Source organism: Plecotus auritus, assembly GCF_963455305.1.
Source record: "Plecotus auritus genome assembly, chromosome: 1".
NCBI classification, from domain to species: domain Eukaryota; kingdom Metazoa; phylum Chordata; class Mammalia; order Chiroptera; family Vespertilionidae; genus Plecotus; species Plecotus auritus.
This window is the reverse complement of record NC_137770.1, coordinates 223,198,854-223,316,901: the sequence shown is the minus strand read 5'-3', so window position 1 is coordinate 223,316,901 and position 118,048 is coordinate 223,198,854. Positions and strand designations below refer to the sequence as shown.

At 41.5% G+C, this 118,048-nt stretch overlaps 1 protein-coding gene and 2 pseudogenes across 5 annotated transcripts; 1 reads left to right on the top strand and 2 right to left on the bottom strand.

Moving 5' to 3' along the window:
• Nucleotides 1-20,562: 20,562 nt before the first annotated feature.
• On the bottom strand, nucleotides 20,563-21,543 carry LOC308253971 (methionine adenosyltransferase 2 subunit beta-like; annotated as a pseudogene). Its single transcript has one exon. The product of its transcript is annotated as a methionine adenosyltransferase 2 subunit beta-like (transcript).
• A 17,905-nt stretch (nucleotides 21,544-39,448) lies between these two features.
• On the top strand, nucleotides 39,449-108,270 carry UBE2K (ubiquitin conjugating enzyme E2 K). 3 transcript variants are annotated; one of them, XM_080648300.1, is made up of 7 exons: nucleotides 39,449-39,837; nucleotides 77,268-77,361; nucleotides 82,217-82,275; nucleotides 84,137-84,219; nucleotides 99,678-99,777; nucleotides 103,493-103,621; nucleotides 103,889-108,270. In XM_080648300.1, the coding sequence occupies exons 1-7, from the start codon at nucleotides 39,775-39,777 to the stop codon at nucleotides 103,961-103,963; spliced, it is 603 nt and encodes a 200-aa protein (XP_080504426.1). In that variant the 5' UTR covers nucleotides 39,449-39,774; the 3' UTR covers nucleotides 103,964-108,270. The 3 variants fall into 3 exon arrangements, with proteins under 3 accessions (XP_080504426.1, XP_080504427.1, XP_080504428.1); XM_080648301.1 differs by having other exon boundaries at nucleotides 39,551-39,749; nucleotides 103,889-108,210; XM_080648302.1 differs by lacking the exon at nucleotides 77,268-77,361 and having other exon boundaries at nucleotides 39,591-39,837; nucleotides 103,889-108,200.
• On the bottom strand, nucleotides 45,271-46,624 carry LOC308237572 (transcription factor BTF3-like; annotated as a pseudogene). The gene is made up of 2 exons: nucleotides 46,205-46,624; nucleotides 45,271-45,321 (listed from the first exon to the last, which is right to left on the bottom strand). The product of its transcript is annotated as a transcription factor BTF3-like (transcript).
• Nucleotides 108,271-118,048: the final 9,778 nt, after the last annotated feature.

The window sequence follows — 118,048 nt, the reverse complement described above, 5'->3', positions numbered from 1 at the left end:
CAGGATCCTATTTCACTTGAAATGAAACCATCTAAGATTGTTAGGCAGCCAGCCTAAGCCTGTGTTACTTTGACCTTAGGTGCTGGAATAAGGATACTATTTGTGGAGTAAGAATCGTCTTTTTAGACCAAGTTGGTGCTCTGGCCTCCTTAGTCTCACTGCTAAATGTTTGGGGCCCAGGAAATCTCCCAATTTGGCAAAATTTAGGGCTACTCTATTGTTTCCTTAAGGTCCATGTATTGACAAACTTAATTAAAATAGAACCAGTGGTGAAAGTGGAGTTCCAAGAAAGATTTCACAAAGGTGCCTCTTGTCCTGTCCTGCAGAATTGAAAGTTAGCTGTCTTTCTCACTCTGACTTGGTGACTTTTGTGCCTATCCAGACTTCTACCTCAGCCATTTGGTGAATCATCTCAACTACCTGAGTCAACTTGAGAAAATTAGTATAATCTGCGAGAGCTTTTTAATTAAAGTACTTGAACACAAGTAAATGTTACTAGAAAATTAAAGGTTTCTGGTAAAACTCAAAGTGTTTCCTAGTTAAATAACAGATTCAAAGTACAAGTCAAGCTTCTTGGCCCTTAATCGGCAATTCTTGAACTTGACTCAAATTCAGAGAGTTTGAAGTGGAATCTAGTGCCCCGATGAAGTTCATGGGCTGACCCGGCAGCAGAGGGCCTTTAATCTGTGGAACAGAAAGTCTTGTTTGCTTGAGTGCACCATGTGCACATATGTGTTTGACAACACAGTTGTGTTTAAGAAAACAGTATGGTACAAAACTAGGCTTGTACGGATTATTGCAAAATTATCAGTACTTGCTTTATAAATGACTGGAAAATCAAGATGTTAGGATCCCTGGTAGCTCAGCTTCTAAGATGCCGCTGTAGTCTCCTCCAGCCCTTTGAATCAGGGGCACTCTGACTTGTAGAATACAGCTGAAGGTGTGTGACTTCTGAAACTAGGTCGTAAAGACACTGAGTGCTTACTCTGGGGGAAGATAGTCTCCATGCCACTTTACTCAAACAGCCTTGTGAAGAGGTCCTTGTGGAGAGGAACAAAAGCCTCCCCAACAGCCAGCCAAGCATGAATTTACCAGCCTGAGGGTGAACTACCTTGATTGGGTTGATCCTACAATCCCAATCAAGCATTATATAGAACTAGAGGCCTGGTGCATGAAAATTCATGCACTGGAGGGGGGGTCCCTCAGCCCGGCCTGCCCCCTCTCACAGTCGGGGAGCCCTCAGGGGCAGGGAAGGCCATGCCCCATCACACCTCTGCTGCTGCCACTGCCAGCAGCTCAAGCCTCAGCCGGCCCTGGTTACCTGAGCCTCAGACAGCCCTGAGCGGCTGGGGGGCTGAGGGGACTGGGGGACTCTGGAGGCAGGCGGGCCCGGCCTTGCCATGCACCTGCCACCCCGGCGGGGCTGAGGGGACTGGGCACCGCCATCTTTGAGGGTGTGGTAGTCAATTAGCATATTCCCTCCTTATTGGCTGTGGGCGCCGCCATCTTTGCAATGGCATGAGGGTCAATTAGCATATTCCTTCTTTATTAGATAGGATGCCTACGGACCCAACATCTGCTTGCAGTCCCATGAGAGAAAAGGTCACCTCTTCTAATTAAATGAAATGGGAGTTTGAAAGGAATCCAGCTCATTATTTATGTCAGAGATTGTTTCATTTTAAGGGAATTAAAATCCTGTTTTTGAGCCCACAACTAAGAATACATGGTGCTAACAACTGCCTTCCCCTAACCTGTTGTATGTTTGAAGAAGCATGGGCTTTTGGAGTCTATCCCTTCCTCACTGGGCCTGGTGGAAGGTACCAGTTAAGATAATCAACACTACCACCATCATTATCCCCTCCCAATATGAGGGGAAGACAGGAACAAGTGAAAGGTATCTTTTTGGGAGAAGGCAGTGTTCTTAAGGTAAAGTTACCCTTTGGGGAGATTGCAGTGTTCTAAATAAAGAGGGTGTTCTCTCTCCTGTTGTGAGGGAGGGTAGAGAATTTTCCTTTTCCCCAAGATGGGTGAGGGAGTCACCAAAAGAATCACTGAAATGCTCGCTTCGGCAGCACATATACTAAAATTGGAACAATACAGAGATTAGCATGGCCACTACGCAAGGATGACACGAAAATTCGTGAAGCGTTCCATATTTAAAAAAAAGAGAGAATCACTCAAAGTAGGGGTACTTGAACCACTGAATTATTAGATGCCTCTAATAATTGGTGATTGCCTCCAGTCTAAAAATTGCCAAGCAATTCACCTGGTACTGCTAGGGGAAAGAAAGAGAGACATGAGAGGGTAGGTAAAACTGAGAGAGGGAGGTGTCAGCTGTGTAGTGGGGCAGTCTATATTTTTTTTAATATATTTTATTGATTTTTTACAGAGAGGAAGGGAGAGGGATAGAGAGTTAGAAACATCGATCAGCTGCCTCCTGCACACCTCCCACTGGAGATGTGCCCGCAACCAAGGTACATGCCCTTGACCGGAATCGAACCCGGGACCCTTCAGTCTGCAGGCCGACGCTCTATCCACTGAGCCAAACCGGTTTTGGCAGTATTTTTACTGTTGGAATGGTAAGAAGTTTCCCAAAAATCAAGTGGTACTACATGGTACATCAGGGCCCTAGATAACTGCTTCATCACCACACATGCACACACACACACAAATGCACATGCAATGCATACCCACACTATTATCTCCAATTCAAGCAGTCAAAAGAAACTCCAGTTGTTAAATTTTAAAAATCTTATCTTTAGAGGTACATAGTGATGTATTTAAAGCTGAAATGCTAAGAGTCCTAGGATTTGCCTCACATCTAGTAGTAGAGGTAGTGGATGTGATTGTATGTTATATTGTTGAAGCTAAGTTCTGTTGTACTATTTCCTCTACTTTTGTATATTGAAATTTTTAATAGTAAAATTTTTTTAAATACTTTTGGGCACAAAAAGCTTTTGTAAAATGAATCAATTGAACCAATCATAATTTATAGATTTTATTTGGATCTCTATTTGAAAAACTGTCAAAAAATATAAGACAAGCCCTAGCTGGTTTGACTCAGTGGATAGAGCAGCCTGTGGACTGAAGGGTCCCAGGTTCGATTCTGGTCAAGGGCACATGCCTGGGTTGCAGGCTTAATCCCCAGTAGGGGGCATGCAGGAGGCAGCCGATCAATCAATGATTCTCTCTTATCATTGATGTTTCTCTCTCTCTCCCTCTCCCTGCCTCTCTGAAATCAATAAAAAAATATTTTTAAATAAGTATAAGACAATCAAGAAGGTGAAAACTAACTGGATATTTGATGATATTAAAGAATTTCTGTTAATTTTTTTCTGTATGGTAACATTATTGTGGCTATGTTTTAAAAAGTTATTTTAGAGAAACAATAAAATGTTACAGATGAAATATGATGTTATGTTGGGAATTTGCTTCAAAATAATCAGGGAGAGGAAAATGGACAGTGGTTTGGATGAAAGAAGATGGACCATTACCAATAGATTGACCATGTATTGAGAGTTTTTAAAACTGGTTCATTATTATTATTTACTAGTGTCCTGGTGCACAGATTCGTGCACATTGAAAGGAAATAAATTAGAAGAAATATTTTAATATCGCTATTCACGTCTTGCTAATGCAAAGAAAATAGGATTCTACCGAGTCCCCTATCTACCTACTCCAGGACTTCTGTGAGGATCAAATGAGATGAGGCACGGGAAGATGTTTCATAAACATTTGGTTAAACTGTAAAATGCTTGCACCTGGCTATAAAGCAAGTTGGGTTCCTGAGCTGAAGAAATTCCAAGGAGGCTAGTTGCTAAGGAGAGGAAGCTGGGTGTTGCTACGTGACGTCTTTACTCGGTGCCCACAGCCACCATTTCCAGGCTGGGCTGGGCTGTGGGCCGCATTTTGCGCCATGGGGTCTTGGCAGCATTGGCTGTGATTTGGTGGGGTGTTGCTCCAGGGTGGTGGTGGGGCCTGTGTCCCACTTGGGGGAAGCTGAGTGTTGGTTTGTTGACACCAGGTCCACGGTGCCATTTATTTTTAAACTAGAGGCCCAGTGCACGAAATTCGTGCACGGGTAGGGTTCCTAGGCTTGACAGGTGATCAGGGCCGATTGGGGCCTTCTGGCTGCCAGCCAGGGCCTCCCTTTATTCTGCACTGCCCCCTGGGGGTCAGCACATGTCATAGTGAGCAATCGAACTCCCGGTCTCCCAGTCAAACTCCCAAGGGGACACTTTGCATATTTGCCTTTTATATATATAGATGGCCAGTGTACGTCATGGCAGCTCCTGTGTTGAGCATCTGCCCCCTGGTGGTCAGTGTGCATCATAGTTACCAGTCAGATGGACAAACACTTAGCCTTTTATATATATAGACTAGGCACACTTCTACCTCAGGTCCTTTGCACCTCCTCCAAATATCTTACACAGCCTTCCCCCTTACTTCCTTTGAGTATCAAACATCATCTTATCAGAACTTTTCTAGCCATCCATATAAAATAGCACCTTCCTCCATCAGTCTTTCACCATTTACCTTGTTTTATTCTTTTTTTTACATCACTTATCATCTCAGACATTACTTAATTATCTAAAGGCAGAACTGCTCTAAGGGTGGGTAACTCAATGGCTCACAATGACAAGTCTCTGGCCTCCTTAGCATGTTAGTTTCTGCCCTCAGGTTTGTTCTCTCATGACTGACACAACATTCAAAGAGAAGTAATGGAGACTCTTTCCTTTTGGATATCACTTTTTAAGACCAGGATAAACCTTTCCCATGTATCTCCAGAAGACTTTCCCTCATGTCTTTTTGGCCAGAATTGTCTCACATGCCCATTGCTAAACCATTCACAAGTAAGAGGAAAGGAACTGCTATGATTGAATGAAGATTCACTTTCTGGGAGTTGGAGGGACTTAGCATTCTTAAAGCCCTTGACCAATTTTATACACAAACTAGAGGCCTGGTGCATGGATTCTTGCACCGGTGGGGTCCCTCAGCCTGGCCTGTGGGGATCGGGCCAAAACCAGCTCTCCAACATCCCCTTGAGGGGTCCCAGATTGTGAGAGGGCACAAGCCAGGCCAAGGGACCCCACTGGTGCATGATTGAGGTTGGGGAGGGACTGTGCGGGAGGGCTCCAGGGTGTGTCTGGCCCATTTCACCTAGTCCCAGCAGCAAGCTAACCTACCAGTCAGAGCGTCTTCCTTCTGGTGGTCAGTGTGTGTCAAAGCAACTGGTTGAATGGTCAAATGAACAGTTGGACACTTAGCATATTAGGCTTTTATTATATAGGATTATACTTTTCTCTCTACATTGGTAAAAATTGATCCATAATATATTTCCTCAAAAACATATTTTTGATATTTTAAAATTTATTTAACCTTGCTTTTCACTCCTCTATAAAGAATTCATTGTTGCCCTAGCCAGTTTGGCTCAGTGTTTAGAGTGTTGGCCTGGAGACTGAAGGGTCCCAAGTTCCATTCAAGGGTACATGCCCAGGTTGTGGGCTCAATCCCCAGCAGGGGGCGTGCAGGAAGCAGCCAATAGGTAATTCTCTCATCATTGATGTTTCTATTTCTCTCTCCCTCTCCCTTCCTCTCTGAACTCAATATATATATATATTTTAAAGTTTAGTATTGAAAACAAAATTAAGAAGAGTTCATTGTTAATCATTCTAATATGCAAGTGTTCAACATATTACATTATGTCTAAAGTTCAGTAACTGAATCAGAAGTTATAGAAGTTCCCAACAGTGTTTCAGAAATTACATGTTATAACACTGTATTTCTGATTCTATAGTCTCTATTCTTTCCATGCACCTTTTAAACTTACATTATCAATAATTAGTGTGCTGGAGCCAACTCATACTTGATCCTTCTTTATAAGAGTCCATTGTGCCCACCTGTTCCCAACTTCAAGTTCAGTGATGTCACAGTGGTAGCTTGAAATTGCCATGGTAGGAATATTTTACACCATGGAAATTGGCAAATGTTACAAATTAAGGGCTACTCCCCTTACCCTCACCCCTAGAAATTTGTTAATCATCTACCATGACAACACTGCCAACAAGTTCCTTTTTGTCATATGAAGTAGATATTTCTTAGGCATTCACTGTGCCATTCATACAAAGGTACCCTGCTTGAAGGAAGTTTCATATACTAAAAACTAAATGTTGCCCTGGCCGGTGTGGCTCAATTGGTTGAAGTGTCATCTGTATTCAGAAAGGTGGTGGGAGTCTCCCTCACTCATTGCTGTTCCGAACTCCCTCTCTCTTCCTCTCTCTGAAATCAATAGGATGATTATTATAAAACATCCTATATAATAATAGAAGGATATGCTAATTAGCCCGGACGCCATAACAGTCATGACCGGTCAGGCGCGTAATAGTCACCACTGGTCAGGCGCCGCCCGGGAGCAGCCCCCAGCGGAAATGGCCACCGACAAAGGTGCACGCAGGCCTGCAGCGCTGCCCAGCCCAGAGGCTGCCTGGCTGGGGGTTGCGAGCAGGCACACTGCGCCTCCTGGCCTGGGAGTGGCCCCCAGTGGAAGTGGACACCAGCAGGGGTGCGCGCAGGCCCACAGCGCCACCCAGCCCGGAGGCTGCCCAGCCGGGGGTCACGAGCAGGCCCGTGGTGTCCCCGCCCTGTGCTGATGTGGAGCGGCCCCTGGCAAAAGTGGCCACAAGTGGAGGCTCATGCAGGCCTGCCCAGTGCTGACATCATGCTGCCTGCCTGCGTGGCACTGCCTGCGTGCATCCCCACCCAGTGGTGAGGTGAAGCTGCCTGCCTGCGTCCCTGGCCAGGGAGGTGACACTGCCTGCCTGTGTCCCTGTCAAATAGCAATATTAAAATATTTCCTCTAATTAATTCCCTTTTAATATGCATGAATTTAGTGCACCGGGCCACTAGTATTAAATAATATAGGGGAAAAAAGAAAGAAAAAAGCAAGGTGGTGGGTTTAATTTCCAGTCAGAGCATATACCCAGATTTCAGGTTTGATCCCAGGTCAGATGCAAACAGAAGGCAACTGGTTGATGTTTCTCCCTCTCTCCCTCTCCCTATCCTTCTCTCTTTCTGAAATCAATAACAACATAGCTTCAGATGAGGATTAAACATAATAATTAATTTAAAATGAAATTTTATAAAACTATTAAGAAAAATGATTACACCACAAAAGGAGTTTTTATTGTAAAATAATTCTCTGTATATTTACATTATTATACACTAGAGGCCCGGTGCATGAAAATTCATGCACTGGAGGGGGGGTCCCTCAGCCTGGCCTGCCCCCTCTCACAGTCCAGGAGCCCTCAGGGGTGGGAGGCGACTTGGTGATCAGGGGAAGGCGACTCCTCATCACACCTCTGCTGTTGCCACTGCCGGCAACGCAAGCCTCGGCTGGCCCTGGTTACCTGAGCTTTGGGTGGCCCTGGGTGACTGGGAAGCCACCATCCAAGGCTTTCCTGTGCCTCGGGCCAGCCCTGGGAGGCTGGGGGGCTGAGGGAACTGGGGGACTCTGGAGGCGGGTGTGCGGAGCGGCCGGGCCCGCCTGGGCCTGACCCCCCCCCCCCCCCCGCCAGCGGGGCTGAGGGGACTAGGCACTGCTATCTTATGGCTGTGGGCAACACCATCATTGAGGGTGTGACAGTCAATTAGCATATCCCCTCCTTATTGGCTGTGGGTGCCGCCATCTTTGTGAGGGCAAGGCGGTCAATTAGCATATTCCCTCTTTATTAAATAGGCTAATTGTCCAAAACTGGAAAGTATCCAAATGTTCAATAGATAAATGGACAAATAAATCGTGGTTCATTCATACAATGGGATATGCAGTAATTAATAGGAATGGATTATTGATACAACAACACAGATGAATCACAAAGGCATTATGTTAAATGAAAGAACCCAATATCAAAAGGCTATACAATATACTGTCTGATTACATTTATATGGCACCTAAAAAAAGCATAAATATAGGAACAGAAATAATTGATACAGATCAGTGAGTGCCAACAATAGGTGTGGAAAAGGGTCTAAATACAAAGGAGCAGCAGGAGAAATTATTTCAGGTGTTCAGTTGTTTTGTAGCTGGTCTGTGGTTATAAGGATCTATGCATGCATAAAATCTCATAGAAATGTACATGCTTAAAAAATTAATTTGGCCCTGACTGGTTTGGCTCAGTGGATAGAGCGTCAGCCTGTAGACCGAAAGGTCCCAGGTTCGATTCTGATCAAGGGCATGTACCTTGGTTGTGGGCACATCCCCAGTGGGTGGTGTGCAGGAGGCAGCTGATCAATGTTTCTTTCTCATCGATGTTTCTAGCTCTCTATCCCTCTCCCTTCCTTCCTATAAAAAATCAATAAAATATTTATTTTTTAAAATTAATTTGTATGTACATTTTTAAAATTTGAAAGAAGAAAGAATTCTCTGCATAAAGGTGTGTCCTTGATATTTTAAAAATGTTACCTTGTTGCCGAAACCGGTTTGGCTCAGTGGATGGAGCGTCGGCCTGTGGACTGAAGGGTCCCGGGTTCGATTCCGGTCAAGGGCATGTACCTTGGTTGCGGGCACGTCCCCAGTAGGGGGTGTGCAGGAGGCAGCTGATCGATGTTTCTCTCTCATCGATGTTTCTAACTCTCTATCCCTCTCCCTTCCTCTCTGTGAAAAATCAATAAAATAATTTAAAAAAAAAAATGTTACCTTGTTAGCCAGCCAGCATGGCTCAGTGGTTGAGTGTTGACCTATGAATCAGGAAATTCCTGGTCAGGACAAATGCCCAGGTTGCGGGCTTAATCTGCAGTGTGGGGCATGCAGGAGGCAGCCGATCAGTGATTCTATCTCATCATTGCTGTTTCTATCTCTCTCTCCCTCTCCCTTCCTCTCTGAAATCAATAAAAAATGTATGTTTTTAAAATTTACCTTGTTTTTCCATATTTATACAAGTTTTCTTATTAATTTTCCATATTAATACAAGTTTTCATAAATTTGTTGTATAAAGTGAGGCTCACTAAAACTACCATTTTTTCACCAAGGAGTCTCTACATCTATGCAAAATATCAAAAATTTTTTCTCCCACTGATTTTTATTATTTTTAAAATATATTTTTATTGATTTTTTTTACAGAGAGGAAGGGAGAGGGATATAGTGTTAGAAACATTGATGAGAGAGAAACATTGATCAACTGCCTCCTGCACACCCCCCACTGAGGATGTGCCCACAACCAAGGTACATGCTCTTGACCGGAATTGAACCTGGGACCCTTCAGTCTGCAGGCCGACACTCTATCCACTGAGCCAAACCGGTTAGGGCTCTCCCATTGATTTTTAGATAAAGTGGAAGGGAAGGGGAGAGCCAGAGAGAAACATCTATGTGAGAGACACATCGATTGGTTGTCTCCCGCATGACCAGGGATGGAGATGGAGCCTGCAACCAAGGTACGTGCCCTTGACAGAATTGAACCCACAATCAAACCCACAACCCTTCAATCCATGGGACAACACTAACCACTGAGCCAAAACAACTAGGGCAAAGATCTAGAATTTTAAAAATAATCTTAGTGAAGTAAAGTTAACTTAAACTTCAAAAGCTTAAAGAGTACAATTTGACAAATATTAACATCTGTATACATCCATGAAACTATTACTACAACCAAGAAAACTAATTTATCACACCCAAATGTTATTTCTGTAATCCCTTTGTCCTGTTCATTCTGCCCCCTCCTCCCCAGGCAATCACTGATCTTAGTTTATATAACTATAGACTATTTTATATTTTCTAGACTTTTATATAAATGGATCCATACAATATGTACTCCTTTTATTCTAGCTTCTTTCACTCAGCATGCATATTTTGAGATTAATCCCTGTTTTATGTATCAATAGTTCATACCTTTTTATTGCTGTGTAGCATTCTATTGTATTACTGCCCTTTATTTATCCATGAACCTTTGGGTTTCTAGTTTGGGCTATTAAAAATAGAGCTGCCAGGAACATTTGTGCATAAGCTTTTGTATGAATATATACTTTCATGTTTCTTGGGTAAATAACTAGGAATGGAATGGTTGGGTCATATGGTAGGTGTATATTTAAATTTTAAGAAACTGCCAAACTTCCAAAGTATCACTTTATATTCCCACCAGCAATGTGTGAGGCTTAATTTATTGAATGGACTATTTTACTCCATTTAATATATAGATATTAAATTTATATATATATAAAATTGACTTCAGGGAGGAAGAGAGAGATAGAAACATCAATAATGAGAGAGAATCATTGACTGGCTGCCTCCTGTTCGCCCCCTACCGGGTATTGAGCCAGTAACCTGGGCATGTGCCCTTGACCTGAATCAAACCTGTGCAAGCTGGTCTGCAATCAAACCAGTCTGCAAGCTGGTGCTCTATCCACTAAGCCATAACTTAAGCCACATAAGTTTCTAGTGTGCATTTATTTATTTATTTTTAAATATATTTTTATTAATTTCAGAGAGGAAGGGAGAAATAGAAACATCAATGATGAGAGACCAATCATTGATCAGCTGCCTCCTGCACACCTCTTACTGGGGATCAAGCCCGAAACCCAGGCATGTGCCCTTGATCAGAATCGAACCTGGGACCCTTCAGTCCACAGGCCAACCCTTTATCCACTGAGCCAAACCAGCTAGGGCTAGTGTGCATTTCTATGATACAAAATCTGTATTTATTATTATTATTATTGATTTGAGAGGGAAAAAGGGAGAAAGAGAGGAAGAGGGAGAGAGAGAAATGTCGATGTGAGAGAAACATCAATCAGCTGCCTCTTGCACGCCCCAGCCAGGGATCAAGCCCAAAACCCAGGCATATGCCCCAACTGAGAATCAAACTGAAGACCTTTTTGGTGCATGGAATGATGCCCAACCAACAGAGACACACTGGCTAGGACTCATAATTTTTTTAAAAAAGCAAATATAGCTTACTTCCTGGAGATCTTTCAAAATTCAAAGCAAATTAAAACTGTGACTATTCAAATTTAGGTCATGAGATGACATAATTCTGGTAGACATTAAGTATGATGAAAATAAGTTTAGGTATTAAGTGATGCATGAATTTTGCGTAGACATGTTACCTAATCAGAAATTAAAACTATTGGCTCTCTGTCATATGAGGGCATAGAAGACAGCAATGTATGAACCAGGAATTAGGTCCTCACCACATTCGGGCTAACTGTGCAGATGTTTGTTTGTTGTTGCCTAGTGAACAAGATAGCCCCATTTTCTCTACTTTTCCAATATGACCCCCTGTAATTAGAAATGGGCTGATGCCCTAGCTCAGTGGTCGGCAAACTGCGGCTCGCGAGCCACATGCGGCTCTTTGGCCCCTTGAGTGTGGCTCTTCCATATTTTGTGCGGGCACGCACATACAGTGCGATTGAAACTTCGTGGCCCATGCGCAGAAGTCGGTTTTCGGCTCTCAAAAGAAATTTCAATCGTACTGTTGATATTTGGCTCTGCTGACTAATTAGTTTGCCGACCACTGCCCTAGCTGGTTTGGCTCAGTGGATAGAGTGCTGGCCTGGGTTTGATTCCAGTCAAGGGTACATGCCCAGGTTGCTGGCTTGATCCCTAGAAGGGGGCCTGCAGGAGGCAGCCAATCAATGGTTCTCTCCCATGTTTCTCTCTCTCTCCCCCTCTTCCTTCCTCTCTGAAATCAATAAAAAATATATTTAAAAAATAAAGAAAGAAAGAAATGGACTGAAAGGGAAATCCAACCATGTTCCATATTGCTATCACTTATGTGGACTAGCCCAGTTGCTGAACCAGAGGGATCTGCTCCTAGAAAGAAAGGCTTGGATTAAAATTAATGATTAATGAAAGAAAGGTGAAACTATTGCTGAGGAGAAAGGAGCCAATAAATGGATTTTACCAAAGGGAATATCTAATAGTTCTGCGGAGACTTAGAGAGAGGCTTAGAACAAAAGAATAATATTCTGTTTTAGCTTGGATGCAGATGCTTTTTGCAAAACCTTTTCCTTTTTTGGAGAGCCAAGAAGTTAGCTGAATGAAATACAACCTTCCACAAGTGGTCTACATTCTCAAAATGAATGAAAAAAGGGGAGCTCTAATATGACTCTGTAGAAAAATATTAATGTATGGTTATGTTCTTTGGTTTTTGTTTCCCAGGACATTGTCCTTATGGATAGAATTGGCCTAAGGAAGATGTAGACTTGATTAATGGCAGATTGATTATGGTTCATTATCATTCAGCAGATGTATATCTTAAAGTTCAGATAGCTATAAATCAGGGAGGCAAGAGAATTATAAAGTCAGTATAAAAATATAACAAAATTTATGCTGGTATTATTAAATGGTTTGGTTTCTGTTTAAATCCACACCAGTTCTTCACTGGTTATTGCAAATGTTTAAAGCTTGTGTGTACACTTCAATTCTAAAGCATCTTAACTTCTATCACAATAAAGACAATTGTTTTGTCATAAAAAGATCTTGACAACAGATCAGGGTGGAGGACTGTAATGTGACAGTTAATTCCAGCAGGTCAAGAATCAGACTAGTTTTTTTCTAAAGTTCCTGCATGGCAGTGACCCCTTGATAAAGGCATGAAACATATTGTTTAGTAGTGTTGTTTTATAAACATGGGTCCAAGGAATTTCGGGGTAGCTGTGACTTGTACCACTTTGCCAACGTTGATTATTAATATCAGTGAAATCAATTGAGGGCTCCACAGGCTGATAATCTAAAGCAAGATACTGTGTCTACTAATCTGAATCTAATGCAAGAATTCCAAAGAGGTTGATGGAATTCAATTCCTTCCCCCATCTTGCCACATTGGGGCTAACTGTCCAAATGTTTGTCTAGTGGACAATAAACATTTTCTTTTTTTTTAATCTTTATTGTTCAGATTATTACAGTTGTTCCTCTTTTTTTCCCCCATAGCTCCCCTCCACCCGGTTCCCACCCTACCCATGCCCTTACCCCCCCACTCCACTGTCCTCATCCATAGATGTGTAATTTTTGTCCAGTCTCTTCCTGAACCCCACACACCCATTTCCCCCCAAGGATTGTCAGTCCACTCCCTTTCTATGCCACTGATTCTATTATATTCACCAGATTATTCTGTTCATCAGATTTTTTATTCACTTGATTTATAAATTCACTTGTTGATAGATATGTATTTGTTGTTCATAATTTTTATCTTTACCTTTTTCTTCTTCTTCCTCTTCTTAAAGAATACCTTTCAGCATTTCATATAATACTGGTTTGGGATGATGAACTCCTTTAGCTTTTTCTTATCTGTGAAGCTCTTTATCTGCCCTTCAATTCTGAATGATAGCTTTGCTGGGTAGAGTAATCTTGGTTGTAGGTTCTTGCTATTCATCACTTTGAATATTTCTTGCCACTCCCGTCTGGCCTGTATAGTTTCTGTTGAGAAATCAGCTGACAGTCGTATGGGTGCTCCCTTGTAGGTAATTAACTGTTTTTCTCTTGCTGCTTTTAATATTCTCTCTTTGTCTTTTGCTCTTGGCATTTTAATTATGATGTGTCTTGGTGTGGTCCTCTTTGGATTCCTTTTGTTTGGGGTTCTCTGCGCTTCCTGGACTTGTAAGTCTATTTCTTTCACCAGGTCGGGGAAGTTTTCAGTCATTATTTCTTCAAATAGGTTTTCAGTATCTTGCTCTCTCTCTTCTTCTGGCACCCCCATAATTCGGATGTTGGTACGCTTGAAGTTGTCCCAGAGGCTCCTTACACTACCTTCATATTTTTGGATTCTTTTTTCTTTTTGCTTTTCCGGTTGGGTGTTTTTTGCTTCTTTGTATTTCAAATCTTTGACTTGATTCTTGCGATCCTCTAGTCTGCTGTTGGATCTCTGTATATTATTCTTTATTTCAGTCAGTGTATGCTTAAGTTCTAGTTGGTCCTTTTTCATATCTTCAAGGGTCTCACTAAATTTATCAGCCTTTTCTAGAAAATTCTTGAAAAACCTTATAACCGTGGTTTTGAACTCTATATCCAGTAGTTTGCTTTCCTCCATTTCTTTCATTTGTAACCTGTTTCTTTGTCTCTGCATTTTGGTTGCTTCCCTGAGTTGACAGAGTGGCTTTGTATGCTAGGTGTCCTATAGGGCCCAGTGGCTCAGCCTCCCCAGTTACCTGAGGTGGACACTCTTGGTGCACCCCTTTGTGGGCTGTGTGCACATTCTTGTGGTAGTTAAGCCTTGATTGTTGTTGGTATCACTGGGAGGAATTGACCTCCAGGCCAATTGGCTGTGAGGATCAGCTATGTCTACGATGGGAGAACTTCTGTGCTAGAGACACCCTTATGAGGCAAGACTTGCTTCAGTGGGGCTTTGGTGTTCACTGAGTCTGCCCCCTGGGTGTGTCCCTTATGGATCTGAGGAGTTGTAATCTGGATGGTCCTATTCTGACCCCTGGGTACACTGGCTCTTGGATCTCCAAGGAAGTGCTAATTTAGTCTCTGCCTGAGGCCACCCAGCAGGAGCTACAGAGAGATCTGCAGATTTTTCTTCTTTATTTGGGTTTTGGAGGTGCCCAGATGAGGCCCTGCTGTGAAGCAATGCAAGCTGCTGTGGGGCCTTGGGCCTTCTTTTGGATGTTCTGGGTTTCTCTGACTCAGCTGCAGTTTGTTAGGTAAGTTTAGATTTCAAAGGACCAGTCTATTCATATGCAAAAGCCTCTGTGGACAGCTTGCATGGGGCGGAGTCTCAGGGTGGAGCAAACAGCAATGGCTTTCCATCAGCCCTGCCCTAAGAGGCCCCCAGGTCTCAGTGTCCCTTGGTAATCACTGCAAGCACCTCTGAGAGAAAGCCGCCCTCGAGTTTCGCCTGCTGCCAGACAGTCCAGTTTCTCCCCGTATGAGTCTGGGTCCCCAGAGTCTCGCCTGGAACTGGAATTCAGAGCAGTCGGCAGCTTGTGTCTCCCTCCCGCTTGAAAAAGCCAGCCCTCTCTGCGTGTGCGCCTCCGTACCTCTGCACTTTACTTTCGCAGCTCCTCTGAGTCTTAGTGTGCTTTTCTCTTCCCTTCTAGTTGTAGAATTCCACTTAGCCAGCCTTCCTGTGGTTCTGGATGATGTCCGTTTTTATCTTTTAGTTGTAGTTTTGAAGTGGTTGTACAAGGCAGCAAGTTCAGGTGTTTACCTATGCCACCATCTTGGTTTCTCCCGACAATAAACACTTTCTCTACTTATCCTATCTGATTCCCGGTAGATAGAAATGGACTGAAAGGATAGTCCAATCATGTCTCTTCTTGGTACCGGCAATATGGACTAGACCAGTTTTACACTGGGACTCAGCTTTGCTGTTGAGACCGGTTACTTAACAGGAATATGTTCTATGTGACCAGCAAAATATTGAAAAAGTACACCCAAGCCTAGCCGGTTTGGCTCAGTGGTTAAAGTGTCAGCCCTCAGACTGAAGGGTCCCAGGTTCGATTGTAGTCAAGGGCACATACCTCAGTTGCAGTCTCCACCCCTGCCCCCGGGTTGGGCCATGTGCAGGAGGTGGCCAATTGATGTCTTTTTCAAATCGATGTTTCTCTCTCTCCCCCTCCACTCTCTCTAAAAATCAATGGAAAAAAGCCCAGCCGGCATTTCTCTGTGGTTGAGTATCGATCTATGAACCAGGAGGTCACAGTTCGATTCCCAGTCAGGGCACAGGTTGCGGGTTTGATCCCAAGTGTGGTGTATGCAGGAGGTAGCCTATCAATGATCCTCATCAGTGGTGTTTCTATCTCTCTCCCCTTCTCCCTTCCTCTCTGAAATCAATAAATATATATATTTAAAAATCAGTGCATGGATGGACCTGGAGAGCATTATGCTAAGCGAAAAAAGCCAGTCGAAGAAAGATAAAAATCACATGATCTCACTCATTTGTGGAATATAATGAACAACATAAACTGATGAACAAAAATAGATCCAGAGACACAGAAGCATCCAACTGACCATCAAACCTCAAAGGGGAGGTTGGGGAGTGGGTAAGAAATCAACCAAAGGACTTGTATCCATGCATATGAGCATGACCAATGGACACAGACAATAGGGGATGGGGGGATGTGCGGGGGCGGGAGTGGATGGGGAGAGGTCAATGAGGGAAAAACGAGACATATGTAATACTTCAACAATAAGGAATTTTTTTTTTAAAGAAAGACCAATGAAAATAATATTCCTGGGTGAGGATTAATAAAAATATTTTTTTTAATTTTAAAAAAGGATGACAAAGCAATGTAATATTACCTAATTGGGGAGAAAAAATAATAAGCAGAGTATTTCTAATCCAGAACCCCACTACTTAAAAAGAGAGTCAATGGCCAAGAGTTGGAAACAGCCAAAGTGCCCTACGATGGAGGACTGGATAAAGAAGATTTGGTATATACCGTATACACAATGGAGTACTACACGGCCATAAGAAAGGATGACATAGCATCATTTACAACAACATGGATGGACCTTGACAACATTATGCAAAGTGAAATAAGTCAAACAGAAAAAGCTAAGAACTATATGATTTAACTTATAGGTGGAATATAAAACTGTAACTTATGAACACAAACAGCAGTGTGGTTGCCAAAGGGTGGGGGTGCGGGAAGAAAGGGGTCCTAATATGAGGTGACAGGAGATTTGACTTTGGGTGGTGGGCACATGGTCCTACATACAGATTTTGTAAATTAGTAATCCACACATGAAACCTATATATTCATGTTGACTAATGCCACCCCAATAAAATTAAAAAATAAAATGTTTGAAAAAGAGAGTAAAAACTAACTGCTCCAGTTTGAATTAGAACCATCCTCAACACATAGCAATTTATTTGAAATTAAAATACTTGGCTAAACTTTCAGCTATTATGACATCACAGTATGGTTAACCAAGAATATGGTGAGAGTACAACAAATTATTTTATTATATTTAAACATATAATCCTAGAGTATCCCCTAACTCCAAGCTAAAGGCATCATGATCCATGAATAAATGAGACAGTGGGGAAATTTAAGAGAAGTATTCATGAATAAATTGGTATGTTCGGTGAAATACTTTATAGCATCCCATGTGAACTGAAATGGGAAAAAGCAGGAAAGTGAAACTACCCACAGAAGAATTGTTAGTTCTTAATATAAGTGATTAGAGATAGAGCAAAAGTTTTGAGAGAGTATAAGATCAAATGGATCTAGCAGATAAAAATGAAAAAGATAATATTTGGCATAGTGTAAGAACAAAGAAATCTTACTCTAAAATTATAGAAACCAAAGTAATTGTATTTGAACCAGGAACAAAATCTAGGATAAAAGTTTCTGAATAGAGTGACATATATGGGTGGAGTCCTGCTTTTTCTACTGGGAGAATGACTCTACGTACATAATTTAGGAACAGATATCATTTTCAACAATTAAATCATAGAACTACTAAGTAATATAAAGCCAGAGACAGACGCTGTGGTTATTTAATGACTGGGTAAACATGACAGAAACAGAACACACCGTTCTTGGCTTTGATAAATAGTTCTCCACCCAAATACTGGAAATCACATAAGCAGCACTAACGTTAAATTATGGATGACTCTGTCCACCAATTACTTGTAAGTAGAGCAGATAGACCATCAGAGACAATACCTAATAGTCTGTCCACTAATTACTTGTAAGCAGAGGAGATAGATCATCAGAGACAATACCTAATAGTCATTAGCCATCAATAGCTGAGCATTTTTGATGTGCCAACTTTTGTGGTATGTCAAGTATCATGTGTAATTCTCACCGTAGAGCAGTAGATAACACTATTTTTACCTTGTTATCGATGAGAAACCTAAGGAGCATAAAGTCACTCCAGCTTTCTGACTTCAGAGCCAGAGTTTCTAATCACTGTCCTCTAAAACTAATCTCCACAAGCCATTGTTTAATGACCTGAGAAGAGTGGCTACTGGCAGTAATGGAGAAAGAATTTCTGAAAATAAAAAAGCAGTCCATTAGACTAATCACCAAAATGTCAAACAAAGAATTCATAATAGAGAATTTATTCTATCTCTTATTCTGGCAATCCCAGCACCAACTACATTTCCACTTTCTTTTTAAATTTTTATTATTATTTTAATTTTTTAAAATTCTTTATTGTTTAAGTATTACATATGTCTCCTTTTCCCCCCTCAACTGACCTCTCCCCACCCGCTCCTGCCCTCCGCTCCCACACATACACACAGGCCCTCACCCCACTACTGTCTGTGTGGATTGGTTATGCTTATATGCATGCATACAAATCTTTTGGTTAATCTCTTACGCCCCCTCCCCTCATCCTCCCCTGCCTTTCCTCTGAGTTTTGACTGTCTGTTGGATGCTTCTATGTCTCTGGATCTATTTTAGTTCATCAGTTTATGTTGTTCATTATATTCCACAAATGAGTGAGATCATGAGATATGTATCTTTCTCTGACTGGCTTATTCCACTTAGCATAATGCTCTCCAGGTCCCTCCATGCTGTTGCAAATGGTAAGAGTTCTTTCTTTTATACAGCAGCGTAGTATTCCATTGTGTAGATGTACCACAGTTTTTTAATCCACTCATCTGGTGTACATTTCCACTTTCATAAAGTATTTTCATCATCATCATTCAGTGTTAATTGTAAATTGTGCATTGTATTAACGTGATGCTAAATATTTTTTAAAATATGTTTTTATTGATTTTGGAGAGAGGAAGGGAGAGAGAGAGGGATAGAAACATTAATGATGAGAGAGAATCATTGATCAGATACCTCCTGCATGTCCCCTACTGGGGATCCAGCCTGCAACCCAGGCATGTGCCCTGACCGGGAATCGAATCATGACCTCCTGGTTCATGGGTTGACACTCAACCACTGAGCCACTCCAGCCAGGCATGGTGCTAAATCTTTTTTTCTTTTAATATATTTTTATTGATTTCAGAGAAGAAGGGAGAGGGAGAGAGAGACAGAAACATCAATGAGAATCATTGATTGGCTGCCTCCTGCACGCGTCCCACCAGGGATCAACCTCAAAACCCGGGCATGTGCACTTGATTGGATTTGAACCGGGGACCTTTCAGTACCAGGCCAAAGCTCTATCCACTGAGACAAACCAGCCAGGGCAATGGTGCTAAATCTTTTTTTTTTTCCCATGCCAGCAGTACACATTTATTATTATTTATGAACTAGAGGCCCGGTGCACGAAATTCGTGCATGGGTGCGGGGGGTGTCCCTCAGCCCAGCCTGCACCCTCTCCAATCTGGGACCCCTCGAGGAATGTCCGACTGCCCGTTTAGGCCCGATCCCGGTGACGGGCAGTCAGACATCGTTCTCACAATCCAGGACTGCTGGCTTGCAACCGCTCACCTGCCTGCCTGCCTGATTGCCCCTAACTGCTTCTGCCTGCCAGTCTAATCACCCCCTAACCACTCCCCTGCCAGCCTGATCGATGCCTAACTGCTCCCCTGCCAGCCCAATTGCCCCTAACTGCCCTCCCCTGCTGGCCTGGTCACACCTAATTGCCCTCCCGTGCAGGCCTGGTTGCCCCTAACTGCTCTCCCCTGCTGGCCTGATCACCCCCAACTGCCCTACCCTGACGGCCCAATTGCCCCTAACTTCCCTGCCCTGCTGGCCTGGTCGCCCCTAACTGCCCTCTCCTGCAGGCCTGGTCCCCTCCAACTGTCCACCTCTGCAGGCCTGATCGCCCCCAACTGCCCTCCCTTGCAGGCCTGGTCCCTCCCAACTGCCCTCCCCTGCTGGCCTGATCACCCACAACTGCCCTCCCCTGCTGGCCATCTTGTGGCGGCCATCTTGTGTCCACATGGGAGCGGCCATTTTGTGTGTTGGGAGTGACGGTCAATTTGCATTTTACCCTTTTATTAGATGGGATGATCAAAAGACTTAGAAGGCCCATTATTATCAGTATAACCATACATATGAAATATCACTTAGTGACATGGAGTGAAAACAACAGTTTTATATATATTTAAAAATACAGACACATACCCACATTCTCTTTCAAGTGTTCACCATACACTGCTACAAAAGCAAGAGGTATGGAGCTGCAGGAGTGACAATATACTGTACATGACATGTGGAAATATCTCAAGCATAAAAACCACACTTAAGTTGCAAAAATAAAGTTTCTTCAAACATTTTGATCTGGGCTCAAGCAAAGCAAATAATGAACACCAATGATTTTCATAGTATTTAACACTTTAAAACAGAAAAAGGTCAACAGTTGCAATAGTCCTGAAAATGTAGAGATTTAGAGGAATGAAAATACATTTCATCCCCACTCCCTCAAAAAAAAGTCTACAGCAGATCTGTTTCATCCAGGCTCACAAATACTGAAGAACCATAATCTACTACACTCAACAGCAAAGTAAGCCAGAACAAACAAAATGATAAAAAGAAACATCATTACATCAAGCAAGGCATTATTGACCTGTTTCTTTACATGATTTCACTAGTCCAAGAGCATCATTTACCTGAAAGGTCCTAAGTCACAACTAAAGAGCATTCATACAAAACTATTTCTTTAGAAAGTGCCACATACTCTATTGTTAAAAAAAAAAAAAAAAAAAAAAAAAGACAACACATACACTAGTGAAAGACCGTTTGTCTCCATTTCTTACTAATGAGGAAGGGCCAGAGTGACTGATTCCAATTGGAACCGGTGTTTGCTGGCCAATGCCCAAGGTCTCCAATTGGGAGCAGTCAAGCTGAGAATTTTTTAGACGTTGGGCTCCTAAGACAGGACTGTCAGTTATTGGTCATAAGTAACTGCTGGGGAGTTTGAAGGCGTCTGCAATTGCACATGCCATTTCATACTTTGTCATCTGTTCATTTCTAGACCAGTGAAAAGTTCCCTTAATTGAAGAATCCAGCATTCTCTTCTCTGCTAGCTGACGACACATGGAGACTATGTCTTTGATGTGCATGGGGAACCTCTGCTGCCAGTGGTTCATGTTCGCTGACTTGTTGCTGAACTGCACTTTATCAAACATAACAGTCACAGAATTCTCCTCCAGCTTTTCAACTTCTCCATACAGAATAGGAATTCTCAAAATAGCAGCTCCTAAATTGTTATCCAGAACAGCCTTTTCTCCTTCTAATTTTGTTTTGCCATATAGATTTAAGGGACTTGGTATATCTTCCTCTCTATAAGGAGGATTTGTTCCATCAAAAACATAATCTGAGCTAATATAGATTAGAAATGCTCCAACTGCAGCTGCTTCCTTTGCTAAATTCCCAGAAGCATCCACATTAAGTTGAGCAGCAGCATCTGGCTGATTTTCTACAACATCTGGCCTTCTCTCTGCTGCACAGTATACATGGGCTGAAAATCATGAATGATGTGATGAGCCACATTCGCATCCAATAGATTAACATGTTCACATTTTGGTCTTGCTCTTCTAAAACCACAGCCAACCGCATGCCAATTATTCTGATGAAATTCTTTGTACACAGCTCTGCCAAGAAGCCCAGTGGCACCAGTAATCAGAACACGCCTATTGGGGACATTAACTTCCTCCTCCACCAGCTGGCAGTTTCTACCGAGAACTCCTTCTCCTGCCCCACCATGCCTGCCACCTTCGCGTCGTCACGGCAGCGATTACCACTGCCTCCAGCCCAGGACCCAATGGTGCTAAATCTTAATCAAAGAACCAGGCAATCAAAAAGTCTTGACTTGATGCTTCTTAGTGTGCTGGGGACTTTAACAGACACCCACTCCCCTTCAATAAAGCAAAACAACCCCTGCCTACACAAATTTTGAGAAGATGCAAAACAACAGATTGATTTGTGTGATAAAGAGGTGATTCTTTGTCTTTATCTTTCTTATATTGAAAATGTATACATGTAAACTTATGTTCTGAGAGGAAAAAATGTAACAAGAGAACCACTAATTTGACATTATGGAAGGCAGACTTTTAAAAATGAAACAGGCATCTAACACCGTTAATTAAAATTTTACATTTTAACCATTTTTGTTATATCAATAGTAAATTTGCTTTAAGCATTTCTATAGTCATCAGTATACTCAGAAGATACCTCCAGGAGGGAAAAAATATATACTTTCCATGATTTTATTAGCACAAAAATAACCTTTAGTTCTAAAATATTTTTGTTAAATAGGGCACCAATACTTGAGTTTAATAAAGAGCCAGAGTTCAAGTGCTCTTGTTTTTAATTATACTTTTTTCTTTACATTCATATAATATTCTGTATTAACCAAATACCCCACCATAATCAGAAAATTAAATGCAAAGAAACATTTGCCATGTACAAGAGACTTTGATGGACACTGTGAGTGAAAAAAAGGAAATATGAAAAAAAGGAAATAAATGACAGGGCATTTGTCCATGAGAACTACACACTAAGTTGGAGAAAACACACACACACACACACACACACACACACACAAATGAGAAATGAACTCCTTTAAACATTCATCCCATGGCTACAGAGAAGATGGACTACCTTGGTTCTACAAATGCCTGCCTCTCTGGCCACCCCTCACTCATTGAGTCTTTAATCTTTAATGTAACTGTTCCTCAGTGTTCACATGTTCTTCTCACTATACACTGTCACCCTAAATGATCTCAAATTCTCCTAAATCTTCAAATTAACATCGATGCAAATGTCTGCCAAGACTGCATCTCTTTGTGCTCTGGAATCACATTTTCATCTGTCTGTGGAAGTCATTCCAGTGGACTTTGTGATTATATCCCCTACATCCTTTACACCCTAACTCCAGAGGTAGGTTTCATTAGTCTAAGAATCCTATCCAACCACCTTGCTAGTTATTGGTTTAAATGAGTACAAAGCATTCCTTTGGCCTCAGGCATGTCTTAATGCAGGGCACGAGATTCCGCCTAGGCTTTGACAAGTGAGGAAAGAGGCCAATCTATCTTTCATCTCTCATAGGGAGAGATGGTCTCTTTTTCTCCCCAATATAGTCATGTGCATGTGTAAGGCCAGAATAGTTGCAGCGTTCTTAAAAATTAGCCTAAGGAAGAAGCTGACATGAGGAAGAGAGAGCAGAGCCAAGAGAATCACGGGGAAAGAAAACTGGAGACATTTTAGGTCAATCCTAAAGCTTGTCCCACCTCTGGGTTTCCAATTTATGAACCAAATATTGTCATTATTTCAGCCAAGTTGAGTAGGGTTTTTTGTTGCTTGTAGCCAAAAGCATATTAATTGATATACTCATATAAATAGGTCCCTTGCTGGCTCAAAGTTCATAATATCTAAAACTGAGTACATCAAATTTTATTTTAAACCTGCTCCTCATTCTGTATTTCCAATGCTGGTTAGTGGACTCATCAGGGACCTAATCACTTAAACTAGAAATGAGACATTTTGAATGCCTCCCTCTTTCACAATTACATTGTTCTGTTGTTTCTGCCTCCCTAATATATCTCATCTTGGTTCCTTCTTTTCTTTTTTTTTAAATATATTTTTATTGATTTCAGAGAGGAAGGGAGAGGGGAAAGAGAGATAGAAATATCAATGATGAGAGGGAATCAATGATTGGCTGCCTCCTGCACACCCCCTACTAGGGACCGAGCCCACAACCCGGGCATGTGCCCTTGACCGGAATCAAACCTGGGACCCTTTGAGTCCGCAGGCTGACACTCTATCCACTGACCCAAACCGGCTAGGGCTGGTTTCTTCTTTTCATTCCAGTTGCTATCCCCACAATGCCATCACCTCTCACCTACAACATTGCAAAAGTTCCCAACTAGACTCTCTCTAACTTTAACATTTCCTCTTCCCTCCATTTATTCAACATGTTTCTGCCAAAATATAGATTCTTCCAAAAATATAGATTCATGCTATAACCTTACAGAAATTCCAATGGATTTCCATTTCCTATAATAGCATTTCCTAAAATGTGTTCCATAGAATAATAGTCCCATAAAATTATCATTTAAAAAGAGGGTTTTGTAAAAATAAATAAATAAATAATAAAAATAAAAAGGGGATTTATGATAAAAAAAATTTAGAAATTTCATCTGTGGTCACAAAATTCTAAGATAATCCCCAATGATCCCTATCTCATGGTATTTTCTCCCTTCTGTGGTACTTTCCCATGCTGTATATGGGTTGGTATATGTGACCACTAGAATTATGGCAGAAGTGATGGTATATCACTTCAAGGTTGTCATAAAAGTTAGCTTCTATGTTGGTATTTCTTGGATCATTCATGGGGAAGCCAGTTGGCATGTTGTGAGAAGAGGCCCATTTGATAAAGAACTGAGGCCTCCAAGCAACATCCATAGTTCACTTGATGGGCTTATAGTCTTTTACTACTGAAACAGTTAAATAATATGGTGAAAGAGCCCTTTTCCTCCTTAATACCCTGTCCCTTCAGCCTCCACCGATAATCACAATAACCTTGCTGGAATAGAAAATAATAATCTACAGAGGAGAATTATAGTACAGAAGAAGCAAGAGTTAACATACCAGCTAACTTGAACTTTCCTTTATACTACAGGGAGAAAGCACCCAAGACTTAGGAAGGAGTCCACTTTGGACCCTTCCATCCATTCCTAAGAGGAAACTCCAGGCTCCCACCCCTGCCCCTACCTCAAGCATCTCCTCTTCAACGCACACAGTCCCATAAACCCACGCTATCCCTGGGGGCAGGGAGGAATCTGCTTTTGCTCCTTCCATAGGAAGAGATTCTTTACCTGGGTCCTTCTCCCTCAATCAGGGACTATAAAAGAGAAGAAAGTCAGTACAGATCACTATAAGAAAGCTGAGTATATTGAATATCAATACTAATCTGCTCCTGCTAGGCAAGAATTTTTTATCAGTGAGGTACCTACTCTCAATGGCTCTGTCTCTAACTTTGAACTTCAACTAGGTGGGCAGCAACACTGCCAGTCCCTTCATCATATTTAAGGTAAGTAAATCTCCCAAAAGACTTGCATTCATGATTTTTCTTGAAGACATCAAAGTCTAAATTCATACTGAAGAAAGATTATATCCTCTGTCATCAAGACTCCCCATTGAGTTAATGTTTTCAATGGTTTCTTTCCTACTCCAAGAAGCTTAAGGGCATCATAAATTTACTTACTGGCTATTAAAGTTTCCTCTCTAACTTACAGATTGGCACCAGCCTCAGTCCTGCTCTTTGGACTCAGACACTCCTACTGATAAGAGGTGAGAAAGAGATTGTTAATACTTTCTGTCATAAGAGCAAGATCCAATGAAAGTAAAGACTAGCCCGGCCAGCGAGGCTCAGCGGTTGAGCGTTGACCTATGAACCAGGAGGTCATGGTTCAATTCCTGGTTAGAGCACATGCCTGGGTTGCAGGCTCGATCCCCAGTGTGCGGCGTGCAGGAGGCAGCCAATCCATGATTCTCATCATTGATGTTCCTATCGCTCTCTCCCTCTCCCTTTCTCTCTGAAATCAATAAAAATAAATAAAAAATTTTTTAAAAAGAAAGTAAAGACTAAAAAATATCAGAAAAAAATGAGTGTTTTTATGTTCATCCATTCAACTACCATTTAGTGAGAGACTCCTACATGCCAGGTATTGTGGGTACAAAGACAAGTAAGATGTAAAAGATGTAAGGTGTTAGGTCTGATCAGGCTGGTCTGAGTGCACTGGTGTCTTACAACTAAATGACATAGACCAGTAAGCCAGGACAAGCAGAATAGGGAAAGTGAGATAGTTAAAAAGCAGTTTGCAGCCATTTGGAAAATCTAGATGCCAAGCAGTGCCATCTAGTAAATCCTATCTTCCCTAAACCAAGGACACTTAAGAGTAAATGATTTGCATTATTCCTCTCCAGCCAGAGGGCAAATACCGTGTTTCCCTGAAAATAAAACATCCTCCGAAAATAAGACCTACTTACAGGTTTCCTTCTGAGTGAAATATAAGGCATCCCCCGAAAATAAGGCCCCCAGGCTCTGTCTCAAAATGAAAATTAATTTACCGTAAATTGGTCACTAGGGCCGCCCCAACTGGCGTCTAGCAACCAGTGATGTTACGCGGAGTCCTGACATCACTGCTGTGTGGAGGCAGAGCGGAGGTCAGAGTGAGCGGTGAGCGCGGGGCGGGAGAGAGGAGGAGACTTTCGCAGATGCGTGTAGAAGAACAGGAGGATTAGAGCGGACAGGACGCGGCGAAGGTGGTGAGTGCTGGTCTGTCTCTGGTGACACTACCTGATGCTCGCGGCCGCCTTCATGATGACTGAAGGTTCTCAGTCAGTGGCAGACCCTGCTCCAGCCCAGATCCAGGCCCCAGCAAGCCCAGTGACAGTCCCCAGGCAGGCCCCAGGGGGTAAATGTCTGATAAAGGGGTAGGAGGGATGTCTGGTGAAGGTGTTCAGTGGCACAGGGGTGGGGGAGGGGGATCACTTAAAATGACACAGGAGGATCAGAGGGGGCAATCAAAATGACACAGCAGCATGCCAAAACCGGTTTGGCTCAGTGGATAGAGCGTCGGCCTGCGGACTGAAAGGTCCCAGGTTCGATTCCGGTCAAGGGCATGTGACTTGGTTGCGGGCGCATCCCCAGTGGGAGGTGTGCAGGAGGCAGCTGATCGATGTTTCTCTCTCTCATCGATGTTTCTGACTATCTATCCCTCTTCCTTCCTCTCTGTAAAAAAATCAATAAAATATATTTTAAAAAAATGAAAAAAAAAAAAAAAAAAAAAAAAAAAAAAACAAAATGACACAGCAGGATCAAAAGGGGTTACTAAAATGGTAATCCCCCCTCTGATTCTCCTGTGCCATTTTGATTCCCCCCTCTGATCCCCCCTGTGTCATTTTGAGTGATCCCCCTCCCCCCACCTTGATACCCCAATTCCTTTTTTTTTTACCCCTATGGTAGAAATGAGTGCAAAAAGAAAAAGCTACTCAGTGGAGTACAAGAAAGGAATTGTGGAAGACTCTTGGGGCCAAAATCTTACTGCTTTCTGCAAAGAGAAGATGTTGAGTATCCAATTGGTCCGAAAATGGCGAGCAGAGTATGGTAACCTCATTGAACAAGTGGACAAGGGAAATGCTAAAAAGCGCAAGTGTGGATCAGGTCGGCAACCATTATTTTCCGAGCTGGAAGACCTGATCTGTGAATGGGTTGTTGACAGGAGAGCAAAGGCTTTGGTTGTGAATAGGGCTCAGATTCAAGAATTTGCCCTTGCAATGGCACCACAGTTTGACATAGCCCCTGAAGACTTCAAAGCATCACAACACTGGCTGGATAATTTCCTACAGCGAAGTGAACTGTCTTTAAGAAGATCTACAACATTGTTTAGGTTGGAAGATACTCAAGTTATTAAGCGAGCACTTGCATTCAAGTCCTTTATTGATGATGCTGACTTCTCTAAATACAATCTTTCCAACATGATTGCTATGGATGAAACTGCAGTGTTTATGGGCCAATCATCTCAAACAACAATTGAACAGCGGGGCGCCTCCTTAGCGTACATTCCCTCCACTGCTTACGAAAGTGCACGTGTTTCCTGTATTTTGGCAATTCGTCTGCATGGCACTAAAATCCCACCTTTAATCATTTCTAAGGGCAAGAAGGAAATAATTGAACGTGTTTGGGGCATTTTTATTCCTGAAACTGAAAAAGCCTGGGCCACACAAGCAGTTATAAGGAAGTGGGTCGATTTAATGCTGCCGCTTGTTATGCGAGGGAGCCAAAGAGGTCTGCTAGTCTGGGCTGCAGCCAGCACTCACCGCGCTAAAGACATGAAGACATTTCTTCATGAAAGAAAAATAGATCAGATAATGATTCCCGCAGGAATGACGGCCTATCTCCAGACTCTTGATATTGCAATAAACAAGCCATCCAAAGACAATTTGCGCATGGAAATTAATGACTACATTGAAAATAGAATGGAGAGAAATCAGCGTGGAAACTTTATGAAACCTAAACTGCAAGAAGTTGTGACTTGGGTGAAGAATTCATGGGAGAAAAACACTGACAGTTGCATTGCAAATGCACTGCGAGCAGGCTACCTTGACAAGAAGTACTCATTTAAAGACAGTGCTATTGCTAAACATGAGAGATTTGGTCCACTGATTCTGAAAGAAATGGAGTCACAAGAAATTCACCAGGAAATTCAGGAATTGGATTGTTATGATGATGTTCCAGAAGATGATGACATGATTGTCATTGAATAAATGAGTAAATTCTTGATACTGTAGGATTCACAGTTTGTCTGGTTTGTGTTGACAACTACCATACTACCGTACTGTATACAGGTAATAAATTTCCTTTATTTTCATTTAACAATAAATGTGTACCGTATTCTTCTTCATGGAAAAATAAGACATCCCCTGAAAATAAGACCTAGCGTGTCTTTGGGGGCAAAAATTAATATAAGACACTGTCTTATTTTCGGGGAAATGTGGTAGCTTAAATCAACCTATTCAGGGAGACAGATAGCCACACCCAAGGACAAATGAAACTAAAAGAATAAACGTCATTTTGGTATATTAGACTACAACCCTCCAAACTACTATCTCTTTCCTCCCACCAGACCATTTGTCATAATTCTTATTGTTCTAGTTTTTGCCTCAATAATACTAAAATTTATAAAACAGTTTGTTTCCACCAGATTACAAAACCTACTTGTACTCAGGAAATACCACCCCTATACACCATCACAACCCCATTTTCTGCTTAGGCCTGATCGTCCCTCTGACTCTCAGAACAAGGATGGTGGGCCAGGTATAGAAACTCACCAGGGCAGAAAGCTCCAAATATCTAGCACAGGGCAAAATGGGGAAAACAAGAACCTCGCTCCCAGGATAAGCTTTCCTCCCCTTTCATATCACTAGTCAGGCAGCTTAGACCGCTGATCTTTTCCTCCCTAAAGGCTTCAGTTGTATTTCAGCTTCAGGCCCACAAAAGCAGCAAAACCAGACAAGTGACGCTGTGGCAGCCTCAGGACCAGCTTTTACCTCCCTTCACTCAACAGGACCACTTTTGAACCTTCACCAATCAGTCTCTTAGGGAAATCATGCCACTGCGACCCCTCGCTCCAACCATGAGAAATCTATAGTGTTCCAGCTGACTACAATCAAAGTCCACCCCCTCAACCCTGCCCCCCCGCCCATCTTGAGGTCTCCCCTCAGCAGGAAGTACTAGTAACTACGGAAGATATAACCTTCATCCCTGTTTCATAAAACAAAAAGGCTGGAATCTTAGGCCTGATCAAATAATTGAATCAATACCCCCTCCCCTGGGAACTGATATTTAGACCACTTCACAATCAACATTCCCTTTTGCTTAGACCACATTCCACTTGCTAAGACCATTATCCTTCCACTCTGGACCTTCCCAGGATCTGGACCTGCCCAGAGAATTCTTCACTCAGAAAAAGCCCTACCTTGAGTCCTTTAAAATCTCTGACTCCATCCCTGGGTCCTGGCGCCACTTTGGAGCTCAGCCTATCTGGGTTTCTAGATGACCTAATTAATTAATTCTTTACCCCTTTTAGTGGGTACCTCCTTTGGTGAACCTAACAGAAGGCATGATTCCCTGAGAGCTCATAGTTTGATAGATGATTTATTATTGACAAACTAGAGGCCTGGTGCACGAAATTTGTACACAGGGGTGTGTGTCCCTCAGCCCAGCCTGCACCCTCTCCAATCTGGGACCCCTCGAGGGATGTCCGACTTCCCGTTTAGGCCCGATCCCGGTAGGATCAAGCCTAAATGGGCAGTCGGACATCCCTCTCACAATCCAGGACCACTGGCTCCCAACTGCTCATCTGACTGCCTTCCTGATTGCCCCTAACTGCTTCTGCCTGCCAGCCTGATCACCCCCTAACCACTCCCTGCCAGCTTGATTGATGCCTAACTGCTTCCCTGCCAGCCCAATTGCCCCTAACTGCCCTTCCCTGCAGGCCAGGTCACCCCCAACTTCCCTCCTCTGCCAGCCTGATCAATCCTAACTGCCCTCCCCTGCAGGCTTGATCACCCCCAACTGCCCTCCCTTGCATGCCTGGTCCCTCCCAACTGCCCTCCCCTACTGGCTATCTTGTGGTGGCCATGTTGTGTCCACATGGGGGCAGCCATCTTGGGTGTTGGAGTGATGGTCAATTTGCATATTACTCTTTTATTAGATAGGATAGAGGCCTGGTGCACGGGTGGGGGCCGGCTGGTTTGCCCTGAAGGGTGTCCTGGATCAGGGTGGGGGTTCCCTTGGGGCATGGGGAGGCCTGGGCAAGGAGCCTGTGGTGGTTTGCAGACTGGCCAGGCCCATCGCCCTGGTATCTGGGATTTATTTATCTTCTGTAATTGAAACTTTGTAGCCTTGAGCGGAGGCCAGGGCCGGCCAGAGCGGGCGGGAAGCTTGGCTTCCTCCATTGCTGGGGAAACCCAAGCCTCCTGCTCACTCTGTGGCTGCAGCCATCTTGGTTGGTTTAATTTGCATACTTGGTCCTGATTGGCTGGTGGGCATGGCTTGTGGGCGTAGGGGAGGTATGGTCAATTTGCATTTTTCTCTTTTATTAGTGTAGATTATTTGGCTCAGGTGTTGTTTTAACCTCCAAACTAATGTTCAGTTTGCTAAATGAGTCACTTTTATTTCTTTGTTCTCAAAGCACAGTTAGTAAAATTTCCTCAGAATCTGAAGCATGATTTCCTAGGCTCTTAAATGCACAGTATTTGGTTTAGACAAATCCATGATTTTCAATTTGTTTCTTCAGTTGATTTCAAAGGTAGGGTATTAGAAGTCAACCTCAAATCCTAAGCAGCTAGGTCTGTGCTGCCTCCTCCTGGATTCCTTTCATTGTCAATAATTAAAAGGAGCAGAAGGCATTCCTTCAGAGAAAGAGAGAAAAAGAAAACAAAACCACCACCACCACAACAGCAGCAGCAGCAACAAGAAGAAATTAATCTCAAGCTATTGTGAAACCTAAAGTCTCTAAAATTAAAAAATTTTAAAAAGCCTCTAACCAAAATTAGTCCAGGCCAGTCTAGTTCGCCATCGTTCACACTCCCTTCAATTACTTTGTAAGTCTAAACCAAGTGTTGAGGCACAATCATTTAGGGAAGGATAAGTAGGACATTTGTCTACTTTCCTTCCCACCAACCAGTACTATCAAAACATTATTTGAATTTCCATGGTAACTACAAACTCCTCTCACCATTATCTTCATTTTAGATTCTGATGCATTACTTGTAATGTACAGTTGAAAGAAATGGGATAGGTGAGAAAATTGAAAAGGCGAGCCAGCGCAGACCTAGAGAGCTACTAATTAATTAGAAATTAGAATTTTTCAACATACTATGACAAAGAGCCATGACATGGAAAACAGTTCCCATATATTATGTTGTATAAAAGAAACTTGCTTTGACCTCATGTTCTTCTCATTATTCCTTTTCTCCTTTATCACCTTTTGCAGCACTTTTTGTTTGTTTCTGTCTTCTTTTTATTGGATTTACATTTTGCAATTGTGTCCTTTATCTCACTAGTCCTCCTTTTTTTTATACTGTTTAGTACATTGTAGAAATGTACATTTTTAAATTTGTCATACTGCACTTTTTGTTCTTGAATAGGAATTGAGCAAAAGGAGGGGTTTAAGATATAACAAATTTGTATTATATGCATTTTCTGCCTCAGTAGAGTAATAGTGCCTTCTAGTGTTTGCAGTAACATTTTGTATTTGCATCATTTTTAATCATCTAAAAAGTAAAATACTTTTACTCTTTGTAGTTCTCCTGCCATATTTATTAAATACTAGAGGCCCAGTGCACAAAATCCATGCACGAGTACAGTCCCTAGGCCTGGCCAGCGATTGAAGCGTGGGCGTCTGGTGTGGAAGGGCAGGTCCCAGCTGACCTCTGGGCCCTGGGCAGCACCTGGACCCCCAGGTCCCCACACGTCCCCCTCTGCCTGAGTCATCAGGCCCCCACCCAGCTCCCTCAGCACCTGGGAGCCAGGCGGCGGCCCCATCCCCTGCCGCCACTGCTGGTTGCCATCTAAGTGGCGATCACATCACCCCCTGGTGGTCAGCACACATCATAGCAAGCAGTCAAACTCCCGGTTGAGGGGACAATTTGCATATTAGGCTTTTATTATATAGGATATAGACAGCATTGTTACCTATTTTAGAAATTTAAAAACCAGAATCATAAAACATTTATTTAATGGTGAGATGATTGTTTAGACCAAACATTGTTAGAAAAATGTATTTCACTTAATGCACTCCCCATTCAGCTGCCATCAGTCACCAACTGGTGAGAAGATAGATAAAAAAAAGGATTCATGATCTTGCCAAGCCCAGCCCACTAAAAAGGAATGCCATAGATAGAGAATTGCAAAAGCTGGTTGCTTGAGGGCACCATGAAAATGATGCAGAAGGCTTGCTCAAACTTTCTATTCCTCAAGGTAACTTTTAAGAAGTGATTTGATTGATATGTCTGTTGTGGTTCTGTAGCCCCCGAGTCACCTCTATTTCTCCTAGACTGGACATCATAAACAGTTTCAGAACATTCTGAGAAGAACAGTGCTCTCAAAGAGGCAGATATGTTCCTTAAGACATTTATCAGATGTGAGAAGTTAGTTATTGCCTTGTACTTCCCAACTTTCTGTGGGTTTGGATAAGCATTCCCTGAAACAGATTCTCACTTGTTGACTATTATGAAAATATGAGGAATAGGTATATGCATATGTATGTCTATGGAATTGTATTAGGGTCCTCCAGAAAAATCCAAATTATTAGGGTGTGTGTGTGTGTGTATGTGTGTGTTTTTAATTTTCTTTTTTTAAAAACATATTTTATTGATTTTTCACAGAGAGGAAGGGAGAGGGATAGAGAGTTAGAAACATCGATGAGAGAGAAACATCTATCAGCTGCCTCCTGCACAGCCTCCACTGGGGATGTGCCTGCAACCAAGATACATTGCAACAAAAAAATAAGATACTGAAGGGTCCCAGGTTCGATTCCGGCCAAGGGCACATGCTCGGGTTGCAGGCTCAGTCCCCAGTGGGAGGCGTGCAGGAAGCAGCCAATCAATGGTTCTCTCTCATCCGTGATGTTTCTATCTCTCTCTCCCTCTCCCTTCCTCTCTGAAATCAATAAAAATATATTTAAAGAAAAGAACAAAGTTGGAGGAATCACAATATCGTATATCAAACTATATTACAAAGCCGGTATAATTAAAACAGCCTGGAACTGGCACAAGAACAGGCATATAGATCAATGGAACAGAAAAGAGACCCTAGAAATCGACCCATGCCATTACGGTCAATTAATTTCTATTTGACAAATGAGGCAAGAGTGTACAATGGAGTAAAGACAGTCTTTTCAATAAATGGAGTTGGGAAAATTGAATAGATACATGCAAAAAAAAATGAAACTAGACTACCAACTTACACCATATATAAGAATAAACTCAAAGTGGATAAAATACTTAAATGTAAGTGAACGAAACCATAAAAATCCTAAAAGAAAACATAGGCAGTAAAATCTCAACATTTCACATAGCAGAATTTTCACCAATATATCTCCTAGGGCAAGAAAAGCAAAAGCAAAAAGAAACAAATGGGTTTACATTAAAAATGAAAAGGGAGCTCACTATATAGGAGAACATATTTGTCAATGAGACATCTGATAAGGAGCTAATTTCCAAAATACAGGGTATCCCCCAAAAATGTATATACACTTTAACAGCTGATAGCTCAATTTTGAAAATGAAATGTATTTTACTAAGCAATGCCTTTATAATTATGCAAAATCTGTGTATACATTTTTGGGGGACACAATGTATATAAAAAAACTCATACAACTCGACAAAAGGAAGACAAACAATTCAATTTAAAAAAGGGCAAAAGACCTGAATAGACACCTCTCTAAAGAGGACATACAGGTGGCCAATAGACATATGAAAAAACACTCATTATCACTAGTCATCAGAGAGATGCAAATTGAAACTACAATGAGATACAACCTCACTCCTGCCAGATGGCTACCATCAATATATCAACAAACAAGTGCTGGTGAGGATGTGGAGAAAAGGGAACCTCAGTATACCACTGGTGGAATGCAGACTGGTGCAGCCACTATGGAAAACAGTATGGAGTTTCCTCAAAAAATTAAAAATGGAACTGCCATTTGACCCAGTGATCCCACTTCTGGGAATATATCCTAAGAATCCCAAAACACCAATCAGAAAGAATATATGCAACCCTATGTTCATAGAAGCATTATTTATAATAGCTAAGATCTGGAAACAGCCCAAATGCCCATCAGTAGATGTATGGATAACAAAGCTGTGGTGTAGCCTTGGCCAGTGTCGCTCAGTAGTTAGAGCAGTGGCCCGTGCACCAAGGGGTTGTGGGTTCAATTCCCAGCCAAGGGCACGTACCTGGGTTGCCAGTTTGATCCCTGATTGGGAGAAGAGCTAACAAGATGGAAAGAACAGAACTCAATGAAGGGGCGGGGGGCACAAAATGATCTCAGAGTTATGACTGGGTGTTTCAAAAAGAGTTAAATGAGAGGCTTGGGTAGAATAGTCAGTGGTGAGAGACAGACAGGAAAAAAGTCTCCAGAAGCTGAGAAAACATAAGGGCTGTAGAAAGAAATACTGTTCTGAATTTAGCAGAACAGGAAATATGAATCTGAAAAGCAGTAACAGTAACTAGCAAAAGCTCCAAAAAGGAAGACTTTCACATTTCCAATGTTGGCGATTATTGTCAGGGGTCAGCAAAGCACTACTATGCCTTGCTGTATTTTTTTCATATGAATCAACACATCAAAACACATTGTTCTGTTAGGGACAACAGGAGGGTTACCAGATTAATTACCTCCATCAATCTAAAACCAATTTTATACCCTAACCGGTTTGGCTCAGTGGATAGAGCATCGGCCTGTGGACTCAAGGGTCCCAGGTTCGATTCCAGTCAAGGGCATGTACCTTGGTTGCAGGCACATCCCCAGTGGGGAGTGTGCAGGAGGCGGCTGATCGATGTTTCTCTCTCATCGGTGTTTCTAACTCTCTATCCCTTTCCCTTCCTCTCTGTAAAAAAAATATAAAAAAAAACAACCAATTTTATAACCTTTACAAAAAAATTTTTATGTAAATTGTATATTCTGAAAAGTGGGTGACTTTAGATCTAAGCCTCATGTCTAAGGAGTACAGTATACTTAAATGTGCTTGGGACTCCTGTACACCCTTCAAAAATATTGAGAATTCCAAAGATCATGTTTATGTAGGTCAAACAACATTGTGTTAGAAATTAAAAGTGAGATCCCTGGCCAGGTGGCTCAGTTGGTTGGAGTGTCCTCCTATACACCAAAAGGTTGTGGCTTTGATTCTCAGTCAGTACACATACCTATGTTACAGGTTTGATCCCCAGTCTGTGCAGGAGCCAACTGATCGATGTTTCTCTTCTCTCTCCCTCTCTCTCTCTCTCTCTCTCTCTCTCTCTCTCTCTCTCTCAAATTAATAATCATATCCTGCATTAGCTGGTTTGGCTCAATGGATAGACCGTCAGCCTGCGGACTGAAGGGTCCCAGGTTCGATTCCAGCCAAGGGCACATGCCTGGGTTGCAGGCTCAATCCCTAGTAGGGGGCGTGCAGGACACAGCCAATCAATGATTCTCTTTCATCATTGATGTTTCTAGCTCTCTCTCCTCCCTTCCTCTCTGAAATAAATAAAAAAATATATTTAAAAAATAAAATAAATAAAAAATAAAATTTTTATTTTATTTTATTGATTTTTCAGAGAGAGAGAGAGAGAAAGAGAGAGACATATCAATCAGTTGCCTCCCTCACACAACTTGACTGACCGACCGGGATTGAACCCTCAACCTAGGTATGTGCCTTGGCCAGGAATTGAACCCACCACTTTTTGGTGTACAGGACAACACTCCAATCAACTGAGCCACACCGGCCAGTGCTGGGAAGGAATATTTTAATAACTTTTTCAGGTAATTGTGTATATTATTCTTTAATACTATGCTAAATCTAGACAAATTATAGTTTCTTAAAGGTTATTTGCAATGTGGAATCTGAAATGTTATCAATGAACTTTTTGTACTCTGTTACATTAAAATCCATTGGTCTATCTTGAACTTTGAATGGATGTTTTACCCATGCCTGATTCTCTAACATCCTGCACTGGTCATTTGGAAAATATTGCTTCACTGATTTATGCAGATCTTCCAAATTTTAATACATTCCACTGTACAATTTCAAGCAATCACATTTGTTAATATCACCACCAATTTAAACAGAATTGTCTTTAAGTGTATTTGGAAGTTGTCAAGTCACAGTGGCAGATATGTAACACTCTAATTTTAAGTTGAAAGTTTGAATTTTATCATAGGCAACAAATTCTGCCAGTTGTTTTCTTTGAAGTGAAAGACTCATATATTCATTTTTTAAAAATATATTTTTATTGATTTCAGAGAGGAAGGGTGAGGGAGAGAGCGATAGAAACATCAGTGATAAGAATCATTGATCAGCTTCCTCCTGCACGCCCACACTGGGGATTGAGCACCCGGAATCGAACCTGGGACCCTTTAGTCCAAGGGCTGACACTCTACCCACTCAGCCAAAACGATTAGGGCCATCATGCTTTTTTAAAAGTAAACTTTTATTTGGAATAATTTTTGATTTATAGAAATGTTTCAGAAATTCTTGTATACTCTTTATTTACTTCTACTGATTTTAACATCTTAAAAAACCATAGTACCATGTTAAAACTAAGAGGGTGTTTCATCTTGAAGGGTGTTTGCTTGTTTCTGGTCTGAAAGAGCTCCATTTAATACCAGTCCTTGCTGGTGACACTCATCATGATCTCTGCTACTCAAATAATCACTGGGCCTATACAGAAAGGATATTCAAGTAAAATCTGCAGACATCTTTCTCATCTGATGAGCATTTATGACAGGTACTGGGAGTCACAAGAAATTGCCACAATCCAACTAGAATTATCGGGATGTCTCATTAACACGGATCAAACTGATGCCTCACAAAAGGAGAAATGGACGGACACCAACTCAGGATGATCTTAAATTAAACCTGGACAACTGTGGGCTTTTGGGCCTTTGGACCTTTTTAAAGTTTCTTGAGCATTTTTTAAAATATATTTTTATTGATTTCAGAGAGGAAGTGGAAGGGAGAGAGAGACAGAAACATCAATGATGAGAGAGAATCATTAATTGGCTGCCTCCTGCATGCCCCTACGGGGGATCAAGCCTGCAACTCGGGCACGCCCTTGACCGGAATCAAACCTGGGACCCTTCAGTCTGCAGGCAATGCTCTATCCACTGAGCTAAACCAGCTAGGGCTCTTGAGCATTTTTAAAGAGAAATAAATTTGGACTTCACAAAAACAAACAAACAAAACTAAGACATTAACATTGCTACAGTACTATTAACTAAATTACAGAACATATTCAGGTTTCGCTAGTATGTCCTTTCAGTTCTGGGGTCCAATTCAGAATACCACATTACATTTAGTATAGTGCTATTTTCCCCCTTAAAATGTATTTTGAGGGTTGTCTCATATTAGTTAATATGTAGTAGCCTCATTCTCTGGAAGGACTGTAGAATGACTACTTGGAAGTGGAATTTTAGAGCCAATGATCATGTGCATTTAAAAATTTCCAAGTCCCTTTCCATTAAAGAAATTACAATACCCTTCTAATTAGTCCTCGTGTGATTTGAGCATTGCACAGTTTTTGAAGTTCCAAGATTAAGATCAGGGACTGAATGAAGGTGATAAATGTAAAATAGTAAAAAAATTTTTTGTGCACTTCAAAATAATTATTCTTATTGTATTGGCACAAATACACATAATATTGCATGATTTACATTATAGGAATAACTCATTGTACCATGACCCACATATATATTTGGTTCCTCTTAGGACCACTAGGGGGCTCTGCTGGAAGGTTTTTTTTAATAATTTATTTTAGTCTATTTAGGGAAAGGTTTCCACATGATGATTTCAAATTCTTAACTCTTAAAACTTGAAAAATATAATCGAATACAGTTTTCTTATTTTTTCAGATGAGGAAACGAAGGTTAACCAAGAGAACTGGTATGGAGAGCTGGAATGAAACATCTCTTCTTGGTTCCTATGGTGGGTGTTTTTTGCCATCATTCTTTGCCACTACTGAATGATTGACTTCCTGTGGCTATCTCCTTTTTTGCTGCCACAATCTTAGTAATTTTTGCTAAGAGTGTATTTGTGATATTTTTCTAATAGGATACTATACTGATTGGTTAGGTGAAAAAAGTGCTATGAAATATAAACTTCTAAGTAAACTTTACTATTTATCCCAAATATTCTATTCAAAGTACCTCTCAGCACCAGTACTTATTGCAAACCCTAGCAACCATTTTCACATTGCCCTTCAAACTTACTTGTTAAAACACTTTACTCTTATCTTTACTCATTTATTCATTTAATATTTATTGAGTGCCTCCTAGAGTCTGATACTGTTGGAGGCCATAGGCTTATGGAGGTAAAACTGCCCTTCTCCCCCAAGAATCATCTATTTCTGCATTTTTCACTTTCACATGCCTTAGTTCAGTGGTTCTCATAGTGTGGTCCCTGAACCAGCAGCAGGAGCAGCAGCATCTGGGGACCTGTTACAAATGCAAATTATTAGGCCCATCCCTCACTCTAGGAATGGGGCCCAGCAATTTCTTTTTAAACAACAACAACAAAACACACCACACACACACACACACACACACACACACACACACACACACACACACACCAAGGTCTGAATGGATTCTGATGTACACTGAAGTTTAAAAACTCTAGTTTTACCCTGGCTGGGTGGCTCAGTGGTTGGGCCTCGACTTATGAATCAGAAGCTCACAGTTCGATTCAGGTGAGAGCATATGCCCTGTTGGGGCGTCCCTGGTGTGGGGCGTGCAGCACACAGACGACCGGTGATTCTCATCATCGATGTTTCTATCTCTCTCTCCCTCCCCCTTCCTCTCTGAAATCAATAAAAAAATATTTTTAAATAACCAGAAAACTATGGTTTTTGTTCCACAGCTCGGTATAATCTAGGTAGGTCAAAGATCAACATCCTGTCTCAAATACACCTGATGGGACCCCACACTGACAATACCTAATTCAATGATGTCTAGTACCTGGCATGATGGTAATCATAGTGGCACCGTAATGGCTTCAGAACAAAAACGGACCGCGATGGGTTTTCTGGGCCTATACCAGGCAAGAAATGGGCCGCACTGCGTTCTGGGACAGTGTTCTCAGACCCTAAGCACAGCCCAGCACCGTAAGCCGGTGGGTTCTGGGTCTGGCTGAGCCAGGGCAGTGCTCCAAGCCGCGGGGGGCCGCGTGAACCCGTCAGGTGGACTCCCGCGTCTGACGACTCCAGCCTTCCTTCAGAGGCTGGAAGCCCCAACCATACCACCGTGGTTTGAAGCAGGGAGGAGGAGCAGACGACGACTCGAGAGGCCCGTGCAGGGCTCGCCAGCGCGGAAGCCGCACCCTCCAGGCCCCAGACGCCCGCAGGGCGGAGCCTCGCGGCCGCAGCTCTCAGACGCGCGGCGCGGCGCGAGGCTCGTGGCTGAGCCGTATGGCGCTACGACGGGAGCGGCTGCGCCGCCCGGTCAGGTCAGCGTCGTGCGCATGCGCGGCCCCGGCGCCATTTTGGTGGCCCGGCGCGGAGGTGATTCCATACTGAAGAGAGCGCGGCGGCCGGGGTGGTAGTGGCAGTGTTCGTGTGCTCGGGTGTGAATCGCCGAGGGAGGAGGCAGTGGAGGAAGAGGTGGCGGCGGTGGCGGTGGTCGTAGCGGTGGCGGAGGAGGCGGGTACGAATCAGCTGCGGGCGGAGACATGGCCAACATCGCGGTGCAGCGAATCAAGCGGGAGTTCAAGGAGGTGCTGAAGAGCGAGGAGGTCAGAAATGAACTCCGGGACATCCCCCACCTCAGCCCGGGGCGGGAGGGCCCTGCTAGCGGCGCCTTCCAATATCCCCGGCTCACCCCGGGTGCCCCTTCTCGCGGGCCGCCCTTCTGCCTGTGGGGAACCAGCAGTCTCCTCCACCCCCTCTCATTCCGCCGCCTTCCCCTCCCCTCCCCGGGCCCTGGGATGGACAGTCTCGCGGGTGGGTGGTGTGGAGAAGAACACAGTTTGGGGGGCAGATGCTGAAAGGGGTACTTGTCGGCGGGGTGTGAGCTCTAGAGAGAGCCCCGGGCAGTGGCAACAGCTAGAAGTGTGGCTGTAGGGTGGAGAGGGGGGAGCAGGCCGAGCCTGAGAAAACCCGGGAAGTGGGTTGGGGGAAGGGGAAAGGTAACTGGATCCGGGGAGCCGCGGTGCTCGAAGGCCCACACTTTTAAGGGTATTCTGGGTTATAGCCTGTGGCCTCTACTGTCCTTTCCGTAGGGAAGGAGCTGTGAGAATTCCTAGGTATTGATGAAAGGAGGATGTTCAGAGTTATTCCCTCTTAGTTGGGTGTTGGGAGAGAAGGAGGGACCTACTATGATGCTATCGTGTTTGAGTGGGGAGATGAGGGAATTTTCACCTGAGATAAGGTATTAATTCCATACCAGATCATTATCTCATTTTCATTTACCCCCAATTCCTAGGCTCCTTTTCTGTTGACACCTAAAGCTTTTAACTGGGTAAAGGCAAGTTGTTTGGTGTATTAAAGGCATTTAAATATTTTTAACTGGGGAAAAATGGAGTGTATAATAAGCTTATCTCAAAACATTTACAAGTTACAGAAGTGGCAGATCAGAGAGCCTCTCCTAAGACAATGCCTCTGTGACTGTGTTGTGCCATGAAACTTCATTATGATGTGTCCCTCATTGTTGATTCTTGCTTTTGAAACAGCCCTATTTAAAACATGAGATTTCACCTGATTAACACATTGTTATATCTCCTTTTTTAAGTGAGTAGGTGTATCATAACATACCTGAATTGACTAAAAAAATTTTTTTGTCTAAAGCTCTTCTTGAGTCCTGCAGAATTTAGATACTCTAGTGTTGGCCACATTTATTTATATAAGATACTCAAAATGTTCTAGTAACTTGACTCAAAACCATGCAAGTATCAGTACAATTTTTCATATCCAGTTCAAGAATGCCAGGTTGTTTTTCCTTCTTGGAGTTAACAAAGAAAGATTAAAAAGCAATACTGAAATGGTTGTTATTTTCAAGTTGTCAGATACCATTATTGAATATATGATTGCTGTTTGTATTTTTCTCTTGGTATTTTCATAATCTCAATGATTTGTGAAATTCAGCATTCTAAGTATGTGATGAGTAATTGAAATACATACAGGGGTGGACAAAAGTAGGTTTACTGTGTCATTCTTTTGAGTTAATAAAGCTCTTGTAATAAACATAACCTGCATGTCTTTTCCCATAGGAACAACCGTAAACTACTTTTGCCCACCCCTGTATATCTGATAGCACTTGAGTTTTATTTGTGCTATTGAGTCTATAGTGGGTGTTTACATATCTTTCCAATTAGATATGGAGAAAATAGTTTAAAATGTATAAAAATTACAAATACAAGCATATATATTGAATGTAGTAGTATATAGTATAATCAGTTTTACAGAGCATGTGTATGAACTCTGACCTCTCTGTTCAAGTGCCAAAATTCTGAATGGAAGGATGACTTTGTATTTTTGTGGTACAGTGCAGAAGTAGTCATCTGATATGCAGTGAAACAATGACTTTATTTTTTTATTTAATAAGAAAATATATTCTAGGGTAGTTAACATACGTATTTGTAATGAAACATTGCAGCTAATATTTTGCCAACAGCCCCAAACATTTCTTCTATAAGATTGCACAAGCCTGAAACTTAATATTAAACTTGTAATGCTATATATTCTGTTACTTAAAAGTGGTAAGGGCTCTCAACTTTTCACCATATTCTTAGAGTCAGATAACTTAATTTTGGAATATAACCAACAAATAGCTTTATTTGCACCAATATTTTATTTCATCTGTATTTTAATAAGGCCAGTTCTATAAGTGGATTATTTTCAACTCACTGAAGAACTTGTAGTACAGTCCATGTGTGTGTTCTTTTGTTGTTGTTTTTAATATATTTTTATTGATTTTAGAGAAGAAGGGAGAGGGAGAGAGAGAGAGAAACATCAGTGATGAGAGAGAATCATTGATCGGCTGCCTCCTGCACACCCCCTAATGGGATTGGCACCTGCAACCCAGGCATGTGCCCTTGACTGGAATCGAACCTGGGACCCTTCAGTCCACAGGCCAACGCTCTACCCACTGAGCAAAACCAGGCCATGTGTTGTTTTTTTTAAGTATGTAAAATGTAGAGTTTTGAGTGGCTGGTTAAGAAATCAAGTTTTTCGTTATGTCACCTATGTAAATGTCCAGTTTACTAAAGTTTAGGTTTCATATGCTTGTTTTGCTAAGAATACTGGGTTGATTTAAGGATTTTGTTTTGTTTTGGCCTTTTGAGTGCCTTTGTAAAGAATGCTAATGTTTGCTGAATTCTGGCCATAAGAAGTTATAAGTGGCCATACTTGGAGTGTGTTGTTAATTAAAAATATAAACATCAAGAAAAAAAATGTGAAAAGTGAGGTGCAGAATAGTGTGGAGGAGGACACCATTTGTATCAGAAGTGGGAAAGTGTATTTTTATAGGTGAAAGGATTAATGAGAAATTGGTAAGGTTGATTACTTCTGTGTAGGGTAATTGGTGTAAGGGGCAACAGGCATCAAAAGATCCCTTTTGAATTTTCAGTCATGTGAATATGTTATTTAGTCAAAATAAATAAAATAATAAAAGCACCACCTAGGCCATTTTTCCTTGAGACTGTTTGAAAAATCATCCTTTGTTAGATACTAATTTTTAAATCTGAGAATTGTAGGTAATGTTTCAAAGTTGCTAGGAGTGGAAAATAGCTTTAAAGTACATCCTGTAGTTATTCTGAGTCAAATTACATAAGTGAATTGTTGATTGTGAGGACAAAACTATAATCTGTATTCATAGGTTAATATTTACTGTAATTATTGTTAACTACCATTTGTAGAGTGGTTTTCGGTACCATTTGTTTATACATTTTTGCTAATTCTCAACTGGTTTTTGAGTTAGATTTTTTATTTCTTAGGTGTAGAAATTGAGATTCAGAGAAGTTAAATTATTTGTCTGTAAACATAGCTTTGGGATTAGGATCTAGGTCTGCTTATGCTTATATTATACTAGAGGCCCAGTGCACGGATTCGTGCATTGGTGGGGTCCCTTGGCCTGGCCTGCGGGGATTGGGCCGAAACCGGCTCTCTGACAAACCCCCGAGGGGTCCTGGATTGTGAGAGGGCGCAGGCCTGGCTGAGGGACCCCACCAGTGCACGAATACGTGCACTGGGCCTCTAGTATGCATATAAGATATTTGGTTAATCTCTTCCTGCCCTCCCCTCTTTGAGATTCATCAGTCTGTTCCATGTTTCCATGCCTGTGGTTTTCACTCTTGCTCTGAGCGTCTGTCCCGCAGTGGTCAGTGTGCATCATAGTTACTGGTCAGCCCGTCACGTAGGCTCTTACATATATAGATTGTACCATGCTGTTATGACTTGCCAAAGATAAAGGTATGCTTTTATTTAATTATTTAAAAATAATTTATCCTGGTTTGTAGTATACAACCTATCAACCTTTTTATTTTTTGTTAATCCTCACAAAAGGATATTTTCCCATTGATTTTTTTTCTTTTTTTAGAGAGAGAGAGTGGAAAGGAGAGAGAGAGAAAGAAAGAGAGAGAGAGAGACATAGGTTGGTTGCCTTCCCGCACATGCCCTGACTGGGGCCTGGGATCAAACCTGCAACCCAGGTACGTGCCCTTGACCGGAATGGAACCCGAGACCCTTCAGTGCACAGGCGATGCTCTTACCACACCGGCCAGGGCTAAACACAACCTAATTTAATTGTTCATTTAAACATTAAAATAAGTGTTACCTGTAATTAACTTGAAAGATTTACTTGCATTTCATTATGCAAAATATTTTAAAATTTGAAGCTCAGTCAAGTAAAATGCCGTCAAATCATTTAAAGAGTGTATTTGCTCTTTAAAAATTTTTTATTTTTTTATAACAATATTTTTTTTTTACTGATTTTAGAGAGGGGAAAGGAGAGGGATAGAGAAATAAAAACATTGATGAAAGAGAGACATTGGTCTGCAACCCAAGCATGTGCTCTGACAAGGGATGGAACCGGGGACCTCCTGGTTCACCGGCTAACACTGAATCACTGAGCCACACATTGTATATACTCTTATTCTTGTGCTTAATGGTATCCGTAGTTTTTTCATATTGTAGCTATACTTTGCTAACATTTTCTAGGATGTTCATAGGGCATATTTAAATCTATGGCATTAACAAGTTGATTTCATGTATACTACTATTGTATAAGTTTTTCTTAAGCATTTAAGTAGATTTTTATATCTGTTATAACTTAATATATATTTAACATATTTGATCTAGATTATTCTAGATAGTAGCACAGCCAACTCTCCCCCCCCACCTTCCTATCTTCTTTTTTTGCCAGTTGTATCAATTAAAAATGTCCTTAGACATTACAAAATATTGATAACCACTGCTCTAGACAGAACTCTTTAAAAGAACATTTGACTGTTAACTATTAACTATATAAGATGCATAGAATAATTTATCTAAAAAATGAATGAACCGTAAAGGCACAAAAAATTATATAGCATGGATACTACTAGCTTTGAACTTTTAGGTTGTTTTTTTTTTTTATTTTAGAAGGAAATCTCAATTTTTGTTGTTCCACTTATGTATGCATTCACTGGTTTTTGGTGTTTTTTTTTAATCCTCACCCAAGGATATGTTTTTTAATTGATTTTAGAGAGAAAAAAGAGAGAAACCTCCATGTGAAAGGGAAACATCAGTTGGTTGCCTCCCACACATGCCCCAGCCGGAGATCAAACTCATACTTTTGGTGTACGGGACAATGCTCCAACCAACTGAGCTACCTGGCCAGGACTAAATTTTCCTTTTTGATTTAAAGAAAAAGGTGAAATTCCCTGGCAAAAACCAATGTAACCAGTATTTGTACAGATTTTTGAGTAGAAAAGGTTGGGTTTGTTTTTTTAACTTTACTCATTAACCTGTTTGAAACTATTCCCAGGCTTTTTCAACTTAATTAGCTGCAAAGAGTGATTTGTGTATAAGCAAAAATTGAAAAGAGCTGCAGTGTCCATGGGGCTTGGGCTTAAAAAAATTAGAGATCTAGATTTTATCAGATCTATAAACAAAATTTGAAAAAGCAGTCATAATATAAAATACTACTTCCCAGTAACTTCTTCAATTTTATCTTCAGAAGTTGTCTCAATTCAGTTTGCTTCATTCTTGGAAGCCTCATCAAAATTCTCCATAAGCCCCGGCTGGTGGCTCAGTAGTTGGAGCATGTCCAATACTCCAGAAGGTTGCGGGTTTTGATTCCGAGTCAGGGCACATACTTAGGTTGTGGGTTCTACCCCCGGTTGGGATGTGTATGGGAGGCAATCAACTGATGTTTCTCTCACATTGTTGTTTTTCTCTCTCCCTTCCTCTCTCTAAAAAAAAGAGAAAAAATCAATAAAAAAATCCATGGGCCCTGGCCAGTGTAGTCAATGGTTAGAGCAGGGGTGGGCAAACTTTTTGACTCGAGGGCTACAATGGGTTTTTAAACTGGACCGGAGGGCTGGAACAAAAGCATAGATGGAGTGTTTGTGTGAACTAATATAAATTCAAAGTAAAGGAGCGGAGGGGAGAGCAAGAGAACCGGATAGAACAGCCGGATCCGGCCCGTGGGCCGTAGTTTGCCCACGGCTGGGTTAGAGTGTTGGCCTGTGCATTGGAGAGTCACAGGTTTGGATTACCATCAAGGGCATGTACCTGGGTTGCAGGTTCAATCTCTGCTCCGTATTGGGGGTGTGTGGGAAGCAACCAATTGATATGTCTGTCACATTCATGCTTCTCTCTCTTTCCCTCCCCCTCCCTTCCCCCTCTCCCTCTGACCTCCCTTCCACTCTAAAAACACCAATGGCCCTAGCCAGTTTGGCTCAGTGGATAGAGCATCGGCCTGTGGACTGAAGGGTCCCGGATTAAATTCCAGTCAGGGGCGCATGGGGGGCATGCAGGAGGCAGCCAATCAATGATTCTCATCATTGATGTTTCTCTCTCTCCCTCTCCCTTCCTCTCAAAGCAATAAGAATATATTTTAAATGAATGAATGAATGGAAAAATATCCTTACTCCTCGGGTGAGGATTTTAAAAATTCCGTACAAGATCTGGAACTTCATCATCCTCTCTTGTAGCAAGGGTGCTTTTCCCTACACAGATTGTTTGGGCAGAGCTTCAGCCAGTCTCTAAACTAGTCAGATTGTCTTTACCAAGCTGGTTTAAGATGCTGGGTAGCACTTCTGTCAGCTGTTTGTCTCAGCATGGCCTGTAATAGTGCAAGTGTTCGCTACTAGAGATGCCTGAACTTTAGGGTTGTTAAAGTGGCTCACTATTCCTTGGTTTGTGAACATATTTACCAGAGTAAATTGTTTACCTTATCTTCTTTAAGGAGAACTGAAGTTTTTTATCATCTGCTGTGCTGTTCTATGAACCACCTTCTTTCTACAAGAAGTTCCTTTTTCACCAATGTGCACTTGTGCCTACAGTTTGGCCAGTTTCTCTTGGATCACGAGTTTCTTTCATCTTGTAAAGGAAGTGGGCCACATAGGGGACTAGGGTTGGCACTCAGGGAGTCTTGGGCAGACCAGCTCAGAATAAGCATACACATGCGGGGACACAAGATGGCAGCTTGGTATCTTTGTTTTTAATAACTTACTTAAATAGTGTACCTTATGGGGTTCTGGGTGTGGGTTGAACAGGGGAAGCTTATAGATTGGGTAAAAAATGAAAAATTTAAAGCCTGTCCAAGCAATGTTGACTGGGGTGCATTTCTTGTTTTACTTTACTATTATAAAGACTTTCATCTCTATCCATCAGGCATAGATTTAGATGCATCTAGGGTCCCCTAGTATGTCACCCCTCTATATAGACTATACTTATTTCTCCATAAATGTTATCAGCAGTTATTGAGCATATTGACCCCAGCCCCAAAAGACTTACCTGTTTGAGAGATAAGGAGTTCTGAGGATATGCATATGAAGAGAGGTTCTTGAGCTAGGTTTTAAAGGAAAGTTAAGACTGATTTCAAATTTCAGAAGACAGTCCCAAAGAAATTGCAGGAATATTTAATTTATAAGTAAACTAGATGCCTGGTGCATGGATTCATGCACAGGTGGGCTTCCTCAGCCTGGCCTGTGGGGATTGGGCCAAAACCGGCTCTCTGACATCCCCCGAGGGGTCCCGGATTGTGAGAGGGTGGTTCTCAGGTTATGCACCCCAGAATCGGGCTCCCTCCTCTCTGATTCCAGGTGCATCACCTGAAAACCTCAGCTGCCAAGTCACCGCAGTTTGGCAGCTCCTGTGTTGAGTTGTCTGCCCCCTGGTGGTCAGTGCGCGTCATAGCTGCCGGTTGAACGGTCGGCCAGCCACTTAGGCTTTTATATATATACTAGGGGCCCATTGCACAAATTCATGCATCTTGAAAGGAACTGTCGGCCGTGATGCTGTGGTGGGCACAGGAGCGGGTCTCGGCCCATCCTCCGCGCCTCTGCCCAGCCCCTCCCACTGCAGCCCCCCTGATCCCCCCTCTGCTGGCAGCCCTGCTCCTGCCACCGCCACGTCCATGTGCTGATAGTGCCGGCCCCCTCCTGCCCCTGCTGATGGCGCGGAGTGATTGGGGCACATGCAAGCGGGGCTGGCACTGTCAGGGGGTGTGAGTGGCGGCTGCTTCCCTGATCGCCCCTCAGCAACAGGGGGAGTTGGAGAAGCCCTCAGAGGTAATCAGGGCTAGCAGCGCCACTTGCGCTGGCTGATGATGCCAAGCGATTGGGAGCAGTGCCAGGCGCTGGCAGCAGGTGCAAGCGGGTCTGGCACTGGCAGTGGGTGAGACCCAGGCGGGACCACTGCATTTGGGAGCAAAGAATTTTCAGTAACCACCAGAGGCTCACCCCGATGACAGCGACCAGCACCCCACCTTGGTCTGGTGCCCCTGCTCACGTGCTCGACCATCCCACCATGGCCGATGCCTGCCATGTTCCGTACTCTGCCACCTGCTGCTGACGCCTGCCATGTACTGGGTTGGGGGGAATGATTGGGGTCCAGCGGCCTCGGGGAGGGGTCATGGGTAGTTGGCTGGCCTTGCCCCTGATCGGACTGGGGGGCTGGCTGGGGGAAGGGGCTGTGGGCCAATCGGGGTGGTGGGGGCCCATTGGGGTGGGGCCGGATGGGGGGAGGGGCCGCAGGTGGTTGGCCAGCCGGCCCTGCCCCTGATCGGGGTGGCGGGGGGCCCATCAGGGGCGGGGCAGGCTGGGGGGAAGGGCTGCAGGAGCTTGGCCGGCCAGCCCTGCCCCAAATAGGCCCACCCCCACCCTGATGGGGCCACTGGGAGGGGGCTGTGGGTCAATCATGGTGGTGGGGGCCAATCAGGGGAGGGGCTGGCCAGGGGGAAGGGCCGTGGGGGGTTGGCCAGGCCACCCTGCCCTTGATTGGGGTGGGAGAGGCTGATCAGGGGCGGGGATGGCTGCGGGGAGGGACTGTGGGAGGTTGGCCAGCCGGCCGGCCCCAACCCCTGATCGGGCCTGTTCGCTGGCCGCAGTGGGCGTCATAGCAACTGGTCGTTCCGGTCATTATGGCGTTACAGTCGCTGGCTTTTTATATATATATATATGTACACTGAGTGGCCAGATTATTATGATCTCTGAATGCATAATAATCTGGCCACACACACACACACACACACACACACACACACACTAGAAGCCTGGTGCACGAAATTTGTGAATTCGGGATTGGGGGTCCCTCAGCCCAGCCTGTGCCCTCTCACAGTCTGGGAACCCTCGGGGGATGTCTGACTGATGGCTTAGGCTGTTTCCCACAGGGAGCAGGCCTAAGCTGTCAGTCGGATATCTTTAATGCTGCTGCGGAGGCGGGAGAGGCTCCCGCCACCACTGCTGCACTTGCCAGCCGTGAGCCCGGCTTCTGGCTGAGCAGCGCTCCCCCTGTGGGAGTGCACTGACCACCAGAGGGCAACTCCTGCATTGAGTGTCTTCCCCTGGTGGTCAGTGCATGTCATAGCAGTTGAGTGCCTTAGCATGTCATTAGCATATTACACTTTGATTGGTTGAATGGATTACTGGACACTTAGCATATTAAGCTTTTATTATATAGGACTAGGGGCCTAGTGCATGAATTCGTTCACCTTGAAAGGAACTGTGGGCTGCGAGACTGCTGTGGGCACAGGGGTGGGTCTTGGCCCATCCTCCTTCCCCCCGCCCGGCACCTCCTGCTGTGGCCCCCGATCCCCAGTCTGCTAGCAGCCCCGTTCCCACCACCGCTGCTCCCATGCACTGATGGTGCTAGCCCTGCTCGCACCTGCTCACAGTGCGGAGTGAGTGATTAGGGCTGGCGCCAGCAGTGCGTGCAAGTGGGGCCGGCGCCAGCAGTGGATGCAAGTGGGGCCAGCGCCAGCAGCGGGAGCAAGCAGCACCTGCTGCCCTGATCGTCCCTCAGGAGCAGGGGGAGGTGGAGAAGCCCTGAGGGGTGATCGGGGCCGGTGCTGGGCACTGGCACTGGGTGCGAGCGGCGGCTCCAGTGCTGGCAGCAGGTGCGAGCGGGGCCAGCGCTGGCAGCAGGTGTGAGCGCCAGGTGGGACCGTGGTGCACAGGAGCAAAGAATTTTTAGTAACCACCAGAGGCTAGCCTGGATGACAGTGACTGGCACCCCGCCTTGGTCTGGCGCCCCCGCTCACCTGCTCCACCATCCCACCACAGCCGACACCTGCCATGTTCCATGCACGCCCGCTGGTTGTCAGCGCACATCATAGCAACTGGTTATTCGGTGGTTCTGCCGTCGGTCTATTTGCATATTAGGGTTTTATATATATACTAGTGATCTGGTGCACGAAATTAGTGCACATTAAAAGGGGATTAATTAGAGGAAATAATTTAATATTGCTATTTGCCCTTTTTCTATAATAGAAGTGTCAGAGATGAAAGAAAATTAGTAAAATGTATATGAAACCCTTCCTCCTGTCAGAGTCTGGGGCTCACCACGGGACCCAGAGTTAAGTCCCCGCCCACCCACATGCACCTCAAAATCACGTGAGACCCAGACCCGGCCGGCCGTCCCCACCCCCTCATTGGGCTAGATCCAGACCCAGCCAGTCCCACCCTTGTCAAGCCCTGCCGGGCAGGGGGCGTAGCCTCAGGTCCCCTGGCCCGGTGCCAGGACAGGAAAGGGGTGGGCTGAGGTCCCCCAGCCCAGACCAGGGCTGGGGGCGTGCCTAGAGGTCTTCCGTCAAGCCCTGCCAGGTGGGGGACATGGCCTGAGATCACCTGTCAAGCCCTGCTGGGTGGGGGGGATGGCCTGAGGTTCCCCGTCAAGCCCCGCCAGGCGGGGAGCGCAGCCTCAGGTCCCCTGTCAAGCCCTGCTGGGCAGGGGCATGTCCTGAGTTCCCCCAACCCAGCATTGGGGGTGCACCTTGAGGTCCCCCGTCAACCCCCGCTGGGTGGGGGGCATGGCCTGAGGTCCCCTGTCAAGCCCTGCCGGGTGGGGGGTGCTGCCTGAGGTCCCCCGGTCCAGTGCTGGGGCGAGGGGAGCAGCCTGAGGTCCCCCAGCCTGACACCAGGGCAGGGGATGCAGCCTGAGGTCCCCTATTAAGTCCCATGGGGGCGGGGGAGGGCGTAGCCTCAGGTCCCTGCTGAATGCTTGTTAAGGCTCCTTATGGGAACTTGGCCTCAGCTGTGGGTGCAGCCATCTTTGTGACGGAGTGATGGTCAATTAGCATATTCCCTCTTTATTAGATAGGATAGACATAGATAATCTCTTCTGTAGGCATCTGAATTGGAACTAGGGAGCAGAGATTATTGACAAAATTAGGCAAGGAACACATTTACATATTTAGAACAGAAAAGTTGCACAGCTTTCATGTACACAAACATAGTTGTGGGGTTAGACAGGGGTGGGCAAACTTTTTGACTCGAAGGCCACAATGGGTTCTTAAACTGGACCGGAGGGCCGGAACAAAAGCATGGATGGAGTGTTTGTGTGAACTAATATAAATTCAAAGTAAAGGAGCGGAGGGGAGAGCAAGAGAACCCTCCGCTCTTTCGGCTCTGCGGGCCGGATAGAACAGCCGGCCTGCGGGCCGTAGTTTGCCCATGGCTGGGTTAGAACATCTAAGTTTTTTCACTGTTATCTTTGGGGGAAAAAATCTTTTCATATCAAAGAAAAATGTACATAAAAGGAAGTGTGACTCAAATCAAAAAACAGAATATTACTAGCACAATAGGACACCATCCCTAAGTCATATTCTTGACTTCTACAGCACAGATAAGCTTTGAGTATCCTATATAATAAAAGGGTAATATGCAAATTGACTCTAACAGCAGAACAACAGGTCGTTATTGTGCGCACTGACCACAAGGGGGCAGATGCTCAATGCAGGAGCTGCCCCCTGCTGGTCAGTGCTCTCCCACAGTGGGAGCTCCACTCAGCCACAAGTCGGGCTGACGGCTGCGAGCACAGTGGTAGGAGCCTCTCCCACCTCCTCAGCAGCACTAGGGATGTCCAACTGTGGTTTAGGCCTGCTCCCCCGGGGGCTCCCGGGCTGCCAGAGGGATGTCTGACTGCCAGCTTAGGCCCCATCCCCCGGGGAGCAGGCCTAAGCCTGCAAGTGGACATCCCTTGAGGGGTCCCGGACTGCAAGAGGTCACAGGCTGGGCTGAGGGACCCCCCTGAGTGCACGAATTTTCGTGCACTGGGCCTCTAGTCCTATCTAATAAAAGAGTAATATGCAAATTGACCATCACTCCAATGCAAGATGGCTACCCCTATGTGGTCAAAAATGGCTGCCCCCATGTGGACACAAGATGGCCACCACAAGATGGCCGTCAGGGGAGGGCAATTGGGAGGGACCAGGTCTGCGAGGGAGGGTAGTTGTGGGCGATCAGGCCAGTAGGGGAGGGCAGTTGGGAGGGACCAGGTCTACAAGGGAGGGCAGTTGGGGGTAATCAGGCCTGCAGGGGAGGGCAATTAGGGGTGACCAGGCCAGCAGAGGAGGGAAGTTGGGGGCGACCGGGCCTGCAGGGAAGGGCAGTTGGGGGTGATCAAGCCTGCAGGGGAGGGCAGTTAGGGGCAATCAGGCTGGCAGGGGAGCAGTTAGGGGCAATCAGGCTGGCAGGGGAGTGGTTAGGGGGTGATCAGGCTGGCAGGCAGAAGCGGTTGGGACAATCAGGAAGGCATTCAGGCGAGCAGTTGGGAGCCAGCAGTCCTAGATTGTGAGAGGGATGTCTGACTGCCCTATCGGGATCGGGCCTAAACGGGCAGTCAGACATCCCTCAAAGGGTCCCAGATTGGAGAGGGTGCAGGCTGGGCTGAGGGACACACACCCCCGTGCATGAATTTCGTCCACCGGGCCTCTAGTGTTTGAATAAAAGAATAGACCAGAGTGTATACTATGTGACTGTTTCAGTCTTGAAGGATTTTAAAAGCTGTCTTTTAATATCTTTGTTCAAAAATGTGTTGATAGTATCTTAGGAAATGTGTTAAAATTCATTGAATATTAGAATTGAAAGAGACCTTAGATATAGGCCAAACTGCACATCTGTTAAGATCAGGAAACAGAGGCCTGGAGAGTTGACACATCTGGTTAATCGTGAACCCAGGCTTCTTGCATACCAGTCTACTCCAGTCATTATAATGGTTGCTTTATGGGACTATCCTTTTTATAAATAATACTGTAAAAGCTGAATGCCAGTAAAACTTTTAAGTACAACAAGTTGACAGTTTAATATTGAATATTGTATTTAAGTGTATTTTGCTTTTCTCTCTTGGTGTGAGAACTTAAATTTGCCTAGAACTATTTACCTTCTTAAGCATAATATGGTAAATTTAGCTAAGGACACATATGTAATACCTTAATCAAAAAATAAAAAAAATAAAAATCTGATTTAACAAGTAAGTTGTATATGATATTTCACTGTTTAAAAGAATTACTAAATGAAGTATTTTATGTTATTCATAAAAAAAGATTGTGAGTTTTGGAATTAGATTTGCTTTGAGTCCTGGCTTTTCTATTTAATATCTGCAGCACTGACTCTGTATCTCACTTTCTTTTTATCTGTAAAAATGTTAGTAAGATTAAGAGAGTTGTTACAGTGCTTAGAGCAGGGGTGAGGAACCTTTTTTCTGCCAAGGGCCATTTGGATATTTATAACATTACTAGTGGCCCGGTGCACGAAATTCATGCACATCAAAAGGGGGACCCAGAGTCAAGTTCCTGCCCACCCACATGCACCTCAAAATCGAGTGAGACCCAGACCCAGCCATGCCCCCCCCCACCGCCCCCGTTGTGCTAGATCCAGACCCGGCCAGTCCCACCCTTGTCAAGCCCAGCTGGGCAGGGGGCATAGCCTCAGGTCCCCTGGCCTGGCACCAGGACAGGGGGCATGCCTTGAGGTCCCCCGTCAAGCCCCTCCAGGTGGGGGACATGGCCTGAGATCCCCTGTCAAGCCCCGCTGGGTGGGGGGAATGGCCTGAGGTCCCCCGGCCTGGTGCCAAGGCAGGAGGCGTGGCCTGAGGTCCCCCAGCCTGACGCCAGGGCAGGGGGCACGGCCTGAGGTCCCCTGTCAAGCCCCACCAGGCAGGGGGGGCGCAGCCTCAGGTCCCCTGGCCTGGTGCTGGGGCAAGGGGTGTGGCCTGAGGTCCCCCGGCCTGGTGCCGGGGTGGGGGGCATGGCCTGAAGTCCCCTGTCAAGCCCCACCTGGTGGGGGGCATGTCCTCAGGTTCCCTGACCTGGTGCCAGGGTGGGGGATGTGGGGTGAGGTCCCCTGTCAAGCCCCACGGGGGCGGGGGAGGGCGTAGCCTCAGGTCCCTGCTGATTGCTCGTTAAGGCTCCTTACGGGAACTTGGCTTCAGCTGTGGGTGCAGCCATCTTTGTGACGGAGTGATGGTCAATTAGCATATTCCTTCTTTATTAGATAGGATTTGCAGGCAATACAAAATTATCAACTTAAAAATTAGCTTGCTATATTTGGTCAAACATTTATTAACTCACCCAGATAGAAGTTCCCCACCGCTAGTTTAGAGAAATGCCTGGGACACATTAAACATTCAGTAAATGGATAGCTGTTAAGATGTCAAAATTAACTACCCTTTCATATTCTGCTTATTGTTGTTCTTGTATCATAAAGGTTTCCTTCCATGTTTTAGTGATAGCTTAAAGATCCTTTCACTGGTTTAGTAATAGTTCTATGTGAATTTGCCTCAAGGAAAGGCTTAAAATGTGGAGCTTCAGTGCTTCTTTGTCATTGTGAGGCTAGTGTGTAAGGAAAGTACAAAGGAATTAATGTGGGCCTTGTTCTCCAGGTGTTGGTTAATCTTTATTTTATGTTGTTGTTATTATTTTTTAATCCTTACCCAAGAATATGTTTCCACTGATTTTATTTTTTTTTAATTTATTTTTTAAAATATATTTTTATTGATTTCAGAGAGGAGGGGAGAGGGAGAGAGAGTTAGAAACATCAATGATGAGAGAGAATCATTGATTAGCTGCTTTCTGCATACCCCTTACTGGGGAATTGAGCCCACAACTGGGGCATGTGCCCTTGACTGGAATCGAACCTGGGACTCTTCAGTCCGAAGGCCAACGCTCTATCCACTGAGCCAGACCATCTAGGGCTCCACTGATATTTTTAGAGAGAGTGGAAGAGAGAGGGAAAGAGAAAGAAACACATCAATTGGTTGCCTCCTGCACGCGCCCTGACCAGGGCCTGGCCTGGGTGGAGCCTGCAACCGACGTACGTGTCCTTGACAAAATTGGGAGAAAATGTGTTAAAATGTGATCTAAGTGACAAGTAAATTATTTGGAAGTCTTTTGGATAATATAGCATTATGGGATTATTTATTTATTATTTTTTCCCATCACCATTTATCCCCACTATACTCTCTTCCATCTCCACCCATCCTTGGATTTCTTCTTTTTTTTTTTTTTTTAATATATTTTATTGATTTTTTTACAGAGAGGAAGGAAGAGGGATAGATAGTCAGAAACATTGATGAGAGAGAAACATCGATCAGCTGCCTCCTGCACACCTCCTACTGGGGATGTGCCCGCAACCAAGTTACATGCCCTTTACCGGAATCGAACCTGGGACCTTTCAGTCCGCAGGCCGATGCTCTATCCACTGAGCCAAACCGGTTTTGGCAATCCTTGGATTTCTTGATGTGGCTCTGGTCAATGGGAACTGGGTCAAGGAATCGAGATTCTAATCCTATGGTGTGTAAAGTAATTTTGAATCCCTTTATAAAATCCCTATTTTAAAATTGGGTCTTGAAAACTATAAAGTGGTGGTCACATCCATCTGACATTTATGGTGTTATATAATTCTGAAAATGTAAGAGAACTTCATTTAAAACCTATGTCCTAATAAAATAAAATCAAACCTATGTCCTTTTTCCTCCCTTTAATTTCTTTCTGTTAACTGCAAATTTAAAATAACTAACTATAGTTGAATTGAATGCCTGTTATCTAACATTTTATATATATGGTAGCCTTATAAGATTGTTGTTTTACAGATTAGGAAGTTGCAGTTCTGAAGAAATTAAGTAACTTTCTCAGATTTCAGTAACTTGGTGGTGGTACAAGGTTTTTGAAATAAGGTCTTTAACTCCAAAACATTTACTGACTATGATGGAAACAATAGTGTACAATCATATCTACTTACTTCCTGCCCATTATTTTTAAAGATGGTTTTTAGAAATGTGAAGTATTTTACACTTAAATTTAGAAAATAATATATGAACACCTTTATAGCCATGGTACAGATTTAACAAATTTAACTGTCTCAAACTGGACTGAGCCCCCTCCCCCAATAAAACATACTATACAGATGAAGCTCATCTTGTAACCTTTTTCCTCTTCCAGTCTCCCCTGTGGTGGAATAACCACTATGTGAAGTTGTTGTATATCCTTCCTATTTGTATTTTGTTTTTACTATTGATAAACATAGTATTTTTTAGTGTAAAAACACTTCTTAGGGTTTTAAAACTTAAAAACCACTTTATGAATGATTATAATCTACATCTCCTGCAACATTTCTTCCTAGCATTGCATTTTTTGAGGGTTTTTTTTTTCTGTGACAATGCATATTGCTTCAGTTCTTCAATTTAAACTATGTAGTATTTTATGTCACAGTTTTTTAATTCTTTCTATAGATGGCATGTAGTTCCAACTTTTAGCTATTTAAAAAAAAGATGCCTTGCCCTGGACAGTGTTCTCAGTGATGGAGCCTATGTTATTCTGTTAATTATTTTCAGCCTTTGTGTGTTTATGAATTTTCCTAGTAATTATAAATGCAGGGCTAGTATATGTAGCCTTTTTTCTCAGGTGACCTTGGGTGCTTTACTTTTAGGTTTCTTTGTTTCCTGTGACCCATCCTATTTGGAACTGGCACACTAAATTGTGGATTGTCTAATACTATTGGTTTTCAGTGATAAAACATTTTGTGCTTCATTTTTCTTTTTCTTTTTTTAATATATTCTTTTTTTTTAAAAATATATTTTATTGATTTTTTACAGAGAGGAAGGGAGAGGGATAGAGAGTTAGAAACATCGATCAGCTGCCTCCTGCACACCCCCTCTACTGGGGACGTGCCCGCAACCAAGGTACATGCCCCTGACCGGAATCGAACCTGGGACCCCTCAGTCCGCAGGCTGACGCTCTATCCATTAAGCCAAACCGGTTTCAGCTTAATATATTCTTATTGATCCCAGAAAAGAAGGGAGAGGGAGGAAATAGAAACATCAATGATGAGAGAGAATCATTGATTGGCTGCCTCCTGCATGACATACACTGGGGATTGAGCCAGCAACCTGGGCATGTGCCCTGACTGGAAATTGAACCGTGACCTCCTGGTTTATAGGTCAGCATTCAACCACTGAGCCACACAGGCTGGGCTGTGCTTCATTTTTTCTTATATATCATTCGGTAGTAGTTCTTTATTTAAAAATACTGCAGTTTATGAATCTGTCTATTTAGCTATTTTCAGTTTCTTGCTGGTGCACACATGCAAGATTTTGGGTGTATATCAGAGTGGTATTACTAGGTCATTGGGTGTTTGGATGAGATTTTAGGTGGTTATATATGTCAGACAATTTTTTTTATATCTGTGGGCTTGGTCATACTTTAATTATATCCTTAGGTATTTACTTAGATGCTTTATCTGCATCTGCCCATAGGAACTGTGAATGAGTCATTGAGGGCAGAGACCTTACTGATTTTTGATTCTTCATTGCTTAGCACATTGCTTGGCAAGTCAGAGGCACTTGTTTTCCTGAATGATTTTAAGGATTTTCTTAAGCTCCTGGGTGGTCATCCCCAACCACTATGAAAGTAATGCCTTTTATCCTGCCTTTGGGACTAGGAAGGAGAGTTGACTATGTTGATAAATGTGGCCTCTTGGTGAAGTTGGGTTTCTGTTCTAAATTTAAGTACTGATAATGTAGTCAGGTTCTGCATAGGGCTAATACAATGTCCAAGCCAAAAATTGGGAAATACCTACCCCACCCCCTCGCTTTATTTTGTATTTTCCCTTTTGAAGACCTCAGGAGCATCTATTTAGTATTATACAGGGTAGGGCAAAAGTAGGTTTACAGTTGTTCACTTGGAAAATATTACAAGAATAAACTGGTTTTTGTACTCACAACTGTAAACCTACTTTTGCCCCAACCTGTTTATGCTGATACCTGTATTTCTGTGGTTTAACTCTTTAGTTTAATTTTACATTTTTCTTTATTCAACAAATATTTATTGAATGCTACCTGTGTTAATAAGATAGACATGGTCCATGCTATTGTGGAGTAAGTTATGGTTTGGTAAGGCAGTGAGATGCTAATCCTCCTATATAATAAAGAGCTAATATGCAAATGGTCATCACACCTGTAACAGCTCAGACACTCAACACTGGGGAGAGAGGAATGGGGACCAGGCAGGCACAAATGAGCTCGCGAGAGAGGAATGGGGACCAGCCAGGCACAAATGAGCTCGCGAGAGAGGAATGAGAGAACCAGCCAGGTACAAATGAGCTCACGAGAGAGGAATGAGAGGACCAGTGAGGCACAAAAGAGCTCACAAGAGAGGAATGGGGACCAGCCAGGCTGCGGCCGGGGGGGGGGCGGGGAGGGACAAGCCGCCCACCCCGCAGTCCTGGGCACCAGTGGCTGGGGCTGTGACCCAGGAGAAGGACAAGCAGCCTGCCCCGTGGCCCCGGATGCCTGCGACTGCGGTCTGGGAGAAGTTGGCCTGGGTCCTGGGTGCCTGTGACTGGCTGGAGGAGGGAATCCTGGGTCCTGGGTGAGAGGCGAGGCAGAGGCAGTTGGGATGATCAGGCCAGCAGGGGAGCAGTTATGGGCAATCAGGCCAGTAGGGGAGCAGTTAGGGGTGATCAGGCAGGCAGAGGTGGTTAGGGGCGATCAGGCAGGCAGGCAGGCAGGCGAGTGGTTAGGAGCCAGTGATTCCAGATTGCAAGAGGCAGTCGGACATCCCCTGAGGGGTCCCGGATTGGAGAGGGTTCAGGCCAGGCTGAGGGGACACCCCCCCCCCCCGCACGAATTTTGTGCACTGGGCCTCTAGTCTATAGTAATAAAGGGCTAATATGCAAATGGTTGTCACACCGTAACTACCGATCAGCAGGAGTCTGCGTCCCCACCCGGTGCTGGCCAGGGACATGACACGCCGGCAGGGCTTAACGGGGGTGGTGCCGGCCAAGTCTAGGTCTTGCCCAGTGGGGGCGGGACCAGCTGGGTCTGGGTCTCTCGCGATTTTGTGGCGCACATGGGTGGGCAGGGCTTGACTCGAGTCCTGCGGCGCGCCCCAGACTCTGACAGGAGGGAGGAGGGAGCCAGATACCCGCACCCAGAACCCACACAGCAGGGCGGTGGTGGTTAGGGGCGATCAGGCCGGCAGGGGAGAGCAGTTAGGGGCAATCAGGCCGGCAGGGGAGGGCAGTTAGGGGCAATCAGGCCGGCAGACAAGCAAGTGGTTAGGAGCCAGCGGTCCCGGATTGTGAGAGGGATGTCCCAGATTGGAGAGGGTGCAGGCTGGGCTGAGGGACTGATATCCCCCACCCCCCCACCCCTGCATGAATTTCGTGCACCGGGCCTCTAGTTAATTATATGTGTGTTTGTTGAGTTTAAGTAAGGAGAACTGTTGGGGTGGGGAAACCTAACCTCAGGGAAAAAGTTCCTTGGGATTGACCCTTAAACTGACACTTGGGAGGATAAATTGTGGAATTAACTTTGTTATATATTAGGATATCAACTCTAATATGTATATAGAAAGCTTATAACTATTATACAGTCAAGATTTTGAAGGGCCATCTAATTGCCTTTTCCTCTTAAATAGTAATTCTGTGAACATAAAAATAAGCGTTTGCTCATTATTGAATTTTGGAAAGTACGGAACTATATTAAAGAAAAAAATTATCTGTATTTGCACCCTCAGGGATGCATGGAGCCGTGGTGATGAGTGGGGCAAGAGAAGACAGACAAATATGTGATAAATACAACACTGAGAAATATAATGATATTGTACAGATGAAATTAAAAGGCCTTTCCTGGGATTTCAGTGTTAGTTACAGATCTGAATTATAAAGCCATGCCTTAGAGATCATCATTCCAGGTCAGAGGAAACAGTTAATGTAAAGGTCCTAAAGTCAGAAAGAATTTGCTGTGTTTAATCAAAAGGAGGTTATTGTGGCTGGAGTAAGGGAGGAGAATGGTGCAAGAAGAAGTTGAAGATACAAGCGGGAGCCAGAGCACATAAAATTTTCTAAGCCCAAAGTAAGAAATTTGGGTTTTAAATGACTGTGGAAGCCATTTGAAGATTTAAAGCAAAGGACAAAAATTGTTTTTTAAAAGACCACTTTGGCTGCTGTGGGGACAATGAATAGAAACTGAAAATGTAAGGAAAAAGGATTTAAGAGTTAAGAATTAAGTTTGGCTGGATGTAACAAAAGAAACAATAGTAGTGGTTTAAACAGAAGTCTAGAGGGAAGTATCTCTGAATTAGTTAAGGGCTTTATAGTGTTAGTAGACTATTCTAACTTCCAATTTATCATTCTTAGGAGTTTGACCCTTGTCCTTAAATTCTCAAAATGGCTGTCAGCAGTCCAGACAACACGGCTGAATTTCAGAAAGGGGAAGGGATAAGGTGCATGCCAGCTGAGTTTGCTCCTTTTAAAAAGCTTTCTAAGAAGCCCCATTCAGTGACCTGTTTTTATTTAATCTTGTTATCCAGGTCTGTGTTATAACCTCTTCTTCGTTTAAGAGAGGCTAGGAAATGTTCTTTTAGCTGAATACACTGTTCCCCAATTAAAATCAGGGTTTCGTTAATAAGAAAGGAGGAGAAAGGAAATTGAGTAGGCAACTTGCCATGTATAGTGGGAGAGGGGGGGAGAAGGAATGAACTCAGAAAGATAATTTGGGGAGCCTTTCTTGGTAGTCCAGGCAAGAGATGATTGTATCGTAGCTTTAGGGTTGAATAGGGAGCTGAAGAGAAGTAGAAGTGTTCAGGAGATGTTTTAAAGGTACATAGAGTCACCAGAGCTTGCTGTTGGTACAGAGGAAAAATGAAGCTGGGAAAATACCTAGTTTTCTCTTAAGCAACTAGATAGATCACGATGCTTATTTCTGAGATGAGTTTAGAAGTCATGTCTGAAAAGAGATTTGAGCATCATAAATATATAGATGGTATATTTAAAGCTTAGACAAGTTGACTTAACTCTAGAACAATTTGGTTTGAAAAGAAAGGGGGTCTAGGACAAAGTCCTGGTATTTGCCCTGGCCTCCTACTACATTTTGAAGTTGAACCGAGGAGAACTAACAAAGCATAAGGAAAGTGAACTATTAGTGATGTCTGAGCAAAAAGAGAAGAGAGTGATGTCATTGAAGCCAAGAGAAGACCGTTCCAAGAAGAGAATCGTCAACTTTGTCATGCTGCTGAATGGGAGAAATTACTTGAATTTGCACAATGGTGGTCATTGGTGACCTTGACTGGAATATTTTTATTGGAATGGTAAAAGTGGATATCATTGGAGTGGGTTAAGAGGAAGTAAGGTAAGGAACTGACAATCTGGTCAACTCTGTGTGTTTTTTAAAATATATTTTTATTGATTTCAGAGAGGAAGGGAGAGAGAGATAGAAACATCAGTTTTTGAGAGAGAATCATTGATTGGCTGCCTCCTGCATGCCCCCTACCGGGGATGGAACCTGCAACCTGGGCATGTGCCCTTGACCAGAATTAAGCCCGGGACCCTTCAGTCTGCAGGCTGACGCTCCATCCACTGAGCCAAACTGGCTAGGGCAACTATTTTTAAAATATATATATATTTTATTGAATGTATTTAATATAAATATATTTTATTGATTTTTTTACAGAGAGGAAGGGAGAGGGATGGAGAGTTAGAAACATTGATCAGCTGCCTCCTGCACACCTCCTACTGGGGATGTGCCTGCAACCAAGGTACATGCCTTTGACCGGAATCAAACCTGGGACCTTTCAGTTCGCAGGCCAACGCTCTATCCACTGAGCCAAACCGGTTTCGGCTATACAGAGAGGAAGGGAGAGGGATAGAGAGTTAGAAACATTGATGAGAGAGAAACATCGATCAGCTCCCTCCTGCACACCTCCTACTGGGGATATGCCTGCAACCAAGGTCCATGCCCTTGACCGGAATCAAACCTGGGACCCTTCAGTCCACAAGCCGACGCTTTATCCACTAAGCCAAACCGGTTAGGGCGGCAACTGTTTTTAATAAACATTTTAAAATTGAATTTATAGGGGTGACATTGGTTAATCAAACCATACAGGTTTCAAGTGTACAACTAACACATTATCAATTTTTTAAAAATCCTCACCTAAGGATATGTTTTTATTGATTTTTAGAGAGGGAGGGGAGATATTGATTGATTGCCTCCTGACTGAGGATCAAACCCACAACCTAGGTATGTACCCTGGCTGGGAACTGAACCTGAAACCTTTTGGTGTCGGATATGACACTCCAACCAACTGAGCTACCTGGCCATCGTGTCACATCATCAACTTTTAAAAAGATGTTTGCTTTGACAGGAGAGCAGAGAAGAAGGGGAGCTGGAGAAGAATATGGCCACAGAGATCTTAAGAAATTTTTTCTGGTAGATAATAGCGAATGTTTGTATATTGGTGGATGAGAGAAATTATGATAGAGCAGGAGTAATTGAAGGTGCAAAGTCCTTGAGAAGAACAGAGTGGTGGTTATCCTGGCATAGTGGAAGGATTATTCTTTAATAAGAACAGAGACACATAGGGCCATGTTAAATTCCATTTGTATATGGTCTTCACTTGAACATGAGACCAATTAGTGAATGGTTATGTGGGTTTTTTTTCCAGCAATGCTGCTTGGGACAGACACAGGCTAGTCTCACTAAAAAGATAGAGAGTTGATTTTTCTATTTGTGTGTGTTTTAAAAGACTGTACTAATGATGAGAATATGATGAAATGGGCTACCTCATGAAGTGCCAGTGCTACAATAATTTACGACAACCTTTCTAGAAAGTACTTTGGTCATAAAAGTATGAAGAGTTCAAATACCATAACCCAGTAATTTTATTTTATTTACTATTTTTTTCATTCAACCTTTTATTTTTTAAAATAACTCTTTATTGTTGAAAGTATTACATATGTCCCCCTTCACCCCTCCCCCCTATTGACTCCCTCCAGCCCAATCAGAGCCTTCCTTTGTACCATGCCGCCCCCTGGTGGTCAGTGCACGTCATAGTGAGTGGTTGAACTCTCGGTCGGTCAAACACCTGAGGGGACAATTTGCATATTAGCCTTTTATTATATAGGATGATAGCCATTTTGACAGGTGTGAGGTAATAATATCATTGTGGTTTTAATTTGCATTTCTCTGATGCTTAGTGACATTGAGCATTTTTTTGTATGTCTGTTGGCCACTGTATTTTCTTTTTGGAGAAATGTCTATTCAGGTCCTCTGCCCATGTATTAATCATATTGTTAGTTTGTGTTTTGTTTGTTTGCTTTTTTGTTTTTTTGGGGGGGGTGTTATGTTGTATGAGTTCCACCTCAGATATTAACCCCTTATCAGATGTATCATTGGCGAATATCTTCTCCCATTAGGTAGGTTGTCTTTTTGTTATATAAATACGTTTTTATTGATTTCAGAGAGAGGAAGGGAGAGGGGGAGAGGGATAGAAACATCAGTGATGAGAATATTGATTGGCTGCCTCTTGCACACCCCCTGCTGGGGATTGAGCCCACAACCCCAGCCATGTGCCCTGATCAGGAATCGAACTGTGATCCTGGTTCATGGGTCAACACTCAACCACTGAGCCACCATGGCCAGGCTCTTTCAACACTAAATTCTTCTCCATTCTTGTCTTGCTTCCATGTTTTCTGAAGAGAAGTCCAATTCAATTCTTATCTTTTTAAAAATATATATATTTATTGATTTCAGAGAGGAAGGGAAAGGGAGAGAGAGATAGAAACATCAATGATGAGAGAGAATCATTGATTGGCTGCCTCCTGCATGCCCTACACGGGAAATTGAGCCCATACTCAGGCATGTACCCTGAGCGGGAATCGAACCGTGATCTCCTGGTTCATAGGTCGATGGTCAACCACTGAGCCACGTCAGCTGGGTGCAATTCTTATCTTTGCACCTCTATATGTAAAATGTTCTTTTCCTCTGGCTTCTTTCAGGATTTTATCTTGGTTTTTTAATTTTCTTCAATTTGAATATGATGTCTCTAGGTATAGATTTTTGAGGATTTATCCTGATTTGTACTTTTTTTTGTAGCTTCCTGGATCTGTTGTCTACTGTTAATTATGGAAATTCTTAGTCATTATTGCTTCAGATATTTATTTTCCTTTTTTTCTCCATCAGGTATTCTTGTATGTTACACCTTTTGGATGTTCTGTTCTTTTTCATTTGTTCTTCCTTTGCATTTTCTTTTTGGAAGTTTCTATTGACATTTCTTCTGTCTCACTGATTCTTTGTGTTCACCTACTAATGAGCACACCAAAGGCAATTTTCATTTCTGTTACAGTGTTTTTTTATTTCTAGCATTTACGTTTTATATTCTTTTTTTAAAAATTTTCTTTATTGGCCGAAACCGGTTTGGCTCAGTGGATAGAGCGTCGGCCTGCGGACTGAAAGGTCCCAGGTTCGATTCCGGTCAAGGGCATGTACCTTGGTTGCGGGCACATCCCCAGTAGGGGGTGTGCAGGAGGCAGCTGATCGATGTTTCTCTCTCATCGATGTTTCTAACTCTCTATCCCTCTCCCTTCCTCTCTGTAAAAAATCAATAAAATATATTTAAAAAAAAAATTTTCTTTATTGATTAAGGTGTTACATGTGTGTCCTTCTTCCCCTATTACCCTCCCATCCCCCCCACTCATGCCCTCACCCCCCTGTTGTCTGTGTCCATTGGTTAGGCCATAGGCATGCATACAAGTCCTTTGTTTGATCTCTCCCCCTTACCCCCACCCTCCCCTACCTTCCCTCTGAGGTTTGATGGTCTGATCGATGTTTCTCTGTCTCTGGAACTGTTTTTGTTCATCAGTTTATGTTGTTCATTATATTCCACAAATGAGTGAGATCATGTGATACTTATCTTTCTCTGACTGGCTTATTTCACTTAGCATAATGCTCTCCAGTTCAATCCATATTGTTGCAAATGGTAGGAATTCCTTTTTTAGCACAGCGTAGTATTCCATTGTGTAGATGTACCACAGTTTTTTAATCCACTCATCTGCTGATGGGCACTTAGGCTGTTTCCAAATCTTAGCTATGATGAATTGTGCTGCTATGAACATAGGGGTGCATATATCTTTTCTGATTGATGTTTCTAGTTTCTTGGGATATATTCCTAGAAGTGGTATTACTGGGTCAAATGGGAGTTCCATTTTTAGTTTTTTGAGGAAACTCCATACTGTTCTCCACAGTGGCTGCACCAATCTGCATTCCCACCAGCAGTGCACCAGGGTTCCTTTTTCTCCGCATCCTCGCCAGCACTTGTCATATGTTGATTTGTTGATGATAGCCATTCTGACAGGTGTGAGATGGTACCGCATTGTCGTTTTGATTTGCATCTCTCGGATAATTAGTGACTTTGAGCATGTTTTCATATGTCTCTTGGCCTTCCTTCTGTCTTCTTTCGAAAAGATTCTATTTAGGTCCGTTGCCCGTTTCTTGATTGGATTGTTTATCTTCCTTTTGTTGAGTTGTATGAGTTCCCTGTAAATGTTGGAGATTAAACCCTTATCAATGATAACATTGGCAAATATGTTCTCCCTTGTAGTGGTCTTTCTTGTTGTTTTGTTGATGGTTTCTTTTGCTGTGCAAAAGCTTTTTATTTTGATGTAGTCCCATTTGTTTATTTTCTCTTTATTTTCCATTGCCCTAGGAGCAGTATCAATGAAGAAGTTCCTTTGGCATACGTCTTAGATTTTGCTGCCTGTGGATTCCTCTAGTATTTTTTTGGTTCCTGTCTTATGTTTAAGTCCTTTATCCATTTTGAGTTTATTTTTGTGTATGGTGTAAGTTGGTGGTCTAGTTTAATTTTTTTGCATGTATCTGTCCAATTTTCCCAACATCATATATTGAAGAGACTGTCTTGACTCCATTGTATGTTCATGCCTCCCTTGTCGAATATTAATTGGGCATAGTGGTTGGGTCGATTTCTGGGTTCTCTATTCTATTTCATTGGTCTGTATGTCTGTTCTTGTGCCAGTACCAGGCTGTTTTGAGAACAGTGGCTTTGTAATACAGCTTGATATCTGGTATTGAGATCCCACCTACTTCACTCTTCCTTCTCAGGATTGCTGCAGTTATTCGGGGTCTTTTTTTATTCCAGATGATTTTTTGGAGAGTTCGTTCTAGGTCTGTGAAATATGCCATTGGTATTTTAATGGGGAGTGCATTGAATCTATAGATTGCTTTGTGTAGAATGGACATTTTGATGATGTTGATTCTACCAATCCATGAACACGGTATGTTCTTCCATCTGTTTATATCTTCCTCTATCTCTTTTTTTAGTGTCCTGTAGTTTTTTGCATATAGGTCTTTTACCTCTTTAGTTAAGTTTATTCCTAGGTTTCTTAATTTTTTTTGGTACGATGGTAAATGGGATTTCTTTTTTAGTCTCTGTAAGTTCACTATTGGTGTATAGAAATGCCATAGATTTCTTGGCATTAATTTTGTATCCTGCTACCTTGCCGAATTCATTTATTAAGTCTAATAATTTTTTGATGGAGCCTTTAGGGTTTTCTATGTACAGTATCATGTCGTCTGCGAATAAGGACAGTTTTATTTCTTCTTTTCCAATTTGGATGCCTTTTATTCCTTCTTCTTGTCTGATAGCAATGGCTAGTACTTCCAGTACTATTTCGAACAGGAGTGGTGAGAGAGGGCATCCCTGTCTTGTTCCTGTTCTTAGGGGGAATGGTTTTAGTTTTTGTCCATTGATGCTGGCTGTGAGTTTATCATATATGGCTTTTATGATGTTGAGGTATGATCCTTCTATTTCCACCTTGCTGAGAGTTTTTATCAAGAAAGGGTGTTGGATTTTGTCAAATGCTTTTTCTGCATCAATTGATATGACTATGTGATTTTTATCTCTCAATTTGTTTATGTGATGTATCACGTTTATTGATTTGTGGATATTGTACCATCCTTTCATCCCTGGTATAAATCCTGCTTGGTCATGGTGTATGATCTTTCTGATGTACTGCTGGACCTGATTTGCTAGGATTTTGTTGAGGATTTTGGCATCTATGTTCATGAGGGATATTGGCCTGTAATTCTCTTTCATTGTGTTGTCTTTATCTGGTTTTGGTATTAGGGTGATGCTGGCTTCATAGAATGAGCTTGGAAGTGTTCCTTCCTCTTGAATTTTTTGGAATAGTCTGAGGAGGATAGGTTTTAGTTCTTCCTTGAATGTTTGGTATAACTCTCCTGTGAAGCTGTCTGGGCCTGGGCTTTTGTTTGCTGGAAGCTTTTTGATGACTGCTTCAATTTCTTCCATAGTTACTGGCCTATTGAGATTTTTAGAATCTTCCTGATTGAGTTTTGGAAGGTTGTATTTTTCTAGGAATATGTCCATTTCCTCCAGGTTGTCTAGTTTGTTGGAATAGAGTTGTTCATAATATTTTTTAACAATCCTTTGTTTTTCTGTGGGGTCTGTTGTTATTTCGCCTCTCTCATTTCTGATTTTGTTTATTTGAGTCCTCTCTCTTTGCTTCTTGGTGAGCCTGGCTAGAGGTTCATCAATCTTGTTTATCCTTTCAAAGAACTAGCTCTTGGTTTTGTTGATGTTTTGTATTTTTTTTTTTTTTTTTTTTTTTTGGTCTCTATGTCATTTATTTCTGTTCTAATCTTTATTATCTCCTTCCTTCTGCTCACTCTGGGCTTTTCTTGTTGCTCTCTTTCTAATTCTTTGAGTTGTAGCGTTGGATGATTTACTACCATTTTTTCTTGTTTTTTTGAGATAGGCCTGTAGAGCTATAAACTTCCCTCTCAGGACTGCTTTCATTGTGTCCCATAGGTTTTGGATTGTTGTGTTTTTATTGTCATTAGTTTCCAGAATGTTCTTAATTTCTTCTTTGATCTCATTGGTAACCCAATCAATATTTAATAACACGCTATTCAGCTTCTAAGTGTTTGAGTGTTTTGGATTGTTTTTATTGTAGTTTATTTCTAATATTATGCCATTGTGGTCTGAAAAGATGCTTGGTATGATTTCAATCTTCTTGAATTTGGGGAGACTTTGCTTGTGACCCAGTATGTGGTCTATTTTTGAAAATGTCCCATGTGCACTTGAGAAGAACGAATATTCTGCAGCTTTTGTTTTTTTTGTGTGTTTTTTTTTAAATATATTTTATTGATTTTTTTCCAGAGAGGAAGGGAGAGGGATAGAGAGAAAAATCGATGAGAGAGAAACATTGATCAGCTGCCTCCTGCACATCTCCCACTGGGGATGTGCCCACAACCAAGGTACGTGCTCTTGACTGGAATCGAACGTGGGACCTTTCAGTCCGCAGGCTGACACTCTGTCCACTGAGCCAAACCAGCTAGGGCTCCTCTGTTGACTTTGGTTCCTTAGAAACATCTTAAATAAGGTCTGAGATATGCAGGTTTTTGAATTGTGGTCTCCTGTTGTACTGGAGCCCTAACGGTAAGACTTTGGGGTAAGGGAATCAACCTATAGTCCTGTAATTGGGTCTCAGTCTTTTAGTGAGCCTATTCCTCTAAGTTGTTATCTTCAAGTGTTTCTCAGTCCCCTCCCCTCTGAGATGAGAATGGGAATCTAGAGGGGGCTAGAATTGGGTATTTCTCTTCTCTCTGGTTGCTTAGATCTGTTAAAACCCCAATTGCTTAGGCTCTGGTGAATAGTTTCTCTTGGGGGTAGGCTTTGTTAAGAACATAATATTCTGGGCTTATTTCAAAATGGTGAATTTCCCCCTTTCGCAGCCAGAAGAATGAGGGCATTTTCCTCTGATCTTAGCTGTGAAAATCTTGAAGGAATCCTGGAGGTAAAAATTCATAAAAGTGTGCAGGCCCATGGGATTTTTTTATTCTCAGATTCATCCTTTCTGAGCCTCCAGCAACTGTAATTTATCAATTACAGTTTAGATTTACCTACCCAGGTAATGAATGGTTCATGCAGAGAGGCTTGCAAGCTTTTGTTCTGGTAAGGTTTGATTCTCTTTTTTTGCAAACCTGTCTCCAATTTTGACAGCAGCAATTTGCCCTGTGGTTATCTATAAGAAGAGTTGTTGATTTTCAGTTTGTTCGTTTTTTTCTTCTGTGGGGTGGGAGTGACAGCTTCGAAGTGTTTACATGCTGGATGGGAAACCATAAGTTTACTCCATTTATTTTTGTTTGTGTCCCTTTAAATTGTATCATCTTGTTGGCATCCTCAGTTGTTGGATACTTAGATTCTTTTTTTTTTTTTTTTAATTTATTGATATTTCACAGAGAGGAAGGGAGAGGGATAGAGAGCTAGAAACATCGATGAGAGAGAAACATCGATCAGCTGCCTCCTGCACACCTCCCACTGAGGATGTGCCTGCAACCAAGGTACATGCCCTTGACCGGAATCGAACCCGGGACCTTTCAGTCCGCAGGCCGAAGCTCTATCCACTGAGCCAAACCGGTTTCGGCCGGATACTTAGATTCTTGTTTTTCATTATATGTAATGTTGGTAATTTCCATTATGATAATAACTTTTTTCTACATGTAATGAAATGAGTTTCTAAGGCAGTTTTTGGGAGTGGGAGTACTGGTTTAAAGAGTATGGAAATTTTTATGGTGTTAATATTTTTTGCATTATTACCTTTAAAAAAGGGGCTTATGAGCTTTATTGGTACCACTTTGACCTTACCCATGTTGGGTATTAAGAATTTTGCCAGCTTAGCCCAGCAGGCTCAGTGGTTGAGTGTTGAACTATGAACCAGAAGATAGGTCCTGGTTCAGTTCCTGGTCAGGGGTTATGCCCTGGTTGTGGGCTCAATCCCCAATGTGGGGCATGCAGGAGGCAGCCGATCAGTGATTGTTGATGTTTCTATCTCCTTCCCTCTCCCTTCCTCTCTGAAATCAATAAAAATATATTTTTAAAAAGAAAGAATTTTGCCATTTTAGGGGGAAGGGTTGAGGGTGAAGGAGGTCAAAGGGGGGAAAAGGGAAGGGGGACATCTGTAATACTTTCAACAATAAAGATAAATTAAAAAAAAAAAGAATTTTTCCAGTTTAAAACAATGTTAAATGTAAGATTACTTTGTTCAGTTGTTCTAGCACCATTTGTTAAAATGCTATTCCTTTCCCCCCATCAAATTACTCCTTTGTCAAAGGTCAGTTGACTATATAAGTCCGGGCCTACGTCTGGGTTCCCTATTTTGTTCCATTGTTCTGTGTGTCTAAATTTCTAAGCTGAAGTCAGGCACCTTGATTTCAGTAGCTTTAAAATGGCCCCATCAGAAGTGAGACTTAACTTCAACCAAAAAAAATGGAAAAGGGAAGGTGATTGCTCTCATAAAAGATGAGGTGAAGTAATGTACAAATGTGGGCTATGAGTGTCATTGTTGCTGTACATATAACTGATGTAATTGTGAACATTAGAAAATCTTAAATCAGGCACATTTGTATTCTGAGCCATGTATACTTAAAAACATTTTTATCGATTTTAGAGGGAGAGGGATAGAAACATCAATGATGAGAGAGAATCATTGATTGGCTGCCTGCTGCACGCCCCCTACTGGGGATTGAGCCTGCATCCCAGGCATGTGCCCTTGACCGAAATCGAACCCGAGACCCTTCAGTCTATAGGCTGACAGCTCTATCCACTGAGCCAAACCAGCTAGGGCTTGTCTTAGCTGGTTTGGATGTGCCCTGACTGGTAATTGAGCCATGACCTCTTGGTTCATAGGTTGGCACTCAACCATTGAACCACACCAGATGGGCTGAGCATGTATATTTTTTACAAGTTAGACTCAAGCCAGTTCTGAAAGGTATATAGTTCATACAGTGTGCTAGGTTCTGAATTAAGTTTAGATCCTGTTCATAAATAATCTGTCCCAATGTGTATACTTAAAAAGATGATTGTGGCAGGGGTCACAGTTAAGACTTGAAGGTAGGAGTTCTTCATTAAGGATAGAAAAGCAAGAAACCGATACAGCTATGTTGACCTATGTATATCTTTTTCTCCTTTCTTGATATAGATGAAGTGTTTCGTTCTCTAAGGCCAGTCATTCTCATTTTAGGGTTTACCCTTTCTAACTTTTTCATTACATTATCTGTGCTGTTCTTATTTTTAACCTCTCCCTCTTCCATAAAACTGTCCTTTTTTCTCCAACTACTGCCCTATTTCTCACTTTTCTTTCATAGCCAAAATTTGAAAGCGTTCTCTTTCATCATGGTGTCCATTCCCTCACCTTTCATGGACTACCCAATTATAGTGGATGCTTTTACCTTTTTTCCCCTCATTTTGCAAAGACCTGCCTGTTGCTCAGTCCACCAGCCTTTATAAAGTGTTTTGCAGCAAAAGTTACATGTCTCTGAAATCATTTTTAGACGGCACCATGTTCTCCCATCTGCTCTAGATCCATAGTTCTTAGTTTCCCTACCACTCTTGCCAGTTTCTTATGTATGCTTGTGGAAGTATTTTATGTGTATGAACAAAATAACTATTTTGCTTATTTTTTTCTTAATGCAGTCTTATGTGTAATGTATGTAAAATCTAAAGTCTCTTTAAGTGTAAATAGCAATTCTAAATGATAAAATATTGTGTGATAATGTGAGTGGTGGTGTTTTTTTCTTAGTGGCATATATTAGGGCATCCTATAATTTATGGTATTTTAGAGTCAGTGAAATAGATTGACTTGCGAGTCTTTTTTGTTGTTGTTAATCCTCATCCAAGGATATTTTTCCCATTGATTTTTAGAAAGAGTGGAAGGGAGAGGGAGAGATAGAGAGAGAGAAACACCAATGTGAGAGACACATCAATTGGTTGCCTCCCACATACACCCTGACTGGGACTGGGGATCGAGCCTGCAACTGAGGTATGTGCCCTTGACCAGAATTGAGCCCGAGACTCTTCAGTCCGTGGGCTAACTACTGAGCAAACAGGCTAGGGCTTGTGAGTCATTTTTGAAACCTTGCTTCACTAATATCTGTGTGGACCTCTTTGTATCTCTGTTTCCTGGTTGGTAAACACGTGAGATTGTTACAAGGATTAAGTGGGTTATTACATTTAAATCAGTTAGAGCTCTGCTTATAAAGTGCTATATAAGTATGAACTGCTATTATCATTGTTAACTTCTCAGCAACATTAGCTAGCTACTCTGTTCCTGAAACATTTTTCTTCCTTTTGTACCAGTGATAACAGACTCTTGATTTTTTTTGTTTTGTTCATCATGTCTTTGATCAAGACACAGCCTGAGATCTAGATCTGTGTTTTCAACAGTCTACTTGGCCCTTGGAATTTTTATAGATTTCATACCTCTTTTCATCATATCCAAAATTGAATTTGATTTTCCCTTTTTCCCAAATTCTGACCCTTCAATTTCTTATTTCTTTATCTTAGTTTATTTTGCTATCATCCACCCAGCTGAAAACCAAAACTATAAGAGTGATCTTATCATACAAAACTATAAGAGTGATCTTATCATACACTTTTAGTATGTAATAACTAAATCCTATAAGCTTTACTTCCAATTGTAGTAGGCAATTAGCCATTGTAGGAAATAAGCCTCTGTGATCCACCTTCAGCACAGTCACCTTTTAATGGAACCGGTTACTGAATTTTCCCAGGGCAAACAAAATGTAGGGAGGAGGGAAGAGGATATAAGAACAAAGAACTGTGGATATGAGCCAGCATCATGGTGGAAACCCCCAGGCTCCTGCCTCAAGTAGACAGGGGGAGGTGGAGACAACTAGAAAAGGCCTCAGCCCAATTTTTTTAAATGGCCCAATGGGAGACAATAAGACCTAGATGATGTATGAGGAAACGATGTATGAGAAAACCGGTGACCCATAGTACTTAGCCTATGGGAACTAGAGGAGGGACTGGATAAGCCTGTGATCGATACTCCATATGTGCCTGTACAACCAGACACCCGCTCTCGAGAACGTATTAAAAGTTTTGTTTTCGCCATATTTCTGTTCCCGAGTCCGTTATTTGAATTCGGACAGGTGAGCATTTCTCACAGTCATGAGCAGGGCAGGAACAAAGGGCCAAATGCAGAGGGTCACCAGGGTAGAGAGCCCTGGGTACCTAGCAACAGGCCCTTGCAGGACCACTACCTTAAGCAATAACCCCTGGAGATGACATGTAGGCCTCAGCTGTGTTTCAGCTCCAGGCCCAGAAAAGCAGCAAAACCAGGGGGAACAATGCCATGGCAGACATCAGGACCAGCTGCCAATGACTAGTGACCTGCCCTGGCACTGTGCTGTTTTGCATACATTATGTATGTTATATCTTAACAAAATAGTTTATTTTAAAAATGTTTACTAGGAGCTGCATAGCTTCTATTCATTTCTTTTCCTTTTATGTGTTAGAAATGCATTGGAGCCACAAGGGAAAATTATAAAAATCAGGACTACCAGAGGTCCCACTTCGTGTTTAGCTGAGTTGGGAGAAGAAATTATAGAAAAGCAACTTTGCAGCTGTCCTCTCAAAAAAATGTAGTGCTGCCGAAACCAGTTTGGCTCAGTGGATAGAGCGTCAGCCTGCAGACTGAAAGGTCCCAGGTTCGATTCTGGTCAAAGGCACGTACCTTGGTTGCGGGCACATCCCCAGTAGGAGGTGTGCAGGAGGCAGCTGATCGATGTTTCTCTCTCATTGATGTTTCTAACTCTCTATCCCTCTCCCTTCCTCTCTGTAAAATATCAATAAAATATTTTTTTTAAAAAAAATGTAGTGCAATGATACCAAACACAATTCTTCAAGTTTTCATCCAAAAGACTTATTTAGCCTCCCTGGTTATTACAGTCACTAAAATGAATAACGCATTGTTCTGTTTTTGTTTTGTTTTGTTTTCATATATGAGCATTTATTCCAGTAATGCTGGCAGTATGGGAGAGCAGCAGGTCATCCACAAAAATCTGCTCTACCCCTCCCCATAAGCCAGCTGCTTATATTGTGTAGAAGGACAAAGATTACATGGGAAAGTAACAATTAAGAGCATGGGAAAGTAGGCAAGGTATAATAGTTACAGGTTACAGGCAGTGTGGGCTGGGTTGGGTGGCAGAGGGCTAGTGACTCTGGGACTAGGTTGTTAATCTTTCCATAATGCTAGGCAGTTCTCTGAAAAGGAGGATGGACTGCCTTCTGATGTTGGCTCCCATGTCCCCAGGGGCATACAACTCTCAGCCAGGTTAAAATGTGCTTTCTGCCTTCAATTCAAACTTGATCTTTTAAAAGTATCCTTTGCTAGAGCCAGTAAAAGGGAATGAATTGGGGTGCAAAGGAAGAGGAAGGAAGTGGCCAATGGTGACGTAGAAGAGTGAGGTTGCAGGATCCTCCAGAATGAACTCTGGGCCTCACCTTAGAGACTGTCTCAGAAAGACAGCTGGGAATAGTAGGCAAACGGTGGTGTAGGGTCCTCCTGCTCCGTCAGACCTCTCTTCCAGCCTCAGAGTGAACTTTGTAAGCTGCAGAACTGACAATGTTCCTGCCCTGCTTAGGACACTTAAAGACGCCTGACTCTGATCATGCTGGGAAGACCCAAGGAACAGCAGCTTACCTAAAGGGACACTATTTGTAGGGGCACTGCCAGCCTGTTTCACTCTAAGGCTGGAATGAAGCCATACCATCTGGAAAGTCTAACTAATGGCTGCCTCACTGCTGCACTGTTTCCTGTGCCTGCACGGTAACAGGTGCTCATCTTTAGTGAATGCAGGAAAGGGAGCCTGTTGTTTATTTTTAGAACTTACATTCATATTAGACTGAAACAACTGTGAATACATTTTATAAAATAAGGCTTTGAAAGCAAAGGTTTTTGTAATTAATGTTGTTAGAGGACCAACATCCTCTACTTCTATTCAGGATATTCTCATATACGTAATTCTGAGAGATATATTCTCATTTTACAGTAATAAAATTGAGAGAAGTTAAGTGACTTACCTGAATTAATACCACAAGTAATTGGCAGAAGTAAGATGCAGCTCACATCTATCTGACCCCAAAGGTCATGCCTTTTCTAATACTATTTGTCATCTTTTGCGATTTTCCATGTCTTCCTTATAGCTCAGTCTTAAGTGGGATTTTAATTAGTTTGTGGGGGCACAGAATCGGAGTTCTGGATTGTGGAACAATTGGATGTTTGAATTAAACTGTGGAGGTAATAAAGGATAATTGTATAATGGAAAAATTATGCTGTGAAAAATGTTTGTCTTTCATTCTCCATTTTCTCGGCAAATAAAGACCCTACTCTAGATCATATAGAATGCTTCTATGTAATAGATTTCATCATGGTGGTTATATTTTCTTGAACTAATTTAGTAAATCTTTCATAGAGTGAGAAACCCATTTTTCTCTATTATAATTTGGGGTAATGAGGACAAAAATAAAGACAGGGGTATAAAAATTAATGTGTATTTACCATTTTACTAACCAAGACAATTGGGGACAATCTAGAAGGCAGCTTTTCTAATTTCTGTTACCTCCTCCCTTTCTCCAAACTTTAATCCTATCCTTTAGTATCCTCACGTTTTTGGTTATTTACTTCTTTTTGGTAAAGGTATATTGTGGGAAGCAGTAGGGAACTTTGAAAGCATTGATGATTTGCAAGATCTGATTACTCTTGTTTTACTTAGAAATCTTCGGAGAGAAACGGAAATCTATAGTTATACTTGTGGCTCCTTAAATTGGTCTGTGAAAGTCTGATGCCTTTGATTTTCATTTTAACATTAATTGCTGTGCATACTGGACAAAATATTTTATAGTTGCTAAAACTGTATACTTAATCCTCTATTACAAATACCAGGGTGATAATAATTTTTTTAAGAGTCCAGGAAGATATTTCTCATTATGCATATTTATAATTAATTTTAATTTGGGGATAAAATTATCTTCAGAAATATATGAAATACTTTAATCTCAAGTATAAATAATGATAGTAAACAAACCAGTACTAATTAGGATGTTTAATTTTGAAATGCATAAAGTTTTTTATCTTACGCTCTTATTAAAAGATAAGATTAATTAGGAGTCATGAAACTTAAAATTTAGGTTTTAAATTGTATGTTTTTTCTGTACTTAACATTCTGTACTAAAACAGTTTAGTATAGAAAAAAAGAGTAAAAATATTATCTTCTGTTGGGGTGGGGAGAGGAAACAAGACTAAGAAGGTAGGTTCAAAAGCAAAAATTTATTCTTGAGGTCTTGCCAGTCTTACTTTCATAAGAGTAGATAATATTGTGTTACTTAGGTAAAAATATGAAATCCTAACCAAAAAAATGAAAACATAACTTGTATATTAAGATTTTATATTTTTAAAAGTTGAGAAAAGGGGAGGATAAACTATTAAAAATATAGACCAGTAAGATGCTAGTATAGGTCAGAAAATATAAATGGAGAACCCATTTGCAGACAGGTACTTGTGAACGTTAATGTGAATCCCACTGTAGGGTTTTCTGAATCACCATTGATCAACTCTGATAACAGATTGAGAGATTGAAGTGATACTATTAATAATAAAGTACTTTGAGAAGTAGTGTAACATGCAGAATAAATAGATGGTATATAAATTTAAAATAAAAATCTGTTTTGAAAGTAGGCTGTTGCCACCCAGGAGCAGGTCTCTGTCGTCTACAGCTTCTCTGCAGGCAACCAGTTACCCGTGGAGATATCCAGAGACAGACTCTGAGACTGAAGAGAGCAAGAGAGAGAAAGAGACTGGTTGTGGCTTTGAGGGCAGATAGGATGGCCAGGGAGGCAGAGAGCTAGGAGCCAAGAAGAATGTTTTGATTTCATACAAATCTGATTTCATTAAACTTGCTTTTATATCTCAAAGAAAGAAAGAAAGTAGGCTGTTGCCATTGAAGTAAACTAAGCAGAAAAACAAATTGAAGAAGGCATTAGACAATTCTAGAGAGGCAATTAGGCTTCAGGAATTTTTATGGAAAGGGAAGGGAAGTTAATTAGATGCTTAGAGCTTTTACCATCTGGGTAGATGGTGTAATATTTCAGTTAATCTAAACATCTAGAGTTGTGCCTAGTTCAAGTGAGAGCTTATAGCCTGAATGGCTTTTATTGACCCTGATTTTTCTATTTATATGGATAGAGCCCATGTAACCTGGGGGTATAGTATCTCAGTGTTAGTCTACAAATGAATAGATTTATCCCTTTGTACCTAACATACATGAAGTTGGCAAATACAAATGCTGTTTTTCTCTAAACATTCTTATAAAGTCAGTAAGCCATTGTACTATTGTTCAAAGTAGTTTTATTTCATTGAAAACATTGAATTGAAAACTTTTCAGTTTTTTTTGTTTTAAATATTCTTAAAACTGGCTAGTTAAGTCCTAGAAAAACACAGACTATTATTTTTACTAGAGCAGATAACCAAGCTAATGAAAGAGGGGGCTTCAAAATTTTTATAGATAATACTTTATAGTAGGCTTTTTTCTTGCTGATATAACTAACATTTATTTTCTGTTTATTTTTAAGACGAGCAAAAATCAAATTAAAGTAGATCTTGTAGATGAGAATTTTACAGAATTAAGAGGAGAAATAGCAGGACCTCCAGACACACCATATGAAGGCAAGTACTTTTTTCTGTATCAAAATATTGTGCGTATTAGAACTTGTCTGAAACATTAAATCAGAATAACTTAAGCATATATTATAAATTAAATGGAAGGTAATTTCATTTGGCTTAGGATATACAGCAATTTTTAAATAATAAAAATAGATACTTATCTGGACTTATTTTTCTTACTGAATTTTAGCTAATTTTTTTATTTTACCAAAATAGATTCAGTAGAGTCGAGTTACAGGTTATATAGGTTAGAATTTAGTAGTATAAAGCATATCTGTTAAGCCTCTAACTTATATGGACTAGACTTTGTTACCCTTCCATATGGTATCTATAACAAGCCTTGCCTTAAATTTCTGACTGATAAAAATATTTATATATTTTTAAAATTCCTCTCCCCTGTTTGTCATTTAGCATTTCATTCACTCATGTCTTCTTATAGGCTGTATTACAAATATTTGATTTTTTTAATTCAGGAAAGCTTTGAGTGATTGTTTCAGGATATATAAAAAAGAAAGTAGGCAGCTTTGCTGAATTTTATGTTCACAAACTAAGTCTCTAGCTACTTTTAGACCATGAAATTGGGTGGTAAAATACAGAAAGAAGCTTTATAGCTTTTTATTTCTTCATTAGGCAAATCTTCAGTAATGAATATTAGTTTGGGTTATGTAGCATAACCAAGGTTCTTGCTTATAATAGGCATTTAAATATTTAATAGAAATCATATAACAATTTGTAGTATTAACACTTACTGAGTTTTTACTTGTTAGAGCTTCACATGTATTTTTTTCATTCAGTTTTTACAACAAATCTTATGAGGTAAGTACAGTTGTCACTGTTTAATAGATGAAGAAACACCTTAAGCTCAGAGAAGTTAAGTAACTTGTCTAAAGTCATCTGAGTGGCACAGCTGGGATTTCAGTCTCAGCCTTTGACTTCAAAGCATATATTTCTCATCAATTTCTGTGTGTTTTTTTTAATAAATCAGGATTGACTGAATATTAGAAGTGGTGGTTGTGTCTACTTTGAATGTTGTGGTTCTATAACCCTATAATGAACATTTACCTCAAATTTTTCAGAAGAATCTAATATACTAGAATATTTTTGATTTTATTTAAAATTCTAAAGACCCTAAAAATGTCTTTACCAAATCTTAAATAATAAAATTTTATTTTGTTTTATAGTTCATGAGTCATTTTTAGATATTTAAATTTTTATATTATTCATTGAGTGCCTCCTATATGCCAGGCCTCATTCAGATGCTTTCATGGAAGCTATTCATTTAGTCCTTTTGACAATCATTAAATAATAGATCTTAGTTATCTTATAAAAATCAAGTTCTTGTCTTAATAGCAGGTGTTGTATGTAATTATAATACAGTTGGTCCTGCATATCTCCAGGTTCTACATCTGTGAATTCAACCAACTTCATATGAAAGTATTTGGGGGAAGAGGATGTTACAGTTTGCTGATGTATATTATGTAGTTAGATGTATGGTGGTTGTGTCTATACTAAACATGTACAGGCTTTTTTCTTGTCATTATTCCCTGAACAATATAAATACACTATAACTATTTATATAACATTTACATTGTATTAGATATTATAAGTAATCTAGGGATGATTAAAGCATGTGGGAGGATATGCATAGGTTATATGCAAATACTGTGTCATTTTATATAAGGGACCTGAACATCTGTGAATTTTTGGAAGTTTCTATGTCCTGGAATTAATCCCTTGCAGATATTGAAGGACGACTGTACTAGCTTCTTCCTGAAGGCAAACATTATAAATATTCTTGAATTACTCTTTTTAGGTTCAGATGTTTTAAAGATAATAGGGCAGTAACATCATTCTAGAGTTCTTTCAGTAGTTTGATACATATAAACAAGGTACTTCCTGAACTAAATTAGATAGGCAGAATGTTCTCTACTTTCTTGGCAACCCTTAAGAGAGGTAGATAAATTCAAAAAATTGGAACATAGACACTATTTGTAAGATGATTAAGTTATAAATATAACATTCTTTGCTAATTAGAAACAAGTTTGGTGGTTTTTAAGTGCTTATTTCCACAGCTGCCACTATATGAGACATTAATATTTGATAAGATTAATTTTAATGTTTTTGGGTATATATTTAAGATAGAAAATTTAAATTGTATTTTTATCATAAAACTGTTACAGAGAAGTATTCACTTTGTTTAGGAAAAGCATCATTCAAAGGCATAAACATATACTACTTTTTAAAAATATATAAACATGGGTAAATAGATAATATTTATCGCAGGGCTCTCACTAGTTTTTTAGATTTTTTATTTTTATTTATTTATTTATTTTTAAATACATTTTATTGATATTTCACAGAGAGGAAGGGAGAGAGATAGAGAGCTAGAAACATCGATGGAGAGAAACATCGATCAGCTGCCTCCTGCACACCTCCCACCGAGGATGTGCCCGCAACCAAGGTACATGCCCTTGACCGGAATCGAACCCGGGACCTTTCAGTCCGCAGGCTGACGCTCTATCCACTGAGCCAAACCGGTTTCGGCTTTTTAGATTTTTTAAACATCTCAATTTAATAGTTAAGGCAAAAATTTACCTGTGGAATGTTAAATTGTTTATAATCATTGTTAAATAATGAGGCAGCTATTTTATGCAGTGTTAAAAGTAATCAGATTGAGAAGTAGAACACCCATGGGAAAATTACAGTATTACACGTGTTACTTAATTCTCTTTTCATAATGGCTCAATGGGAAAGGAACAATTTAGTTCTTGAGCCTTTTTCCCTAAGAGTTGCTTTGAATTTATAGAATTGTTGGTATTTTTAAAAAATCTCATCCCTTTCCATCTCTTTGGATTAAGTTGAATATAAAAATGATAAAATTTTAATATTAAAAGTTATTAACAAAAATAAATGTTTTATAGGGAAACCTATTCTAATATGAATAAAGCTCCCTTAATTGTGTTGCTCCGATGTATACCAAATAATGCTATGATTAGATATTAAAAGTTATCAGGTAATAATTCAGGACAAAAAGAATAATTCAAGACAGAGCATATTAATAGGATGTGGAGTAGAAATAGGATTGGGGACTCTAGGATTCAGCATTATTTGTATATCTGGGCTCTCATACTACTCTTAATAGATTGTTTTTGGACATTCATGAAGGAATAACTTTATGTAAAAGGTTATAGAGACACTAATCTGGAATTAAATTAGAAAAAAAAGTGAGGTTCTTAGGAAAGAAATTTCTTCTATTACTCGTCTATCTTAATTTTTGTTCCTTTTGTTTTGACTACTTTCCTGTATATTTCACTGCTGCCATATGCTCTTTGATTCAGGCATCTAGTTCAACTCATGTATCAGTCACTTTGGGACTCCATTAAAAAGAATTGGCAAGAAAAGAACAATTGGAACCAAAAAGGGTTTGAAGAAACAGGAACCAACTGAATTGCTCTTTTATTTTTCCCAGATCCACATTTACCTATCTATTTCTAACAGTGGAGGAGGAATATTTGAGAGAATTCATGATATACTGAGAGTTAAATGTATGGAATTTTGAAGTTAATATTGCTTCTAGCACGTAGTTTTTATTTCACTTTTTAAAAATATATATATTTTGTATTGATTTCAGAGAAGAAGGGAGAGGGAAAGAGAGATAGAAACATCAATGATGAGACAGAATTATTGATCGGCTGCCTCCTGCATGCCCCCCTTTTGGGGATTGAGCCCGCAACCCAGGCACGTGCCCTTGACTGGAATCAAACCCAGGACCCTCAGTCCACAGGCCGATGCTCTATCTACTGAGCCAAACCAGCTAGGGCTTACTTTTTATTATGGAAAATTTCAGATATTTATAGAAGAAGGGAGATGGTATAATGAATTCTCCATATATTCATCGGCCAGCTTTAAAGGCTTTCAACTCATGGCCAGTCTTTGATCTGATCATTCGTGATTATTTGAAGCAAATCCCAGGTATAGTTTCATATGTAAATATTCTGGTAGCACAGTTTTATTTGCTATATTTTCGAATAGTGAGTGTTGTATTTTAATGGATCTTAGAATTAGGTTCTTTAGAGTTAATATTCAAATCTAGCTTCTCATCCAGTACAAGGCTTTCCCCTTCAGAGTTTCCTGAGAGGCTGTTATTCTCCCAGGTATGGGAAGCTAGATATACTTTTTAAAATATGTATTTAGCTGCTAATTGCTCAATATAACTTCAAAACAGAATATTGCCTTCTTAGAACTACCTCTTTGTAAAGCTCTGCATTTTGTACACCCATTTAGAGACAATAGTTTTGTCTTTAGGTGTACCTGTTGTTGTTGAATTTTATTTTGAAAATTTAGCAAGCAATGTTAACATTTAATTTAGGACACAAGTTAAAAATTTTGGACATTTTTGCTTATGAAAGAACCAGCTAGAAGTAGATTTTTTCCGTTTATGGCATAATCTATATATCCTTTACCTCTATACCATCTGTGCCTTTATACCTTCCCTGCTTTCTTTCTATTTTTCTTTTCCCCACTTCCACCCCCCAGTTATTGAGCATCTCTTGTCATTGTGTACTAGAAGAAACAAAAAGGAGACAGAATGTATATTGCTTAATTATCCCAATCAAATCTTTGGCATTGGATTGTCTGTGGATTTAATGTATTTATCTATGTCTAGCCCTTGTTCACTGATAAGCTAATATAGTTGTATAAAATGGGTATTCTGTATGCTTTAAATTAAAATAATTGTGATGAGTTTGTTGTAATTGAATATAAAATACTACATGGTTTGAAATTTCTACCACTATATTTGGTTTTACATGTTTCAGATGAGCAGTGTTCTTAACTTTCTGTTCTCCCCATTTTTTAGGAGGAAGATATCAACTAGAGATAAAAATACCAGAAACATATCCATTTAATCCCCCTAAGGTATTGTAAGCCTATTTTTGTGCATGAACTTCTAAAATACTTCTCTCGGCCCATTTAATTAATACATATATTTTAGTGCTTATTAAAATTAGAGTGTTTTGAGTTGTTGACTATGAAAATTTAATGTGGACAAGATTTCAGATAATGGAAGACAGCTTCTAGAATTATGATGAAAAGCAAGCTTACTCAGGCAGCTAATAATGGCTCTAGGCAGGAATAATAGGATGTGCATCTGACAATGGCTTAAATTCTAGGTCTGGAAAAACTTGGTGTTCCAAGACATAGAGAACTCACACAAATTATTTTTTTTTTCATTTCTTTTTCATTATTATTATTGTAAAAGTAGTTTGTTGTACAGGAAAGTTATATAGTGAAGTACAAAAAAATAGAAAACAAAATTTCAATATGACCACTTAGAGATGTTAAGAGATGTTCACTGTTTTTATCTTATGTTTGTAACCTAGTTTTATATATATATATATATATATATATATATATATATATATACACACACACACACACACACACATATATATACACATACATATATATACATATATATATATATATACACAGACACACACACACACACACACACATATATATATATATAATTTCAGAGAAGAATCGAACTGTGACCTCCTGGTTCATAGGCTTACGCTCCACCACTGAGCCACACCGACTGGGCAATGAGTTGATTTTTAAAAATTTATTATGTATTGGTTTTGGGTGTATAGCTTAATGGTTAGGCAATCATATACTTTACATAGTGTTCCCCTCCATATTTCCAGTACCTCAAATGGCACCATAGGTTTTCTAATTTTTTGTTGTGATTGTTGTTGTTAATCCTCACGCAAGGATATTTTTCCATTGAGTTTTTTTTAATATATATTTTTATTGATTTCAGAGAGGAAGGTAGAGGGATTGAAAGATAGAAACATCAATGATGAGAGGGAATCATTGATTGGCTGCCTCCTGCACATCCCCTACTAGGGATGGAGCCCACAATCCAGGCATGTGCCCTTGACTGGAATTGAACCTGGGACCCTTCAGTCCATAGGCTGACCCTCTATCCACTGAACCAAACCAGCTAGGGTAATGAGTTGATTTTTATAAAGTACTTACAACGTTGCTTGGCTTATAGTAATTATTCTATTAAGTATTAAGGAATTTTGACTCAGATGACTATTGTGTCAGATATCATTCTCCTCTTCATCATCATCCTCCAAAAGCTTAGAGTAAGAGCTGATGAACTAGTTTTCATTTCATGGTGATCTGATAGGTGAATAGAAACTTAAAATCTGAAATCAGAGTGTATGAGTTTGCACTTTGTTCTGTTGCTAACTAGTTGTTTGATTTTGGATCAATATGTTGAGCTCTAAGCCGCAGTGTCTCTTCCATGCCTGGCACATAATAATAGGCATTCAAATATTTGTTGAATTCTTTTTTTAAAAAGAATTTGCTTTAAAAAATTACTACAGAAAAATTAGGAGCAATCCTACAGCTACTTACTACTTGTGCTTCTATTTACTACTGATTTTGCTTACTTTTTCCTTCAAACTTATTCTACACCTTACTTCACACTAAAAAGTTTGTTTACTATCTGTGAACACCTAGTAATTGTTGGGTTTCTTTAAGGGCAGAGCATTTATTAAAAGGTTTAAAAAGAATGTATGTCAATGACAACATTTGGCTTATTACTTCAGTGTTTTTTCTTCTATACCACTCCCTTCACTTAGGCAAAATGATGTAAGTATGGGCACTCTTTTTAAATATGAGGATTTCTTTCTCTTGTAATTCTATTTAAACTATATATGTTTTATTTCTGTTATTTAAAAACTTGTATGCTTTGTATTTTTAGGTCCGGTTTATCACTAAAATATGGCATCCTAATATTAGTTCTGTCACAGGGGCTATTTGTTTGGATATCCTGAAAGATCAATGGTAAGAGATTTTTCGTTTACCTTCTCTTCTCTCCCATATGAATTCCAAGACTATATTTGGAGTTTTAAAATGAGTACTGCTTCAAAACATAAGCTGTATATACAGAGGTGGGCAAAACTAGGTTTACAGTTGTTCATATGGAAATAACACAATAAATAGTAATACAAGAATAAACTGTTTTGCCCTAACCGGTTTGGCTCAGTGGATAGAGCGTCAGCCTGTGGACTGAAAGGACCCAGGTTCGATTCCGGTCAAGGGCATGTACCTTGGTTGCGGACACATCCCCAGTAGGAGGTGTGCAGGAGGCAGCTGATTGATGTTTTCCTCTCATCAATGTTTCTAACTCTCTATCCTTCTCCCTTCCTCTCTGTAAAATATCATTTAAATACATTTTTTTTAAAAAAGAATAAACTGTTTTGCATATGCATAACTATAAGCCTACTTTTGCCCACCATGTATTACAGTTTCTCTTATTTGGGCAATGACTTTAAGATTTATGTTTTTTTTTTTTTTTAAATATATTTTATTGATTTTTTACAGAGAGGAAGGGAGAGGGATAGAGAGCTAGAAACATCGATGAGAGAGAAACATCGATCAGCTGCCTCCTGCACACCCCCCACTGGGGATGTGCCTGCAACCAAGGTATATGCCCTCGACCGGAATCGAACCCGGGACCCTTCAGTCCGCAGGCCGACGCTCTATCCACTGAGCCAAACCGGTTTTGGCTAAGATTTATGTATTTTAAGTACATAATTGAAAATGTTATAATTGAGACCACAGTCTATATTTTAATACAGGCTTATTAAGTAATGTCAGATGCTAGCTTACCTCTTGAGAAAAGTCTTGGACTTCATTTGTTTTTTTGGTAAATTTGTTTTTTGTTATCTTGAATATGTTTGTGAAAGACTTAAAAAAGAAAGTATTGAAATAATCAGCTCTGACTTAGATGGTGTTACCCAACAAAAATGTGAAAAGTTGTGTTAATTGAGCACAGTTTAGGTTTTCAGATTCCAAGAAGTACCTTTGTAGGTGATATCTTCATTTGCACAGTAATTTATAGTGCTTTCACATATTTTGTCTGATTTGATCTTAACATAGTGTTTTAAGAGTTCGTACTCTGACCCAGGTCTGTGTGGCTCAGTTGGTTTTGCATTGTCCCATGCCTCTAGAGGTTTGATTCCTGGTCGGGGCACATGCCTGGGTTCCAGGCTCAATCCCCAGTAGGGGGCAGGAGGCAGCTGATTCATGTTTCTCTCTCTCTCTCTCCCGCTCTTTCTCAAAATCAGTAAGCTTTTTTTAACTTCTTGCTCTGGAGCCATTATGTTCAAAATGTTCAAATCTTGGTTCTGCTATTTACTGAACAGTGTAGTCTTGAGCAAATCACTTAATCTTTGTGCCTTAGTTCACTCATCTGAAAAAATATGGGGTTAATTCTTCCTTCATAAGGCTGTTGACAGGATGAAGTGAATTGTTTTATGTCTGGCATATTCTGAAAATGGATGAAAAGACTAAGACAAAGAGGTATAAAAAGACATTGGGGCCCAGCTGGTGTGGGTCAGTGGTTGAGCGTAGACCCATGCACAAGAAGGTCACTGGTTCAATTTCCCGTCAGGGCATGTGCCCAGGATGCAGTCAAGTAGGGAGCATAAAGACACTGAAGTGGGAGAAAATAGTAGTAACTTATGTGTTTGATTTGTTAAGGAAGGGAAAGAATGGAACCTGAACAAGGTGAGACAGGAATGACAACATTCAGTGTATGGGCGATTTGGTTTATTTAGTAACTGGATAAACAGGCAAGAGTTGCTGGTTTTGTTTCATTTTTTTCATTCTAATAGCACATCTGTGTAAGGCTTCCCACTCAGTATATCATCTCTTGGGATCTAGTTTCTTGATCTACATTTCATATTGTTAAACATTGAACAGTGTAGAATACATCTGTCTAACTTTATCTTCTGTCATTCATTTGATTTTTTGCTTTCTGCAACTTACTGAATTTCTTGGCCTCATTGTTTTTACCTATAAGGTCATCTCCAAGACCCCTAGCTCTATCGTTCAGTAATATTAATGAATATTTGCAGTGTTAAGAGATACTTTTTTTTTTTTTTCCACTTGGTTTCCATGATATCAATTCTGTTCTTTCCTTTTTCTGATGCCCACTCTCTGACTCCTTAACTGGTTACTCCCTCATTGGAGCTTTACATATGAAAATGCCTCAGGACTAAGTCCTAACCTGTGCTCCTTTCCATCAATACTCACTTCCTTGGTGAACTCATCTGATCTCATAACTTCATGGTTTACATACTAGCAACTCACAAATTTATCTTACCTGAACTCCTCTAGGCTTATCTCAAACTTAAACATGTTGGAAACTGAACTAATTGATATTCCCCCTAACCAAAAACCTGGTTCACCCCATCTAAGTTATTAGCAATTACATCCTCTCGGTTGCTCAGAACAAAGTCTCATCATGGTCCTTAGTTCTTCTTTCTCTGGTACCCTGTACCCTGTCTGTAAATTCTGTTGGTGGAACTTCCAAAATCTTAGTAGCTTCACTACTACCACCTTGATTCAAGTCACATTACCTCTTGCCTGAATGATTATGGTAGCTTGCCTCACTGCTTCTGACCCTTCCCTGCTCAGGCTCTTCTCAATAGCTAGAATGATAGCCACCTCTTTTAAAATAAATAAACCTCCAGGCTAAAATCTTCCACTGACTTTCCTTTTTGCTCAGAGTTAAGCCAGCAGTCCTACCACCTCTGATTATCTCTCCATAGATAGTTGAAAGATTATGGGGTACATATAGGGAGAGAACTTGAATTTTTGTACCAAAAGACTTTTTATCAACTATTTCCATTTCCTAAGGCAGGTGATATAGCTTAAATGTAGTCTTGTTTGATAGCTATACTAGAGGCCTGGTGCACGAAATTTTGGGACCCCTTGAGGGATGTCCGACTGCCCTCTCACAATCCAGGACTACTGGCTCCCAACCTGCCTGCCTGATTGCCCCTAACCGCTTCTGCCTGCCAGCCTGATCACCCCCTATCCATGTCCCTGCCAGCCTGATCGACGCCTAACTGCTCCCCTGCCGGCCCGATTGCCCTTAACTGCCCTCTCCTGCAGGCCTGATCTCCCCCAACTGACCTCCCTTGCAGGCCTGGTCCCTCCCAACTGCCCTCCCCTGCTGGCCATCTTGTGTGTTGAAGTGATGGTTAATTTGCATATTACCTCTTTATTATATAGGATAATTGAAATATTAAAAGATAGCAAAGACACATCAGATAAAATAGTTGAGATTGGGTATCCATGGGTTTGTTCTCTCCCTGCCCTCCCCAGCTTTATTTATTATTTAATTTTTTTTCTTTATTGATTAAGGTATTACATGTGTCCTTATCTCCCCATTGCCTCCCACCCCACCCTCCCCAGCTTTATCTACACTAATAAAAGAGAAAGATGCAAATTGACCATCACTTCACGATGCCCACCAGCCAATCAGGAGTGAGTATGCAAATTAACCCGACAAAGATGGAAGGTTAATTTGCATATGCAGGCGCCAAGCAGCTGGGGGTGGGGCGGCTGCTTGCACCGGCGACAAGCGGCCTGGGTCCCAGGGACAGGTGTCCTCAGGACCCAGGCCACTCTGAGCCTGTAGGCCTGCATGTAGGCCCGGAGCGGCCAGGGTCCCGGAACGCCCCCGGCCACTCTGGGCCTGCGTGCATAGGCGCCGAGCAGCCGGGGGCGGGGCGGGAACATCCACCGCGTATTCCCGCCCTGCAGCCGCTTGCGCGCATGCTGGCACCAAGTAGCCTGCGTCCCAGGAACAGGCATCCTCGGGAGCCAGGCCGCTCTGAGCCTGTAGGCTCGCATGTAGGCACCGAGCGGCCGGAGACAGGGCAGGAACATCCCTGGGACCCAGGCGCTCTGAGCCGGCGCGCATGCAAGCGGCCAGGGGCGGGGTGGGAATGTCCCCTGCAGCAAGGGAGCAAACAGCAGACTGTGGGGGACTGCTTGCCCCTGGCCATGGCAGCAAGGGACAAGCAGTCCCCCGCAGGGCCCCCACAGAAAGCAGAGAACCACGGAGAACAGGCCTAAGCTGTCAGTAGGACATCCCCTGAGGGCTCCCAGATTGGAGAGGGTGCAGGTCGGGCTGAGGGACACCACCCCTGTGCACGAATTTTGTGCACTGGGCCCCTAGTTGAAGTATAATTGACATTTAGTAGATATCTATGTTTAAGTGTGGATGCTTAGACTTTAGAACTTGAATTTGATAAAGAAAACTAGAGCCGGCCGGCGTGGCTCAGTGTTTGAGCATCAACCTATGCACTAGCAGTTGACGGTTCGATTTCCAGTCAGAGCACATGCCTGGGGTGTGTAAGAAGCAGCTGACCAATGATTCTCTCTCTCTCTTCCTCTCTAAAATCAATTTCCAAAAAAAGAGAAAACTATAGGATCGTAATTTTAGGAAAAATAAATGGAATAAACATTGAATAACCTGGGACAGATATGCTAGAAAGCAGTTTGTTAATCTTGGTCTTTTATTAATACACTAGGAGCCCAGTGCGCGATTCCAAATCGTGCAGCACCGTCCACCCTCGAGTTGCCTAGGGATATTTTCCCATTGATTTTTAGAGAGAGGGAAAGACAAAGAGAAACATCAGTGTGAGAGGGACACATCGATTGGTTGCCTCCTGCATGAGCCCTGACCTGGGCCCACAGCGCAGCAGCCCCTGCAGCCGTTGCCGGTCTGGCCCTGCCTTGCTCCCCAACCCCACAGCCTGCTGGTCCGGCCCTGCCTTGCTCCTCGGGCCCCGCAGCCTGCTGGTCCGGCCCTGCCTCGCTCCCCGGGCCCCACAGCAGCCACAGCCGCTGCTGGTCTAGCCCTGCCTCCTTCTCCTACCCTTGAAGCAGCCATGGCCGCTGCTGATCAGGCCCTCCCCCAGCACAGGCGCAGGGAGGCTGCACGCACAAACTCCTCTTGTCAGGTCAACCCATTACAGCCTCCTGGCCTAATTTGCATATTATCTCTCTCTCTCTTATATATATATATATATATATATATGGTGGTTTACTTCTTAACTCCTAGTCTTAGTCTATGTGGAAACTATTTTCTGATTTTTTCCCCCCACCTATCAGGACTAAAGGTGTCTAATTTACCTGGGGAGAAAATGACAACACATAAAAATTGCTCTTAATGATACTGCCCTTTCAAAAGACATGAACAGGCATTAAGAGATTATTTAGATGGTCGATAAGCTCTGCTCAGCATCTTTACTCATCAGGGAAATATAAATTAAAGTCACAGTTAGATACCACTACACACTTGTAAATGGTTCTCATGAATTGCTCATACAAATATGGTTTAACCGCCCAACCATTATTATGTACCAAAGCTAAACATACAACTTCAATATGGCCTAGCAGTTCCAGTACCAGTTCCACTCGTAGGTTTATATCCAAAAGAAATGAGTGTATATGTCCACCACGAGACTTGTGCAAGAATATTTATAGCAGATTTACTCACATTGGAAATAACCCAAATGTTTATCAACAGGAGAATGGATATCTAATGGCTTTATTGTATAATGGAAGACTACAATATAGCAGGGGGGCAAAAGTAGGTTGACACAGTCAGCAGGTATGATTCTCATAGACATGCTGAGTAACAAAAGCCAGACAGAAAGGAGTATGCACCATGATTCTGTTTTTAAGAAATGCAAGATAAGCCAAAACTATTTTATGATGATAGAAATTAGGACAGTGGTAGGGGTAGGTAAGGATTGCAAATGGGGAGGGGCACAAGTGAACCTTTAAAATATAAATATAAATATATATGTGTGTATATATATCTTTTTTTATTATTGATTTCAGGGGGGGGGGGGAGGGAGAGAGAGAGAGAGAGAGAGAGAGAGAGAGAGAAACATTGATGGGAGAGGATCATTGATTGGCCACCTCCTGCACACCACCTACTGGGGATCAAGCCCACAACCCTGGGCATGTGTCCTGACTGGGAATTGAACTGTGACCTCCTGGTTCATAGGTTGATGTTCAACTGGCTGGGCAGTTTTCAGATTTCTTTATTCAACTAATTCTTTTTTTTTTTTTTTTAATAAATCTTTATTCAGATTATTATAATTGTTTCTCCTTTTTCCCCCCATAGCTCCCCTCCACCCAGTTCCCAAACCACCTTCTACCCTTACCTTCCCCCCACTGTCCTCATCCATGGGTGTATGATTTTTGTCCAGTCTCTTCCTGAACCCCCCCACACCCCTTTCCCCCTGAGAATTATCAGTCCACTCCCTTTCTATGCCCCTGATTCTATTATATTCACCAGATTATTCTGTTCCTCAGGTTTTTAATTCACTTGATTTTTAGGTTCACTTATTGATAGATATGTATTTGTTGTTCATAATTTTTATCTTTACTTTTTTCTTCTTCCTCTTCTTTAAGAATACCTTTCAGCATTTCATATAATACTGGTTTGGTGGTGATGAACTCCTTTAGCTTTTTCTTATCTGTGAAGCTCTTTATCTGCCCTTCAATTCTGAATGATAGCTTTGCTGGGTAGAGTAATCTTGGTTGTAGGTTCTTGCTATTCATCACTTTGAAAATTTCTTGCCACTCCCGTCTGGCCTGCATAGTTTCTGTTGAGAAATCAGCTGACAATCGTATGGGTACTCCCTTGTAGGTAATTAACTGTTTTTCTCTTGCTGCTTTTAATATTCTCTCTTTGTCTTTTGCTCTTGGCATTTTAATTATGAGGTGTCTTGGTGTGGTCCTCTTTGGATTCCTTTTGTTTGGGATTCTGTGTGCTTCCTGGACTTGTAAGTCTATTTCTTTCACCAGGTGGGGGAAGTTTTCAGTCATTATTTCTTCAAATAGGTTTTCAGTATCTTGCTCTCTCTCTTCTTCTGGCACCCCCATAATTCTGATGTTGGTACACTTGAAGTTGTCCCAGAGTCTTCTTACACTATCTTCAACTTTTTGGATTTTTTTTTTTTTTGCTTTTTGCTTTTTCGGTTGAGTGTTTTTTGCTTCTTTGTATTTCAATTCTTTGACTTGATTCTTGTGTTCCTTTAGTCTGTTGTTGGGTCTCTGTATAATATTTTTTATTTCAGTCAATGTATGTTTAATTTCTAGTTGGTCCTTTTTCATATCTTCGAGGGTCTTGTTATATTTATCAGCCTTTTCTAGGATATTCTTGAAAAGCCTTATAACCGTGGTTTTGAATTCTATATCTAGTCGTTTGTTCTCCTCCATTTCTTTCGTTTGTGATCTGTTTCTTTGACGCCGCATTTTCACTGCTTCCCTGAGTTGGTAGGGTAGATTTGTGTGCTAGGTTTCCTATATGGCCCAGTGGGTCGGCCTCCCCAGTTAACCTGAGGTGGACACTCTTGGTGCACCCCTTTGTGGACTGTGTGTACAGCCTTGTTGTAGTTAAGTCTTGATTGTTGTTGGTATCACTGGGAGGAATTGACCTCCAGGCCAGTTGGCTGTAAGGATCAGCTGTGTCTATGCTGGGAGAAGTTCGGTGTTGGAGACAGCCTTATAGGATTAGACTTGCCAAATTGCAATAGCCTCTGTGCTCAGCTTGGATGGGGTGGAGTCTCAGGGCAGAGCAGACAGTCTTGGCTTCCAGTCAGCCCTGCCCTTGTGCGCATGCGCACCTGCAGACCTTTGCCTTCCCTGGCTCCCGAGTCTCCGCCCAAGAGTCCAGATTCCCCCCACAAGAGTGTGGGTCCCCAGTGGCTCACCTGGAACTGGGGTTCAGTGCAGTCAGAACTGGGCCTCAGTGCAGTCAGGAGCTTCTGACTCCCTTCCACTAGGGAAAGCCTGTGGCAACCTCCGCAGCCTTTGTGCGCACTGGCGCACGCGTCAGAACCCTGCCTGCCGGGGCTCCCCCGGGTCTCCCCCGGGTCTCCGAGTCTCCGGGTGCCTTTCTCTCTACCTGACAGTCCAGACGCCCCCTGTATGAGCCTGGGTCCACGGGGTTTCGCCCGGGACTGGGGTTCAGTGCGGTCGGGGGCTTCCTTCCCCCTTCCGCCAGAGAAAGTCAGCCAGGCTCTCAGCCGCCCTTCCCTCTGTGCGCACAAAGACCCTTTGCCGTACCTCCAATTCTCTGTGAGCTTTTTTCTTTCCTTCTAGTTGTAGAATTTTCACTCAGCCAGCTTTCCTGTGGTTCTGGATGGTGTCCGTTCTGTCTTTTAGTTTTAGTTTTGAAATTGTTGTGCGAGGCAGTAGTTTTTACATTTATATCTCAGGTGCTTACCTATGCTGCCATCTTGGTTTCTCTCCTCAACTAATTCTTAATGGTTTATAAATACCTCCCCAACATACTAATTATTATGAAGCATATTGAAAATGTACAACTTTTTCTCATTGAGATTGTTATAAATTGAATCTAAAGTTATAGTTCTAGATGTTTCCTTTCATTTTGAGGGCAAACAATAGAATCCCTTTTAACATGTTCACCGTTAGGTCTTTAACTTCCGCTTCTTGAAGTGATAACTCAAGAAGGTCTATAATAGTTTGTGAGTATCTTCCCAATAAAGACACTGCAAATAAAGGAAGTTGAAAGTATCCTATCTAATAAAAGAGTAATATGCAAATTGACCATCACACCAAGACAGAAGATGGCCGCCCCCAAGTGGTCAAAGATGGTTGCCCCCATGTGGACACAAGATGGCCTGCAGGGGAGGGCAGTTGTGGGAAGTTAGGGGTGACCAGGCCAGCAGAGGAGGGCAGTTTGGGGAGACCAGGCCAGCACAGGAGGGCAATTGGGGGGGACCCAGGCCTGCAGGGGAGGACAGTTGCGGGGGACCAGGCCAGCATTGGAGGGCAGTTGTGGGCGATCAGGCCATCAGGGAGGGCAGTTAGGGGTGACCGGGCCAGCCAAGGAGGGCTGTTGTGGGGGACCAGGACTGCAGGGGAGGGCAGTTGGGGGGGAGGACAGGCCAGCAGGGGAGGGCAGTTGGGGGGGCAGGCCTGCAGGGGAGGGCAGTTGGGAGCCAGTAGTCCTGGATTGCGAGAGGGATGTCCGACTGCCCGTTTAGGCCCTAAATGGGAAGTCGGACGTCCCTCAAGGGGTCCCAGATTGGAGAGGGTGCAGGCTGGGCTGAGGGACACCCCCCCACGCATGAATTTCGTGCACTGGGCTCCTAGTTTATAATAATAACTTACGAATCTCTAAGGGAAGAGTTTATCACTTAAGGTTTTTAAAATCTGTTTATAAAATATATATAACAAAAGTTATCATCTTAACTGTTGTTTTTAAATTGACATATAACATTGTAGTTTTAACTTTTTAAAATGTACAGTTGTGTAATAAGTATATTTACATTGTTATGCAACCAGTTTCTAGAATGTCGTCCCCCCACCCCCTTTTAATAAGACTTTATTTTTTAAAGCAGTTTTAGGTTCACAGCAAAATTGAGAGAAAGGTAGATATATTTCCCATATACTCCCTGCCTCCATAATACATGGATAGTCTACCCCATTATCAGCATCCTCCACCAGAGTGGTATGTTTGTTACAGTTGATGAACCTACATTGACACATCCCAATTACACAAAGTCCATAGTTTATATTATGGTTCACACTTGGTTTTGTACATTCTACGGGTTTGAAGAAATGTATAATGATATGTATCCATCATTATGATATACAGAGTGTTTTCGCTGCCCTGGAATTTATCTATGCTCTGCTTCTTCATTCCTCCACCCTATTCCTCTCCTCTCAGAACCCTTTTCATCTTGCAAAACTGAAACTTACTACCCATTTAGCTTCCCTTTCCCCCTTCTTCCAGCCCTGACAGCCACCATTCTACTTTCTTTCTCTATGAATCTTAGTGTTTGTCTTCTTATTCCTGGTTTCACTTAACACAATGTTCTTAGGATTCATCCACGTTGTAACATGTGTCAGATTTTTCTTCCTTTTTAAGGCTAAATAATATTCTATGGTGTGTTTTGTTTATTTGTTAGTTTTTTGAGGAATTGCCATGCTGTTTCTGTTGCATTCCCACCAATAGTGCAAAAGGATTCCAATTACTCCACATCCTCACCAACAACTGTTATTTTGGTAGTTGTTTTTTTTTTTTTTTATAGTAGTCATCCTAATGGGTTTGAGGAGATATTGTTTAAGTGATGTTAAACATCTTTTTTTTTTTTCAATTGATTTTGAAAGAGAGAAAGAGAAACATTGATTTGTTCCACTCATTTATGCATTCATTGGTTGACTCTTGTAAGTGCCTGACAAGACATCATCCTGCAACCTTGTTGTATTGGGCACACACTAACCAATTGCACAACCCAGCCCTGGCCGTTAAGCATCTTTTCATGTGCTTACCAGCTATTTGTGTGTCTTAATGGGAGAAATGTTTAAGTCCTTTCTCATTTTTTAAAAAGTTTTTTTGTTGTTGAATTGTAGGCATTCTTTATATTTCCAGATATTAACCCTTTATCAGATATATGATTTGCAAATATTTTCTGCTATTCTATGAGTTGCCTTTCACTCTATTGATTGTATCTTTTCCACAAAATGTACCCCCACACATACACACAGGAGTTTTTAACTTTCATGGAGTTGTATATAAATTTTTTTGTTTTTTCTTTTGTTTCTTGTGCTTTTGATGATGTCCAAAAAATGATTGCCAATTCAAGTATTATGAAGCTTTTCTAAGAGCTATGTTTTCTAAGAGCTTGATAATTTCAGCTCTTACATTTAGGGCTTTGATCCACTTTGAGTTAAGTTTTATATATGGTTTAAGGAAAGGGCCAATTTTATTCTTTTGAGAGCTCGTCAAGTTTTTAAATGTTTATTGCCTTATTGAGATATAAATGTATAAAGCTACCTTGTGGAGATACTAAGATTTTGCTGAGAATTGAATGGTTTTTATTTTACACTAGAGGCCTGGTGCATGAATTCATGCACCAGTGGGGTCCCTTGGCCTGGCCTGCGGGATTGGGCCGAAACCGGCCCTCCGACATCCCCTGAGGGATCCCAGATTGCTAGAGGGCGCAGGCCAGGCCAAGGGACCCCACCAGTGAACGATCAGGGCCGGGGAGGGACCGCAGGAGGGCTCCAGGATGTGTCTGGCCCGACTTGCTCAGTCCCAATCGGCTGGACCCCAGCAGCAAGCTAACCTACGGGTTGAAGCATCTGCCCCCTGGTAGTCAGTGCATATCCTAGCGAGCAGTTGAGTGACCTTAGCATATCATTAGCATATAGGATAGGATAGGATAGGATAGGATAGGATAGGATAGGATAGGATAGGATAGGATGGTTTTAATTTTTATTGTGAGTTAAAATATTTGTGAGTTTAACATTATTTAAAATGAAATAATTCCTCTGAGTGAATATTTTACTTCAGTATTCAAGTAAATTTCCTTCTATAAGAAACAATTGTATTAATTTAAAATTATATAAATTAGGATTTTTATTAAAATGATGTCATGTGTTTTTAAGTTAGGACACTTAAACAAGGCCATTGGGATATTAGAGTAATAACCAGCTTAACTTTGTATATATATTTCTGTGATATTTTGTATTTTTATCCTTCTTTGGGTAGTTTAAGTACACTTCAAGCTGGTATATTTAGGTAGCTTTTTTTTTTTTTTAAATCCTCACCCGAGGATATTTTTCCATTGATTTTTGGAGAGAGTGGGAGATGGAAAGACAGAGAGAGATACTGATGTGAGAGAAATACATTGATTGGTTGCCTCCTGCAATCACCCTGACACTTAGGGCCGGGGAGGAGCCTACAACCAAGGTATGTGCTCCTTGACAGGAACTGAACCCGGGACCCTTTGGTCAGTAGGCTGACACTCTACCCACTGAGCCAAACTGACTTGGGCTATTTAGGTAGCTTTACAACAAATATTCCATTATCTCTTTAAGTATATTTTTTATTGATTTCAGAGAGAGAAAGAGGGAGAGAGAAATAGAAACATCAATGAAAGAGAAACATGGATTGGCTGCGTCCTGCATGCCCCTACTGGGGATTGAACCTGCAACCCGAGCATGTGTACTGACTGGGAATCGAACCAATGTCCTCTTGGTTCCTGGGTTGATGCTCAACCACTTAGCCAGCACACCACCGGGTTATCTAGGTAGTTTTTGTTTAGTTTAGTTTATATTTTTATTTTAGAGAGGAAGGGAGAGGGGGAGAGAGATAGAAACATCAATGATGAGAGAGAATCATTGATTGGCTGCCTCCTGCAGGTTCCCTCCTGGGGATCAAGCCTGCAACCCAGGCATGTGCCCTTGGCGGTAATCAAACCTGGGACTCTTCCGTCTGCAGGCCAAAGCTCTATCCATTGAACCAAGCCAGCTAGGGCATCTAGGTAGTTTTTGATGTGCATGTGCCTGTAAACATTTTCTTTAAAATTACCAGAGCATAAAATGAAATTACAGTAGTGAACTTCTAATTAAGAAATATTCCAACCTTGTTATGGTGATAATGACAGGACAGCAATGAACATTTAAGGACTAAATTTGTATTGTTTATGCTTTGACATCTGTCTTAAAAGAATATTGTCCATATAAAGATGTTAGAACTGTTGATTGAAAAGAACTTGTGTAAACTTTAGGAAATTTTAAAGCTTAGTCTAGAGAAGCACTTTCTATTTTCCCAGCTCTATTTCAGAAATAGAAATTTCTATTAGATAAGACTATATAATGGTTTTAAAATCCTATTCTCTTTTTAATACTAGTTTAGCATTTCAGCCAATTTTTAGCATAACCAGTATTTTCTTTTTCCTGTGGCTTCTCTAAAAGGATAAATTAGATTAATAAAGATTTACCCTGGTAACATTTTAAAGAACAATGTATAAATTTTTCTCTAGTATATAAAATATAGACATACAAATGTGATATTTATTTTATCGGTTTAGAATAGCCTTTCTCAATGAGCTTAATCTGTAATGCACTGAAGCAGTATTTCTGAAAGATTATCATACTTCAGAATCACTTGGAGTACCTGTTAAACCACCCCAGAGTTTCTAATTCAGTAGGTCTGGGATAAGGCTGAAAATTTTAATTTCTTACAAGTTCCCAAGTGCTACCGATGTTACTAGTTGGTGAAAGCATACTTTGTTATACTCACTGCCTTAAGACATCATCCATTCTTGGTAATAAGTTATTTTGTCTTCTAAACATCTAGGATGGTATTATTTATATATTATCCTGGGGAAATTGAGAAAACAGTCACTTAGTCATTTTCTCTTTGTGTGGTTGAAATGAAGACCCCCAACTGAAAAGAAGTATTTTAGAATGATATAATTAGTGTGGTGAAAATGGGCATATATTGTTTAATATCTTCAGGATCTTAAATATTTCACTATTATGCTTACATTTATAAACATTTCTATATTAATATTTAACAGAAATGCTATGAATCCTTGCTCGTTAGGTAGATACCATTTTCTAGATACATATTTGCTTTATAAATACATTTAGAAGCAAGTGAAGTCAGCAGTCGCCAACCGGTGGTCCGTGGACCACCTGGTGGTCCGTGAGGTCCGAAAGGTTGGTGACCACTGAATTAAGTGATATATTTTAAGCAAAAACTTGCTCTATTTCAGAATGCTAAGGAATCTTTTCAGACTTTTTAAAAAATATATTTTATTGATTTTTTTTATAGAGGGGGAGGGAGAGGGAGAGAGAGTCAGAAACATCGATGAGAGAGAAACATCAATCAGCTGCCTCCTGCACACCCCCCACTGGGGATGTGCCCACAACCAAGGTACATGCCCTTGACCGGAATCAAACCTGGGACCCTTGAGTCCGCAGGCCGATCGATGCTCTATCCACTAAGCCAAACTGGCTAGGGCCAGCCTTTTTTTTTTTAATCCTCACCCAAGGATCTGTTTCCATTGATTTTTTTAAAAAAAAAAAAAAATATTTTGTAATTTTTCTAATTACTTTTTGTTGTTGTTAATCCTCACCCGAGGACTTTTTTTTTTTTTTTTTTTTCGTTGAATTTTAGAGAGAGTGGAAGGTACGGGGAGAGACAGAGAGAAACATGATAGAGAGACAACATTGATTGGTTGCCTCCCACCCTTGTCCCAACCAGGGCCAGGGATCGAGCCTGCAACTGACTTACGTGCCCTTGACCAGAATCACAGCCAAATCGGCTAGGGCTTCCATTGATTTTTAAACAGAGAGGAAAGAAGTCAGGGAGGGATAGAGAGAGATTGGTTGCCTCCTGCATGCGCCCTGGCCCTGACCTGGGGATCTTGGATCCGAGGGCCATGGCTCTAACCACTGACTCAAACAGGCCAGGGCTTTAATTTAATTTAATTTAATTTTTTACTATTTATTTTTTATTGATTTCATAGAGAAAGGAAGAGGGAGAGAGATAGAAACATCAATGATGAGAGCTAATCATCGATCATCTGCCTCCTGCACGTTCTCCTACTGGGGATCATTCCCAGAAACCTGGGCATGTGGCCTGACCAAAAATCGAACTGTCACCTCCTGGTTCATGGGTTGATGCTCAACCACTGAGCCACATCTGCTGGGCGAGGCTTTCTTAAAAGTAAAAGATATGTGCTTGATGATGTCTTATTTGGTTTTAGAGTGCCATTGAAACTAAGTTCTGCATATTAGTATATCACTTTATTTTTACTTTATGTCTAGAGAAATGGGTAGGAAATGAGTCAGTGGATACAGCTTATCTGAAGATATTAGTAATAAAAAAACAAAGCCAGTTCAAGACAGTTTGAATTGTCTTAAGAAATGGAATGACCCACAGAGAGAGAGAAACTTCAATTTAAAAAACATCAATCAGCCCTAGCCGGTTTGGCTCAGTGAATAGAGCTTCGGCCTGCAGACCGAAGGGTCCCGGGTTCGATTCTGGTCAAGGGCACATGCCCGGGTTGTGGACTTGATCCCCAGTAGGGGGCGTGCAGGAGGCAGCCAACCCATGATTCTCTCTCATCATGGATGTTTCTATCTCTCTCTCCCTCTCCCTACCTCTCTGAAATCAATAAAAATATTTTTTTAAAAAGAAGAAACATCAATCAGACTTAGCTGGTTTGGCTCAGTGGATAGAGCGTCAGCCCATGGACCGAAGGGTCCCGAGTTCGATTTTGGTCAAGGGCACCTACCTCAGTTGCAGGCTTCTCCCTGGCCAGGCCCTGTTCAGGGCGTGTGCAGGGCGCGTGTTTCTCTCACATGGATATATCTACCTTTCCCTTTCTCTTCCACTCTCTAAAAAACAATGGAAAAATATCCTCAGGTGAGTATTAAAAACAAAAAGAAATAGAAAGACTCAGTCATTGTAAGGAAGAAAAAAATACAGTACACAAATATGTAATTAGAAATTCTATGACTTAATTATATAATTAAGATAAAGCCTGGGTTACTTTTCACTCCAGTAGTTATGTTTTATTCAGAAAACATCTACTTTGCTTTTGTCATGTGGAGCATTCTTTAACTTGATCTTTTCCTATTTTTAATTTTAGGGCAGCAGCAATGACTCTCCGCACGGTATTATTGTCATTGCAAGCACTATTGGCAGCTGCAGAACCAGATGATCCACAGGATGCAGTAGTAGCAAATCAGGTATGATAGCTGCTTCTTTTGAAAGACGCATATATATTTATCTTTTAGTCTCTACGTTAGTGGTTTTCATTGTTAACATATGAGCATACTTCTATCAAACCTAAATTTGGAAATGGTTTCCTTTCTTGCAATAAGGTTATTTTGTCAGATATAATAGTGAAAAGTTAGTTGTTTCTTTTTTAATCTGAAAAGATAATTTCTTGTTTTTTAACATATTAGCTTAACACATTAAGCGCCCTGTCAGTCACCAGTGACTGACACTATACTTTCCATCCAGAAGACAAAACAGGCTGAGCGCTTAACGTGTTAATTGGGTATATGGTAGACTTTTTAAACATATTATAAAATTTTTCAAACAAATAATGTTAACAGAATTAGAGTGAACATCCATATACCTACCTAACCTATATTCTATGATTAACATTTGCCTACATGTACTTTATCATGTGTGTATCCATTTATCTGTCCCTCCATTAAGTGATGAGCCCTTCTTTATGATAATTTTAACCAGCTCTGTGGCACTGAAGTGGCATGGTAAAGTTTACCAAAGTGACCTTATAATTGCCAAATGAAATATTTTTTAGTTTTGATCTTCAAGAAAGAGGATATCGCCGAAACCGGTTTGGCTCAGTGGATAGAGCGTCGGCCTGCGGACTGAAGGGTCCCAGGTTCGGTTCCGGTCAAGGGCACATACCTTGGTTGCAGGCACATCCCCAGTGGGGGGTGTGCAGGAGGCAGCTGATCGATGTTTCTCTCTCATCGATGTTTCTAGCTCTTTATCCCTCTCCTCTCTCTTCCTCTCTGTAAAAAATTAATAAAATATATAAAAAAAAAAAAAAAGAAAGAGGATATCAAATTATAGTCAGACTGTTTTTGTAAGTAATATCTTATTGGAATACAGCCACACCTGTTAGATTACTTTCTAGCTACAAGTGGTAGAGTTGAATAGTTGTGACAAAGACAGTATGGTTTGAAGGCCTGAAATAATTATTATCTGGTCTTTAAAGAAAGTTTGCCAACTTCTATCTAAACCATTAGGATTGATTTTTCACATAGAAATTTTTTCTTCGCTTGATTTCTGAAATAACAGTTCTCTTTTATCTTCATAGTTGTAGTCGTTCCTTCTTAGTTCCCACAATTATTTCTCTTCTTTCTCTTCCCTTTTAAATACAGTTTCTTGGTTCTGATATATACACTTACTTGGATGATCATATCCACACTGATTCACCATCTGTATATTGATGAAACGTTCAGGCTAGACCTTTCTCCTGAGCCCAAGAACCAATTTGGAACTGGATAGCTCTGTCTGAATGTTCCATGAATACCTCAGCATAGCATTCCCAAAACTGAATGCAGAATCTTAAATCCTGCAAACTCGTCTATCTTTCTATGATACCATCATCAATTTAGTTAAGTATCCAAGTCACAGTTTTGGAATTCTTCTCTAGGTATTTTTTTCTCTTGTTGATTCTCTTCCCAGTATCTGTCTGTCATCATGCTTCTCTGATTGCTGCAGTACAGATTTTTTAAATTTCCTCATTTCTAATGCTGTGATAGAACCTAACTCCCCTTCCTCAGCCTCTTCCTTCCCCCATGTTCTACATTGATACCAGTTAGCCTTATAAAATGCAAATCTTATTTTACTTGACTACTAAAAACCTATTAGCTCTATCACCTGCTTGGTAAGTCTCAATTCTTTTTTTTTTAAGATTTTTTTTATTGATTTCAGAGAGGAAGGAAGAGGGAGAGAGATATAGAAACATCAGTGATGAGAGAGAATCATTAATTGTCTGCCTCCCTGGGGATCGAGCCCGCAACCCGGGCATGTGCCCTTTACTGGAATCAAACCCGGGACCCTTCAGTTCACAGGCCCCCGTTCTGTCCACTGAGCCAAACTGGCTAGGGCAATAAGTCTCAATTCTTGAGCTTGCAGAGTTCCTCCATGATTTGAACTATCTACATACTCAGCTTAATTCCCTAAATTCTTATTGTTCCTCAACCTCATGCTTTTTCAAGATGCATTTCTACATGTCATTTTACCCAATCTGCCATGTTTCTTCTACCTCAGGAAATTATTTGTTTGCTAATCCTCACCTGAGGATATTTTTCCATTGACTTTTAGAGAAGGTGGGGGCGGGACACAGAGAGAGAAACATCGCTAAGAGAGAGAGACACACACACACATTGGATTGGTTGCCTCTAGAACTGCCTGACTGGGGCCGGGGATCGAGCCTGTAACTGATGTAAGTGCCCTTGATCAGAGTCCAACCCAGGACTCTTTAGTCCTCACCCAAGGGTTAGAGAGAGAGAAACATTGATCACTTGCCTCCTGTATGCACCCCAACCAGGAATAGAACTCATGCCCCTTTTTTGGTGTCAAGGACGACTCTGCAACCAACTGAACCACACCGGTCAGGGCTACATGATGAAACTTTTCCTCTTAGCAAGCTTCTCTTTTCTCTTGAAAAGTTGTTCACTCCTTGTTTTATGTATATTCTTGTTAAAATATTCTATTTGTCTCTGAGTGCTTAGAATTATGGTTTTACATGTTATATATATATATATGCTATCTATTCATTTTTGGTACTTAGAAGCATAGCCTGAGTCCCAGCTTTGGTTTCCTATTTAGTGGTGAGGCGGACTCAAAGATTTCTTCTAGCTCCTAAAACAAGCCAATAATTTGACTTATTTCCTTGTTAAGAATTAATATTAGAGCCCTAACCGGTTTGGCTCAGTGGATAGAGCGTTGGCCTGTGGACTGAAGGGTCCCAGGTTCGAATCCGGTCAAGGGGCATGTACCTTGGTTGCGGGCACATCCCCAGTGCGGGATGTGTGAGAGGCAGCTGATCGATGTTTCTCTCTCATCGATGTTTCTATCTCTCTATTCCTCTCCTTTCCACTCTGTAAAAAATCAATAAAAAAAAAAAAAGAATATTAGAAAACATATTTATCATTTTAAATATAACAAAATCTCGGTGTTAAAATATTAAAGATGTATAAAATACTTCTGAAAGAAAGTGAATTCACAGTTATTTTAAATGTGTACTTAGCTTTATTAAATAATGGAATATTTGAGAATAAATTTCTCTCTTTTCAATCCATATGGGAAGTTTTATCCTTTACAAGTGTTGTATGGTAAGTTCATAATCATCTCAAAACATGTGATATAAGTTAGGCTTTGCACTTGTGTTTTTCTTTTTTTAAAATCTTTATTGTTGATATATGGGTTTTTCTTAAATCGCTATACACTGATACTGCTCTAGCAAAACAGTAAAGTCCAGGTGTATATTCTAGCTGAGCTGTGGTTAATTAATGTCCATGTTATTTTAGAAACTAGTAATTTTTTTTTTTTTTAGAAACTAGTAATTCTATTTAGTTGTATAATATTTGCCCTACACAGTATTTAGAACTATCTCTAATTAGAAACAATCTCTAACACCTCACTTGACTTAGTATTAGTTTTCTACTACTTACATTTGTTGAAATTGGAGCTCAGAGTTGATAAATGTTATTTGTCTTTGTTTTTCTTTCATCTATATAACTTATGAATTCTAGCTTATGTTATAATAATGTTACAGTTTGTTTGCAGTAGAGAGAGAATCAGTAACATTTAAAACCTATATTAGTTTTATTTAGAAAAAGCAGGTTATTAGGCAGAAATTAGCTAGTTATAACTCTATTGTCATGTCAATCAATTTTTTTTCTTCTCATGTAGTACAAGCAAAATCCTGAAATGTTCAAACAGACAGCTCGACTCTGGGCACATGTGTATGCTGGAGCACCAGTTTCTAGTCCAGAATACACCAAAAAAATAGAAAACCTGTGTGCTATGGGCTTTGATAGGGTAAGTAACACAAAGGCATGCTGATTTTGATATAGTCATTGATTTTAAATGCAGCAAGTTCTTGGCTGACAGAATTGCTTCAAAAATACTCTAAATTTAGTTTTGATATATGAACTTTTTGTTTTTAAAAATCAATGCACAAGTGCAATGCAACATAAAGATAAACAAAAACTAGGTGTGGTTTCTAAATACAAAGACAGGGAGTGATTTAAGATATTTCCTTGAGATTTGATTTTTTTTTTTTTGTCCCCCTTTTTATTTCTACAGAATGCTGTAATAGTGGCCTTGTCTTCAAAATCATGGGATGTAGAGACTGCAACAGAATTGCTTCTGAGTAACTGAGGCAGAATGAGAGAGCTGCTGATATAGTCAAGCTTGCCCCTTCTTGAGGAGCCTCAACATCTGTTATTTTTAGGATTCTGCATAGATTTCTTTTAAACTGGCATTCTTGCCTAATGATGTTATCTAGGCACCATTGGAGACTGAAAAAAAAAACATCCCTGCTCTGTAAATAAAGCTAATTAAACGTCTGTGTAAATTTAAAAAGGGGAAATACTTTAATTTTTTTTCTTAATAGTGTAAAAATTCTTTGAGCTAAGCGAAACCATGGAAAAAACATGCTACTTTAGTATTTAGCAGTGTACCAGAATAGCAAGAGTTTGCTTCAGGGTTTTGTTGAATAATTAAGGTAATATTTTGAGTGTGTCAGGACCATTCAAGTTGTTGGTGTTGCATCACAGCTACCTTAACTGTTTTTAACATGGATCCTCTGTGCCTGTGAATTTACTTGCATGCTTGTACTTGACTTCTTAAGATGGGTAGCTGAAAAGACCACCATTTTAAGCATTTGAGAATTCTTAAACTTGAGATTTATCTAGAATGAAGATGGTGACCTCTTCAGAGCCTTTTTGTCCTGGTCAGCAGACTGGGACACTATATTTATTTTTCCTCTCTTACCACACACAGCTAATATCCTAATAGTAAATTCTCTGGGAAATGTGCTGAAGGACAGTATCCCTTGCTTCATTTTTTTTAGGTTGTCCATATGGAATGTTATGTCACAGTTCTTTACTCTTAAAAACGTTCCTATGTTAAGTAATAATGTAAAGATGGAGCTGCCAATTTTGTTTCTCTTGCAAAATCAGTAAATACTTGATGTTGCAGAATTCCCAAGATTTAATAATAAAAGAACCCAACTTAGTTTTTCAAGTGAATTTGACATCTATTTTTAAGCTGATGAAGTTTTTCTTTGAGAACTCGAAAAGATGAAATAAACCAACTGCAGTTTTTTAGCCTAATTTTGGCTTTATAGAGATTGCTTTATCAGATACTTTAAAAGTCACTCTTGCTTGCATTTCCCCCTATTTACCCATGAAAGCTGTGTTGGTGTTTAACTGTACATACTTCAGATGCACATAGGAATAGAAATGTGTTATAAATCTAGCTTTCTTTATGATGTTTCTGATAATACGAAAATTGAAAACTTTACCTTCTCTTGTACATATAGTCAGATTTTCTGTGTATTAAACTTACATTTCATTCTAAATTCTAAAGTTTGAAAATTTTTAGTTTTGCAAGTTCAAACACTAATGTGACCATTTTATGAAGGTTGAAATGGATTTATGCAGGCAGTTCTATGCATAGAAACACGGTTCTTATTAAATTTCCAGGACAGTGCAAATAATAAAAATGTAATGGAATTAATTAAAGCAAGGCTGTATATTGAAAGTCCTATTATAAAAGGTTTGCTTTCTTCAAGTGTTATTTATCCTAAATTATAATTGTTAAGTGTTTGGAAAATAATTTTAAACCATAAATTCAGCATAATTTCATTGACATCTCAATAATCTTAGAAGCAATAAAAGAACCATTGTTAAATATATTGTAACGTTAAAGATGTGAAGGTTCTTCCAAAAACTTGTAAGGCTTTCCTAGTCAATAGTAAACTCTACTAGTAGATATTATTGCATACTAAACACAAGTTGCTGTTTTTTTCCCTATATGTTTGCTTAAACATAAATTTCTTTATACAATCACCTCCTTTAATTGTTGTAGTTTAGTTTCTTTCTAAAGATGCCAAAGGAAACAAAAATTTTTCTTTATTTATTTTAAATAACTAATACCTTGTACTTTTCTTTATATTTTGAAGTAAGGTTGGAATTATGTGAAAATGTGGACAGTTTTGTTGCATTGTTGGTTAGAATTTTTTTTAAGTGTAGGGCAGCTTGGTAATATATTTGGATTATTTTAAATATCAAACATCTACCCAGTTTACTATTTGCCTATGTTTTCAGGGTATTTAATTGTCCTGTGGTTAGACAAAGGAGAGAGCTCAGAGGTTACTTAAACGTCAAGCATTACTTAGCTCTGGGAGGCAGCTATACCTTGCCTTTGACTTTTATGCACATTAGCCCATGGGGTATCTGTTCATCTAACTATAATTCAACATCCCAGTGCCCAGGAGATTGAAAAGTAAAACATTTGGTTTGAGAGGTTCTCCATAATGGATTTTTCATTTCAAAATTTATTTACCTCATTTTCATTTAATGTGATAATTCTTCTTTCTGGAACACTGTCATCCTATTTTGTTTTTTTCATATTTCTCTATAGGTGGATTTATTTTCCTAAACAAAGAAATTAAAGCAGTTTCTTTTTTCCTCTTGTCTTTTATATATGTTTAGAAGAAGGACACTAAAAGTACAGGTCTAGGTAAAAGGTACCCTGGTAAAAATTATTTTTATAATTCTGTTTTTTTGTGATTTTCCAGTTTTTTTAAATTAAAGGCCTCAAAAATAATGGTTAAAAAATATATATTTAGTGATGTCCTATTTACAGCAGGCAGATTTGCTAGAAGTCAACTGATACTCCAGCAGGCTTTTGTTGTAATCAAATCTATTCCATGAGTATGTGCCTGACTTTTAAAACAACAAATAATTGTATAATATTTCAGTACAGATTACTGAAAGAATGAATAGCTATTTGTGACCCAAATAAGTATATAGTAAGTAGTTTATAAATATTTGAAGAAATTGTACTAAATTAGATGCTCTGAGTTAGCTCCCACAAATGTTTGGAATTGTGACTATGGTTTACTTAAACACAACACATTCAATTTTATAAATATGTTTGGATTCTGGGTATTTTGCTTTTAAGAAGAATAATCTAGGAAATGAAAGTAAGGCTGATTGGGGGGGGCTGTTTTTTCACATTTGTGGTTGTTGGTGACGCTTAAAACTATGCAAACTAATTTTTTTAAGTATCCAAGAGAATTGGCAGTTCGGTGGATATTGCTTACTTATGCACTACAGAATGTAGCATATCATGTTACTGTTTAGGCTGCTTAATAAGTTTATCAATGTGAAAGTAGATCTTGGCTATAAGTTTACACCTGATTTGAGCTTTTAAAACTCAGCAATAGGAGTAAGATAACGTTTCCACAATCTTGTAGCAACAGAGGAAAGAAAGCATTTTGTTGTTTCAAAGATTTCAGATAAATTTGGGCAGGGAAGAGTTGGAGCCAGGTTTACTTGTACATAGATGGAAACAATGTTTGGATATGAAAAAGGAAGCCGTCTGTTTACAGTTAACTTTATTTCATGGACTTTTACAAAATGATGTATTACACTTTTTCTAGTTCAAGAAATTTCAATTCCAGGGTACAAACCATTGATTTAAGAATTTTGCATTTCTATTCTTTTAGTACCAGTTTAAAATAATGCTTAATACCAGCTCTTTGCTATCACTAGGGAAGAAGGCAACTTGAAGTATTTACTGATAAATAGCCTTTTCCCCAAATGTGACTTTTCTGCAGTGTCTACATAGTATGTCACATGTTCTATTTGCACTGCTGCAACATGGATCAAAAATCTTGTGGCACGGGTAGGGGAATGTCAGTATCTCTCTTGTCCTGTTCTCTTACCGCTTTGTTGGACTGATCTACCCTCATAAACCTGTGATCATCACCTAAATGTAAGTTGAGAATGTGTCACCTTTTGCTTGGTTATTTTAACCATGCTGCTATATATATAATCAGGTGTGACACAGTTTATCAGTTTGGTTCTAGTGGGTGGGTGGATATAAATCATTGCACTGTGCTGTTAACCAATCCTTGTGTGCTTGCTGTTACCTACTTTTTACAGGCATCATAATAAAAGCTAGACTATTTCTTTTGGGGGGAAAGAGACTTATTTAATGTAATTTAAAGACTTTTCCAATAGAAAATGAAATACTATTGAAAATAATATCTATTTTTTAGCTTTCAGCAATTGATGGTGCTTTGTTGTGGTGTCTGCTGGAAGTTTACTGCCATTGTAGGGATTCTCATTAACCTCACTAAGAAAGAACCTTGCTTGTTAGCTTCTCTAGATCTCTATTCTAAACCATCTGTTAGTGATGATAAATCTGTAGGAGGGTCTATCCTAAGCCGTTAACTTCCTGTATGGGGAAAGTGGGTGGGTTACCAGAAAGACCATGAAGCAGGGCGGGCTGTGGGGGGAGGGTTGGGTATTTGTCTTGAGAATTAAAACTACGAAACACTTTTGTACACAACTGATTTTTTAAAAAAAATAAACACATTTTTAAAGATGTTGAATTTTTTTTCCCCCCTTACTGGGAATTCTTAATAATAAATGCATGCATGTTTTCCCCTGAAAATGGTTTATATCTTCTTTCTGGGTATTCATCTATGGACAGGCGGTTAAGCCTCCACATTACTTTAAACAAGAAAAAGAAGCAGGTAGCGGTTTCTCCTAGACAAGTTTCAAAATGATGAGCATATGATGATAGATGCAATAAATTATATTGGGTCTGAATTTAAAAATGAGTTGAAATTGTTTCATTCTAATTAAAATTATTTGAAAATAGACATTATTTAAGTTCTAATTAAAAAATTAGCATAATCCAGAGTGAGTATTGAAAGTAATTTTGTTTGTTCTGTTTTCATAGTGCACACAAATCTTTCTGGAAAGATTGACTATTACCATAGAAAGGACTCTGAATTGTTTCAGAAAGTCCTGGATCACTATCCTTGGGTTACCCCTGCCTCCATTAGTAATGATAATTAGAAGAGCTCATATTGATTAGGATTTGTACTAGTTATTTTACATAGCAAACTGATTATTACTTTGTATCTCTAGGGCATTCATAACGAGCTTTCAGCAGTCATGAGTTTCTCTGACCTGGAAATGGAATTGCTCCTGAATGGAATACCAATATGAAGTGCTCTTTTCATGGAGCAAGCTGGTTCTTTTCATATTAAAAATCAAGGATACCAAGTGGAATTCAAGTGAGCTCTCATGCCAATCCCCAGCAAAGAATGGTCAGATTTAAAGGGCAGTAAACACTTGGTACATGTTTTGATTCGATCATCAAAGATTTAAAGATTTTCAGTGAATAACATGAATTCTCTAATAAAGCTTTTAGGAGTATGTCCTATAGCAATATACTATCTATGTATGCATGTAATGTTCATTTCATTAGTATTTGCATTACGTTGATAGATGAATGAACTGTCCTAACCAATATTGAGGAACAGGGTTAATGAGAGTCCACTAGTATCTTCTAACCATATTTATAGAATTTTAAGGAAAAGGGGACCTTTTCTCCCTAGTTTTTTAAAATCCTTTAAAAAATAAATGAGTTGGATATCCAGAGTCACAGGTTATTTTTGATAGAAGTCTCATAATACTTCTATTTATATGTGCCTACTAAACTTGGTAGCATTTTCAACTCTAAAATATTATTTTTGTTTTTGTTTTTTCTTAAAGATAGGAAATGTGGAGGGATCATTTGCAAGCATGAAAAGGAAAACCCAGTTCAGGTGGGAGTGAGGTCTTCAAGAAAAGTACCCAAACCAGTTTTTATGGTGTCAGTTGAGCAGAATGTTTTGGTGAAGGCAGTGCCAGCTGTATTTAGGGCTCCATGACTTCCGCTGAAGAGTAAAATGCACTAAACTTATTTTTATCCTGTTTTTGGAATAATAGAATACATAGCAGTGTTCTTGGTTTAGAGGACCCATAGGAAATTAAATGGCAACATCTAATTGGCCCTAAAAATTATCTTATTCCATTACAGATACTTTAGTTTTTTTTTTTAATATGTTTTATTGATTTTTTTTTACAGAGGAAGAGAGAGGGATAGAGAGTCAGAAACATCGATGAGAGAAACATCAATCAGCTGCCTCCTGCACACCTCCCACTGGGGAGGTGCCCGCAACCAAGGTACATGCCCCCGACTGGAATTGAACCTGGGACCCTTCAATCCGCAGGCCGACGCTCTATCCACTGAGCCAAACCGGTTAGGACAAGATACTTTAGTTCTTAGTTGCATAATGGTGTACTTCTATGTGTAAGGAGAGGTGTAGCTCCTCTGAGGTTAACCTTGTAAGATGTCATGACGTAGAGGGAAAGTCCAAAGGCAAAATTTTTGGTAAGAAAACAAATTCAGGATAACCACCTGCTGAGGTGATTATTAGCATGGTTCATTTTTTTTTTTCATTTAAAAAATTACATTTATTTAAATTTTTATAATGAGTAATGGAAGAGTTCATTGTGGAAAACCTATGATTCTCATTCTACCTTTAATACTAAGCCACAGAACAGTTTTTAAATGTCTGATTTTTGTTTTTAGGTTATCCCTCTTTAGGTAACTCAAGGCTTCTTTTGTAAGAGTTGTTATATTTCTGTACCATCAATTATACCTGGTATCTCTTGATTCTCTAAGTTTATCCCTAACCTTTATCTTCACTAACTAATGGGATGTAGGTTGAGGGAGGGCTGTTGAATGCACAAAAGGACTGAGAAGTAGAATCCTGGGGGCAGGGTGTATATAAGTAAAGGGTATCTACTCACTGAAGCAGAAGCTTTGAACTGAGGTAGAGATAAGGAAAAAGTATAATGGAACAAGGAGGCTGATACGTAGATTAGAGTAGCAATCGAAAGATGAAGAGATGGAAAGATTATGTCTAAAGTTATTGGTATGGTTGGATTTAAAGTCCTCAACAGCTATTTTTAGTCCCACATCCTACATCCCTGAAGGTGAGGCAGGCGCACTCCTTGTTACTTACCTTTACCCAGCTTGTCCCATGGGCCATCACTGTAACATCTTGTCCCTTGCTTCCTGACATTCCTGGCAAAATATTTCTCTACCCAGTCACCTCAGACCTGCATAACAGAATTTACCTGGAGAAAACAGTTGTGCGGACTTCTCACTGTTGACTGATAACCACTATTTTCACCTGGGCCATTAGCACTTAGCTTTAATCTCTATTGCCCTGATCATAGCCTTCCATTCTGTGAGGTGACAGTTGCACAACTCACTTGCCTCTGACAGCTTCTAATCCTTTACAGGCAACGAATTAATTTCTTGTATAAGAGAAGCAAGGCGTACATCTCATCAAGTGTATCAACAGAATTTGTGCTTCTTACCATGGTGACAGTAGCTGCCCCCTCTGACCCTAGTCACTCTTCAGGCCTTATCCCTTTCTTCTCTACCTTGCTCCCCCTAGCTAGACACACTGGCCTCTAGCATTAATCAGATGCACCAGGCTTCTCAACCTCAGCCCTTTGAGTAGCTGTTCTCTGCCTGGAATGCTCTTCTCCCAGATCCTCACATGTCCTGCTTAATCATTTTATTCATGCTGCTGTTCAAATGATCATTCTAACTGAAACAGCTTTTGCCTCCATTCAGTTATCCTCCTCACTGCTTAATTTTTCTTTATGAAGCTTCCTATTAACCTTTAAAAATTTTTTTAATTTCAGAGAGAGGAAGGAAGAGGGATAGAACATCAATGATGAGAATCTGATCGCTGCCTCCTGCACGCCCCCTACTGAGGATCGAGCCTCCACACGGAGCATGGGCCCTTACCAGGAATCAAACCTGGACCTCAAACACAGCCACACCCGCCGGGCTTAACCCGCTTTTTAATTTTGTCCAACATAGGGTTGGGACTTTTTTTTGGGGGGGTGGGGGTGGGGGTTGTCTTATTAATTTATCTCCAATGCACAGAACATTGACTGGAACATTAAAAAAATAGATCATCAGTAAATGCTTGTAGGGTAAATGAATGAATAGAAGAGTGGTAAATAAAGTAGAGGACATCTCAATGGGGAAAAAACAACACCCAAAGGCAGATAGAAAATAGAAGCAAAGATATGAGATGCCCTAGCTGGTGTTGCATGGGGCACCTCTCAACCCACTGAACCACACCGACCAGGGCAGATTGTAGTGACTTTGATACAAAAAAAATTCAAACACACAAACTCATAGAATAACAAAATTGAAATAAGTTCAGTTTCTCGTCACTTTGAATCTAGCGGCCTTCTGTCCAAAGCTTAGAATGTAGAAAGCTAGAAAAAAAAAAAGTGGTTCCTGCCCTCAAAGAAAAAAACATAATCCACAAAGTCCGAACTTTTCTCGAACCCATCAGAGAACTTAATAAACGGACAATTCTAAAAAAGGTCCCTCAGACTCGGGAGATTATGCCTATTCACAGGTGCTTTATCAGCACCAGTGAGCTTGCCTAGGTGCAGGTGGAGCCAGAGATAAGCTCTTGGATGCCTAGCTGCTGCTGCCGCCGCCGCCACCACCGCCACCTCCGCTGCTGCTGCTGCGGGAAGGAAACCACACCCTGCCCCAACTCTCCTCCCCTAAGGAACACACTAGCTGCCGGGACAGAAAGAGACCATTCCAGAGTAGAGGTGAAGATCAGGTGGGGCTGGGGATAGGAAAAAAACCCTGTCGCATGTGGAAGGGGCAGAAACCCATCCTGGAAGCCCACCCCGAGAGGTTTGCTGCCGGGCTATTTGCTTTCTCTTCCTGGATTGTAGATGGACAGGACCTTGCTGTGTCCTGACATGGCCTTTCCTTCGTGTGCAGGTGGAGAGTGCACAAGTGAGTGAGTTCTCCGGTATCTTGTCTTAAGAATGTGAACCCTGTTGGGTCACTGCCGCCCTCTTATGGCCTCATTTAACCTTAATTACCTCCTAAAAGCCATATCTCCATATGCAGCCCCATGGGGCTCAGGGTTTCAGCATATGGATATGAGGGCATCTGACTAACTTTTCACCACTCTGTCCAGGTCTGCTGAAACCCCACCCTTGGTCTCTGCTCCATTCGCACTGCCTCCTGCCCTCACCAAGCCCAGGAGCTAATCCAGGTGACCCTCATTTCCCTGAGTGCTGCCTACAACTACATCTGGTACTAATTTATGAGAAGTGAACTAGCTAATTTGAGAAGAAGTTTATTTATTAACAGGTGTTGAGTCCTAGTTGGTTTGGCTCCGTGTCAGCAAACTGCAGCTCGCGAGCCACATGCGGCTCTTTGGCCCCTTGAGTGTGGCTCTTCCACAAAATACCACGGCCTGGGCGAGTCTATTTTGAAGAAGTGGCGTTAGAAGAAGTTTAAGTTTAAAAAATTTGGCTCTCAAAAGAAATTTCCATCGTCGTACCGTTGATATTTGGCTCTGTTGACTAATGAGTTTGCCGACCACTGGACTTTAGCTCATTGGATAGAGAGCATCAGCCTGCGGATGGGAGAGTCCCAGGTTGGACTCAGGTCAAGGGTACATGCCTGGGTTGCGGGCTCGATCCCCAGTAGGAGGTGTGCAGGAGGCAGCCAATCATTGATTCTCATCATTGATGATTCTCTCTCCCTCTCCCTTCTCTGAAATCAATAAAAAATTAAAAACAGGGCCTGGCTGTACTGGCTCAGTGGATAGAGCATCGGCCTGGGGACTGAAGGGTCCCAGGTTCAATTCTGGTCAGGGCACATGCCTGGGCTCCAGCCTCGATCCCCAGGAGAGGGCGTGCTGAAGGCAGCTAATCAGTGATTCTCATTTTTTCTCTCCCTTTCTCTCTGAAATCAATAAAACATATATTAAAAAAAAAATTAAAATCAGGTGTTAAGTAGCTCAAACCCTCTGGGAAATGGTGGATGTTATAGTGTCAGAAATAGAATCACAGAATTGGCCTCCCCTGCCAGTGTTTGGGGCACCCAGCCAGCCTGCAGCACCTGTGCCACCCACGGCGGGATGTGGGCACCACTGCCCAGCATTCCCAGGGTGATGAGGTCCGCATTCTGCGTGTCCTAATCCACATCTCAAAGGGGTGGGTGTTTGGTTGACAGCTCTCAGGTGCTGGCTGAGACAGCTCCAAGGGAGGTTAGGAAGGTGTGTTCTCAGCTTTTACAGAGGGAACTGGCTCTGCCTCACAAGGTGGCCGTTGTGAGGTGGTTCCCCAAACACAAAAGGGCGTGCAGTATACTGACTGTCCAGAAAAGGATAAACTTTCCCTATAGACATGGCCTCTGGGCTGAACTGTACGGAAATGTGAGGAAGTGGAACGGAACCTGGCTCAAGAAAGAGAATTAACCCAAGTGGGGACACAACCAGCAGGAACCCAAGTCTCAGCGTCTCTGCAGGTGCTGCCCAAGGATGTGGTGGTGGGAGCTGGGGCTTCAGTGTACTGGGCCGGTGGCAACCGCTGTGGGCAGGCGGGCCCTTACTGTGGGCCCAGCATTGCGTGAGGGGCTTTCCATATTTACCTCATTTTACCCTCATGACCATCTGTGACGCGCTTATTTAACAGGCGAGATAGTGCCCTCCATGGTTCTGGGTCTGTCTCTTGCTTCAACGGTATTCAGAGGGAATAGACCCAGGGACACCCCTTCTTCCAGCCTCCAGCCACTCTCCTCCATCTTACCCAGTCACCACCGTCAGAACCACCTCTGAGACCAGCCAACAACCAGTTGTTTTTTTCTACCTTAACTCCTTATTGCCCAACAACCATGAACTCCCAGATTCCTCAGAACTATTCCACCCGGTAGAGGCTGTGATCAACACCCTGGCCAACTTGCATTTGGCCTCCCGCATATACCTCTCCCTGGGCTTCTACTCCACACCCGCCCCTCCCCGGGCTTCTACTCCACACCCGCCCCTCCCCGGGCTTCTACTCCACACCCGCCCCTCCCCGGGCTTCTACTCCACACCCGCCCCTCCCCGGGCTTCTACTCCACACCCGCCCCTCCCCGGGCTTCTACTCCACACCCGCCCCTCCCCGGGCTTCTACTCCACACCCGCCTCTCCCCGGGCTTCTATTCCACACCCGCCTCTCCCCGGGCTTCTATTCCACACCCGCCTCTCCCTGGGCTTCTACTCCACACCCGCCTCTCCCCGGGCTTCTACTCCACACCCGCCTCTCCCTGGGCTTCTACTCCACACCCGCCTCTCCCTGGGCTTCTATTCCACACCCGCCTCTCCCTGGGCTTCTACTCCACACCCGCCTCTCCCTGGGCTTCTATTCCACACTTACCTCTCCCTGGGCTTCTACTCCACACCCGCCTCTCCCTGGGCTTCTATTCCACACTTACCTCTCCCTGGGCTTCTACTCCACACCCGCCCCTCCCTGGGCTTCTACTCCACACCCGCCCCTCCCTGGGCTTCTACTCCACACCCGCCTCTCCCTGGGCTTCTATTTTGACGATGAGGCTCTCGAGGGCCTGGCCACTTCTTCCAAGAGTTGGTGGAGGAGAAGCGCGTGGGCTCTGAGAGTCTCTTAAAAATGCAAAACCAGTGCAGCGGCCTCACCCTCTTCCAGGACGTGCTGAAGCCTCCTCAGATGAGTGGGCAAAACTCAGGACACCAGGGAAGCCGCCCAGGCCTTGGAGAGGAACCTGAACAGGCCCTTTGGGAGCTGCCTGCCCTGGGTTCTACCCTCTCAGACCCTCAGCTCCGTGACTTCCTGGAGAACCACTTCCGGGGTGAAGAGGTGAAACTCATCAAGAAAATGGGCGGCACCTGATTCACCTCCGCAGGCTGGGCGAGTATCTCTTCTAAATGCTCACCCTTAGGCACAACTAGGAGCCTTTGGAGCCCAGAGGCCTACGAGGAACCCCTCTGCATCCCCCTGGTGTCTGGCTTACCTGAGCCTCTCCCCAAAACTACTGGCCATTCCTTTAACCACCCTGAAGCCCTCTCCCATGCCTTGGACCAAATGGAAACAATAAGGCTTTTTGAAAAAAAAAAAAAAGAGAGAGAGGGAGAGAGAGAAAACAGTGGTAGGAGGGCCTATAAGATTTCCAAGATCCCACTGTTCCAGGTGTATCAGAAGAGGGGTGGGGAGGCTGGTCATGAGGTGACCCAGCCAGGTCTCCCGGCAGAGCCTACTTCCCAGACCTCCTTCACACTCAGCTTCCCACAGGGCTTCCCAGACAGAGAGCAGGGACTGTCAGTCATGTGAGCGTGTGGCCCTCCTGTTACTCAGGTCTGCTTATTAAGACCAGTCCTGGGCCCATGAGCATAGTGGAGAAAACTGTTTCAGACCTTCCTGGCTGAGAACCAGACTGATGCCAGCAGGGAACCCTGTGAAAAGTGGAACTCGCCCATGGGAAGGGTGCTTGGCCTGCAAACTCAATCACTGTTAATAATGGCACTTTTTGCCCTAGCCGGTTTGGCTCAGTGGATAGAGCGTCGGTGTGCGGATTGAAGGGTCCCAGGTTTGATTCCGGTCGAGGGCATGTGCCTTGGTTGCGGGCGCATCCCCAGTAGAGGGTGTGCAGGAGGCAGCTGATCGATGTTTCTCTCTCATTGATGTTTCTAGCTCTCTATCCCTTTCCCTTCCTCTCTGTAAAAAATCAATAAAATATATTTAAAAAAAAAAAAAAGAAAGAGCACATGTCCAGGTTGTGGGTTCGATCCCCAGGGAGGGACTTGCAGGAGGCAGCTGATCAATGATTCTCTCTCATCATGGATGTTTCTATCTCTCTCTCCCTCCCTCTCCTAAAACCAATAAAAATATACTTAAAAAATAATAACAATGGCACTTTTTTAAAAAATACATTTTTATTGATTTCAGAGAGGAAGGGAGAGAGATAGAAACATCCATGATGAGAGAGAATCATTGATTGGCTGCCTCCTGCACGCCCCCGCTGGGGATCAACCCCACAACCCCAGGCATGTGCCCTTGACTGGAATCTAACGCAGGACCCTTCAGTTTGCAGGCCAACGCTCTATCCACTGAGCCAAACCAGCTAGGGCAATAATGGCACTTAAAAAATATATATCTTATTATTGATTTCAGAGAGGAAGGGGGGGAGAAAGAGGGGGGAACATTGAAGTGAGAGAGAGACATTGATTGGGGATTGAACCTGTAACCCAGGTACATGCCCTTGACTGGGAATCAAACCTGAGATCCATTGGTCCAAGGACCAATGCTCTAATCACTGAGCAACCAGCCAGGGCGAAAGTGCTAAGCTTTTGAAAAAAGTAATTTTTACTAGCTTTTGGTGTGGAGTGGTAGACTAGATGTCAGGTAGAACAAATAGCCTCTTCTGTGCCCACTTTCTTCACAGTTGAAACAGCCAGGGCAGACAAGCAAGCAGGGACCAGCACTCTGATCTGATGGTTCCGGTGGGAGAGGTGCTGTGTGGCTATTTCCAAGGAGCCCGACTGAACCTTGCCCCAGGAGAAGAAGGGGTCTTTGGTGTGAGGAAATGAAAAACATCTCAGTGGTGCTGAGCTTTGTGAAGCCCAATGAAGCAATTCTTTTTCCCCCTCTAATATGTTTTTTTTTTACATTTTTGTTAGATTTATTCTTAAATATAAGACTTATTCTAACATCTATTTATCTAACATATAATTTCCCTAATTTTTCTTTTTTTTTAATTTAATAAATCTTTATTGTTCAGATTATTACAATTGTTTCTCCTTTTCCCCCCCATAGCTCCCCTCTACCCGGTTCCCACCCCACCCTCTGCCCTTACCTCCGCCACCCCCCCCCCCCCCCACCGGCTGTCCTCATCCATAGGTGTAAGATTTTTGTCCAGTCTCTTCCTGCACCCCCCATACCCTTTCCCCCTGAGAATTATCAGTCCACTCCCTTTCTATGCCCCTGACTCTATTATATTCACCAGATTATTCTGTTCCTCAGGTTTTTAATTCACTTGATTTTTAGGTTCACTTGTTGATAGATATGTATTTGTTGTTCATAATTTTTATCTTTACTTTTTTCTTCTTCCTCTTCTTAAAGAATACCTTTCAGCATTTCATATAATACTGGTTTGGTGGTGATGAACTCCTTTAGCTTTTTCTTATCTGTGAAGCTCTTTATCTGCCCTTCAATTCTGAATGATAGCTTTGCTGGGTAGAGTAATCTTGGTTGTAGGTTCTTGCTATTCATCACTTTGAATATTTCTTGCCACTCCCATCTGGCCTGCATAGTTCCTGTTGAGAAATCAGCTGACAATCGTATGGGTGCTCCCTTGTAGGTAACTAACTGTTTTTCTCTTGCTGCTTTTAATATTCTCTCTTTGTCTTTTGCTCTTGGCATTTTAATTATGAGGTGTCTTGGTGTGGTCCTCTTTGGATTCCTTTTGTTTGGGGCTCTGTGCACTTCCTGGACTTGTAAGTCTATTTCTTTCACCAGGTGGGGGAAG

Excerpts from the sequence above, each read along its gene's own strand:
- UBE2K (XM_080648300.1), top strand. The coding sequence starts at position 39,775 with ATGGCCAACATCGCGGTGCAGCGAATCAAGCGGGAGTTCAAGGAGGTG. Across the intron at positions 77,362-82,216 it reads TCCAGACACACCATATGAAG|GAGGAAGATATCAACTAGAG; the intron begins GCAAGTACTTTT and ends CCCATTTTTTAG. Across the intron at positions 103,622-103,888 it reads GTGCTATGGGCTTTGATAGG|AATGCTGTAATAGTGGCCTT; the intron begins GTAAGTAACACA and ends TTATTTCTACAG.